Source organism: Cyprinus carpio, chromosome A7, assembly GCF_018340385.1.
Source record: "Cyprinus carpio isolate SPL01 chromosome A7, ASM1834038v1, whole genome shotgun sequence".
Lineage (NCBI taxonomy): Eukaryota > Metazoa > Chordata > Actinopteri > Cypriniformes > Cyprinidae > Cyprinus > Cyprinus carpio.
This window is the reverse complement of record NC_056578.1, coordinates 24106551-24250729: the sequence shown is the minus strand read 5'-3', so window position 1 is coordinate 24250729 and position 144179 is coordinate 24106551. Positions and strand designations below refer to the sequence as shown.

The 144179-nt window shown below is 36.7% G+C and overlaps 4 protein-coding genes, 1 long non-coding RNA gene and 1 pseudogene across 15 annotated transcripts; 4 read left to right on the top strand and 2 right to left on the bottom strand.

Moving 5' to 3' along the window:
- The first annotated feature begins 28625 nt into the window (after nucleotides 1–28625).
- LOC122145781 lies at nucleotides 28626–38335 on the top strand (annotated as a pseudogene).
- On the bottom strand, nucleotides 37500–67453 carry LOC109112501 (limb region 1 protein homolog). 4 transcript variants are annotated; one of them, XM_042760520.1, is made up of 17 exons: nucleotides 67236–67453; nucleotides 64196–64268; nucleotides 63139–63178; nucleotides 62278–62417; nucleotides 61094–61197; nucleotides 55674–55800; nucleotides 55499–55567; nucleotides 55094–55158; nucleotides 54920–54992; nucleotides 50388–50498; nucleotides 47454–47530; nucleotides 47218–47328; nucleotides 44380–44453; nucleotides 44111–44201; nucleotides 43600–43666; nucleotides 41622–41783; nucleotides 37500–41343 (listed from the first exon to the last, which is right to left on the bottom strand). In XM_042760520.1, the coding sequence occupies exons 1-17, from the start codon at nucleotides 67296–67298 to the stop codon at nucleotides 41258–41260; spliced, it is 1533 nt and encodes a 510-aa protein (XP_042616454.1). In that variant the 5' UTR covers nucleotides 67299–67453; the 3' UTR covers nucleotides 37500–41257. The 4 variants fall into 4 exon arrangements, with proteins under 4 accessions (XP_042616454.1, XP_042616456.1, XP_042616455.1 ...); XM_042760522.1 differs by having other exon boundaries at nucleotides 47251–47328; XM_042760521.1 differs by having other exon boundaries at nucleotides 50388–50477.
- On the top strand, nucleotides 67376–74339 carry LOC109111824. 3 transcript variants are annotated; one of them, XR_006160474.1, is made up of 5 exons: nucleotides 67376–67507; nucleotides 70068–70238; nucleotides 70422–70514; nucleotides 71347–71692; nucleotides 72081–74339. It is a non-coding gene; the product is annotated as an uncharacterized LOC109111824 (long non-coding RNA). The 3 variants fall into 3 exon arrangements; XR_006160473.1 differs by having other exon boundaries at nucleotides 70422–71455; nucleotides 71622–71692; XR_006160472.1 differs by having other exon boundaries at nucleotides 70422–71692.
- Nucleotides 74340–74916: 577 nt separating this feature from the next.
- On the bottom strand, nucleotides 74917–82819 carry LOC109112500 (motor neuron and pancreas homeobox protein 1-like). Its single transcript, XM_042760529.1, has 4 exons — nucleotides 82550–82819; nucleotides 77049–77766; nucleotides 75764–75924; nucleotides 74917–75582 (listed from the first exon to the last, which is right to left on the bottom strand). Exons 2-4 carry the CDS (start codon nucleotides 77548–77550, stop codon nucleotides 75271–75273), a joined length of 975 nt encoding a protein of 324 aa, XP_042616463.1. The 5' UTR covers nucleotides 77551–77766; nucleotides 82550–82819; the 3' UTR covers nucleotides 74917–75270.
- Nucleotides 82820–83452: 633 nt separating this feature from the next.
- Nucleotides 83453–108906, top strand: LOC109096100 (ubiquitin-protein ligase E3C-like). Of its 4 annotated transcripts, none has more exons than XM_042760500.1 (23): nucleotides 83453–83609; nucleotides 84592–84730; nucleotides 84988–85041; nucleotides 85482–85556; nucleotides 85675–85821; nucleotides 85930–86045; nucleotides 86178–86335; nucleotides 86497–86650; nucleotides 87965–88185; nucleotides 88290–88441; nucleotides 88566–88753; nucleotides 91651–91737; nucleotides 91839–92229; nucleotides 95039–95143; nucleotides 95868–95955; nucleotides 97484–97581; nucleotides 97808–97940; nucleotides 98507–98754; nucleotides 102040–102252; nucleotides 103213–103401; nucleotides 103649–103715; nucleotides 104016–104146; nucleotides 107031–108906. In XM_042760500.1, the coding sequence occupies exons 2-23, from the start codon at nucleotides 84665–84667 to the stop codon at nucleotides 107199–107201; spliced, it is 3252 nt and encodes a 1083-aa protein (XP_042616434.1). In that variant the 5' UTR covers nucleotides 83453–83609; nucleotides 84592–84664; the 3' UTR covers nucleotides 107202–108906. The 4 variants fall into 4 exon arrangements, with proteins under 4 accessions (XP_042616434.1, XP_042616436.1, XP_042616437.1 ...); XM_042760502.1 differs by lacking the exon at nucleotides 83453–83609 and adding an exon at nucleotides 83657–83819; XM_042760503.1 differs by lacking the exon at nucleotides 83453–83609 and adding an exon at nucleotides 83848–84024.
- Nucleotides 108907–112157: 3251 nt separating this feature from the next.
- Nucleotides 112158–143602, top strand: LOC109093456 (DnaJ heat shock protein family (Hsp40) member B6b). 3 transcript variants are annotated; one of them, XM_042760530.1, is made up of 10 exons: nucleotides 112158–112460; nucleotides 121507–121627; nucleotides 123588–123697; nucleotides 124300–124353; nucleotides 124447–124551; nucleotides 129641–129769; nucleotides 129876–130023; nucleotides 130238–130308; nucleotides 142800–142955; nucleotides 143434–143602. In XM_042760530.1, the coding sequence occupies exons 2-10, from the start codon at nucleotides 121563–121565 to the stop codon at nucleotides 143532–143534; spliced, it is 939 nt and encodes a 312-aa protein (XP_042616464.1). In that variant the 5' UTR covers nucleotides 112158–112460; nucleotides 121507–121562; the 3' UTR covers nucleotides 143535–143602. The 3 variants fall into 3 exon arrangements, with proteins under 3 accessions (XP_042616464.1, XP_042616466.1, XP_042616465.1); XM_042760531.1 differs by having other exon boundaries at nucleotides 112164–112464; XM_042760532.1 differs by lacking the exons at nucleotides 142800–142955; nucleotides 143434–143602 and having other exon boundaries at nucleotides 112161–112460; nucleotides 130238–131144.
- The last annotated feature ends 577 nt before the right edge of the window (nucleotides 143603–144179 follow it).

The following is a 144179-nucleotide window of genomic DNA, read 5'->3' as shown; positions in this document are numbered from 1 at the left end:
CAAAAGGGGGACCGACATTAGGAAGGTGGACATAATGTTATGCCTGATCAGTGTATGTCTTAATATATGAAACTGTTCTAATTTCTAATATGTTTCATCTTTTTACTTCATATGACATTTTATAAGAATAAATACACGTGACAATATATTACAATACATTTAATATATGTACATATATTACATTTGCGTATGGGTTGTTTGCAGCAACTGTAAGCAATTAAGATAACCGATGTGGTGGTGATAGTTCATATTCAGTGGGAGAGATATCAGTAATCACTGGCCATTATATGGCAAATACAGGGAAGCAGAGTATGCCCAGTGATTATGATCTTATTGGTGTTGGAGGACAGAAAGAGGACAGGGATTGGCTCACAAACTTGTCTGGCATGGTAATGGGCTGTGATAATGCTATTGATGACAGCATAATGGCTGCCTGTGACCATTAATTAAATAAGATCTGTGATGATATTTGTTCAACTCTCACATGTACTGCTTCGTGGACAAAAGATAATACTTAGGCAAAGTAAGGCGAAAGGAAAAGAAAGAGATCAGAGATAGGCAGAGAAAGAAAGGGAGAAAAAGAAGAACAAGAAGTGGATGATGTAAAGGAACAAGAAGGAGAAGGGAGAAAAGAATGATATGGACAAATCTGTTAGGACTTGTTGGCATTGTGAAGGCCGAACGAATGGTCAGGAGTATTGTCTCTGTACTACATGTCCAAGCATAGCATGGCACAGTCACCTGTGTTATTCAGAGTTTGCATGAGCTCTTTGTCAGGGTGCGAAACTCTTTAAAATGGTCTCAGGGGTGAAGCCCTATCTTGAGCGGAGCGGAGCGGAGAAGAGCAGAGGCCTGCTTCTATCTCTCAATCTGTGCCTCTCAATCCCAATCACAGGCACATTGTTCTCACCATGTTGTGGAAAAGGCTTTTGACAGGGCACAGTGATGAATCACCCACGCCAGTCTTTCAGCAAAGGAAACAGAGTGAGCAAGTGCGCGAGAGAGAAAAAGAGGGAGCAAGAGAGAGATAGAGCGACGGGGCCTCACAATGTAAGGGCAGCAAAGAGGAAAAACATCAGCTGCACCGCATTCAATTCATTTCTGTACCTCTTTCATGTCTGGCTCTTTTCATTGGTGCAACAGTGTTTTAAAGTTATTCGCTCTTTTTTTTCTCAGGATCAGGTTGAGTAAATAGCAAGAGGCAGAGGCTGAAAGAGGAAGTGCTTTTACCTGAGCAGAGGTGCTGATGGCCATGAGCTCCCTGTTATGTTGGAGACACTTAGAAAAACAAACGTTAAAGAAACCCAGTTCTTTAACTAATGAGCTAGCATTCTAATCTCTGTCAGAGTTTAGCCTGACAGAAACATAAAGCACCCCATCAGTTTTTTTTTTTTAATTATTATTTGAAGATATATTTAGAAAACACATGATTTTTGGAGGCGAGAGACGGATATTTTAGAAAATAGATGTTTAAGTGTATCTTAGATCATGTAAACATCTCAAAATCAATATTTATATACACTATAAAAATGATTTTAACAGTAAAAGACTGTAAAAATGCTACAGTAAAAACCTGTTAACTGGTTAACAGTAAGTTTCCATACTATAGTCGGTGAATAAAACGTTATTAAATTTAATGTAATTTTACAGTAAAATACTGTTAAAACTATGGTTTTTGGAAATGAAAAAGAAAAAATCATTGTATACTTTACAGTGACAAACTGTAAATTGACACTCCCAGAATTCCCTGCAAGACACTTCATATTTGATGTTTTTTTTGTTGTTGTTGAAAAAACATGATTCTTCTTAGTTTTTTCTTATCATTAATGTTTATTGAATTATTTCAGTATCATGTGTCACCATGATGGGGTTTAGTGTTTGTGTGAATGACACTGTGCACCATCTATATATAAGTATTGCTCTCCTCAGCTCGTAGAAAAGCTGTTTGTGATGAGCTTTGGTTCATCATGTGACTTTCTCATCATTGGTTTATTAACATTACATCTGTTAATGAAATATGCTATTTTATTGTGAATTTAAGTTAAGTCTGTAAAACCTTAAAACTTTTTTTTTTTTTTACCATATATGCATATATATATATATATATATATATATATGCATATATATATATATAAAAAAATACAATTAGAGGGTCTTCCCATTTGTTTTGGGGCCAAAATGTTCGTAAAAATATTCGTAAGGATATATGAGCCAGTGGTCATGTTTTTTTTTTTTATCTCAAGAATGATACTGCATATAATTTGAGCACCTTCAAAAGTTTGTGGTCAGTAAGATTTTTTTTATTATTTTTTTAATAAATAAATCAAATAAAAAAAAAATTCTATTTAAGATTTTGACCTTTCGATTCATCAAAGATGAAAAATGCAGCAGGGTTTCCATAAAAATATTTGATCTGGGCTGGACTGCACTGATGTATAGGATGTAGGATTAATCATAACTTGCTGCACAATTATGGAGCAGTAAGAATATGGGAGGAGCCAGGCTCAAAGCACATGCTTCCACCACACCTCCTCAAACCCCAGACTAAACAACATGTGGTGATAGACAAGTCTTAAAATGTGCTAGGCCTTCCCATTCTCGGCCTGCTGCCAACAAAATATCCTACTTATTAGCAGACTAATTTCATTGTACGCTGGACTTTTAAACAAGCACAAAATGTTAAAACCATTCACTACATCCCTACAAAGACAAATTGTCTTTAATAAGACACAGCGTGAAGCATAGTGAACGTCTCCATGCCAAGTGCTCCAGGTCATACCTTTTTTAACCATCTGAGTAATTATGCACTTTATTCTTGGGCCATAAAACGTAAAACTTTTGCGCAGGGTGAGTTGGGCTGTGTTGATAAATGGGCTTTGGAGTGAACAGAATGCTTAGCTGGGCTAGTTAAAGCATGCACACTGCACATTAACAGTAAATGGGTCCAGGGCCCTGACTGCCACAGCTGTGGCGAAGGGTTCGCCTAGTGCTTTGTGATCAGATACATATACATATTTCATATCTATTCAGGTCTAATCTCCCAACCCCGAGATGGATTCTGTTTGGAAAGCTAGTGCAAACATTGCAAAACAAAAAAGAATGCTGATAATGGTTGCGACTTCCGAAACTTTGCAAAACCAATGAGCTTTCTTGGGTTTTTTGTCTGAATCGACCTGTTGGGTGCTTTTTGCGTGAGAAAGATATTACATGTATAAAGGCCAACAAGGACGTTGACAGCAGTAGGTTAAAAAGTGAGACGCACCCTTGGCTGAGTGGGTTAGAGGGACTGACACCTGGGCAAACACTGCCGAAAGACTCATCTGTCATCAACTCAGAGAGTGAGTTAGAAACTCGGCCACTTTTGTCAAGCCACAACAAAAGGGAACATATGAATTAACACTTTGCATTCAGTGGTCTCTGAGGTTGAGGTCTTTTGAAACCAATATTATGGGTCAATACACATCATAAATTGCTTGAGTCTGCATCCTTGTCTTGACTATATGTTGGACTTCATTTGCCTTTTTGCTGTTGTTGTGCTCTCTGATCTACTCGCTCCCACACGACTCTTCATTCAACATGTGCAAGACATACACAGCAATTATCTTCAAGTCTTCATGTCATGCCTCCATTTCAAACACCAGCCATTCTGAATCTGAGATTAAGTAATGCACAGTAGGAGATAACTTAAAAGTCTGAAAACGATGACATGTTTGCATTCTTTGTACCTAGTCTTTTGTGACGCATACTTGGGATCTGAGGAATACTCTTGTGTGGTTGAGAATCCTAAGCCATTGAGGCCTAGATTCCACGGTGAGCTCAGAGCCGTACAGACTGTGAGTACCACAATTACAGAAATCAGAGTATTAGCGACACACTAACACCCCTTAGCCTTATTCAGTCCGCTGAGAAAAGAGTCATTATATGGAGCCTTATTCCATTAAATATTCCACTTAATTGGGATGTTATTCAATTCTAGGGACATCTGCAGAACATACACAGGGCTACAAAAATGTCAAAAAAATGTACAATAATAATAATGGCTATATCACACATGCATCTGCAAAAAATGTCCTTTTTCAATAATCATCCTGTCAAGTGTGATCACACCCTTCTTAAATTATCGAAAGAGCTTCTGCATGTGATATGAGCACCAATATGTTAGCTGCTGACTGTGACATTGAGTTGAACATAAATCAGCTAAGCACATCAGAGAATGAGCTTCAGAGACATTTCCATGGCAACACATGCATTGAAATTGCAGAGACTGATTGTTTTCTGTCAAAGGCCAGCTACACGGACAGAAAACCTTGAGAGACCACGTAGACTAGCACTGTGTGAAGGCTTTCACTTTTCAGCAGCACAGCACTCGGACTGCTGTGCATGTAGAAAAGAAACTCTAAGCTGTTTAAGTCAGCCAGTAATCCAGCTATTAGTGCAATGTGACATGACCACTGGGGACAATGAGGGCATGCTCATTCATTCATTGTCCCGTCAGCCTGATATCATCTCCATATTATCTAAATCTGCTACCAGCAGGGCAATGGGATTCTTACTATTTATTAATATGTTTGGACTAATCAGTTTCTTTATTACACCCTAAAGCTGCAGTAACAGGATTTTACTTATTTGTGAAATCCCCACAAATCCTCAGAATTGAAATTGCAGATAGATTTAGGGTTTTCAGTGAATTTTGCTCCAGTCTTAACATCTATATTCACCAATGATTTAGTTTCTTGAACCTGAGTCACCTGTGGAAAGAGGCGAGTGATTGCCGCTTGTTATTTTTTTAACAACAAGAGGTTTCACACTGAATCAAAACAAAGTGTCCACTTATCGAAAATCTCTCTCTCTCCCTCTCTCTATATATAAAAACATGTAACATATAGGGAAATAATTCATATACCTTTAAATGACAAAAAAAAAAAAAAGATTATTGGTGCATAAAATGATTTCACTGTTGAGTCATTTTTGTGCAGCTTTGATATGCAGTACAAGCACAAACAGGAGCAAGCTTTTAAAAAGTTAGCATGAGGATTAACACCCCTCCTATGGTAAATCTCTGTACTGCATGTGATAAATTACTCCACTTCATTTCATTACATTTTCCATTAATCCACAGCATTTTTGGCAGTCAAAATATTTTGTCTTAATGGTTTCTATACAGATTAAAAGCTTTGCTATTGCCCTTGTGAAAGTTTGAAATGTAAGTGATTTAAAGAATTTTAAGGAATCCTCAGATAATGAAGTGCATTTTATTTTAAATGTATAATTATCAGTGTTGATCCCCATCTACCAGCCTGCTTTGTTATGAAATTCATTTATTCAAAAGTGTTTCTGAAGTCATCTGAAATAATAGTTTAAGAAATGTGAAATATTATTCCAGAAATATTACCCACAACCCACTGCGCTTTGACGAATTATTCGGTTTAGAACTGTTATAGACGCAATAGTATGACATGATAGCTTGCCTACTCTTGTACTACACACTCTAAAAGTGTATACTTTTTCTTTACCAAAAAAGTACATGCTTTAAGGGCATAGTATAAGTGGGCACATTGTGACGCAGCAAATCTCAGAAACCTCCTGCAGTTCCAACCTTAAAGGTTCACCCAAAAAATGAAAATGAAAATGAAAATGACCCCATGATTTATTTACCCACAAGCCATTCTAGGTGTATATGACATTCTTCTTTCAGACGAATACAATCGGAGTTATATTAAATAATGTCTAGGCTAATCCATGCTTTATAATGGGAGTGGATGGTAGCCCAAAATTTGAAGTTCAAAAAATAGCACCCATCCATTATAAAAGAAGTCCATATGGCTCTGGGGGGTTAATAAAGGCCTTCTGAAGTGACACAATGCATTTGTGTGAGAAAAATATCCATATTTACAATTTTATAAACTTTAATCTCTAGCTTCCGCTAACTGTTGTACACGTGTTCACGAGAGAGTGGTGTCCAGCGGAAGATTATTTTAAGGTGGGTAATAAGGTCATTTTTATTTTTGGGTGAACTATCCCTTTAAGCCCTAGTGAATAACATAGCAATATAACTACATTTCACATGCCATAGGGGCATGTTGTCACAAAAGGTCAACGTCTGTTCAACAGGCAATGATAGTGGAAATTATCAGTAGCCTTTTTTTTTTCTATGTACCAATACAGAAACGTTTTTTTTTTTAAAAAGAAACTAGATTTACAAAAAATACATATATTTTCACTGTTGTAAAAAGTGTGACAACTAACCCCGGTCTTTCCTGTTATTAATACATTTATTAAATGTATTCTGTAAAATCAGTCTGTTCTAACATATTTTTATATAAATATCACATCATTCTTCTTTCATTCATTATATATATAATTTATTTTTCAATCATTCACTGTTTATCACCAATAACTTCCCAGCAATATTCAAAATCAAAACAGACAAGTTAATGGTAAAATATGAGTATTCAGCTTGTGTCTCTGTTTGCTGTGAAAATAATCAAAGACTGGAATCACACATACACCTTTGTATTACCATAACTATCCCTCTTCTTCTCAACCACAGTGTAAGGATGCATGTGCACTGCAATTTAAAGATGACAGTAGGAATGGGAATCTTTTCTAATGGTTAGATGGGCATAACTGATTGGGAGTACTCCCTTGTCTCCAGCTCAAGAAACCAGTCATAAAAGGATTGGACTTCTCAGACTGCATTGGCAAATAATAATTAACTCCCCTTTGGTCTCACAGACACAAGCAATAATTGACAAGATCTAAAGACCTCAAAAGACACTTTACCATGTTCTTATGATGGATTAACATCTGAAAAGCATCCCAATAGGACCTTATTCCAAATTCTCATCATTTTTTCAGGAGGTGAAGTGGCTGAGTAGACAACAAAAGGACATTTAGTCCTGCATTGCCATATATATTGCCATATATCATATTATCATAAATCACACTGAGCAGAATGTCAGAATTTTTCTTACTGGGAAAATGAACTCTGAAAAACATAATAAAGAGGAAGTGTGTGTGTGTGTGTGTGTGTGTGTGCACCAGCATTATATGCTGGAACAAGTCATGATGCTCTTTACAGAAAGATGGGCACAGATGCCCTTGCTCTCCTTATATGGTTTGTACATTTTATCATCTCCTCGGCAGAGATGTGTCACTGCACTGTTCTCAATCTGATCTGACAGAGTGCTGGTGTTTTCAGTGTTACAACATCTTAGCAAAGTGCTCCAAAGATGAAGCTATGTTTTATTTATTTTATCTTTATAACCCATGAAAATAGACAGAGATGAAACTTTGTCCTAGTCAAACATGCTTGCGGTCTGATAGAACTAAATTTTCACACATTCACACCATGCTTGGCTAATATCATTGATTGGCATCAGTCATTATTCAACCGTTCATTCAAGTAGTTTTGTAGCCATATTGTTTCATGAAAATTACATCTCATGATTGATGATGACCTAACATATAATTAAATGTCTCTTAGGGCACAAATGCAGTAATAGTTCTTTACTAGTTTCATCTCAGTGCTTTAATCACTGTCTGAGCTGTAAAAATCTCTGATCTGTTCCCAACATATACTGGCTCTTAAAAAGATACATTTATAATAATGATAATAATAATAATAATAATAATAATAATAATAATACTAAAAATATATACTGTTATTTTAACTGCTATAGATAAATCTAATTGTTTTATCAGGACTTTTTGAATTGCCCCTAAAATACACCAGTGCAGGACAGTTCTGTGCATCAGTGGTTTACAGGACTCTTAGTGATGGAGTCCTTTATAGACATTACACAAATGAAGTGAATGCTATCATAAATGTGCACTGATTCTGTATGAGGCTAATCACCACCTCCTTTCATCCAGAGCAGAAATTTACACTATACAGTTGCTCTGGTCCACTGACCACCATCAATATTTTATCAGGCCCCAACCCTGACACATAATTTTTTCATGTGACACTTAAGCTGCTGTGGAGATGGAGGTTTCTAGGCATGTCAGAAAAACTGAAATATTTGTTCACTGGGATAAAAGATTGTTGGGGATACAAAATGTTCTTTCTCTCGTATGTGTGCAAACATATTTCAGATATGACATACATATTGTAGATATTCAAAACAATGCACGCTGACCTACATCAAATGTGTGTTTCAAGAATGTAAGAGCTCAAGGAGGGAATTATTGCCAAGGCATAGAATAATAAAACATGTCGTAAGCTAATGAAATTAGTTTTATTGCTTTATTGCTAAACAATGGTAAAATAAATCCAGCCAAACTCTGATTGAAAGAGAAGCCAATCCAAAGATATGCAATAAAGATGAAGGTGATGATCATTTATCAGCTTACTTCTTGCTCTTTTACTTCACATCACATTTTCTAATAAACAGAAGCAATGTTCACTGTCAAATGGACTAAAGTGAGGTGAAAAACGTTTTACTGATGTAGAACTCATAACAATTACCATCAGATAATATGCAGGGCGACATCAAGAAAGAGAGAAAAGAGAGAAGAATGTTCTGTTTGCCCAACAGTGGTATTTGAACGACAAGGATGAGAAAGGATTTGTGGTAAAAAAAGAGGTGTGGTGGGGAGGGGGGATAGGTGGACAAAAAAAAAAAAAAAAAGCACAAAAACTTTTCAATAACTGTGCCGAGTGTTGAGGCCTCAGCCCTGCCTGTCTGTTGCCCTGGGTGCGTGTGAAATGCTTCCAGTGAACAAAGTAAGCCATGGGCACATCCCAAAGGCTTTTGTGGCCAAAGCCTGGTGAAGAGGCTCTTCACAGCGCCAGCAAACACAGTCTACAGCCTCTCACTACAATTCTGCAGATCCTCCCATTGTGTCCCAACACACATTACACACTCGAAAGGGAAAGAGGAGAAACAAGGCAAAACTAATGAAAAGCTTTGAGTGGCGCACACCCACACTCTAAAGCCCAAGAACTGGCCCAGATGCATACACGCACACATACCTCACTTCCAGCTAATAATTGCTATTGAAACACTTGTTTGCTGTTGTTACCTGCACATCCTGCCACATCAAGTGGGATGGTTTTGCAGTGGTATTACTTCAGCGACCTGGAGAGGAGGCGTCCTATTCCTTATCACCATGCATCATGTAAGACAAAAAAAGTCTATTTCCTCCTGTCTGAAACAGTTAAAAAGAGGTTCAGCATCAGGTTAAGTAATGTGTGTGGGAAATGTCAAAACAGTCAATGCATGACAAATTGTACTGAGCAAACTAATGCTGGTTAGTACAATTATAGTTTTCACAGAATAGTCCAGCCAAAGAATTGTGCTTATGTGTGTATGTGTGTAAACATTCATAACAGCTTAAACAGAACTGCAGTTTTAGAATTAGTGCAAAGCCTTTTACTTTTATTGGACCCACGAAAACAAGAAAAAAGTCAAGAAAATATTTGGCTTTTACTCTGAATTCTGATTTAAGTCATTTTTTTATACTGATATCTGTTCTTAAACTATGATATTGCCTTTAATATGCATCATGTGTCAGTGATGCAGACATATGATTTGTCAAGAAATTACTGGCCTAAAACTAAATCTCTTCCATCCACCCTTCACCATTACACACTGCACACCATATTGCCAAATGACAAATATCTTAGCGTTCTATTGGAAATTTAGGAAAATTCAATAAGATTTTTTGAGAAAGAAGGGGAAGATCAAGGTGAAGGGAATGTCAGTAGCAGAGTACAACAGTGAATGGAAGAGTGTTCAAAAATACATAGGACAATGGTGGTGAGAAGCTATTTTTTTTTTTTTTACATTACCAGATGTCTTCCTGTAGTTACACTTGGAAAATCTATGCTTTATTTGATGACTGTGCACAGTTTAACCCTGAAAGAAAAAAATCTTAAAAAATTTTAAGCAGCGAAACTGTTTTCAACATTGATGATAAGAAATGTTTCTTGAGCACCAAATTAGCATATTAGAATGATTTCTGAAGGATCGTGTGAGACTGAAGACTGATGGTAAAGCTGAATTTTCAGCAGCCATTTCTCGAAAGGAATAAATTACATTAAATATATTAAAATATTAAGTAAATGTTTACAAAAATGTAAAACAGTTGTTTTAAATTGTAAGAATATTTCACAATATCACTGTTAATAAATGCAGCCTCTGTGAACAAAAAAATCACTGTTGTGCACAGTCACCTCTCCAGAAAATCTCTCCACATCCAATCTTCACTTATTATGACTACGGTGCAACAATATGTATATTAAAAGTAAAATGAAGAAAGAAAAATTGTCAGTTTTTTATCTTGAACAGCTAAAAAGCTAATTTGTTCAGACCTTGGTAGAACTCGGTAGGAAAGCCTATATTTATTTTTGGAATTAATATTTCATGCATTATATAAAATGAAGGAAGGTCAGCAAGCCAGTCAGCAGTTAAGAACTTTAAAAATATGCACTGTGTATGAGTGCAGTAGAGGGAGGCAGACATGTGGCCCTGAGTGCATTTTACTGTATTTCATCAGGAAAAGATATATTCTCTAAAAATAGGAAAGATGAAAAACTGGATGGAGAGTTAAGGGGACTCTGAGGTAACACAGGCCTGCTGATCTGTGCAGCTTAGATGTGCAAATTTAGAGACAGTCACCATCATGGAACAAGAGAGGGAAGATGCTGAGTAACTTGTTCAGATAATGTAAAGCTACAACAAATGTGTCACAAAACAAACTGTTAGTTTCTCCTTGAGATACTAATACATCTCAATGCCATTTTAGTTTGTGGAAAATCTATTAGTATCAAGATGAGATGTGGTATTACATCTGATGCAAATATAAAGTCCTCATATTCTTTACAAAATGTTTAAATTAATATATAAATTTTTTTTTATTAATATACAGGTGCATCTCAATGAATTAGAATGTCGTGGAAAAGTTAATTTATTTCCATAATTCAACTCAAATTGTGAAACTCGTGTATTAAATTAATTCAGTGCACACAGACTGAAGTAGTTTAAGTCTTTGGTTCTTGTAATTGTGATGATTTTGGCTCACATTTAACAAAAACCCACCAATTCACTATCTCAACAAATTAGAATACTTCATTAGACCATTAAAAAAAACCTTTTTAGTGAATTGTTGGCCTTCTGGAAAGTATGTTCATTTACTGTAGATGTACTCAATACTTGGTAGGGGCTCCTTTTGCTTTAATTACTGCCTCAATTCGGCGTGGCATGGAGGTGATTTGGAGGAGTTTGTGGCACTGCTGAGGTGGTATGGAAGCCCAGGTTTCTTTGACAGTGGCCTTCAGCTCATCTGTAGTTTTTGGTCTCTTGTTTCTCATTTTCTTCTTGACAATACTCCATAGATTCTCTGTGGGGTTCAGGTCTGGTGAGTTTGCTGGCCAGATAAGCACACCCACATCATGGTCATTTAACCAACTTTTGGTGCTTTTGGCAGTGTGGGCAGGTGCCAAATCCTGCTGGAAAATGAAATCAACATCTTCAAAAAGCTGGTCAGCAGAAGGAAGCATGATGTGCTCCAAAATGTTTTGGTAAACGGGTGCAGTGACTTTGGTTTTCAAAAAACACAATGGACCAACACCAGCAGATGATATTGCTCCCCAAATCATCACAGACTGTGGAAACTTAACACTGGACTTCAAGCAAGTTAGGCTATGAGCTTCTCCACCCTTCCTCCAGACTCTAGGACCTTGGTTTCCAAATGAAATACAAAACTTGCTCTCACCTGAAAATAGGACTTTGGACCACTCACTGGGCAACAGTCCAGTTCTTCTTCTCTTTAGCCCAGGTAAGACGCCTCTGACGGTGTCTGTGGTTCAGGAGTGGCTTAACAAGAGGAATACGACAACTGTAGCCAAATTCCTTGACACATCTGTGTGTGGTGGCTCTTGATACCTTGACCCCAGCCTCAGTCCATTCCTTGTGAAGTTCACTCAAATTCTTAAATCGATTTTGCCTGACAATTCTCATAAGGCTGCGGTTCTCTCAGTTAGTTGTGGATATTTTTCTTCCACACTTTTTCCTCCCACTCAACTTTCTGTTAACATGCTTGGATACAGCACTCTGTGAACAGCCAGCTTCTTTGGTTCAGTGAATGTTTGTGGCTTACCCTCCTTGTGAAGGTTGTCAATGATTGTCTTCTGGACAACTGTCAGATTAGCAGTTTTCCCCATGATTGTGTAGCCTAGTGAACCAAACTGAGAGACCATTTTGAAGGCTCAGGAAACCTTTGCAGGTGTTTTGAGCTGATTAGCTGATTGGCATGTCACCATATTCTAATTTGTTGAGATGAATTGGTGGGTTTTTTTTAAATGTGAGCAAAAATCATCACAATTAAAAGAACCAAAGACTTAAACTACTTCAGTCTGTGTGCATTGAATTTATTTAATACACGAGTTTCACAATTTGAGTTGAATTACTGAAATAAATGAACTTTTCCACGACATTCTAATTTATTGAGATGCACCTGTATTTTGGAATGCACTTTTTTCATTACAGCAGGAGAATAACTTGAAGGATACGTTTTAGATATTACTAAACTTAAGGAGAAAAAATGCTGTGGATCACTCTGACATCACAGATGTTCCAGTTGTGTTCATGCCCAATCCAGTGAGTACGAAGCACATCATCTGCTTGAGTATCTTGACATGATTTCCACACATAGTTTTGTAACCACACTATATTTTTACTCAGTTATCTGAAGCATGTCTCACCACCTCTCTATGTTAGGTCTTGTCTCTAGTAGGCTGGAGAAGCTTGTAAAAATATTCTCAACCTGTAAAAGAAAAACAACTTAGGTGAAGGGGATTGTCCTCAGTAAATGGTGAGGACAAATGATTTTTTTCTCTCTTGAGTGAAAGACAACTTAATGAAGACATGGCAGCTCTATTTGCCATTGGCAAAAATGTCACATTGTAAAAACACAATACAATAATTAAGACACCGGGAACGTAGAATTGTCAGCAGCACATATATACATTTTATGTGTGCATGTTTGAGAACTTTTTTAGTCCAATAAACAATATTTTATCCAGTCACTAGTTTCATAAGAAACTGAATAAAACATCACATGAATCATTATTTATTAGCAGGAAAACAAGTAACATGATCCAAAACTTCCAGCAAAATTGTACGACCTTCATGATCACACCTTAATGTTTTTCAGCTTGTGGTGGAAGGGAATTCTTGTCTGGTGATGTTCAACAAAGTCTCTGACAATCTTTGTAGCAATGTGGGTAATGTGAGACAAAAGTTACTCAATGGCATAGTATCACAATACAAGAACTAGTCTATATCAAAATGCAAAGTCATGGGGATTCATGCGTAAACCCATCTTCAGAATATTATGGGAAATGTCCTCCTAATAAGCCTAGAAGATGATAATCTCCCAAATAAAATAGGTGCAATGCTTGTTTATAATACTTAATATGCTGCACCAGACCAGCTGTGTCCTCATACTGAAAGACACACATTGTTCGCCTCCTGTGAACTGACAGAAAAGAACCAGCTTTGAAATGTGATTTATGTATCATCTGTGTCATCCTGATAGTCATATATTCACATCATGGAGCAGCTCTGAAGCAGCTTTATGGCCAAACACAGTTTAAACAGTACATATCATGTGATGCAATTGTACCAGTGTTTTTCTGAGACAGTGTTTTTTTAAGATAAGAAGCATTAATACAGGATGTGGTTAAGTGTTTAATGACTGCATAATTCTAAAAAAAAAAAAAAAAAAACAATATAGAGAATAGTCACGATATATCATATGCACCTTCTACAATGTTATTCTCAAAGGAAAGGAAATATGCTAATCTTGACATTTTGCAACTTGTGACCTAATCAGCGAATTTAAATAAGCATCTGACATTATAGAAATACACAGGATGTTAGCCTGAGATAGTTCACCCTGAAAATTACAATTCTTTCATCATGTAATCTCCTGCAAGAATTCTTTGTCTTCCGTGGAATATAAAAGAAGGTCTTTTAAAGAATGTCTCAGTTTTGGTCTATACAATAAAGGTCCAATGTTGCCTTCAGAATATTTTCTTTTGTGTCCCACCGAAGAAAGAGTTAGGTCTGTAAGTCTAGAAATACTAGATGCATTGATCTAGGAATGAGTGTCTGTAAGTCTGAAAATGGTTTTGCATATGAAGCAGCCTCAAAAGGTGCAGCAATTCACTTTCAAAAGCTATATGATTATGACTTTTAATTATACGATGCAGTTCTTGTTTAAGTGCATTTTAACTTTTCATTAATTTTTCTCCTCTCCTAAATATTAAGAGATTGCCTCTGAAATGAAATGGCCCTCTATGGGTTTTGAAACACTGATACTGCATTTACAGCAAATTGCACCTTCACTTGTAAAAAATTACAGTGCTCAGTGTGTATTTAAGTAAGACTGTGTGCCGTTTGGAAAGCAACACGAGCAGACTCCATGACCACATGAAACACATCTTAAAACTGACTTCAAAGGAGAAATGGAAGAGCAGCAAAAGCAAGCTCTGACAGTAAAAACAATCATTTAATCACATCATTATAAATATTAAGCAAAATTCGGATTTCTCTCATCATCTTTAAAGTGGCTTTTTATGATGTTTACTCCGTGTAATAAAGGGTTAGGATGATTGAGGTGTCATGTGGGTGGAACCCTCAGCTTCCCCTCGATTAACGTCTAAACATGATGCGTCCGTTTATCTCGAAACTATCTGCAGACACTGATCGCTCACACCGCCTGCAGCGAATGGATCTTACAGGTTCATCTCCAAGCTGTTAATTAAATCTTATATTAAATTAACTCATCTTTGAGTTTGTGCCAATCACTTTCTATACAGATACCCAGGTGTTCAAAACATAAGGCACATCACAAATGGCATATGTATGGAACCGAATTTGTGTCTAATATGTAACAGAGATTTTGAAAGTCACGGCAGCATAATCTGAGGTCACAATAACATACAGCTTTACCGTTGATTCATGAATACAGCTGACAATCTCACAGAGTCAAAGACGGTGTTGTTTAGAAGCATTACATTATATTGCTGCATTATGTCAGATGCCAGGTTTTCAGCCATATTTACTTGTTAGTTTAGATCTGTTCACACAAAACACACAAAAATATGGAAAAGTCTTAGCAATTCCAAACCTGTCAGCTGAACATAATTCTGTTCATGTTAATTTGAGGTTCATGTTTTAATGTTCAGACAGTAGAGGCTGCACTTTCTCCTCAAACATAACGAGAACTTGAACATATCCGACTAAGCATCCAATACCATGAACTCTGGTATTCATACCTGCGAAGCGTAGAATTACACGCACAAAATTGTTTAAGTAGAGCCATAATGTGCTCTAGGTAAAGGAAAAAAAGGGATGAGCTTAATCTATCCTGTGTAAACCAGGGAAATTCCTATTGTTGGCAGACAGGCCTCAGTCCTCAGGCATTTAAAGTGCATGTCTTGGCTGCACACGACTGCCTCAAGAACACAGACAAAATACACAAGTTCAAAAAAGATAAAAAGACCAAAAACAATCAGAAAGGGTTGAAATGGGAAACCATGATAGTGAGGCTGAACTAAAAGATATCCTATTGAGAAGAATTTGTTATTTACAAAAAACCAAGAGGTCTTCTGTAACATGTAAAGACATACAGAGAAAGAAAGCGACTTTCACTGCGTAACAGTGTAAGCAAGAGGACTTTAACATCTCAAAGGCTAGCTCTGTTGTATGCTACAGACAGACCAGGCAAGTCCAGGCCTATGACTGTAAGCATTTAATAAATCTTCCTCTGAGGGAGGAAAGGCCTCCAGAGATTGATGAACTGCTGACAGTTTTATGGCAAAATTACTATTGTTGCACTGGGGGCACTCATCATTAGTAAAATCAATGATAAGGTATGATCTTTTCTTTTCCAACCACACTTTTCTAGCTACCAACAAGCCACCCTCCTCTTTTCCTGCCTTTAATTTGTCACTAGTCTATCAGCATCTCTCTTATGACATCCTGCAAGTTGTGAGGCCTGTCAAAGTGCTGCTGTGAATTTGTACACCACTCATGCAATATTGCTTTGATCTACAGTGACAAATGCTATGGAAAAACAATTTGGACTAATGAATCATTATGTAGACTCTCTAATGCATGAGGACAGGCAAATTAATTTAAAACGATCTCTTCAAATTCGGTGCATGCACTAAGCAGTTTGTTCAGAATTGAATGTGGCCTCCTCAAATGTCAGCGTAGCCTGTGTTTGGCTGATAGTCAAAACAGTTGAATAGGTTAAGACAACAGCTCGTACTTGCATTGACCTGTACAATCTACCTAGTGGGATCACTTCACTTAAAAAGTCAGCACTAGATTCGTTGAGCAGATCTATTGGCATCAATGTAACCTTCTGCAGGTGTCTGTTTATATGATTTGAGAATCTATTGCATTTTGTGCAGAAGAATTATAATATTACCAAGAGGTGTGACTATGAATATGACTAGGGAACCTTTTGAGTCAAATGTTCAACTTGTCAAGGCTGGAAAAATTATAAAACTCATTATAAAGCATTCATAAAGAAATAAAGCTCAAAAAGTAATGAAAATAAACATCTCTTATGAATTCAGATATTTAGTCTAATTCAAGATTTATATTCAGAATAGTTTTAATTCTTTATCTTACCATACCAGTTTATTCAATCATACACAACATGTTCAAATAAAATAAAATAAAGTTATAAAATAATAACATACAATAATAATATTTATCATAAAATATTTGTATGAATAACATATATGTGACCCTGGACCACAAAACCAGTCTTAAGTCGCTGGGGTATATTTGTAGCAATAGCCAAAAAAACATTGTACGGGTCAAAATTATTGATTTTTCTTTTATGACAAAAATAATTAGGATATTAAATAAATATCATGTTCCATGAAGATATTTTGTAAATTTCCTACGATAAATATATCAAAACTTAATTTTTGATTAGTAATATGCATTGCTAAGAATTTCTTTTGGACAACTTTAAAGGTGATTTTCTCAGTATTTAGATTTTTTGCACCCTCAGATTCCAAATTTTTCAAATAGTTGTATCTCGACCAAATATTGTCCGATTCTTACAAACCATACATCAATGGAAAGTTTTATGTAATTAATGTATTTAGCTTTCAGATGATATATAAATCTCAATTTCGAAAAATTTACACAAAACACTCTTTCTTAAAACCAGGGTCACATGCATGAGTCGTATTAACTAATAAATAAAACTATAAAAAAAAATAACAGTTTTAAAACTAAATAAACAGCATGAGAATTAGCCACAATTTACAAGAAATGTGAAATATTTCAAGATGCCCAACATGAATGATGCCTAGTTAATTTTCATTATTTCATTCCAGTCTGCATTTTTTACATTAAAACTTCCCTCTCTGCGTAACCACTTGAAAAAAACTTTCACAATGTTATTACATTGTAACTGCTATAGTAGTGTATGCTGAGTTTCCTTCCTCCCTGAGTAGGGCAAGACACAATAGTTCTGTTGCATTGACAGCTCCTTCGGTTCTCACTGAATAGAGTGAGAGTCCTGTGGACAGCAAGCAGACATAATCTGCACAGAACATGCATCTACAGAAATGGGCTTAGAGTGCTTTAAGCTGGAATCCTTTGCAATTACAATGATGTGCTTTATATCCTGAGCAAGAGCACAGTGAAAAAGACTTTGCCGTTTCCCTGATGCGCGCACACACACACACACACACACACACACACACACACACACACACACACACACACACACATAATATGCTCTATTCTCAGCTGACAACGGTCCGCTCTTAATGGGGATTCTGCTTCTGATGAGAAGCTGGTCAAAGAAAGGTCTAGACCTACCGCTAGAGAGAGACAACTAAAGAGACCATTCTGGACAGAAGAACACCACAAAGCATCCCCTCATTAGCAGTGTCCAAACACTCCAAGACAGAAACAGCTGTCTTTCAGAGAGCAGAGAAAGAGAGGGGTGTCAAGAAAGGTCAAACAGACAAAAGTTTAGTGAGCTTCCTTTCACACAAGTATCAGAGCAGTAGTCTTTAATCAAACCGAGGAATGCAACATAACGATGATGTAAATATTTAAACTACATGATGCATTTAAGCAAAAAGGTATAAGAGGCTGCGCTGTATTCTGAATATAGTCATGGCTAAATGTCAACAAGTGACATTACTTTTAAAAACAGTTAAATAAAAAAAAGGTTTTAATATGCATGATTTTTAATACACAAAATGTATTAAAGCATTATTTCATTTAATATATTAATTTATATCCTTTTGCTATAAAATAATAGAATGTTGCTGTACAACAAAACTGTGGATGCTGTGCAGTGTAGTAGTGAACAGGTGTTTCACATAGTAGCTGTTGATATATTAAGGATTTTAGCACACCTGGAAATCTGTATTGACTAATCCAAAGCCTAAACTGCCTATATACATAATGAGACCCCATGCATCACATATAAAACTTGTGACTGAAGCATTCATTCAGTTTCACCTTAAGGGAAAATGGTCTTTCTTTCTTCTGTCAACAAGTTATTAGTGAACTAAAACAATTTCATAGCAAAAGTAAAAGGCTTCCTGTGCTCAATTTACAACTAGTGTCCATAAGACCTTTTCACTTTCATATTGAGTGCAAGAGACTTCATAGAACGGTATTGTGGCAAGCGGAGAGACATTTTGCCCTTTCTTGTTGCAGGCTATATTTTGAGATGAAACACGAAGGCTAGAGGCAGGTCAATTTCTGCAATGCGTAAGCTGATGGACAGAACCAATTTCAGCTTCCAAGACCTCCAGACTGATTATATAGCTGAAGAAGTGGTGTGAGGTTGTCTAGACAGAGGCGACCAATGAAATATCAGTGTTAGAAAGTCAGCCTATGTAGGAAGTTCTATCCAATTATTTCTCAAAGTAGTAAAAAGTAAATGAGAAAAGTTTTCTTCATCCCTCAGGGGTAAGACATTTCTATACCTTCCCAAAATAGCTATTTCACAGTTCATAGCTCTGCAGAGTAAATTGGTATTGGATGCTACAAAAACATTTTCTCATTAACACATTAAACTTACACACACACACATACACACACACACAAAGTTATCTGAGCATAATTAAATACTAATAATCACAGACCCTCACAGCTAAAAATATCCAGCCCAACGCTATATACTTGAATAATTCACTGTGGTTTATTCCTCTTTATCAGGAGTGATAATGATGACAACAATAGTTATTTATTATGACATTTTACATGACAGCACACAAACACTTGGCTTGAAAAACTGCATTGCTAATGTACGTATGTTTATTGCAGCCACAGCATTTGTCTGTTGTTTGCCAGAAAAAGCATACACCTGCAGGAAAGATGAAGGCTTACTGGCTTGAACTGATCAATCATCCATGTGCATTTGAAAACTGAAAACATTAAACGAAGCAGTTTAAGCATAATGTTATTATACACTCAGAACACCTAGGAAAACTAAAAGGAGCTTCACGTTTAGTTATCGAATCTCATTTAAACTTGTATAAACTTGCTACTTATCACAGATTAGTGTGGCAGATGAGAATAGCGTTTGATCTTCGCATACAGGACGTGTATGTATATGGAAAGTCCTATTTTGGATGTCTTTGCACATTAAGACCATCAAAAGAGGAATCTGTACATGACCTCGGCTTGAGGTCACTCTATGTTTTTAAGCTGCAGCAGTTAGTAACTCCATCCTGGGGCATCTTTTTTCCCAGAGAGGTGTGTCTATTTACTAAACGGGCCAAACACAACCCTTCCCCTTGCTGGCCTGCTACAAAGCTGAAGTGAAATGATGAAAGATGAAAGCATGACTGAGGCTGTCGCTCACCCCATCCAAGCTGCAAGTGTCGGCACATTCTCATCGTCTGTCACTCAAACAGGTGTGCAATAGAGAGACAAAAGGATACAGAGTGAGAAAGGAATAAACAGGTCAGAGAACAGACAAAGCTGGTCTGGTGTGGGCCAATTTAACGGTTTTATGAGTGTGTGTGTGTCTATGCGAGATGTACAGCATGGGCTTTGATATGTACCCTCTTACTCAATGTATGTGTCAAGGTGATGAGCAGGAACTTGTTGGGTCCTTGATGGCTTGTTTATTAATCACGAAGCTTGTGGGCTGAGTCTCTCATCACCCTTACAGGTATAATTAAGCATTAAAGGGCACGCAAAGCTTGATGTGTCTGAGTCTAGCTTTTAGGTTTCATCCTTACCTCATCCACTCCTTTTGATGTAAAATCACATGAAAAGAGTTTAGCAATGGAGGACATTTTGCGTGAAAGTGGAGTGATTAACTTTACATTATTCGCTACAGAATGGCTGTGCTGAGTTATCTTTATAGACATTATATTGCAATATAAGAACAGATCCCTGTTTCCGCCATGTTTTAAATCGACACGCTCCTTCCCACGTCAGCAACTCGTGTATCATTAGAATTACGAGTTTCCATTTGTAAATATGACTTCCCTCATCATTCATGTGCATAAACATGTAATTACGATATTCCCAAACAAGTTTGAGGACACACATACATAATAATCTGTATACACCGCTAATGAACAGTGTAGTGCGACTCCCATGCGAATGACTCTTAAGCCAGTTCATTTTACTGAATCAAAAACATACAGCGCAACAAGCGTAGTCCAATTCCCGAACGTATGATTCAAATGAGTCGGTTGATAGAGAATCAAACACACAGCTCACAACTGTGCACATTCACACTGCGGCAGAATGGTTGTCGGTCAGTACTGTGGTTGAGGCCTAATTTCTGTTACGTTCACACACAGTTTAGTTATTGAAAACCATGTTTTTACCCATCCTTCAAGACTCAAAACCGCATTTTCGGCAAACACCTGCTGTGTGAACTGAACGGTAATGTTGGTCATCATGACCGGAACTATTTCCGTCAGTTTTGTGGTCTCCATTCAGGTAGGCTAAAAGCTGCTGTTGGTTAATTGATGTAGCTAACTGATGAATAAATGAATGAAATATGTTACCACATTTTTGTTTGTTTAGTAATGTTGATTAATAAATTGTCTAGTTAAGGCCAGTTATTGGGTAGTATTTATGCAGCTTTGACAGACTAAAAAGTCTATCCCTGTAAAAACTTCCATAGGCCTAATTATCTTTTACTTATTTTGTTTTGCATTTGTTTGTTTTTTTCTCCCTCAAACATTTATTCTTTGAAAGTATTACAAAATCATTCATTGAACCATTAACTAGAATCATAATAATTATTTTAAATAATTTTGTTGTGTTTCAAGTGTGTTACAGTAACTATCTATATAACTGTCTGCCTGAAATGAGGACAGTTGTAGGCTAATATCAAAGTATATTATATTGCACAAAATATCACACAAGCGGAAGCATCATTAGGTCTTTCTTTCCATATTTCCAAATTGGGATGAGTGATTCATTGTAATTCCCCAACAGGAGAAAAATCCACAAGCCTGCTGACGTGATAAAGCTCACAAAGCTTGTTCACCCTACTGAAGGGTTATGTGAACTGGATCTCCTCCTCCACTTCATCCATCCTTTATTGATTCACAGAGCTGGATGAGAGATGCGTAGAGTGGAACATCAGAGAAAAATGTAAACACGCCACTCTTGTCTGCCCTTGATCTTCCATTTCCCTTCCCTGACACGTGGATGGGCCCAATGGTTCAACACTGAAACGTGAGACAAAACTGTCAACCAATCGAAGCTGTCAAGGCCCAAGGCGTTTTTCTCCCCCTTGCCAATATTGTTCGTAATGCACCTTTTAACATTTGGAGAACAGAAAGGTAGGTAAAGGTTTAAGCACAAGAGAATGCAGAATAGAGATTAAATAAATGGAAACCATCTTATAAAAAGGCTAACAGGCCTTGGTCATGGTCTTATTAGGATGTCAAGGCTTTTTTGATAATATTTACTACTATATACTACTACATAATGAATGACCTTTGCTCTAAAACAATAAAACATATGAAAGGATGCCAGGTTTAAGAAAAAGGTGAGCAGGCCATTATAGAGTTAATGCCTTAGAGCTCTAAAATGCCCAGGGGTGAGGAGAAGAACTTGTGAGCCATGAACTGTGATATAACACATGGAACATTTTTTAATTTTCTTTTTCCTTCCATATTCATGCTGTCGAAGATATACAGCTGAGGGGGTGTAAAGCGATGAGAGACGCACCTGTTTACCTCGGCACGGATGGCAGGGTCAGGCTGGCAGCCAACGGGCTGTCACCTCCTAAGGCTATCAACCAGTCATTACAAAAAATTGGCATTTTAACACGCCACAGACGGAATCTTATTGAGGTTCATAACCCCTTGACCGTTTTTTAACATTTGAGTGTGACATGTAAAGTAGGCTTTTTCCTAATCAGATATACATTCGCCATTTAAGACTACAGACAATCTTAGTGCAGCTCACAATACTTTTCATAAACATACTAATAAATAAGTAATGTAAAGTTTTTCTTAGAATTGTTTTTTTAGATATTTTTAGCTGAAAATGTGAAGAATTGTTAGTTTTTATATTTCCACTGACTTAATCTATATTGCAGCAGATGATGATGAGTATGCCACACAGATTCCACAATTGTTACTCTTAATATGACATTGTGTTTCGGGCTGACATATTACTTTTATCTCCGGTGTAAAGCATCCCATCTCTTTAGTGTGAATGTACATCACTGCAATTGAAGGCAAGACATTATGTTTTCTCAACATTAACCATCTGCAACAGAGCATATCAAACTTTCATTTTTTTCCTGTCACAGCCTATGTCAAATAGATGCTTCAGATGTTGTGGTATGGATGAAGGATGTTTCAACACCCCATATCGAAACGCTATTATCAAGCATCGGTCACATGTCACTTCATTTATAAGCACAGAATTTCTCAAAAAGATTGTGACTTCCACTGGACCTATTCAAGAAAATATTTGAAGCATCCAAAGCCTAGAAAAATCAACATTTAGACAGAACATTCGGAATCTATTTACAACTGTGTAGTGGAAGTATGATGTAAAGTACATAAACATCATACTTTGGACAGCATTGTAAGCATATTGTCTGAGGGTACAGATAAACAAACATACAGTAGAGGTATATTTCAGTATGAGCAATAAAAGGCAAAGTGGTTCTATGCACTGAATATTTGGTAGGTTGAAAAACAAGTAAATATGCACTGATAGTTTATCTGTCATCACTGTCTGAAATTACAACACAAGACTAAAGTAGTGCTCTCCTTTGGCACAACCTCAACATGCTTTGAAGTATCAAAGGTGTGCTGAATGACTTGCCTGCTGAACAGTGAGGCAACATGTGTCATTTAGGCTTTTTTCTTTTTCAAGAACTGTGCTTATCTATCCAATCATTTGGATATGGATTGTGAGAGAACATTAAACAAAACAAACAAATGGAAATAACTGATTGAAGTCAAACGTCACAGCAACATGTGAAATAAGATGAAATTATGATGGTCATAATCAAAATAATACTGGCCAGAAGATTAACATTCTTGAGGCACTTATTAATTAGCAACGAACGAATAACAAAACATATATGTGTGTGTGGACTTTAATATAGACAATATATATATATGTGTGTGTGTGTACTTTAATGGTAGACCATGTAGATCAGTTTATCAAACCTCAAACTGCATTGAACAGAACTTTGCAGAGTTGCTGCCTGCACTCAGATTGGCTCTATCAGGCAAACTGTTTTGCATAGAGAGATCATTTTTGGAAGCCACAAATAAATCCAAACCAAACTAAAACTCGGGGCACAGTGTAAGGAGTTGGAAGGGTGTTGCCTTACGGTAGATGTGGAAAGTCCCCAATTATGTGATAATTCTAGTGAGTGGTTTGGGACATATTTATATTTCTTGCTCAGAGAACTTTTGCACTTACGACATTTCACCACAAACACATTCCATCAACACAAGGCAACGTCAGCCTCCATCATTCAGTCATTCATTCACTCAATCACTCGAAATAAGCCATGATTAATGTGGGATTTGTAAGGAAGTCTTTGGGCTTTAAACTTCTGCTTTAAATGAGATGAGTTAATTACCCTCTCTGGTTGCTTGTGTATATGTGAGAGGGGGTAAAACATTAATGATAACGATAATAAATCCACACTCAGTGAAAACACTAATTATCTATGCAGATTTACTCTTTATGCTTTTAACAGTTAGGGGGATAAAGTAAGCCATCAAACCACCTGAGGCTATCCAGATGACTGTCAGTTCTTTATAAGCTTCTTTTTTCCATTCCAATGTATTCTCAGTAGAATGAAACCCCACATGCCGCACAGGTGTGGTATCACAGAAAACTAACTTCAGTATACTGTATGGTGGGCATTAGCACAGTTCTTCCCACACATCCCACCACATGCACAAGGCCTCATGCTTTAGGAGCTATAATTTTAATCGCTGGCCCTATGTATGAAATCAGCAGGTGACAGAGAGGAGAATGAGACAAGCTCGTCTCTGGAGGTAAAGGAGACTCTCAGGCACAGCAGGGTCGGCACAGCTACATGTGTTAATCTCTCCTGGGCTACAATTTATGGCCATTATGGCAGTCTATTTTCAGCCCCTGTGATGGATTTTGCTCAATTATTGGCCATTATGGGGACGAGATGGCTTTGCAAGCGTGTTGCAGATTGCTGGGCACCACTGCGACATTCAAGTGAAATCCACTTGGCAAACAGAGCAAGTCCTTACAGAATATGAGAGTGAGTGCAAAGCATCCAGACTTATTATTATATGGCGTATAAGTGGATGAGGTATGTTGATGGGCAGGAAGTAACGTGACCAAAGAGACAAATAGTAAAAGCATCACTTGTAATGTTATTGATCCACAAGCCATCACCAAAATTATGTCACTGTAGTTTGTGTGCAACATGAATGCAGAGATGTTCCTCCAGCGCAGGCTGGGTCCAGAATTTATCCTCTGCAGTCTGAGCTTGGCCAGGCTAACTGACAATGAACATTTCTAACAAGCCATACACAGAGCCAGCCAAGACCTGTAGTACTGTGGGAGGACCCTTCAGACAGGTTAATCAAACCGCCTGATCGATTACTCTCAGCCGCCAGGAGATTTATGGGAAATCCTTTGTGAGGTCCAAAAGCATGAGGTAATGTTGCACTTAGCAAATGAAATAAAAAGACGCAAAAGCACACAGTGATTTGCATTTCATTTTTAGTGGACATGTTCAAATTATTTCGCCTTCTGTCTTTACAGACAAAGACTGTTTTCTTTTTTCACAGGTTTACTTAGTCAGCAATGACAAAAATAACACAATAGCAATAACCTTTTAATTAGCCCCCATCTCGGTTGATGTATGTTGTATTAGATAAGAGAGGCATTCAAACTTTTATTAAAAGGAAGCACAGGAAACAATTTGGGAGTGGCTAGTCATCTCCACCATTGGAATAATTCATATCATTTCCACCACTGAAATTATTATCATATGCTCCATTATTCAGTACAGGGCAATATTTTATAACTCTTGCCCTCACCATATGAATACCAACCTCAATGTAAACTGGAGCTTAATCCTAATCATATCTTTATTAGCTGCATTGAAATTTGCATATGAAATTTGTTCTGAAATTTGAAGTTTTCAAAAAGAAGAAGAAGTCCTGTCACTTCAAACTGTCAGCTATGGGTCAAGTAAAAAAAAAAAAAACTTTTTAAAAATGAATAAATTATTCTTTCTTTCTTTCCAGCTTTCCAGCCACAAAGTCATACAAGTAGGGCCTTTGAACTGTGTGTCCATTCTGAAACCCATCAGTCTAATAGCTTAACATCACATGACTTGATCGGAAGATGCACATTCTGTTGTTCAAACAGAGCCAATGCTTCTAAAGCATAAATAATCAACATTCCTTGGGCAGTTTCTTTACTGATGTTTCAAATTATTCAGCAATACATTTTCCAATATTCATCTCAAACATTTAAACAAGCTCTCTCCTTTGATCTTTTCCCACTTTCACCTGAAGCATGTTGTTGTTCAGATTATGCCTGCCCCTCCCCTTTGAGCAGAGATAAATTGATGGATTACTTCTCTCTTTTAAGCTGTCTGTGCCTTGCAAAGTTTGCACAGAAGTTCAGCATAGGTTTCCTATACAAAACATCACACCAACAGACCCCACAGCCCTTGTTTCTTAGGTCATCGACACATTGCATGGTAAGGTGAGTCCCCTGTTTTTTTCAGAACAGGTAAAAAGGTTCACAGAGAAGAAAGTTAAATAGAAAGCTCTTTAAACTGGTATTTATAGAGACGAAGAAAACAAACAGAGTCCCTGTTGAAAATGAAAGCATGTACTAAGATCCATTTCGATGACAGTTGGAAGAAAGCAGCTTTTATGGAGAGACTTGACTGTACTTCTTTTTGAAAACTGTGATTATTTACTTAAAAACACAAATGATGGGCCTCAAGTCATGGGGATTGAGGAAGACAGGTTTTGATTGAACACATAGAGGATAAATTCCTCACAAATAAATTGCTCCACACCTTTGTCTGTAGCATCAAAGGCCGTAGGCTGTGCTTTTCTTGTACTAATCTCAAGAATGCATGAGTCTATAGAAAAAAAGCATGATGGTTTTCTTCTGTCACACTGAGAAAAAAGTCCAATGTTCTTTTTGAAGACACCCACTTTTATTGATGTGATGGTTGACCCAGTAATAGGTGCTAAACATAGACAGTTGTTCTCACCAATTTATTGGACTTTCTGATTTATCAAATAAGGAACTGTTACATTATGATCACTGATGTGTGTTTTTCTCTAATGTTGTTTTTTAACATTATAGAAATGACCTCTTTGAGACTCTTGAGCTCATGGTTCAGGTATGAACAAAGAAGCTTTGAGGAATTCAGCATTTGTCGACAGCTCGATGATGAGATCCTTCAGCTCATTATAAACAGTACATGTGTTTTAACCATTGACCTTATTCATATAAAGTTCATATTTAGGGCTGTAACAGAATTAAAAAGCTAATATATATATTCACATTTAGAAAAACAATGTAAGAGTGAAAACAACTTAATATAGCATTCAAGGTAAACTATATCTTTAGGCTAGTATAGCCTACAGTATAGCCTACATTGGGCATGCACATGATTTTCCCCTTCAAACCAGTTATGTGCACACTTTATCCCACAGCTGATTTTATTGATAATCTTATAGTCACATGTCAAGAAAATTTCAGAGTTAAGAAAAAATTGTGGATGAATAGAAAAAAATCATATTGGTCAAGCTCTATACTGTCCATATACAATGTAAGGTTTTTCCAGCATGCATAGAATGAGTAGTGTGAATGTTGAAATGACACATTTTTTTACATTGTATTATTTAGATTTTTTGTGACGACTGTAGCTTGAGCTTAGATTGAGGATGGGGTAACAAAAGAATAAATGCTTTTAACAAAGTCCATAAACTTGACACGGTTGTTTCTTAATTTGCTTAGCCAAATAATTATTGTGCATATGAAAAATAAACACCATTTTTTTTAGACCTCAGATAGTAAATGTTTTAAAAATGTATTTTTTAATTTAAATTTTATAAATATTTCCTCTATTCAACTCTTCATTCGTAATCAGGTGTATATTAACAATCAGGAAAACTAAATGAGTTCGTGGGAACGTCACACTGCATTGAATGGCATAGCGACCAAGTAAACAACACTGTTTCTGTTGACAGCAATGCCGCGGGTGAGGTGTTCTGATTCCTCCACAGTCAGCTGTTGGTTGCCATGGTAAACAATTGTCCACATTCTTAAATTCTCGTAAGCATAGATATGTAGTCTTTATCTTTGCTCGTAAGCTATTTGTAGCCTAATCTCTGTTCATATCTCTGTGAGACACAGGTGTAAGATCAATTGACGTTATAAAGTAAACTGCATAATAGTTATTTAAAATGCTACAATCGTGACACATTTATGAGTCAGGTGACTAAAAATGTTTTCTGCTTTACGAATTTAGTCCTGTTCATTTAATCCTGCAATCATTATCATTATCATCATAATATAATCTACCATTGTTATGGTACTCATAAATCACTGGCATATGACGCAACGTTCAATTTAACAACATGCAATCTTCTCATAAAAAAGGAACCTGCTGTAAGACACACAGTCTCAAATTCCCAGACTCTCCATATCAATATGACAGACTAAAGCGCAGCTCTTCAACACACAGTTTAAGTTTAAAGGTTTGTTTGCACTGGATTAAAATAGTCTCAGAATTTTTAGTAATGCTTCGAGGCCATTTGTTTATAGTTAAACCAAGAAAAAAGAAAGCCAGATAAGTCTATAGTAACGTCAGCATTGCCATTCATCTCAGTGGCTGATGGTCGCAGGACACCCACAGAAGTGTGTGACCTGAAGGAGAATGTTTGTCTTAACTGAGTTCTGACTGAGATATAATAAATATCACTCCATTTCATGCTTTTAATAACTCTTGAAAAATAATCAGTCACTGGTATAAAAAAAAAGTAAAATAGCTAGTGATTTTTTTTTTTTTTTTGTAAATTGTTCAGTAGATTCCTTGACAAAAAAAGTTATTAAGTCAGAATACACAGTTACGTTGGAATGGCCATCAATATGTAAACATGCTTTTTGCCCTCATACAGCACTAGAACAGAAGTCTGAATTTTTTTTTAGTCTGAACATTCCTGTTCGAAAGATTCCCCGTAACCTCCCCGTATCAGACACTTCCTGTCCTGCTGTCTGTGGGACTGCACTTGTTAGTAGGAGGCACAAAAATCACAACACAAGGCAGAGAGTCATATATCCCGAGCAGACACAAGGACAAGAGGAGAGAGAGTTTGATCTGGATCGTGGCCCTCTGACTCTTGGTAGGCTGTTTTAATGGTGCTTCATACTTAGGTTTTGCTGAAAGCTCAGATTGGCTAATGTTCAGTTGTTGGTGATGATGCAGCCCAAAGGATGGGTCTGGTGGTAGCTCCCTCAAGAAGGCTAACAGCAGAGGAGTGAGCAGAGGTCAAAACCAGGTTTATTCAGGAGGGAGACTCCACCCAGACCTGTGTGATATGCAGGGAGGAATTTCGTCTGAAGTCACAGGTAACTGCCCCCTCATTTTTTAGCTAAATTAATTTTGAATGCAAATTAGTTAAATGAATATTTTTACATTTGAGAGTAAAATGCAATAATTATTGTTGGTAGAAAATTAACGTCATTCCAAAATTGTAGCCTTTTGGTGATTTTTGGTGAAATTTGCCATTTAGGCACAATCCAACCAAAATTTTATAAAGTAGGCTATTAATTTGTCACCACAATACAACCAAAGATTTTTAGCATTTAATGAGATTGGTTCTTTGGTTCTTTTAATTGTGTTGATTTTTCAAATCAGAATATTTCAAATTAGAATATAGTGACATGCCAATCAGCTAATCAACTCAAAACACCTGCAAAGGTTTCCTGATCCTTCAAAATGGTCTCTCAGTTTGGTTCACTAGGCTACACAATCATGGGGAAGACTGCTGATCTGACAGTTGTCCAGAAGACAATCACTGACACCCTTCACAAGGAGGGTAAGCCACAAACATTCATTGTCAAAGAAGCTGGCTGTCCACAGAGTGCTGTATCCAAGTATGTTAACAGAAAGTTGAGTGGAAGGAAAAAGTTTGGAAGAAAAAAATGCACAACCAACCGAGAGAACCGCAGCCTTATGAGGATTATCAAGCAAAATTGATTTAAGAATTTGAGTGAACTTCACAAGGAATGGACTGAGGCTGGGGTCAAGGCATCAAGAGCCACCACACACAGATGTGTCAAGGAATTTGGCTACAGTTGTCGTATTCCTCTTGTTAAGCCACTCCTAAACCACACACAATGTCAAAGGCGTCTTACCTGGGCTAAGGAGAAGAAGAACTTGACTGTTGCCCAGTGGTCCAAAATCCTCTTTTCAGATGAGAGCAAGTTTTGTATTTCATTTGGAAACCAAGGTCCTAGAGTCTGGAGGAAGGGTGGAAAAGCTGCACCCGTTTACCAAGAAATTTTGGAGCACTTCATGCTTCCTTCTGCTGACCAGCTTTTGAAGATGCTGATTTCATTTTCCAGCAGGATTTGGCACCTGCCCACACTGCCAAAAGCACCAAAAGTTGGTTAAATGACCATGGTGTTGGTGTGCTTATCTGGCCAGCAAACTCACCAGACCTGAACCCCAGAGAGAATCTATGAGGTATTGTCAAGAGGAAAATGAGAAACAAGTGACCAAAAAATGCAGATGAGCTGAAGACCACTGTCAAAGAAACCTAGGCTTCCAGACCACCTCACCAGTGCCACAAACTGATCACCTCCATGCCACGCCGAATTGAAGCAGTAATTAAAGCAAAAGGAGCCCCTACCAAGTATTGAGTACATCTACAGTAAATGAACATACTTTCCAGAAGGCCAACAATTCACTAAAAAAAAAAAAAAAAAAAAAAAAAAAAAATATATATATATATATATATATATATATATATATATATATATATATATATATATTTTTTATTGGTCTTATGAAGTATTCTAATTTGTTGAGATGTGAAGAGTGAATTGGTAGGTTTTTGTTAAATGTGAGCCAAAAATCATCACAATTAAAAGAAACAAAGACTTAAACTACTTCAGTCTGTGTGCACTGAATTTAATACATGAGTTTCACAATTTGAGTTGAATTACTGAAACTGAAAACTTTTCCACGACATTCTAATTTATTCAAAACAACCAACAAATATGTTATTTTATATATATATATATATATATATATATATATATATATATATATATATATATATATATATATATATATATTTAAATGTCAGCCTTCTGTTAAAATGACTTTTAGTTTCAGAACTAGTGTGCGCTATACGGACTACAGAAAACAACCTCTTTACAAAATGTGCTCTCAAAGATAAGATAAGCAAAGATAAGGTGCAGTTTCTATAAGCTACATACACGAATACATGGATGCAGGATTTATATCACCAGTATTCTTATTATTTTGGAACTTACTCATTTACTCGCCCTCCTGTTGTTCCAAACCTGTATGAATATCTTTCATTCACAGAACACAAAAAGATATATTTTGAAGAATATTTGAAGAACCATTGGACATTTTTGACTTTCATGGTATGTAAAAAAACAACAACACTGAGACATTTTTCATATTATCTTCTGTGTTCTGCAGAAGAAAGAAAGTCATACAGGATTGGAATGACATGACCATGAGAAAATTTCTGGACTTTTATATTATTTTTATTTCTGGGTGAACAATCCCTTTAAGGAAGACCCTTTTTTGAGTATGAAGACAATTATGGTAATGTTCTAAAAGACTCCAAGGCAACAAAACATTATATTTCTCTGTTTTATGCAGAAATGTAATGCATTACAAAAGTAGGAAATAAATAAGCAGTCTTGATTGTTCCTGAGAGAACTTAACCTTCCATGTATCTCCTCACAGTTACATATTGTCACATATTGTGTCCTTTTCTTTCTTTTTATCCTCATGAGTTCCTGCTGTGCCCTCCCATGTTCTGTCAGTCAACAGATGCCCCCGCTTTTTCCCATATACACGTGCACAAACACACTTGTGTCCTGTACCTCTACAAATTTACCGTAATGTCTTGTAACTCAACAGTACTGTGAATGATGTAGTTAGGTCAGTTTGAAAGGTCAACCAGCCTTTTTCACAGCTTTTTGATTCCCTTTTAAGATGCCAGTCTCCTCAGGAATGCTGGGAAAAAAAGACCAGCTGTTCAGAGCAACAGAGACAACAAAGTTGCCTTAATCACATTGTGTAAATATTAGTCTGTGTGTGTCTATGTGTGTGTTAATTAGATCAGCTCAGCCTTTAATAATAGATTTCACATTATTTTACTAAGATAGTATTATATATATATAATATAAGGTTGAGGTATGATTCTCAAAACAATTATGCATGAAAGTAGATCAGCTTATATAAGTAGATCAGCTTATATAAGTTATACATAAACAAAAGAATACTAAATGTCCAAAATATTATTAACTGCATAATACAAATTGATTTGAGAAATATTAATATTATATGAATATATTAGGGATAGTTCACCCAAAAATGAAAATTACCCTATGATTTACTCACCCTCAAGCCATCTTAGGTGTATATGATTTTATTCATCTTTCAGACGAAAACAATAGGTGTTATATTAAAAAAAGGCCTGGCTCTTATATTTAAGCATTATAATGGCAGTGAATGGCCATCAAGATTTTGAAGCCCAAAAAAGTACATCATAAATGTACTCCACACGGCTCCAGGCCTACTGATGTAAAGCAATGTGTTGTATGAGAAAAATATCTATATTTAAAACTTTATAAACTCTAATCTCTAGCTTCCATTAACTGTTGTAAGTGCATTCACTAGAGAGTGGTGTTTCAGTGGATGATGTAGGCGTAGCCTAAGCTCCGGTGAGAATATGCTAGTCTTGCGAGAACCAAGATTTTGTTTACAGCAAAGGAAAACCATTCACCTCTTGGCTTATATTAAGTCCTCTGACATTTTTTTTTTTTTTTTTTTTTACAAATCCTCATATAGTAGTAGTACTTCTAATTCATGACTGGTGTTTTTTTGCTCTCTCCTCTGCGCTTCCGTGTTCATCACTTCTCACCGAAGCTTGCGCTATGACTGCATCCTACTGAAACGCCACTCTCTTGTGAACGTACGTACGACAATTAGCGGAAGCTAGAGATTATAGTTTATAAAGTTTTAAATATGGATATTTTTCTTACACAAATGCATTGCTTTGCTTCAGAAGGCCTTTATTAACCCTCTGGAGATTTATTTCAGATATGGAGATATTTTTTAATGATGGATGGATGCACTTTTTTGGCCTTCAAAATCTCAACCACTATTCACTACCATTATAAAGCTTGGAAGAGTCAGGACATTTTTTAACATAACTCCAATTGTATTTGTCTAAAAGAAGAAATTCACATACACCTAGGAAGGCTTGAGGCTTCATTTTTGGGTGAACTATCCCTTTAAGTTCAGAACTATTGTATTTGTTAACAAGTTAGCTAGCTGCTTCACCTGCTCCTGTGTTTGTTGATGTTGTGTGAAAAGTTTGTGCATGAATACAGTCTAATGGAGACTGAATGCATGTAGATTATCAGACAAGCTGTTGGTGGTGGCTAGACTGAGCTGTATGGATAGAAGACAGACAGTATACATGTACCCTCAGCTGCTGTTTCTGGTGTCTAATCGAGAATAACACATCTTTTTGTACATAAATACACTGTCCACCTTGATCAGTTCATTACCATGCTATATTTTGAGTAATATGCTGGAACTCACACATGCTATATTTGGCATTTGGCCTACTAGATGTTTATAGAATCACTAATGAAAATAGTCAAGACAGCATTTTTAATGATCTTCATTATCTATGTTTTTTGTGATCTTTGGTTAGGTTCTACTCTTCTGTTCTCATGTATTTATTTCATAAAGTCAGTCAATACAGATTCTTCCAATATCTTAAATTGGCATGGAGACTTTAATAACTACCTGTGATGAAAAGAGTTGTGATTTAGTCCCTTTGTTCCACTAATTTCAGGTGTGTCTGAAGTCTTTAGAGAAGTTCTCAGGCAGGAAGAGCTGCCCGATGTGCAGGAAAGAGCAGTATGAGACAAGGGTGATCTATGATGATGGTGTTCGTCTCTATTGGTAAAAGACAAGTGTGCTGTCAGGTAAAGATGTGAAGTTCATGCCGATGGACAATTTACATCCATCTAAATTGCTCCAATTTCTCTAAAACAATTTTGTCACTGTTTTCTCTCTCTCTCTCTTTTTTTCAAATCTCAGAATACAGGCTTTCTGGCGTGGCTACCTTGTTCGCAAATGGCACAGCAACATGAAGTATGTGCCACCAAAAGACCAACTATTAAGATGAAGATTCTTTGAAAGAAAGGTAACATTATTAGAGAAATTATGACAATTTTAGTCTGTAAATGGACACTTCAATCTCTTCAACAGCATTTTTTATTCATTAATTAGATCATTAAATTGTTGATATATTTAGAGTGCTTAAAATATTTGTAACTTTTCTGCAGATTGCTATTTATTATTCAGCAAAATGAAGAGGTAGTCTGAGAGAGTAATGCCCCAAGTAAAGAAACCAAATGAAAAAGAATTGATTTTGTACAACATTTGTTCGTTTAGAAATGAAGGCATAAACAGTTTGTTTATATTAATGTTGTTTTCCATAGCAGCTTTCATGTACCCTTCAGAGTGTGCAAGATACTGAAAGCAGGTGAAAGTGATTAGAAGCTGTTGGTCAGGGACCACACTGACACAGACGTCTGTCCCTGCAGCCCCCTCATTATCCCACACAGAAGTCCCCATGCATTAGCCCAGGGAAAGCAAAGGTTGCCATCTAGTGAGGCAGCAACTGTCAAGTCTTGGTTACTGTTCTGGAACTGACAGCAGTATTCTGAAACTGTGTTGAAAAGTAGAGTGTTCTTATTTAAAAGCATACAGATGTATGCATTGACCCCTGTGACAGTATTGTTTATTTCTGAGCATTGCCAAATCTGTATTAATATCATCTTTTTTCATTTGTCTGCTACACAGTAAGGTCCAATTGTGATTGCTGAACAACTAGTATCCAAATGCTCTTTTACAAGGCAAGTCGGTTTACAGTGGCAGAAATGGGAATTTATCTACCTTAACATTACATTTATTAATTTACCAAATGCCTTATCCAAAGCTCACTTAATATTTTTAAAAGAAAGCTAAAAGCGTATCTTTTTAGTTTAGCGTTTAATTAATAAATTACGATTTTGAAGAATTCTATGTATTATGTTGTCTTTTATTATTTCTTGAGTTTCATTTCCATTTTTATGCATTTTATTTATACTAATTTTATCTTTTTTATTTTCAATATAAAAGTGGGTTTCATCTGATGTTATATTGATTAGGATATTTTTACTTGTTTTCCCTTAAATGTTACTGAAGCAATCAACAGTGCTTTCAATGTATACATTTGATCTTTTCCCCCCTGGGATTTACAATCTTGGTTATGCTAGTGCCATGATATAACTTTGGCATGATATTACATTTTATTTGGCATGTGAATGAGTTAGAAGTGTATTTCTGGTGCTTGCATGTGTTTTTCTGGACCTTTGGCACACCATGAAGCAGTTAACCAGCTAAACAATGTGGAACAAAGAGAGAAAGAATGTAGTATGCTTATTGCTTTGCTCTTAGATGATAGGTTTTCAATCAACCAGTCGTCTTTTTTTTCCCTCAGGTACCTCACTAAGTCAACATATTAGAGAGTTAAATTGGTGACATTAAGATTGATTGTACCTGCCCTCTCTTTTCTCTGAATGTGAGGAGGCAGAGTTCACACTGCCAAAAGTTGTTTGTCCTTCTTTAGGAAGGTCTACCTTTGAACTCTGTGGAACGCTTAACGTCTGTTTAATTACTGATCCAATACAGCTATAAAGAAAGCACTGATGTCATTCGCTGCGATAGCCGCCACAGGAGGTGTGTGCGTACCTGTGCATGCTTAATCTTGCAGGTCAATTTCTGGGATTGTCCAGAAAGTTTCCTTTATACATCCATTCATATTGCTATTGATCTGGCTATTAACAGATTTTCATTGTCACTGTAAGACTCAGAATTGATCTATGTTTTGAGGGAACATAAGTTTGCCTGGTTATGTCTGACCGAAACCCATTTTCATGTCACTTGTTTCCTTAATCAGTTTCAGGAGATGAACGACAGCTTGGTGGGGTCATGCAGCACAGACGTGAAATGGAGGATAAGGACCGGCTGGAAGCTCAAGAGAAGGTTTGCGATAATGCCGCTGCTCCTTCACCTACACATGCAGACGGAGACTGAAATACCAGTGTACTTTTATAAAAGAGCAGCTCATCAATGGCTCTAATCCCTCTCTGCAGTCTCTCCTCGGTCCTGCCCTTCGCCCAACGTGCCACCACCTGTCCCAGAGCGCTCGAGCCGCACTGGCGGCACAGATGTTCCAATTCAACAGTATCAAACCCTCTATGAGACGATCGTTTACCTTGCTAATGAATGAGTGGAAATAATCCACTGTGTTTACTAAAAAACACAGACTGCGTGGATAATGCATGCCTAGCCTTTCATTACATGCAAGCTGAAGAAAAAATCTGGCATTTCAGTGGGCCTCATTGTTATTGTGTTGAGGCAGCCAATGGCAGTGATCCACTAAATAAGGAAACGCTCATTTTTTATCTTCTGGATGAGAGGTCTGGCAGATAACTTGAGACTCTTAAACCTAGAGTTAGCAGAGTTCAAGTCAGAACCAACCCGTTCCCACCCAGACAAACAGAATGAACAATTATGAAATGTTCTCGTGCAAAGCGATTGGCCTTTGCTGAATAAAGGAAGCTTGACAGTCAGTTAATGATTATGACTGCACACCTACCTTCTGTTAGACTCGACTGAACCACAACTGTGATACGAGCTGCACACGGCAGTCATAAATCTGCTAATCATTTTCCAGATAATGTAGCAGGAAAACACTCACAGACGGAACACGAGCTGTGTGTCTCAATTATTATAACTTATAGTAACTGAGCATCAAATCAGCATATTAGAATGATTTCTGACAGATCATGTGTGACACTGAAGTAACACTGACACTTAAGAAAAAATAAAAATACAGCCTTGTTGTAAAACTTAATTACTCCAAACTTTTGACTGGAAGTGTATACAAAAAGATTTGTCCCACAGATAACCAGAGGAAATCTTGCACAACTTGGCACCAAGCACGATTTTGTTAAGTTTCAATTTTGAACATCAGCATTGATAATAGTAATAGTAGGCCATGGGTAAAATTGGCAAATGTATACTGTATGATATATACTATGTAGCTGACATTTTAGCACCTCACTGAAAGAAGCTGGATGGGCATGGATAGAATTTAAGCATTATGAGTGTAATTCTCACTAGCAGACAGTATTACTGTTTGTCCATACTCACTTAATTGTTTACTTCTGCCAATTCCTAGTACTGGAATGACTTCTTTTAAATTACACAATTACCTGAAAACTGACATTACTAATGTTTGTTTTTCTTGCTTCCACCAGGCTGTCCAGCGGGGCGTTCAGGACTGCCTCATTTGTCTGAACCACTTGGGCTCAAACAACAGCTTGTCTAAGGAAGACAGGAATGTCTTATTATTGTCCTGTTCCCATCTCTTCCATGAACCCTGTCTGCAGGCCTTTGAGCTTTTCTGCCATGAGGTGAACCCCACACCCTCTCTGCCGGTCATAATATGCTAAAATGCTTGTTTCAAATTAAAGCTTAATTTATTAATTAGATAGACTTGATGATCTATTTATTTCCTTAATGAGATGAATTAAACTTCTTCCACATCACAGTGAAAGGCTTAACTTGTAATTCTACATCACCAAAGAGTCCCAAAAAAATAAATAAAAAACTGTCAAAAGTCACAAATTTTATTGTAAACTGAAATGGAATACAAAGTAAACTAAAGAGAATCTGAACATTTTGCTACACAAACATATGCAATTAAACTACAAATACGAGAGAATACATTCTGAAAAGACATTCACACAAGTAACAGAAGCTACAGCCAAAAATGGAAACAGAATTAAGCTTTCTCTCAGAGCTGAAGATGAGAATTCAAAGGAGGACAACAGACATTTAGCCTATGATGAACAAACAAGCTGTTTGTGTGTAGACAGGACACAGTCAACAGTTCAACAGACCGATGAACTCAAATTATCCAGCATCCTTGACGTACTACATTTTTTGTAACAATGTTGTATAGGTGATGAGAGGAGGATTGGAAAAAAGAGATGAACAATCAGATCAAGGAGATGAACAATCAGATCAAGCAGATTATAGAATATGGAATGAATAGGCTTCATTTTCTTTCACAGTGAATTCTAGTATATCACTGCAAATGCCTCTATTTTGAGAAACCCAACATACCAACTGACACGCCGGTCCTTGTGCTGCATAAAGTAACAGCAGCTTATGTTAAAAAAAAAAAAAAATTAAATTAAAGCCAAAGAGTAGAATTTAGTATTATATAGTTAATAATGACATATGATATTCTGGCATTACAAAATTTGTGCAGACAAAAGTGACATTAAAAGTTTAATACACAAACACACACACAAAAAATAGATTACTTCAATGACACAATTATTGACATAATACACTCATTCCCCAGACATTTTCTTACAAAATATTCTTTGTGCAAATCAACAGGAAGAAAAGATATTTTACATGTAACTTTTTTAAATCATGTAAAGTTTTTAAACAAGCCATCAAGCTGAACCACAGAACCCACTGAGGGGTCAAGTTTAAAACGACCTTTTCACAGGTTTTGAATTCAGTGTCCCTCATGTGAATCCTTGAACTTTGCAGACACAAAATCCAATCTGATTCCTGCCCAAACATTAATAATCCATATCAGTGCCCTGACAGTTTTTTTTTTTTTTTTTTTTTTGCCTTTGGCCAGTTCGAGTTTAAAGAAACGCCCTGTCGTTTTGGTATTCCATGTTATTGACAATCACAAGAGGCATTCACAGTGAATTAGTCAATAAAAAGGTACACACACTAACAATCTGTCTCACTCTTTCACTCATCTGCACATCTCACACATGCACAACTCGTCCCCTCAATACTGGACAAAAGGAGACAAAAACAAAGCCCAGAAAGCCTGTTTAAGGCATCAGAGGTGATTTTTTTTGTTTGTTTGTTTTTTACAATAAACAAATGCTGAGCGACTAATTGTCTGGTCTTTTCCACAAATAGCATAGTATGAACAAGGCTCAAGAGCGGTTTCATATCTACATTCTACAAAAATAAAAAGAGGAAATATACTGTATATACATTTAAATACATCATTTACATTATTATGAGGCTTGCCATAGTTAAAGAGATGAACAGTGAAGACTGAACACAGGATAAAACCTTAAGAGAGAAATGTCAGGAATGGCCGAAACCGATTTCTTCATGTTCTTTTAGCCTGTTGGGTTGTCGTCAGAATGGGAATGTTTGGAAACTATACTGAATATATTGTACATTAACGGTGTAATCAGTAACTTCTAGACAATATTAAAATAAAAGCAAAAAAATTAATAAAAATGCTTCTCTGACTGTATTTCATAGCTACAAAGGAGACCCTTAAATGAGTCATGCTGCTTTCTACATGCATAATGACAACTGACTCCGCTCGGACTTCACATTCATTTCACCACACAATAAGCTTTAATAGGTGTGAATCAGGCTGATGTGGCTCTGCAGTCCTGTTTTCACAGCTTTTATATACAAGAGTTTAGCCTCTGATCTGTGTAGACCAGTATTTCAGTAGACTGAACAGGCTGAGCTGGCTTAAAATCCAGCATGGGAGTAAGTGGAAAAACATACAAATATCTATGTTCACAGATAATCTGCCATTTGCAAAAAGCAAAGCAGCTGCAGAGGAAGGCTGTTTTGCTAGTGATGCTGAAGTAAGGCAAATATATAGATCCCCACAAGCTCTGCAGCAATAACTATGTTCAAAGGATGTATGTTATTGGCTATATGCTCTCAGTTTGCGTAGTACATGTAGCATAGTATAGTATCGAATGTTGTGGAGGAAGTAGCAGCAGATTTAAGTAGAGGAACAGGAAGCATATCCCAAGATTGTGCCTCACCTTCTCCCAAATATTTGGTGCAGTTTACTACTAAGACAAAAGAGCAGCATTTCCTTGTTGTCATTTAAATTTTATCACCTTCCTTATTCAACAAGCCGATACAATCCATTAAATGGGTTAAATCATTGAAGTGATACTAGCAAGATTGACCGGCTGGTCGCGACATTCCTAAACGCAACCAATTCAAGTAAACACAATAACATATTAAGCTGGTTGTTGGTAGTGACTCGAACCCAAAATGTCCACCTCGGAACCTTGCCTACTGATGAAAACAAGAGCAGTTGCAGTGCAAGAAGAAATTTGGCAGGTAGGCTCCACCACTCTTATTTCCATTCCAATACTACCCAGAATATGCCAAAATTGTGAGTAAGGCACATGTTTGGGGAGATTCCTTGTTAATTCCCATTACTTAATCCTGTCACATCCAACAAACCTGAATTGTCACAGTAAAGCATGAGGAAATTAAAATCATAATGCTTCCTCATTTATAATAGATATAAATAATAATTGAGCTTCATCTTAACAAAGTGAATGTAAACATATGCAATGGCAGACAAAGAATAAAACTTACTTTACACACATCAAAATTCAAGCAATAAATTTGACAACTATGGACCAATGCTGACAACGACACTATTAGAGTATTCATCATCGTGATTGGCCATCACATTAAGCTTGTACTGATTTTGTAATGTGCCCCATTTGCCTAAGAACCAGTTAATTTGGCATTAAAACATCCGTAACTTAACTTGAGTTGAGTTTAAATGTTCAGTTAGACTCACTGCAATGCTTTCTTTCCCAGTGTTAAATTTGACCATTCTGCATTTCTTAATCGAATATAGTTTCTTACAGTACTAATATCACATGTAATAAAGTTCTCTTGACAATATCAAACATGTTTAGATGTCATTTGTGTGTTGTTTTTAGGGGAATTGTTTTTATGGGCCTCAACCTGGTTCATCTAAAAAGTTCCATTTAACTTTACAAAATGTTGTTAAACAATAATTAAGGATAATAATTATATGACCTAACTGAGACTAAAGCGTGTTTCATTACACGTGATGTTATCAGCTTGGCAAACAGCTTAATATTTCCCGTGATCAAACTAGGGAAAAATTATAGATAATAAAAATAATAATAATAATAATAATCCCTCATTGAAAGGTGTAGTCAGGAGGCCTTTTAGGCGTGCAGGTCAGCAAGAAAATAACATTTTCTCACTTAAGAGAATTGAAATGAAAGCATTTACAAGCTGAACAACAAACACTGCAAACCCAAATGAAATCATTGTGAATCTCAGACTGGTTAGAGCTGGAAGCATTCTGCAGGGAGTTTCAGTGGCATGTACAACTGTACAGTAAATGAGAGATGGACATACACTGCATGTTGGGTCACTCTTTGATTGAGTCTTTTGAACTTTTTTTTTTTAAGCTCTCTGATGTTATATCTCTATACTCTTAAAAATGAAAAAGCCAACTGAATACACATACATGAGTTTGTGTGAGAATGGCTCGATTTTGTTCTCACAGAGTTTTCTGATGACCGTTGACAGCATGTTTCCCTGACTCTGCATCTGTCGTACTGTTGGACAGATTTAATTTATCCAGACCTGAAACCAAAGAGATAAGTATTTGAAACATTTGGATGCTTTGACTCTCGTAGACAAATAATACGGCATTTCAAAACTAAAACTACATTATGCATTGTATGCATCATCATCAGTATGCACTGCTAGTGGACTGCCCTAAATATAGAGACAAAGACATGAGCATAAAAAGAGATACAGTACAGAACGCCACTGTGGAAATTGTAGACCAGAAAGAAATTTGGAGATTAAACTACCATTTGAGAAGTTCTAGCAGAACAGAGTTGGGCAGAATACATTACCGAGGGCTTTGAGGAGTTCCTCTCGCACAGCAGATGTGAATTTTCGGACCAGACACAATGTGGTTACCACAGCAAACAGAAGATTGTACGACAGTACGATGTAAAAATTTCCAAGCCAATTAAATCGTCCAAAATCACCCAGGAGATCAAACCTTGTTATTCCTGCAGAAAGCAAGACACACCCTATTTTTTAGCACACAGATTCTCTTTTTTTCATAGAAATAATATATAGAAAATACTCTCATGTTCCATTTTATAATTTCAATAACAACACTCCACAGATTTGAAACATTTGTCTGAAGACAAATTTATTAACAACCATTTATCATTTTCAAACACTGACAACAAATTAAGCACTTTTAATCACTATAAGATCAGAGTTCATATTTCAAAAAGGAACAATGTGCATCCTCCTTTTTTCCCCCCTTTAAATGCATCATGGTTTTTCCTATTGGTCCTGATTCTTTTTTTCCTCCTCTCTCTCCTGCTTTTGGGTGCTCCTTTAAATAACATTATAACTCAACCTTTTTCTGGACTACCTCTAAATAAAACATTGGGTACCACAGGCTGACTCCTGAGGATAACTTAAAACAACTTCAGTGTTTCCCGTTCAAAATCTCAAACATCATCAAAAAAAAAGCTTGTTTTAATAGTGGTAAAAAGGGTCAAGTTTTCACCCCTGGGCAAACATATGCATCCTAAGTTTTCAGACTGACCGGCCAGCTTAAAAAAACATATTTGTTTTCAGATTTAATTAAAGGAGTTTTTCTGGACTTCATGGCCAGTTAATGAGGGCAATTACCAATTTCTGTACTCTGTAATGTTTACAGGGAACTGTAAAGAGATATATTTTAAACGGAGTAGAATTTTAAACAGAATACATCCAGTTATTTGAATATGCACGTGGAAATGTATATGTTATGTCAAAAGGTTTCTCTTGTGCATGCCTGATTTTTTTGGCTGCAGTCAAATTCACACCATTATCTGAAGTAAACTAACTGCATATATAATAACATCTGACTGTAGTCCTTCAGATACAACAAGGTCTATAACCACTAGTCACTGACAGCAATGTTGAATTAAACAATGGCATAATACTTTGGGTGAATGGCTCTCTCACTCATGTTCAAATCTCATATTGAGCAAATCCTTTTTCAGGTGGCCCCTTGTAATAGCTTGATGAAATAAAAAACAAACAAGTAACCTACTTCTCAGAATTGAAGAAAAAAAAATATCAAGAGTTTAATATTGTTAGAAAGGAGAGTGTTAGGGTGAGAGTTGTTAACTGTCTGTGTAAAAGTCAGTGCTGTCACACAAGTCAGTTTGCCTTTCCCACATTTTCAACAGGCTCCTGCAGTCTGTGTATGTATGCGTGCACACACACACACACACACACACACACACACACACACACACACACACACACACACACACACCCCACTTTGAGTATTTCTGTAGGACTTCCATCTTTCCACACAGGGGGTGTTTGTGAGTCTGTTTGATAGCAAATGTGTTTTAATTTGTTTAATTTAAGACTCTGTATGACCAAAGTTGTTAAAATTCTTTGGTTAATGCAACCTCTGCTTTCTTCTAGTCATTGTAGCACAGCAGAAATACTGATATTTTTCTGAAGCTCCCAGTGAGTCACTGTACTCACTCATTCACTCACACACACATACACACAAAGCTATTTGAACAGCTGTGTTTGTAGCTTGCCATGTTGTTTATTGCAGCTATTGTGACGGCTGCTCGTCTGTCCTTTTGCTCGCTCCATTCTTATGCTGGAATGTAACTTGTTAAATCTTAACAGTGGAAATGAGTTTGCCTGTATGTGTATACATCAGTGGAGCTGGAAAATGTATAAAAATGGTAGTATCCAAACACAAACAAACACTTAATGCGATGTTTAACCCCAAGAAATACACAGACGCTTAAAGGATAAAGGATAATGTACACATGCAGGTAAAGAGGACCTTACCAAGTGTTCGGGACATGACAGGCAAGGCTGAGCTCAGCACTAGAATGGATACACAGCAACCAATGATCTACAAGAAAAAAAAAAGAAAACAAGTCTAAAGAAACATTTCCACCATTCCAAATTAAATATATGATAAAAGATCCCATAGTTGATGGCTAAATTTTTTTTTTTTTTTAATGCACCACGACCCAATTTTTTGCAAAAGAATAATAGATTTAAAAAAGTAAAATAAAACAATGCATATCCTTGAACTCCTTTACATTAAGTACAAAATGTTATAATGCAATAATACATATTTTTAATTGGGAGGTGATAACTTTTTTTTATTGTTAAGATGCTTAACAACATATTTAGATATACAAACTTTTTTAAAAAAATAAGAATAATACTTCTCAGGATTGGAAAAAAATTTGACTTGCCACCAAAATCAGGAGATTTGGAACAATGAACAATTTGTGAATGTTTTATAGTCCGAACTAGTGTAAAACTGAGGCAGTGTTGCAGATCCTACCGTTGTCATGGTAGTGTCGTCCTTTCTGGGAGTGAGCTCCTGAAAGATGCGAAGGCTATAGAAGCCAACCACAGATGAGACCAACAGATAACTGTTCAACAGTTAAGACTAACACAGTTGTTTCAGTCAAACCATTCACTAACATTTCCCTCTAGAACACAATCATAAGCAAACAACTTTGAGTCCCTTTACTAAACACACACAATCTGTGATCAAACGCTAGACTTGAGCTTATGCAGCATTAGAGTATCACACACAGCAAAGGATACAACATGAGAATGATTTCAATAACTGCCTGGGCAACTCCAAATGTGGATAAGGAGGCACTGCCAATATCTCTCTCCTGCAGAAACAAATAGTCAAAGTTACAGTCAATAGGTTATTTTCATAAACTGATTCTTTCCCCACCAAATAAAATTTGGTTTCAAAGTATGATAATTTTTTGCAAATGCACCGGTTGAGGTTCTGGACTGTGGCGATACTCTTACATGGAGTAAGTGCATGCACTGGACGTGTTTTAGCGACGTTCCCAATGCAATGGCTCCTGTTACAACCGAAGCTGTGTAATCTAAATAAGACTACAGTGTTGAAACCTCTGTGCTTCAGGCAGTGCGAGCAGAAAAAAGCGGCACAAATATTTGGAGCGGTTCTGAGTGAACGCTATTATGAAGAAATAAAACATATAAAGCTCAGATTAGTGAAGTTTCCCTTCTCACCAATGAGGACAGACAGAGTGAAATTGGCGAAGTAATGAATGGAAGCAGATGAAAGAAATCTTTTTAAATTCACCGCCGCTTACACACGCATAATATGTGAGCAGGTGTTCAAACAAAAAAGAAAAAGAAAAAGAAAAAAAAAAACAGTAAGAGGCTGCTCAGAATGAATGGCTGCCAAAAATTAAGAGAAAAATGTGGAAAAAAATAAACCAAAACAAATGCGCTGGCAAACAACGTTTTTCAATCTCAGGCCTTTAATATCTTTTGAAGTCATTGATGTGATCTGAACATTTGGATTGGAATTTTTACAATAAAAGCCAACATTTATTTGACAATTTATCAATGTAAAACAAACTTAGTCTGGCCTTGACATGTAAAAAAATATATATACAGACTAAAAATCAATCATCACTCTCATTCTAACGATGTGTATTTGACAGTAGACCAATTCAAAATCAACGGAGCATATAAAAATATTTATGATGATCTTTCTAACTGGATTAGATCAAATCTGAACCAGATTTTATAATGTCAGTCTTGCTTCTTGTTATTGATGACAGGCCTAAAGAAACCAGAGAAGCTCGACTTAAACACCTGCTCATAAAATATCATCAAACACTCAAACTCTTATATAAGTGAACCATCCAAAAAAGTTAGCTACAAGTTGACATTGTACTGCAGCGGGAAAAGACTGGTAATGTTATCAAACATAAAACCGCAACCCATTCAACCCAAGAATTATATTATTGTAAATATGTGTACAAAACATTGATCATATATGTGCAGTTTCACTTCACATCCATCCTTGACTGTCATTTAACTTATCATAAACTGACTGATACTATTGAACTGGACAGGTATCTCCTTTTTTTGCTCAGAGCTGTGTCAGGTGTTTGTTGGCGCTTAGTTTAAGGATATCGGTGTGTGTACCTTCCTTCAGGTGTGTCCTAACTACACTACATGTTTTGATGTGCCTCAGCTACCTCTGATGAAGGATAAAAACAGTATAAAAGTACCAAAAAACTAATCATGGATTAGACAGGCCTTTTTTCATTCTCTCTCTCTTTTTTTTAGAAAGATATTTACTTGTCATCTGTTGACTCTTGTCAAAGGTTCAGAGGTCAAAAAGAGAAATACGATCTCTGTCGCATTCCCTCTCATCTCGTTTCTCATTCCATCACTCCTTCTGCTCCATATGACACGTGAGATACGGGTTCAGATGAGGACCGGACATTAATGAGGCTGTTTTTAGCAACGACAATAATTCTGAATCCATGGGGAATGACAGCAATAAGACTTTTATTGCAGTCATTAGCAACAGTGCATCAGACAGCTTAATGCAAGCAGTGCCATTGCATTGCATCTCCTTACCACACAGCCACATGATGCCTTGCCTTACCTGACGGTCTCGCCGTTAACCTAGTTACCTTAACTCGCATTAATCTCTCTCTTGAGAATGTGGTGGAATGCCCCCCCCCCACCACCACCACATCCCAACCCGGCGTAAAAACCAAACAGACGTTTAGACACCACTGCTGGGTTGTCGTGGTTACATGAGATCTTAAGCATGGCATCAGTCCAGCTCATCAAACACATGATCCATTAACCAGCCTGTCAAGAGGGCCCTTCGTCTCTGAACAATGTGACAAGTGTAATTTGGGGGATTTTCAGTCAAGCATCATGCCAAGGCAAACATCGTCACTAATAAAATAATTAGAATTGGGAGAGGGCACTCTTATCGAGCAGCTCAACATGTTAAATTTCCTTTTTTGTGGCAAGACAATGAAAAAACGTATGAAGCGGGGACAGCAGGTAGGAGTGGTGAATTAAAGTGAGATAAGACCATCATTGTATGGACAAAAAGAAAGAGTGAGGACAAGACAATGTTCACGTTTAAGAAAACAGGAAATGCTGTAACCATTCCCTTGGACCTGTTAAACTATTTACCTGTCCAAGCTCAAATCAGTGGTAAACTGACTTGGACCCATATTCAGCCAGCCGCAGCTTGTAATTTCCTTGTCAAAGAGAAAATTGACGCGGTCTTCGCAAAGGTTAAATGATGGTTTCATTACAGAGCTTTGACTGAAAGGACCTCGGCCAAGTATTCAAAACACCCAGTTAAGACGAATGAGGGCTGTGTCCAGAGTTTCACACACGTACAGTGCGTAAGTGCCTTTGAATTGAAATCAAGCAGAGCGAACGGGAGCGCAACTCTGATAAAGAGCATCAAACAGCAGCGACGTGATACACATCTCGACCTGCCTTTTCTTCTACAGCACACACCTGAGCATATCTGGAATTCAGTGTGTCCCGACGCAAAGCATGATTTTTGCAAGACTCAGTGGTAGAGATAGAGGGAGAAAGTGAAGGAAAAGCTGAGTATTTGTTTACCTTTTCAAGTTTGTTGACTTGCATTTTTCTTACCGTTGAACCCTTTGGCAAAGCGGTCTCATCAACAAGCAAGTACACAATGTTCAGGGCAACCAGGAGAACAGAAATCGCCTGCAAGCAGCACAGATTAAAGCAAACATACATGTTATAAACATAGAAAGAAACATCAAACCAACTTATGAAATAAACTGCATCAAGTCACATGCTTTGTGGTTCATTATGATAACCCTGCATACCGTTCCAGCAAGCAGGATCAGCATCACTATGGGGTAAAGGAGGTTCTTTTCCCAGGCTGAGGCCTTCTTTCTCCTTTCTGGGACAGAGGGTGAGAGAAGCGATTCTAGTACTGAGTCAGTACATATGTTTACAGTGAACTAACTTTGAGCAAATTACACCCAATCCCTTTAATTAGTCCATTAATTTCAGTGTCTGATTTCACACCAAGAAAAAGAGTAACTAGTAAGATGCAAAATCTATTTAATACAGTATAATTTCCAAAAGATTATCTTCTATCTAGCAAAGCTATAAAATAAAAACAAAATTACCACCACTGTAACATTTTACAAGTTTCATGAACAAGTAATGAACAAGTTTAAATGTATTATTACATAAAATAAGATTAGTTTCAAATATTAAAATGTAGTAGTCTATGTATAAATGAACATTTCCCTAAATTAATAAATGCTGCAAAAGTATTGTCCATTGTCAGTTTCTGGAGTGCATTAATTAATGTTAACAAACTTATTGTGAAGTCTCACACATATACTTGTGTTTAAAAGTTCAGGGTCAGTAAAATTTGGATAGAAACTGATAGTTTTACTTTGCAGTGAAGCACTGTATTGATGAACCTAAGTTTGAACTTCTAAGCATAAGTCGCTTAGTTTATCGCTTCTGTGTACAGAAACACTCTGTTAGTGCAAATGAGCAAATTAACATAAAGAAAGGCCACACGTGCTGAAAACCTTCTTTCTCTGTTAGAGAATGATAGTTTGTGCAAAGTTAAGAATAAAGCTTGCCCACATTAAAGATGTTTCTAACATCTTAAATGAAGTGTTTTAGCATTGTAGAAAAACAGATTTCAGCGAGTTACTACTTTTATGATCTTGCACATATGTTTGAGCTTCTAAGCATAAAACGCTCAGTTTAGTGCTTTCTGTGAACAGTAACACTCTGTAAGGGCAACTAAGCAAATGAACAGAAAGAAAGCATGCAAGTGCTGAAAACCTTCATTCTCTGTTATAGAATGATAGTTTGTGCAAAGTTAAGACTAAAGCTTGCCCACGTTAAAGACGTTTCTAACATCTTGAAGTGTTTTAGCATTGTAGAAAAACAGATTTCAATGAGTTACTACTTTTATGATCTTGCACATATGTTTGAGCTTCTAAGCATAAAACGCTCAGTTTAGCGCTTTCCGTGTACAGAAACACTCTGTTAGTGCAAATGAGCAAATTAACATAAAGAAAGGCCACACGTGCTGAAAACCTTCTTTCTCTGTTAGAGAATGATAGTTTGTGCAAAGTTAACACTAAAGCTTGCCCACATTAAAGATGTTTCTAACATCTTTAAATAAAATGATTCAGCAATGCAGAACACAGATTTCAGTGAGATGCTAGTTTTATGATCATGCACATATGTTTGAGCTTCTAAGCATAAAACGCTCAGTTTAGCGCTTTCCGTGTACAGAAACACTCTGTTACTGCAAATGAGCAAATTAACATAAAGAAAGGCCACACGTGCTGAAAACCTTCTTTCTCTGTTAGAGAATGATAGTTTGTGCAAAGTTAACACTAAAGCTTGCCCACATTAAAGATGTTTCTAACATATTTAAATAAAATGATTCAGCAATGCAGAACACAGATTTCAGTGAGATGCTAGTTTTATGATCATGAACATATGTTTGACATTCTAAGAAAAAAACGCTCAGCTTAGCGTTTCTGTGAACAGTAACACTCTGTTAGTGCAACTAAGCAAATGAACAGAAAGAAAGGCCACAAGTGCTGAAAACATTCTTTCTCTTTTAGAAAAATATATTTTGCAAAAATAAAACAAAAAATCTCCCACACAAAAAATATTTCTAAAACATCAAAAAAAAAGTTTTATCATCATAGAAAAACAACAGATTTCAGCGAGTTACTACTTTTATGATCAAAAATAATGTGGAAAAAAGTGAGATTTGTGAAAAAAAAAAAGCTTTTATACAGTTTCCATAAAAATATTAAGCAGCACAACTGTTGACATTGATAAAAATAAGAAATGTTTCTTGTGCACCAAATATTAGAAGCATATTTCTGAAGGATCATGTGACACTGAAGACTGGAGTAATGGTTGCTGAAAATTCCAAATATACCAAAACATAAAAAAATTACATTTTAAAATATATTAAAATAGAAAAAAAAGAGAAAAAAAAAAGTAATTTTATTTGAAATTATTTCACAATTTTACTGTATTTTGACCAAAAAAAAAGCACCACTGATTAGCAAAAAGTTTTTTTTTTTTTTTTTTTTTTTAAAACATCTACAAAATCCTAAACTTGAACAATAGTGTCTAAGAACTAACTGCAGCATTTATGATAACTCATTGCTTCCCATTTCATTGGCAGTTATTTCTGGGTGAATTCCAGTAAATCCACATCTATGTAAGCATAGTTCAGAGGTTTCAGCATTTAGTTCAGAACAGTGACAAATATTGGGGCTTCTCCTGCTACACTCATCTCAATCCCAGGGTCTGTCACTCCTGTGCTGCTCTGTCCTCTACCCTCTCCTTCCCAGCATCTCTCGCTCTGATTCTGCTCTGGCTCTGAACTTGGCAGGGTTCCCTACATATGCACCATGCTGCCTCTAAATTAATGACCACACTTGGAGAGACAGCCACAATAAAGTTTGCATCACATGCCAATATCCTAAGTGCCTTTGTGGCCTTCTCTCCTTCCAACTGCTCGTCTCTCTGGAATCATTTATAAAAAGCCAAAACACAGGATGACGTCGAAAATGATACAACCATACCCTATTTGGCTTCACTCCAAATGACTGTTCACATTCAAATCTGCACACATTTTGCAACTCAACAATATTATGAGGAGTGGATGCTGCAGCCTACACATATTTGAAGCTGACAGTTCAGAATCAGAGTTTAAATTAATTTAATTAAACGTTGTTAAAAACATCTCTTACCGAGTTTGTTCCTCTGATTGCGAATGTTGTCCAGCTCTTTGTAGAGATGGTTCTGAGAGTTTGCATGGAAATAAGAGTTTGACATCATACCTGAGAAACAGAGAGGAGTAGCTTTAGAGGAAGACAGAGAGAGCAAAGAATCGAAACAAAGATACTATCATTCTGTTTACTTTGGCTTATTAAGAGCTTCTGTAAAAAGATAAAACCACTAGGAAACATCAGGGATGTGAACATAAATCAGTGGTTTGAGCATTGTTATCTTTCCTGTTACTCAAGTACCTACTTAATATAATAACATCGTTTGTCATAAAAACTGTCAAGAAAGAAAATACAATAATTTACTGAAAGTAAAAAGTGTGGAGGTAGCAGTTAAATATTGGAATGCATAAGAAGTGAGAGTGAGCTCAATGCCCAGCAGGAAGTTTATCACCACAGTTCAGCCATATTGTATATTGGAACATTTCTATTAAACCTTCTATTTTCAACACTCACTATTTTTAACTACTTTCAACATCTGCAACAATTAAGAAAATCTCATGAGCACCACACATCTGAAATCTCAAATGTGGTTAACAGCGCTGGTAAACAATGCTCTGAAAAACATACTACTGCATTAGTCCTTTAAAAAAATTATTATCATAATATATTATTAAAAAAAAAAAAACTATAAAAATAAATAAAAAATGAATGATGTAATTAAGGATTAATTACATTAAATCATTAACATGTTTATTTGTTTTGGTAAGTTTTGCCTCTAACTTTTTTTCCTCATTGTCAAAAATAGCTTATAATGAACCAAATAGGTGCACTGTTATAATGGTGATTTGTCATTTATTTTATAATGACTTATAATTGTTCCTCATACTCTGAGAGCAAAAATATTAACAACTTTGACAGGTGCATGTCTGATATGCTGGTCCAAGACCTAAAAGCTTGTCTTGTTAGTTTTTTTTTTTTTTTTTTTTTTTTTTTTCATAAGAAAATAAAGTGACGTGACAGCCAAGTATGGTGACCCATACTCAGAATTCGTGCTCTGCATTTAACCCATCCAAAGTGCACACACACAGCAGTGAACACACACACACCGTGAACACACACCCCCAGAGCAGTGGGCAGCCATTTATGCAGCGGTGCCCGGGGAGCAGTCGGGGGTTCGGTGCCTTGCTCAAGGGCACCTCAGTCATGGTATTGCCGGCCCGAGTCTCGAACCCACAACCTTAGGGTTAGGAGTCAAACTCTCTAACCATTAGGCCACGAATTTCCCCCAAAACTTGACAGTATCAGGTTGGAGTCTCAAGACAGAGAGAGAAAGGACAGGCTCCTGGAGCTATTTGTGAGTAATATTTTAAAAAGCAAAATAATGCAAAAAAAAGTTCTTGAAAAAGTAATTTAACTGAAAAGTCTGTGTGCGATGTAAATTTTGTCAACAGTGCAGTAGGTATTTAAAGTGTGGCTCAAATGGACAATGCAAAGCATTCGGCTGTTTGCGTCAGAACTGAAGTATACTTTGGGAATGCATTACCCCCAACACTAGTTGTATACTCTAACTGCAGAGTCTAGGCTAGACGTGTGCATGCTGCAACTGGTTCTGACGGAAGAGGGGACTGAGGTTTCTTCTGAACACTGAGTGAGTGTGTGTGTGTGTGTGTGTGTGTGTGTCAGGAGGTGAGAGTGAGAGGGCAAAACCAGAGAGGGGTTCTCCAGGAAAACCACAGACTTCTGTCTCATTTAGCTCTTATTTATCAGTTTCATTCTGTTTTTTTTTTTTTTCACTGTTTCAGTGGCTCGTTTGCTCCTCAAAGCAGAGGATAGGTTTGCACAGCCTCGGGGGACACACACTGGCAGATCAGCAGCAATTAGTTCAGTGTTACACCGTTACTGGCATGCAATAAAAACACAATCTTTTCACCGACATGAGGCTGAGGAGTCAATCACTTTGATCAAAATGTGATTATTGTTATGATGATTGTACACGCCCTGTCTGGTAGAGGTTCAGGTTTATAAAGAAATCTATTATAAGAAGAAAAAAAAACACAGCAGGTGTGTTCCTGATCGAGTACTTGTCCATACCAGTGATTTTTAGGGAAAATCTGTAGCCTCCAACCAAAATTGTGAGCACAATGAGATAGTAAATGTCACTATTAGCTTATCAGGACTGGATTGTTCTGCCAAACATGACTCAAGGCTGCCCAGAGGGGCTAACAAGAAGTGAGTTAAAAGTGAGAGAAAGAACAACAGTTAAGACATCTGAATGGATCAGGATCATTTTGTCAAAAGTGTTATATGGAATAACTTTTGATTTCCTGTGATTATTAATACCAATGTTTTCACACTTTAAAGTTAGAATGAAATTAAAATTCACCATCTAATTCCTAAATGCATGTTGTACTCATCTATGTTTTATTAAAAAAAAGTACCTTTTATAGTGATGTGATAGTGACGTGATGTGTAGCCAAGTATTGTGACCCATACTCGCAATTTGTGCTCTGCATTTCACCCTTCCAAGTGCACACACAGCAGTGAGTAGTAAACACACACACACCATTAAACAAAAATGTCATATGCTGGACTCAGATCATTTAGTCTGCTTAAACCCTGCCCCTTCACAATCGACTGCAGGCTTGCATTAATGTTTGAGTTCAATGTCCACATCTCATAATTCAATCAACAACCGATGGATTAAACCACCTATTCGTTTCATAATGAGTTTAACCTTTCAGAAGCTTGAAAGATACTGATATTAAAGAAAACATTTTTAATTAGGTACTGCATTTTATCATGTCTACATATTTGCAGATAAAGTTTGTTTTGTTTGTACAGTGCATTCATAAAATGATCCATAAATAACTACCCAAATTTCTTTAAAAACCTCATTCCTGATGACAAACATATGACATAATCCAATAGTTTGTTTAAATCAGCATCAGTCAATAATTTGAGAACTGCTGCTGTAACCATTTCAGGAAGATTAGAAAATTCTTGCATACAGCCCTTCAATTAAGGTGATAAAGGTGATGCTCAGTAGCAAGGGATGCTGGCAGAAGGAGAGGAGATGATATCATTGTTTTCTAAAGAAACTTCAGCCAGTTCTGCATTGCGTCAGTGGTAATTATACAAAGCAGAGAGCCATCCGGTACCGAGGAGAGTTTTTGCAAGGTCACCCTGCCACAGTGCATCTGGGCAACAGAGAAAAGCATAGCAAGAGCCAAGACAGAGGACAAACAAATGCCTGCACCCAGACTGGTATGAAAGCACACACTCAGACAAATGCACCTAAACACACCGCAGTGCATAAAAAAGCGCTCCTATGCGCACATTCATATATAGCAAAATACATACAACTACAACTGCATGTATGCATTCAGATACTTCATATTTCAAAAAAAAAAAAAAAAAAAAACAGAGATTACTTTAACCTGTATTAATGGCCGCAACATCAGCACAGTAAAGCTGACATGAGACGAAGTAGAGATCCAGATAACTGCATTAATGTAATAACTAACACCTTATTAGCCCATATCAAAGGCCTGCAATAGAGCATGTGCAGGCATGTAGGATCTAAATGAAGTTACAGTCAGATGGATAATTGTTATTAGATAGAACACAGATAAGAGAGTAAAGCAAAGTAGACAGTTTCCTCTTGAACTCTTTTCCCCCCAAGTTCACCTCAGGTTTTGCATTTAGGGGGTGAAAGAAGAAAAGAACGAAAATTCCTTAAATTCCTGATAAGGTAAATTCGTTCTCTCCTTAACGCCTGAGCGAGACCTTCCTATAACGCAGAGTTCTTGAGCTTTGCCAAAATCACATTCCACATCCCTAGTGGCCTTTTGTCACCCGAACACAGTGACTGCCAATGCACTTCACATCAAACGGCAATCATAAAAATGCGAAAATCGTTAAAACAGATTACAATTATTTTATCAGGTGTTCAAAGTAAATCCGCCTTTGGTGTCAACACTACAGAACCAAACAACCAAATGAGAGGCTATTGAAATTCATCCATGGGGTTTGAGCAACTGGGTACTATCAGTTAAGATCTAGCTTACCTCCGTGAATTCAATAGAAAAGCACATGTTCTGTGTTGACTGGCATCTGTACACTCTGTTTTGTGCTTGAGTTGAAGCAAAAGTCTAGTTTGGCTTTAAACATGAACACTTCCTGCATTGTGTGGATGTTTGAGTATGGGCATAAATGTCAGCTAAAAGAAGACGTACAAGTATGAGAAAACTTTAAAGTATATTTTTAATGATGTTTCACCAGTTACTTATCTGATTTAATCAAAATCCTGTATAGGAAACACTGGAGCACATGGGTATGATTTTTCAGATACAGGAGGGGTGAGGGAGTTAAAGAAAGTGAGAAAACATGAAGAGGTGGTTCAACAGAGGACTATTAGAACAAAATTTGTAGCAGAATAAATGCTAGAGGTTACAGATGCAAATAATCCGCTGTCATTCAGGTAATACAAAAAATAATACAAACAGGCAATAAACCTTGCATTTGCCCATCATGCAAAAAACAAAAACACTCACCATTAAGTCTACGCTCCAAGGCCTCTTCCTGCAGCTGTATACAATAAATCTGCTCATCGAGATCCTCTAAAATCTGTACAGACAGGGAAAGAGAGGGAGAGGGTGTGAAGGAGAATGATAGGGTGGATCTTTAACAAATGCATACACACACATAGACAGTGTAATAGTACTTACTGTTGGTTTAACTAGTAACTGGCCCATCACTGTGAACATGCGTGACAGTCCTACTGGAGTACACACTGATGAGATGAGACAAGAAGCTGTTTTAAACACGCACATGCTTATTTATGCTTTTCTAAAGCAAGAGTATGAATACAACCAGTGGACTAGTTCAAATTTATTTAACTTCTGTTCTGTAGCAGTGGCTGAAACAAGGAAAGGGCAATTTGAGGGAAAGTAGTGGAGGGTGATATTATTCATTTAATTTTTTAGCGTTTTAGGTCTTCATTAGCAGTGCTTAATTTTCCTCACAATTGTCATATTCTTTACTGCACTGGAAGTTACAGTGCCCACTAAGGGCTAAATACAAAAGTGATTGTGCATAGAGTTCACTGACAGCACAGTTTCATATGAACTTACTAAGCAGCAACAGGCCTCCCATCAGAGAGATGCAGGAATAGAGGTATGGCAGATAAAACTCCCATAAATCTAGAACAAGAGAACGTGACAGGCACAGTAAACCACAGATCAATACATAACTGATTATATCACATGCATGCATCCACAACTGCAGGAGGAGGGTTAAGAGACAAACCGTAGAGCGATTCCATGCTGGCGGCATCATTGTCAATGAGAGCGGACGCCACCCATACAATGCCCAGGATGAGGAGACCCAGCAGAAAGAGCATGACAAATGTCTCCAGCACTCGAGCCTTTATGCCCTGAAACCAACAAACACCCTCTTTAAAGTTTTCAAGCTTACTTATGATTGTAACTAAGAGTGATTCACAAACACACACACACACACACACACACACACACACACACACACACACACACACACACACACACACAGATTAGCAGGTGTAAATGAGGCTCTAATTGGAAATGTAGCTCTGGAAGCCCCAGGACTTCCCTATAACACTGACTCAATGTCAAGCCCCTTTCCCAACACAAAACACACACACAACAATAGGTCACCAGATGCACAAAGAAACAAATGACCTTCCTCTCTCTCATTCATTGACACACACACTTATATGAACAGTTATTACCATGTCCGGTCAGAGTTTGCGGCTAAAATGAAAAAGGTGGCTGCAACTGTCTGAGATTAACTCCAGAGGCTCATCTGGAAACTATTAGGAGTTTTTTTCTCGGTCAGTAAGTGCCTTATGTGTGGCATTTAACTCCACTTCTGATTTATTTGTTTCCCCTGAACCTACATATTGATGACGGTGGTGACTGCAAGTGTTTGTTAACTGCAACACTGTGATGAGTCTGATCTTTCACTCTGCAGAAAACACACAAATACACACAGTTCCTGGGGTCAGGAACGTTTTTTTGGGGAAGAAATTAATACTTATTCAGTAATGATGCATTAAATATATCATGGAAGCAATATGACTTGTTTTCAACATTAAAAATAATTAGAAATGTTTTTTGAACAGCAAATCAGGATATTAGAATGACTTCTGAAGAATCATAATGACTGCTGAAAATTCAGATTTGCCATTACTTGAATAAATTTTAAATTACATTTAAATAATAGAAAACTTTTTTTTGTTGTTAGTTAATTGTACTAATACACTATATTAATATTTCCCTTTATTTTTGAGTATACAAAAGCAGCCTTGGTGAATATTAGCGACTTTGTTCAAAATATTTTACCAATCTCAAACATTTGAATGGTAGCATACACGTCTATCATTCACAATGATAGTGGATACAAGTGACAAACTGAGATGCAAGCATGTACAACATTTACAAGCAGAAAATAAATCCAGAAATTACATTATTACCCTTCACCTTAAACCCAACTATCCGTTCCACACATTTTCAAGTGTCTACATATAGAAGTGTCTACTTTGTATATGTGCAGAATTTAATAGCCCTTCTTGATATTAAGAATCTAGAGCACCACCAAGTGACTTCCTGATGAACAACATCTGCCTCATATCAGACTTCCCTCAATGGACCTTGAACCTTTGATATTTGGACTGTGATTGAGCGTCTTTTAAAGAATCAGTGTTCATAACACTGAAAGTCTGCAAAAAAAAAAAAAAAAAAAAAAAAAAAAAAAAAAAAAAAAAAAAAAAAACATCTTTCTCTCTAACTAGTACAGACCTCTCAATGTATTTGGAAGCAAGAGAAGAGTTTTAAAAGTGAAGTGTTACCATTCCTGTCTGTAAGACAGAGAAAGAGACGTGGCAGAATAGCCAGAGAAGTCTTGAGCTTTTCTTTTCTTGCCCATCTAAATGTGAGCACTGCTTAATATAGTAACTCTAAAATATTCAGCATCTAGTCCTTTCCTCACACACACACACACACACACACATTATCTCTCTCTCTCGCTCTCTCTCTAATACACACACACTGCAGTATACTCTAATTGGACAGCTGCTAATATCAGGTTGACTTCCAAGAAATGGATGTATGTGTGAGAGAGAGACAAGGGGAGAAATACAGATAGATGGAAAAGCAAGTGTTTGCATTTATGCATGTTTGTTTTGTTAGTCTGATTCACCCTAAGAGGGCTCTCCCTGACCTTACACACCCTCAGTCAGCGTCAGGGTCACAAACTGCTCTCTCTCTCTCTCTCTCTCTCATTCTCCAAATGACTGTCTGCATAACAATATAAATAAATATATTAATATTAAATGTTATTAATGTTTCGTGCATCTCAATCTGAAGAAGGAAAACAAAAAGAGAGCTTTTCCCAAAGAAAAACAGAACCACTAAAAAGTCTGACTGCAGTTTCAACAAGCACAATTCTTAAGACGGATCTCAGATCTTGTACACAAAACAACAGAAATGTTCACAAACATGCAGCGTATTTCCTTTGTCCACTATGATTTCCCCTCCATGAACTACTAACTCTCATCAATAAAGGCTTAGCATAAACAGTAGTCATTACCTTCTGTTTAAGCCTGCTACACTGAAAGCAGTGTCAGAGACACAAAACAGAGCGCAGAACATGCAGGGGACATGAATCACTGTGTATCAACACACACACACACGCCATTGATGTGCCATTCTGACTAACACGTTAGAAGCCCGACAAAATGACGAGAAAACAGGATATATGACTTAAGGAAGGCACTTCAGTACTTTTGAAGTTTGTGTGTGTGTTTCATTTTCTTTTTATCCCTCTTCCTACAGTGTCACCATCTTTTTCTTGTTAGAATGAGGTGTCTAACAAATAAGACCTATGAGAACGGCTTCTGAACTAATCTGGGGTTTGTCAAGAACACAAACAGCAAGATGTTAAAAGTCAAGGAAAGGTTTAAAAGAGTGATAAAAATAAGAAATGATTCCGAAATAAACTGAAACGGCAAACAGGCAATCATTTTTCAGTGTGTTGTTAAAAGTATTAAAACACATCCACTGTGATAGTAAAATGAATACGTCCCTCTCTTCCCAGAAGAGTATGGCACAGTGCTGATGGTAGTGAACAGTGCATACGCATTCATTTGCATTCAAGTAAACCTTGCAAGAAACATCTCAATACACACAAATATTCACGCTTTCTAAGGCCTGACTATGGAGGCTATTACCCAATCCAGTGTTGCGCCTTTTCCCATCAAAATAGAGAAACTCATATGTTGTCATAGAAACGGGTATAGAATGGGGCGCAGGCAAAGTAAATACGCAGTGTCACGGCCTTAGCAAGCAAAGCCTGGGAGCCAGAATCACATCTCAAAAATAAATATCAGCCCTATTGTGGACAGACTACAAAGGAAGAGACTGCCAAACACACACACACACACACACACACACACACACAGAGACAGAGAGAGAGAGAGAGAGAGAGAAAGATGTGATCATTTTTAGCATGTTCAAGGTTCATGTCATTCCTAAGGAATCAATTAAGTGATGTCCATTTGCATAGTGATAATAACCAATAGATTTTACTAGTGCTATCACATGTGCATCGTAGAGAATTAGGAGGCCATTAGGACCTCCTCATTCGATTTTTTTTAATGTTATACTGACTGGGGAATCAGGTGCTTTCTTACTGAAATCATAATCCTGCCACCTGTTGGACAAAATCAGAACTGCAGGTCCAGGCTACACATTTATCTGTTCATCCAGAGCACCCTTACAAGCTTTATGAGCATTCAAAGGTTCGGAGTAATTAAGATTTGAAATATTTTTGAAATAAGTCTCTTATGTTCACCATGGCTGCATTTATTTGATCAAAAATTGTAATAATGTGAAATATTTTTACAATTTAAAATAACTGTTTTCTATTTTAATAGAATTTAAAATGAAGTTTATTCATATGATGGCCAAGCTATTTTTTTTTACATGATTCTTCAGATCCTTCACATGATTACATGATCCTCCAGAAATCATCCTATTATGCTGATTTGTTATTTGATATGCTTTATCATCAATGTTGAAAACCGTTGAAGCATCCAGTTCTGCAGCTGATGATTTTTTCAGGATTCTTTCATGAATAGAAAGTTCAAAAGAAAAGCATTTATTTCAAACAGAAATCTTTTGCAACATTATAAAATGTCTTTACTGACACTTTTAATCAATTTAATGCATCCCTATTGAAAAAAAAAGTATTAATTTATTTCTGTTCTTTTTTTCTTACTCATTTTTTTTAATGATTGTGTATCATGGTTTCCACAATAATAATAATAATAATGATAATAATAATAATAAATACTAAACAAGTGTTTTCAGTACTGATGATAAGAAATGTTTCTTGAGCAGCAAATCAGAATAATAGAATGATTTCTGAAGCATCATGTGACACTGAAGACTGGAGTAATGATGCTGAAAATTCAGATTTGCATCACAGTAATGTTACATTTAAAATGTATTCAAATATTATATGAAAATAAATTAAATATTATTAAATATATAAATATATTCAAATAGAAATTTTTTAGAAATATTTAACTATAATAATGTTTTACTATATTTTGGATCAAATAAATGCAGACTTGGTGAGCATAAGAGAGAGAAAGCAATTCTGTCACACACTTTCCTTCCCGACAGATATTTTTGGTTTTGGTTATTACATTTGATGAAGTACTAATACAAACACTGCCCCATAAAAAGCACCAGTTACAGCTCTCACAAGCTTTTAACAAACTAGCCAGTTTCATTTCCTCCAGTTACTGAATGTAATTTGCCATATATATGTCCCCGTTTAACCATCTAACATGGAGACTGGCACAAGCAGGCCTTTTGACTTTATACTTAAAAAGAAAACATGAAATCTTGCTTTTATGGGCTTCTGCGGTTGACGACTTAACCCTTCCCTGAATCAGCGGGGGGCTTTCATACAAGCGGCAGTTTCTGATCATTTCCTGTCTTTTGCTACACATGCGCACATTCTGAGACGTGTAGGCCAACATAAAGCAGTGCTTCCCTCTCTCCTGTGTTTCTGGTTGATCAATGGCCAGAAACAGTCATGGTGCAAATGAGACAAAATGAAGCAGTACGCCTCGCTCCCGTACAAATGAGTGCAGCCCTCATAAACTACAGTAGCAACTAATCTTTATGTAGCTTTGCCAGAAGAGACATAAACCAGGAGCGACATCAAACTGTGATGAGAGTAAGACAGAGGGCAATTTGATGCATCCCCTCCCACCCTTTCATTTTCATCCGCACGCTCTATTGTGACAGTGTGGGTTTACTGGTTTATGGTCTCCATGAGCACCGGTGACAGCCCTTCTTTGAGTAACTAATGACAAGGTTTAATGAGTTGAAGAATTAAGACCGCTCTGCTTTTGAACTTTTTTTATTTTTAGGGTGGGGGAGTGGCTGAAATCAAAAGGGTCACACATAAAACTGTGTGTGTGTGTGTGTGTGTGTGTGTGTTTGGCCAAGCGAGGGTGAGTAAGTGCACAGACCTAGGTGTGCTGGGAGTACTGGTTTGTACAAATGTGTAAAAATGCCTTTAGCATCTTATGTGTCCTTGAAATTCATGTGTACATAATATAATCACAAAGCCTCAAGCTTGAAGAAAACACACAACTGCACATGACCACATACCTTTTTCGAACCGGCAAAGCCCTCAGATTCCAGAAAGAAGTAGGCAAAAGGCATCAGCACAAAGAGACAGAGATTTGAGAAAAGGGACACCAGGTTCCACAGGCCTGAGGAAAGATAAATCAGTTCATTCAACTTTCATTTCATTTCAACTTTAAGCTCAGCTACCTAACCTGATCAATATAATTTACATAATAACAGCAATTGGATAACAATCCCCCTATCCCTTGTTCATTAAATATTTTGTCTAATTTGATTATAGTTGGTATGGTTTGACACATTTAAATTGATTCCACAGATTTTTTCCTCCAAAACAAATTAATTTAAAAAGTTCAAGAATCAAACTTCTAGTCTTAATTTTTTTCCAAACCCCAAACATTCTCATATAAAACAACCGAAAAAACTGGGTCCCACTTTATATTAAGTGGCCTTTACCACTATGTACTCACATTTAAATTAATAATTTGGTACAATGCACTTATTGTGTACATGGATGTTTTTACATTGTACTTATATTTAAAAAATATCTGCATGTAATTAATTTCTGTAATTACATTTTTATTACAATGTTGACCCATCCCTTACACCTTAACCCACCCTTAAACCTACCCATACCACCAAACCTGTCCCCCACCTCGATAGCAGCAAAAGTGTTTGGCAATATAATATGAACACAATAAGTACATTGTACTTATTTTTTGATGTAAGTACATAGTAGTTAAGGCCACTTAATATAAAGTGGGACCAAAAACTGCTCTCAAAACAGAGAAACCTGATCTGCAAAAAAAAAACAGACACATGACACCACCTTGTGGAGATGACTGAAGCTAAGGAGAAAAAATACTTTGAGCTGTATTGAAATTATTATAAATGGAAGGAGTCAGGAGTATGGCCTCAGCAACAAAATTAAATACTGTTTACATTGTTCAACGCACAAATTATTTAATAAACACTTTCTATGAAACACACAAATTAAACTTTTCAATTTCAATTAAAAGTATCTAAAGGTAAGGACAAATAACAATGTGTTTTTAGAAGAACAAAGTAAACCATTAGCAGAACACAGTCTGAGAATGTCACCAAATGCATGACAGACATTCATTGCAGGCTACAACCTTATGCAAAACTACTTGTTAAGTAACACATATTATATTTAATTTAAAAATGGAAAAAGGTGTGATACTGACCATGAATGAGTGATCCATTGAGCCACTGTATGTAGTAGTTTTTCGGTAGGGAGAGCAGAATCTCATAACTGATTATAGAAAATGGTAAGAGAAGGACAGCTCCTCCAGACACTGCCAGTGTGAATGTACACAGGTACATACTGAGAAAAGGTGGAAATAAAGTAAAAGGTTAGTAAAAAGAATGGTAATAATTCTTGTACATAATTATGAATGATTTTTAATCAGTTTTATTTTCACATTTAACGTAAAGATGTAATAATATGTGACCCTGGACCACAAAACCAGTCTTAAGTGTAATTTTTTTGAAATTGAGATTTATTCATCATCTGAAAACTAAATAAATAAGCTTTCCATTGATGTATGGTTTATTAGGATTGGACAATATTTGGCCGAGATAAAACTATTTGAATAATTGGAATCTGAGGGTGCAAAAAAATCTAAATATTGAGAAAATTGCCTTTAAAGTTGTCCAAATGAATTCTTAACAATGCATATTACTAATCAAAAATTAAGTCTTGATATATTTCAGTAGGAAATCTACAAAATATCTTCATGGAACATGATATTTACTTAATATCCTAATGATTTTTGGCATAAAAGAAAAATCGATAATTTTGACCCATGCAATGTTTTTTTGGCTATTGCTACAAATATACCCCAGCGACTTAAGACTGGTTTTGTGCTCCAGGGTCACATATGGGGTTACATTAAGAAAAAACAAGTGACTACAACTCTATTTTATAAGAAAATGTTAAACTAAAGATTCTTTGATATTAAGTTGTATATACCTGGATCCTTTAAATGCACTATAATATATATAATATATTTCATGCCAGATATGGTCAATATCAAACAACTCACGATATTCTGTTGACAATGGCATCCTCATCTTCCTGTTCATCTGTTGGCATAAGAGAAAAACATTAAATCAACCAATAAACCAGACACAGATTTAAAATCATTTCGTTTTTGATAGAGATGATGTTCTTAGTGCTGTGATGCTCTGACAATCTTCATCAGAAGTGGCAGTCAGTTTTTTTTTTTCTTCTTTCTTTACTGTGAATTTGCAACACAAATAGCCTCAGCTACAGAGGTCACAGAATCATGACAGATGTTTTAATAAGTCTAAAGCATGATCTGTCTTCATTTAACTAAAAGCTACTTGAAGACAATACTGGGTAATCATAAATCACAAATATGTGAATAAACCTTTACAATCAACGGCCAGATGGAGGCTGTCAAGAGTCAATGCGGGTTAGAGAATAGAGGGGGAAAGGAATGACTTAAGAAGTGGCAAAAAAGAAAGAAAGAAAAAAAAGAAAGCATAAGAGAGAGATGGATAGAAAGTGCAGAACAGCACTTTAAACTAATTACACAAATTGCATTATCAGACCCTTGAAAAAGCCTCTACATGAGACCTAAGGTCCTGGAGCTTTACAGTCATGCTTCACAAAAGCAGCTCAGCTCAGCTGTACTTTTTTAGAGACAGGAGTCTTAAGAACAACCTAGTTTCACCTGTGATCAACGCTCTCCACAGGGGTTAGCTGCCATTACTTATGCTACTTATAAATGGGAGGGCATAACCTGATCAGGAACTAAAGTCGTCCTCATAACTGTTTGTGTAAAGAAGGCTGGAGTTGGATAATGCTCAAAAGATTACTGTAAGGTGTTACGGAGTTCTGAAAGGTGTAAACCCCTTAAAGTTTGCAAGCAACCAAACAACCTGCCCTTTTGTCATCTAGGAATTTGATCTAAATCTGAGGAGCTTGCAGGTATTATTAAGTTATAAAAATTAAATATTAATATAGATCAATATTAATATATGAATATAAATTATAAATAGTAGATATAATAAATACATTGCATTTGAATAGTACAACAGTTTGATCAGAAACAGAACTGTATTATTCATCCTTACCGCTTTTTCTCTTGTAGCGTGAGATGATGCAGTACGACACAATGTACAGCACTGCAAACAGGAGGAAGCAGACCTAGAAACACGTGGAATGAGATAGAGTTTCCAAACACTTCTGTTCTGCAAGCATTTTTTGTTTTAAACTTTTCATTCTTACCCTTTTTTAACTACAGGAAGCATCGTATATCAGCTAAAAAACTGAGTAGTCTAGAAATTTAACCCGAGTAAGATTCTGTGTACTGTGTGTCTAGAAATTTGTTGATTCCAAACGCAAGTCTTACCTGTATCAGAAATATTTATAAGCAGTAATAGTCCAATCAAATGACAAAGTAAAGTACCTCTGTTTTAATCCTCACTAATATGCTAATCTTTAATCTGTAGTGATGTTATATGGTATGAATCAGCAGAGATCGTCCACGAGACCGGAGTGTATTTTAAGAATACGGACTGATGGATGTGTGTATGTAAACATGCCGTTCATGCTTGAACTTTTACTCATATTACACCTTGCTTGTATCCTCACAGAACTACAGAGCGCTAACAGATACATTAACAGATAGATTAAACATTAGATAAATGCAACTGTGCTTCACCATTAAATTATCTGTTAATACAAGGAATTCAGATTAGAAGGACTTCATAGCTCAGGTTGCTTTGGAATAACAAATAACTTCTATTAAAGCATAAATAATATGGTTAACCCTTTGCAGAGTGAAACACAGACATTTTGTGGGCTCCACTGGAAGACAGCACTCAAAATCCACACTTCCAGACAAACCCAATGTATTTCCATTATCCAATCCAAAACCTAGTAATACAGGAACATTCAGCAAATCCGCTATTCAATTAACTGCATTCATATCTGTTATTAATATTAAAGCTTGACGATGTGAAACACTAATCAGCAGTCTCACAAGCTAAAGAGCCCAATCTAAAATTTTTACTGAAATCAATCAGCAGTCTGAAAGCCACAAAAAAAAAAAACAATCTAAAATTTTTACTGAAATCTGGCATAAAGCCACAAAAAAAAAAAAAAAAAAAAAAATTGGCATACTAAAAAAAATGTACATTGATATTTATCGTTAAACATGGCTTCTTTCAAAATATATAATGCATATATAATACATAAAAGTTTTTCCAATTTTAGCAACAGCTAGAAAATTTCCTCTGTGAAAGCTACAGTCATAAACACTTCTGCTGGAAATAAATGACATATGGTCCAATGCATGACTTATTTGTAGACCATTTTCAAACCATTCTAACTGATGCTTGCAAGACTATTACAAATAACTCTCACATTGCCTAGATGGCCCTGAGCCAATCTTATTCTTGAGTTCTGCATTACAAACCACTCAAAACCCATTAAGAAGCAACAGTGATCTTAGCACAAGCAAGCACCATGTTCAAAATCATTGTTTCATAAACACAGGACAGTGAGTGACTGAATTAATTTGTTATAAATATAGAATGCAACATATACTGTAAATACATAAGCTGTAGACAAAATAGCTTTAGAAAATAAGGATTGTTTGTTTGGTAAAGGCCAAAATATATCAAGATTCTTGTATTTCAGACAGTTTAGAAACTGCCTTCCCATTAACATCACAGCATTACTAAAGAGCCAGAAAAGCTTACATTGTATGCAGCTGATAACAGCTCACCTCAACACACAGAAAGAATTTAGACTCTGAAATAAACTGCACATTTCCACATTCTCTCTAAAGTTAGTGGTAATATTTCAACTGAAAGGTCAGGTGTTACTTTTAAAGTGACTGCTGTCGAAATAAGACAATAAACTGCATCCTTGAGACAAAGTGAATTTCTTTTGTTAACACTTTTAATTGCTGCACTATCTACACAACAGAACCACTTGCTTGGTATTTTAACACTAATTCATTCAGTTAAACACCGATATTCATTTAGAAGGCAGAGACAGCAGCTGGGATCACTTTAAACAACACTAAAGATTTTTTTGGCTGTTCTTACAAGAAAAGGCTGCAAAATATGTTCAGTCTGACATGCCAGTTAGCACTGACAGATTAATTTGTGATATTTAATGAAACATGAGAACAGGTTTGCCTACACAGGAATGAGAGACGCAATACATCCTGACACCCGAAATAAAAACTGCAAATCTGCAATGCTCATGTGTACACACACAACTGTAATCAAGCAGTCAGTGTACAACCCTTATGATTACTCAACTGGTCGAACTAACACATACCACTAATTCTACTAGAGATCCAGTAATATATGTCACAAAACGTCTGCAGTCAGAGAGCATCATGCATATATACAACCTCGGGCTGCACGATCATGACAAAAATCATAATTGTTGATTATTCCCTTTAAATTGTAATTGCGATTATTAATTACGATTATCACAATTTACATTGATGTTTATATTATGTTTGATGCAACTGCTTGCTGTATTTTTATATGAAAATAAACCAGCTGAAAACACTCTAACTGAAAAACCTTTAGTGTTTTTCTGTAGTATTAAGCCTCAAATGTCAAATACACATCGGATTGGTTTCTTCTTTAAATTATAAAAACAAAAGTATAAATATGAATGGTATTATAATCTTAGACTAACACTAAAACAATAGAAAAACCCTTAAGATGGCATGTAGAAAGAAAAAAAAACATATCTTAATCGTGCGGAATAACATAAGTGGACTTTGAACGATTACCTAATTGTGCCATCCATAATTTTAATCGCGATTAGAAATTCGCTTAATCGTGCAGCCCTAATACAACCGTAGTGAATCTAATGCGCCACAACAGAAACAGAGGGATTAATGAGCTCAATATTCTAGCTAACGACAAGCTAACAGGCTAGCTAGCTAACTAGCCTAATGTACCTCTCTCATACACGCCAATGTTTCTATGAGGAATTCATGATAATTTTCAATTGTAGTAAACCCATTTATCTTTTTTAATTTAAGAAATATACGTAAATGAGGCTAGATGCGAGCTGAAACGAAGAACACAGTGCGCAAACACACGCTCAGTGTGCTGTAATCACTCTCACTGTACTCACAATGTACTCGCGCACTTGGCTGTGGAAATTCTGCTCTCTAATCGTCACATCGTCTTCTTCCATTCTTCATATTGCATAGACACATTCATTAGCAACGCATTTTTGTGGCGATTCCATTCACTGTAAGAGAAAGCGCCTCTGTAGGATTAGAGCTCGACTAGACTGACAGCGCTCGCGTCTCAGCGCCAGATAAACGACCAAAACATATTGCGTCATCATTCAGCGACACGAGACAGGACGAGAGAGTTCACGCACACCGCCGAGCTGTCACGGTGAGAATAAAGTAGATTCATAATGTGAGATTTACGTCATTCAGAATATTTTCAGCGTTGTTTTGGACAGGTCTGACGTTTCCTGATGTAGCTGAAACGTTATACTGAGAGTGCATATAACAGCATATTTTGCCAAACATAGAAATAATATATGTTTTTGGCCATATAACGTATATATATATATATATATATATATATATATATATATATATATATATATACACACATACTTTTTGCTCGAGCAAGCTTACACAATGAACATATTAGCACTAATTAAGACTGTACAGTACTACTACATACAACTACCAATAAATCCACCCATAAATATACATATCTATACAGCCAATAATAATAATTATTATTATTATTATTATTATTATTATTATTATTAAAAAATATATATTATTATTATTTATTTTTTTGCTAAGCGTCAAAGACTATATCAGGCTATGTGCACATCTCTTGGGATTAGGCTACTCGTGTCTCCAAGTAGTTTAACATTTATATATGCCTATATATTAGAAAAAAAAAACATTTATGTTTATATGTACTATATGTATATACGCACCATAGACTGTACATACACCCACTTGTTAACTTAACTAATTGCAACAAGTACGCTCCGACTCAGAAGATGGCGATAAAGCTTTCTTTACTGTCGTAACAGCAACAACAGCAATGGCGGCCTCCAGCTCCTGCATGTGTTTTCTTTTCTGGTAGTTAACTCTTTCATGGGAAAGTTTGCGATATTCAGACTATAAACACGCAACCATTTACAATAAATAAATATTATATGCACAGCCAGATATATTTCATTTAGAAATGAAGGCAAAGGGAAAGCTGGAAATTCAACACAAACTTCAGAAATTCAGGGATTCAGTTACTAACTTTGAAGAGCAAAGGCAGCTTCGGTGAAAATGAAAGTGACCAAAGAGGAATATTCGTACAGAGGAAAAGTAGAAAAGAGCTGCGCAAAGAGAAACGCGAGTTAAAGAAAGCCATAAAGAAAATCCACTACACGGGTCAGAAGGGTAAATTTTTATTATGTTAAATATAAATTAATATGACTTTAAAACAACACACACACACACACACACACACACATACACAAAAAAAAAAAAAAAAAATCCTTAGAGTGGGTAACTAGTTTAAATCCACCTGTATTGTCAACCATCAGTTCGTTCAAGCCTTAATTGTAAAATAAAAAGTTGGTATTTTTGGCGCTAAATGTATTTCTCTTTGTGTCCACCAGGGGTCAGACTAACTTCACAGTTTGGTGTGGTCACATTGATCTCACTTTTGTACAGTAATTTTACAGAAAACCTGGAATGTGTTTGTAGTCAGTTACCTTGTTTCTTATGCACCACACTAATTGTACTGTTTTTCAGCTAATAACGTTTTATGTCAAACTCAATCAGGTTTTAGCCAAGGACATAGTACTATAACTGCTGCAATGTCAGTTACTAATGACATTGCAGTGCATTGGGTGATAATATCTTGTGCTGCACTCTTTGCTGATTTATCGAAAGCGTTTGATTCTGTGAATCAATCTTTTATTGCAAAGGCTTGAAGTATTTAGTAATATAGTGTTGGTTCTCTAATTATTTGACTGGAAGGACTCAGATCCATAGATAATTATGTTTCTTTACAGAATGATTTTAATTCTTTTCAGACTTCACTTGATAACTTAAAATTATTGCTGAATGCTAAAAAACCTAAATACATGATTTTTATATGGTCTAGACTCTAGAGTATCATTTAATGATTTTATGATTTAAACTCTAAATGGTACACAGCTTGAAAGGGTTGCATCTTATAAGTATCTTGGTATCTGGCTCGATGATAAGCTGACTTAAAACTCTCATGTTGATAGACTTTTAATGAAACTGAGACCAATGTTAGGCTTTTATTTTCGTTTAAAAAAAGTTTTTCCTTTGTTGCTCATAAACGTTTAGTAGAAAGTACTTTTTTTTAGTATTGGACTATGGTGATATAATTTAAATGCATGCACCTTTGAATGTTTTGAAAAAACTGGATGTAGTTTATCATGCTGCTTTACGATTTGTATGAAGTGTCCATACACATCACTGTAATTTATATGAAATGACAAAATGGACTTCATTGTGGTCAAGGAGGAAATACCATATGTTAATTTTTATTTAAAAGTTTTGGTGGGTAAACTACCACAGTATATATCTAGTTTGTTGACATACTGTACAAATATTTATAATACTAGACCAACAGATAAACTTTTACTAAGTATGCTCCGTATGTACAGTATGGAACGAGCTTCAAGGTACTCTACATTTGGAATTTGTACCAACTCTCGCTTTGTAAGTCTGTTTTTATAGAAGAGTGTACATGTTTCAATAACTGATTAGGCTTTGGTTTTTTAGAAAACTAGTGTTTTGTGTTGTGTTCATCGTGTGGTGTATGTATTTCTTTTTTGTCCTTGCTGCCTGTCTCGACAAGGACTCCCTGGTAGAAGAGATATTGTATCTCAACAGGACCTTCCAGGGTAAATAATTAAATAAATAAAGAACCATAACATTCCTAACAGATTCACAGCAGTGCTGGCGGAAGTGACATGAAGTTGAGAGTCTCACTAGATAATCTTCTGAAAGCTGAGTGTTTTGGCCGTTGGTGGATTATAGGATCTTCCTGGAGTGGAGCACCAATGATCGATGACCATGGAAACAAGACAACCACCCCATCCACCAAAGGGGAACTAGTACGTGAATACCTAAAAAAAAAAAAAAATAAATATTTATATATAGTTTGCATATTTAGAAATGTTTTCATCAGTAATTTAAATGCTCAGCTGCATAATTATTTTCAACTGTATGAGAGTCAAGGTCTATGCAAAAATTGTCATCTGAAATGTTTTATTTCTCTTTATGAATTTACATTACAGTACAAAGATGTTGGAGCTTGCACACAGGAGGAACATTTTCTGTGTGCTTATGTCAAGTGAAGACTATTTGGATGCCTTTGAGAAACTTTTAAGGTTTTCAGCATAATTTTGGTTTCTTATTCTCACTGATTTTCAGTGACATTGGCCATGTTGCCCATTTTGGGAAGCTTATTGACACATTTAATTGCAAATTTAGGTTTTGATCACAGTGTCATGTAATCCCAGAATCAGTCTGAAACATGGCACTTGTTATTGACTTGCAGACCTACTTGTGAGAAGGAATTGTATAAAATGACTGAAAAAGAAACAGATTAAACAGAAACAGATCTGCCTTATTAGCAGGACACCGTTTCTTTTAGCAGCAATTATATTGCAGATCTTCTGAAATGATAACCTTGTGGGATGATGGCAAATATTTTAGTTAAGGTTATCACACAAAGTTTTCTTTCAATTTTTTGAAGTCCAGACTGATTTCCTCCCGTGTATTTCAAACATGATGCTCTGTGTTTGTAATATTTGTCATAAACCATTATTTACCCACTTTTTCAGAATGATGAGTTTTGTAAAAATGTACGTGTTTCAGAAGGCGGGCCATAGAGGAACAACAATAATTTACATTATATGGAAAATAATGTGTTTTTTGAACCTTAAACCGCATAAACACATTGCATTACACCAAATAATGTTATTTTTAGCAACGACATATGACCCCTTTAATATTACTCTGTCATGTGCAATATGATAAAAGATCAGCTGTAGGATTTTTAATATTCAAATCAATGAATACTGATAATAGTCCGTTTACATCTGATTCTGCAGCATATGATACTAAGTAGCTTGTAGCTGTTTACTATAAGTTAATTACAATTAAACATTCATCCATTTTGTAAAAGTAAACCCTATCTGCTTTTCTTCTGTGCTTTAGATGACAAGTTCAAAGACCTGACAAACCTTTCAGTAGGTCCTTCAGTATCCTGGTCCAGCTGGTCACTCATCTTTTACACAAGAAGTGTCTCTCTCTTTCCATTCTTAAGGTAATGTTTGGTGAAGTTCACCCCTCACCAAGAAGCCATTCTAGAATGCATGAGGGGTTTGTATATGTAATGTTGTAGTATATATGTGTAATATTCTTCATCCTCTTTATGAATCACTTACAAATGACTTAAAGAATGGCAGCTTAATTTTATGTCTTTTCATAAGGCAATTGAGTTTCTGAAGCAGATTCTCTCAAAACTCCTTAAAGAAACTGATCTTGTGAATATATTTGGCAGGTGAGTATTCTTTGCACTACAAATATGAATATTAATCATTGTGTCAATCATTCATTTTAATATCAATTATGAATTTATTGAAGTCATAAATCTATATTTTGTAATCATGTAAGGCAAAAGTGTGATCCGCTATTTAGAAATAAGTGTTGTTTCAGAGGCAATGTTCACACTGGCAGTATAAAGTAAATGAAAAAAGAAAGAGAAATGGACTTAATTAGTTATAACATTTCTTACATTATCGCTTAAATATTTATTTGTCAGTGAAAGTTTTTAAAAAGACCAAATGTGCGGGACATCCTGAGACCAGATGTGCTGACATCCATCTAAAATTGTTTGTGTGTGGTCTAGTGTGTCAATATCTGTCTGTGTGTCTACCATTGTGTGCCAGGATCTCTGGAATTCCCAAGCTGGGAATGCTTCGAGAAGGCTTGAAGCTTTTCGTCAGTCACTTTCTACTCCGGAACATCCAGACACAAGAAACTGAGCATGCCAAGGTACTCAGGGATAGAGCTGAGGTCGCCACTAAAGCCATGGAGGCCCAGGATGCAAAAATTAAGCTATGGAGCTGTTGCACACAGAAATGTGTGCATAATGCATCAGACTCAAAGAAAAAAAATATATAACACTGTGTTATGCGTAAATATTTGGGCTTATTGTAATGTGTATTATAATACACATTATATTTATTATAATAGAAAATCACAATGGTCTGCTTCATAGTAATTCTTAGTTTTTTTTTTTTTTTAAATCCAGAGACATTTCCCAAGCAGATAAAGAAAATAATATAATTCATTCTTCTGGTGCTCATTAATTTCCAATGCACATATATTCAGTATCTGTTCTGGAAACAATTTAGCCTCTGAGTTTTAGACTTGAATAGCTTACCGCATCTAAACAAAACTGTATTAACTTCATTCAGAAAAGAGCACAAACGTGCATTGCTTTATTCATCATGAAATGTAGGTTCATTGCAATTGTCTGAAGCATCTGCACATGCAGCAGTACTCTGGACATGACTGTCTAGCATAACATACCAGAGGGCTACCGTTACAGTACATTTGATGCCCTTATTAATTCATTAGCAACATAGGCATTAATGACATCAATCCACAGCATGAAGTGATCAGAGCATGATCTATCAACAAATGGGGTCAGACAGCTTAAATGTCACTCTCACAGCTCTACAACAAAAGATAAACTGTGTATTTATATTTGATTAATTAAACCTTATCACATCCTGTGGTGTCAGCTCAAACAGGCCATTACATTACAGCCTGTAATAAATACACAACAGTCTGGCTGTTTTTTTTTCTCACAGTTTGAAAGCTGGAAAAATTAGAGTTACCTACAGATGGCCCACTTTTCCACCCTTTGACAAAGACAACATTGTCACAACATGTGAGGAGAAGCGTATAATGGGGGTCCAGCCCACTAAGATACACACAGGTGATTGTAAATAGTGTGTGCTATTGTCTGTCTGTGTGAGGCCAGAGGAAGGTTGATACTGACCCTAGTTTGAACTGGAAATAGGAAACTAAGTTGCCTTTGAACTGATAAGACCACAGTTAAAATACTGTTTGTGAGGATATTACATGTTTTTGTGCAAAGGACTAAATATGAGAAATGTGACAGTGTTCATGCATCAAAAATTCAACATTATTGGCTTGTTCTTTTATGTTTCACTTCAAATGTTTCGTGTGTAGAAGGTTATATGAAACACTTGCACTGGCCCCTACTGACAAATCACATGGCGCATAATTCGAACATATCTATATCATGTGGTTTATTATGCATTTATTACATGTTTTGTCTCACCATTCACGATCTCAAGTAAGTGTCCCACCCCGCTCACTTGTGTGTGGTTTTCTTTCCCAATCGTTAGAGGGTGGTAGTAGCACTGATAAGGATGGGTCTTTGTACTTACACAGCTGGGTAAACGTACAGGTAGAGTGAATTAGACATTAGTTAAATCAGTAACTAATGTTTCCTAAATTGACTACTACCTGTTCAACGCCAGATTAATTGTGTATTTGAATAAATCATTGTTTACTGTTGTTTTGGATAATTGAAGCTTTTGTTTATATAGATGTTCTTATAACATTAATCATAATATGTTATAGCTACATTAAACTGAACCCATTTCAACATAAATATTTTGTTAATTTGACTCGAAATTCCTGTTTCTGTATAAAATGCTGTCCTCTTGTTTGAATACCCCACTAGCCTTTTAGAACCCAGGAATAATGCAGTCAAGTTAAGCCGTGATTTTTAGTTTCTACATGCATCGCTTAGTCACATTATAGGGCTGGTAAACTCTGTTTTAGAGTTATGAAAGGGGAGTTCATTGTAGAGAGTCAATTCACTAAAATCCACAGCTTATTATACTAAATGTGTTTTGGACTGATTATTTTCCACTGAGAATATGGCTTAAAGTGGCTTAGTAAATGAAAAACAGAACATTTCAGATCACATTCAGTGTACGAGTAGATAGCTGTCATGGCCCTGGACTGATAGGACTGGATAGTGATTATATTTAAATGTCCTCTAATTGATTCGAAGAAGCTCCTTGGCAAAGACCAGATGGATCTCTGGGTTTATTACCCAATAAAAGCTTGTCGTTATTAATAAAGAAGGAAATGCACTTATGCGAAATAGACCTCAATTAGATTGCAGAAAAGACCATTAAAATAGTCTTGCTGAGGAGTAATCTAGCATCCTTTTTCTTTATCATTTTCTTTTCATGTCCTTCCTAAGTACAAGTTCTGTCTCTAGTTAAGCTAATACTGCAGGCTCATTTTCATCATTACTCTGTGAACATGACAGAAACAGACTTCTGGTTAGATATGAAGTGTCTAAAAAAAGGTCAATCAAATTTCACTTTAGTTAAAGTCTAACATAAATATAAAAGATATTTAAAATAGCCCCTGTGATGTGCTCTGGTGATGGATGGGCTTTGTCTCAAAGGTTCATTATTGGCTGGCCATTGCTGCATGGTGAGAAATGTTTGGCCATATTCGAGTATGCTTACTCGCACATTTGCACGGATATGAGAGCTCTATAAACAGAGATTCCCATGACCCGACCATGCCACTGACAGCAGACCGCTTCACATCCAGCCTGTTTGACGGTTTTTCCTTCACGCGTGTAATGGAATATCCGAATTCAACGTTGTTACAAATTGAAAAGAACCCACCGAAATTAGAAAAAGTTAATTTTATTCACAGAGCGTAACTGATAAACCTAAACAATAATTTACATGCATTTTTAAAAGCGATTTCGTTATAAATACATTGTATAAAAAATATGGTTCTGGTTTATTCTTTTTTCCATCCCACTTGAGTTTAGAAATTAACTCCGTGGTTATCGAATAGGAACATCTCAGTGATTTATTACTGATTGTGATGGGCCTACTCATCTATTTTGCTTGATGTAATGCAATTTTACCACATGCTCTGCAATCATCAGGCTTCGCCTTACGGAGAAGTATCAGTGTTTGTATACAAACAGCTCATGTGCGCGTCCTTCTCAGCATTTCCATAATGACTGCAAGATGATAACACATGCTAATCACATACTTCTTATGTAAGTGTCTTTTTGGAAACGAAGTCTCGTGGTTGTGGACTGATATCACTGGCATTGGTTCGTTCATCATCGGAGGAACAATCAGATGAATTCAGCATGTAATTATCTCCTTCTTCGTCGTCACTGTCCCTAAAGTCCCGTTTTCTGTTACTTTTCACTGATTCTGTCTTCTGGTAGTCCTTCTCCAGTCCGTCCATTTTGTCCTGGCTTCCTTTACCCTTTTGCTTCTCGGCCTCCTGAGCGGCTTGTTCCTTAGCCTTTTTACTGCGCTTCCACTTCATGCGCCTGTTCTGAAACCAGATTTTCACCTGGAAATATAAACATGACATGTCTCATTCATAAATAATTCAGAGCAATCGAATATTATTTTGCTTTATTAATTGTAATATTTAAATTCATTTGATTAGCCTATTATTTGTTAAAATAGGCCTATTAATTTTCAACAAATTAATTTAGACATTTTTAAATGTTAAAAAGTCGCTGGTTTACCTGTGTCTCTGTTAGCATTAATGATGTGGCCACTTCAAAGCGTTTTGGTCTCGATAGATATTTATTCAGCTTAAACTGGTGCTCGAGTTCAAGGAGCTGCTGGCTTGTGAACGCGGTTCTTGGTCTTCTACACTTCCCGAGTAAGTTTGACTGCGCCTGGCCTGCAGAATTGAAAAACAGAGCGTGTATATTGTGTACGACACAGCAAAAAATTAATTAGTGTTTTATAAAACGCTACATTTTCTTTTCACAACATTTTTATTATAAAAATAAAGATTCCAGTTAGTTTCCAAAATAGGCTAAATAAAGACCTTTATTAAATAAAATGTTTGAAGTTCTTCAAATATACAAAGATTTTGTATTATCAATTTCCTTAGAAAAAAAATGATATATATATATATATAGTAGGCTAATGCAACATGAAGCATTTTCTTAAGCAGAAAATTTTTTTTTTGCTAAGAATGCTATTTGATGAATAGGCTATATGGTAGGCTACTACACAGAACGGTTAAAAACGTATTTTTGAGAGTGGCAAGGACTGTGGAAATGTAGTTGCTGTTTTTCACATATTTCAATTTTAATAGCCTGCAGGCCAGCCATATTACAGAAGGCATTACAGCATTAATGCACTATACGCACAATAGATTTTAACACACCGTGTAAATGGCACGGCGAGAAATGATAAAAGCTTTCATTCTTAAAACCTTCAAAAGCAATTCCCAATCACACCTAGCCTCTATGTGCCACGGCGTTGTCAGTACATCTGCTAACATTTCCACCCTATCTGATTTGTTTGGGAGAGGACTGAGAAAATCTGCAGACGAGCAGCGGAACAGAGAGGCAGTGTCTGCAGTGTACACAGTTGGCAAGCTGTGGTTTTCACACTTGTCCTCCACTTTCCCTCTGTCCATTATCTGTCCATTTTAGCCCCTCTTTGAAAGAGAGAGCTCGTTCAGTCTCCGTCAAAGAACAGCTTTACTGACCCTGCACGCGCTTGTTATCTGGCTGCTGTAGCTCTGAACAAAACTCACTTGATTATTTTTTTTATTAATAAAACAGTAGTAGGGCACGTGTTGAAAATAATAATCTCAAAATAATTTATCAAATATGATTGAAGAATGCAGAATATCCAGTAGGCTAATATAAAAATAACAAGTTTAATGTATATGTAGCCTATACAGAACAACATGGCCACAAAAACAAGAATAAAATTCATTTGAATTTGACAATTATTAATAATAATAATGTTATTTACTTAGCCACATGAATTTCAGATGTAACTCACCATTGTAATCTGCCATTTTAGGCAGCATCATCCCCGCAGTGGAGACCCTCAGCCAGTGATCGAGCTGGAAGGAGCTGGCGGTGAGTTTGAGGGGGTCACTGGGGTGGTGATGGTGCGACCCGTGAGGATATGAGTAGGACAGAGCCGGGTGCTGACCCAGCGCTGCTGCTGCTGCTGAATAAGTGTACATTGGATGACCGTAGAGAGCCTGAGGAGGAATCCCGGTGCTGCTCTGAGGGTGTAGTCCGACCATGCCTGAATGTAGAGAGTTTAAGAAACCCGGTTTGGGAATCAACCCGCAAGACGATATCCTGGGGGGCGACGGAGTCTCGGTTCGAAGTGCTTCAGAGTTCGTGTTCAACTCCGACGCCTGGACACTTTCGGAGGAGGATGATATGGAAGAGGTGGGCAGAGAGGTGACCAGCGCCAGCGGCGAGGTCTGCACTTTTGGTGGATCGACAGCCAGAAGCGCGTCGATGCGAAAGTTTTTAGATTTCTCCATCTAGTCCACCTCACAAACAGATTAACGGGTCGTTCGCAACTTTAAAATGCTGTCACGAGTGTCACCGCTGCTCTCCTTAAAGTTATGATTTTGGCCAAGGTGTGCAAGCCAGAAGTCCACTTGTCATCTGCTGCCCGGAGGGTGTGGATTGGTCATTCACGTCATCCTTCTGGATATCCGATTGGACAGTGATTTCAGTGCTACGAGCTCTATAGCCTATAGTCCTCAAAAGTATTTGTATCGTTCGTGGAAAGCGTTGGAGAAACTGAAAAAAAAAATGTTACTACAGCTAACACACAACACACACACACACACTTTACTGATAGCCTTACTTAAGTCCAGATTTGAATATTTTTTTTATAGATATTCTGCATTAGTGTATGAAGAAAGTGTCCTCACTATTAATGTGCAATGATTAAAATACTATGAAAGAGTCTTAGAACAGACTGAAAAATTGCATCGCTTAAAAAGAGCAATATTGGATGCAGTGTTTCAGTCTGTCCTATAATAAGACGAGTTATCATCATGATATTATTTTTCCAGCGTTTTCGACATGTTGATGCAAAAAATAGGACTGATTGAACGAAGATGACTGATTGTCTAAAACCGGTAAGTGTTCATTCGAATGTAGCCAACAAAAATTAGCCAAACTATATGTTTATACAGTATCTATGTAAAGATAATGACTATTTGTCTGAAAAAGAAAAAGCCAACCATCCCTCTGGCAACGCGTAGACTATGGCATTTTTTAAATTTGATGATCAAATATGAATTATCTAAGTGACGCATTTGAGATACAAAATAAACTTTGAATTCTGAATAAGTGGACAAATTCGTGGAAAGACTGTTCTCACTCGGACATCTATAAGAGACCTTAATTGCTCCACTTTTTTGTATTGCAGTGAATATTTCTGAACATCCTATTTTTGTTAAGTGCTTCAGCAAAAATGTAAGGAGTAAAATAATGATGAAACATTAAACAATTAATGAAAATGTGTACAAAATTATAAAACAAGTGTTTTGAGCAACAAATAGGTAGGCCTACCGTAGGCTAGTTGAATAAATAAATTGTATACATTTCCAATAGCCTATGTAACAACTTGCCCCCCTACACCCCCAAAAATGCACCGACCTAACATTTATGAAAAATACTTTAATCTGGAGGATAAAATTCACAAACTTATTTTAATTTGAGAGGATTCTTTTAGGGCGTTTGAAACGCATACAAAACTATTGCTAGGGAAAACATTTATGACTTGAGATGTGAGAAATAGACCTTGTTGTGACAGCCTTTCCGTGTGACAGCGCCGGTCTTTATCCAGCTATTAGGCGGAAAGAACAAAAATATTACGCGATTAACAGTTAAATTAGTCTGTGGGCTTTTATAGACTACTCTAGATGTTGACATATTTTAGCAACTTTGCATCTGTAAAATTACTTTAACATTAGGGTATATTAAAAATAATATAAAATAAAAGAATGGGCAATAAAATAAATAATATGGTATGGGTATTAGCCTAAAAACAGACAGTTTGAAACGGGATTATAAAATATAGGCCTACCTGTCGCATTTATCAAAACAGCTACAAATTTATGATTATAACATGATAGTCTATTTGCATAATCATGGGCGAAAATTAACAACTTTGTTGTTTTGAATAAATGTAGGCGAAAGGAAAAAAATATATTGACGTGTCCTCGGTAAACGTTGGATCTCGCGCTCTTTAAATCGAAATGATTTGTTTCTTCTGCGCACATGGAGGGATGGAGATGTGGAGGATCCGTGTCTACGGGGTCTGGTCCTCTTATAAGCCTCTTTAAGCTAATGGAGGAACAGGTCAGAGAGAGAATTGCCCTTAACCTGTCTACCAATAAAGCGGATTAGTTTTCCTCAATTCATCAGCTAACATCTCTCCAGAGACTGGCCGCATGCGTTTATTTGCTCAGGGGAAATCAACAAGTCACGGGCCGAGAGAAGAAGAATAACAGGGTGCAGTAATGATACAGTGACCAATTCTGTAATAGAAATCACTAAGCCTCACGTGTAATTGCTAACAACATAACAATTTTCACTGCAAAGTATAGCCTACTGTATGTGTGACCCAGAAGTATTTGGACGACACTGGAATGTGATTTACAGCGCAACAATAAACATATAAAGCGTTATGTTTAGGTCTACCTGGAATGGGCTATCCGGTTTCCATTTGCAGTCAGGTTACAGCCATTGTTTAAATCATAAGACTCCTTAGATACAAAAACAAATCTTACATTTTGATCTATGATCATTCATCTGCCAGTGAGTAAAATGTAAAAGCTTGAGAAACATTAATAAGAAACAGGCAACTGTTTTCATTGACTAAAAGCTGTTTAGCTCTAGGATGTTGGTTGATAAATTGATAGGGCCAAATGCAGTTTGAAGTCTGCAACATTCCTCTCAATCACATGCTCTTGTGTCTTTAAACACATTAAGGCCGCTTTGTCCGCTTCCCAGTTTTAATTTCATTAAGGGATCGCATGCATATTTCTGTTAAAGCAGCAGTGAAATATGCAGCCATGGACCTGCATCAGAGATATTTATGGCTCTTTTTTTATCACATCAGGAGAGAGTAAAATTATTATTGCACCCTGAGATAGAAGGGCCTGAAACCAGGGACTCTCCTCAAAGCTGTTCATTCGCTCAGTAATTACTTTCACAATTAAGTGGAGCACATATCATCACAATGACAAATCGAAATAGTTTATATATTAATTATCCATGGTAGCCTAAATGTGTTCATTATGAAAAGCCAATTTAACGGGACCCCCTGTCTCTTTTATTGCAATAAATATTTTCGATCATAATGGCACAAATGGGCAATGTGTTGAAATATATATTGCACTGCTTTTAAATACATTTGGGACTCATAATCTTTTTATCAATTTAATTTGTGGAGAACGGTTACTTACAATGAAAATTCCCAGCATCAAAAGTCATTAGGAATCCGATTTCAGTGCTTATAGCGGCATGATTTCTTTCCCCCAAGGACTCTGAACATGAAGATCATTTCTTTTAAACGTACTGCATATTTGACCAATTTCTTCTTGGCTATAAGCGCTTTTCATCTGTTTGCTTTGATAAGTCTTATTATCTCTTAAGTGATTCACTGGTCCTAACAAACCAGTGAACTAGCCTGAAAGCCAGGTGTCACTTAACCGAGCGCTGGTAGACTACACTAATGTGATGAATAACCTACACACAGCTCGGTCAGTGGTGTAATTTAAAATGTGCTTTAAACGAGATGACCCACAAGTCCCCTCTCTCCGTGACACGAGCCCGTGATTGACGATGTCACCAGATGTCAGGCTAATTTAAATGAATTCATTTCATACCTGTCATAAGCAAAAACGTAGCTGTTTATTGAAATGAGTGCCCCAAGAGATACATTTTAAAAGCAGCATATCTTTTCTAACAAATGTATTAATTAAATCAACAACAACCCTTATGATTTAAGATTTACAAGCAGGTATAGCACGATTTAAAGACTTGCAGCCCAATGTAAATAAGTTGCAATGTAAAACTGTATATAAAAATATTTATTTGCCCCTAGCTACAACGATTTGAATCTGCACATTTAACATGATTTAAAACAATAATAAAGAAAGCTACAGTGTTGCATTATAATACTCCTAGTTAATGAGCAGTCTAAAATGTTTTTACTTAACTTAATTCAGTCTAAACCTGGCTTGAATGCAGACAGCTGCCATCATGACTTTTTAACCTATAAAAACATTTTACAAATTTAAGGCAAATTTGACACATGATGGCTGTATTGTATTTCAGAAAAGCACATTTGGCCACCAAATACTAATTAGAGGGCGTCAGCTTTCCTTGTTCCCATTTTCTTCCTCTCCCTTTCAACACTTTTTCAAAAAAAGGGAAGTTGAGGTGCATTTGGCCCTATCAATTTATCAACCAACATCCTAGAGCTAAACAGCTTTTAGTCAATGAAAACAGTTGCCTGTTTCTTATTAATGTTTCTCAAGCTTTTACATTTTACTCACTGGCAGATGAATGATCATAGATCAAAATGTAAGATTTGTTTTTGTATCTAAGGAGTCTTATGATTTAAACAATGGCTGTAACCTGACTGCAAATGGAAACCGGATAGCCCAGCACCAAATAGACTCAAATGCATAAGATTTAAAGATTAAGAATATCATTTTTGAATTGGTTTGTGAAATTCAAGTGCACTGTGGATATATGAATAAAAGGAAATTACTCCATGAACATGTGATCAGTGTCTGTTACTAAATGATTTATAACCCACGTTTGTTTTGAATATTTTAATGCCTGTTCAATTCAATTCAATTAAATTCAAGTTTATTTGTATAGCACTTTTTATGATACAAATCGTTGCAAAGCAACTTTACAGAAAATAAAGTTTCTACAATATTTAGTAAAAGTATAACTTATACATGTAACTTTAATTATGAATTATGTAAGCATATTTTTTTTTATGTTTGAGACAAACATATGGCTGCATGATTCCGTATTCATTATACAATAAATTGTAAAATACAAATTGTACAAATTTTGGCTTTATATATATATATATATATATATATATATATATATATATATATATATATATATATATATATATATATATATATATATATATATATATATATATATATATATATATATAAACTCATATATAATGTATATATGTGTGTGTGTGTGTGTGTGTGTGTGTGTGTGTGTGTGTGTGTGTGTGTGTGTGTTTAATGTATATATGTGTGTGTGTGTGTGTGTGTGTGTGTGTGTGTGTGTGTGTGTGTGTGTGTATATGGGTATATGGATTCAAGAAATAGCACTTTTTACTTAGAAATACATGAGGAGAGGACTATTGAACATCTTTGCAATAAAACCAGCCTCAACAAAAAGTTATGGATACATATAACTCATGGATTTAACCTAAATTTGTGACCCTTTTTGACATCTTTCAAAATTCGAGACCTTTTGAGATGATGAGAGACCCCCATTTTGTATTCTGAAGCAGCTCCAGAAGTCTTGTAGTGGCTCGTTATCCTCTTTTTAGGTCTAAAAGGCAGGATATGATCAATCAATAACTCATAAATCCCTCTATAACATATATGAGAAACAGAGTGGTTTCCAGTCTTGCTGCTGCCATCCAACAAGAATCAGATGTCAAGCCATGAGAGTGAGACCTATACAATATTAGTAGGCAGAGTTAAAGGGATAGGCTAATTCTACCAAAATTGGAAATTCTGTCATCATTTACTCACCCACAGGTTGTTGCAAAGTCCAAACTTTTATGACTTTCTTTCTTAATTTCTTAATGTTGAAGAACTTGGTAACCATATCATTTTCTTTACCATTGACTTCCATAGAGAAAAAAGACCATAAGGAACAACATAAGGGTGAACTACCTCTTTTATGAATCAAAATTCTATGTACAGTAACTTAGATGGTTGATTTTTGTTTTGCTATATGTTTGAGAATTCATGATATGCTACACGGAAAAGAAAATGCATGTAATAGAATAGAATAAAAATGTAATAATTATTTTTATTTACTTAGACTATAAATCTTGAAATACAGAAACACGTTTTTTTGGGAGCCATAGATTTTATAAAAATTGATTATTGTGTAAAAATTGTTGTATAAAATAGCCATAGATTTTTTTGACATCACTTACAAACAAACTAGTAAAGATCTGCATTTTATAATAAATCTTTAAAGAAGATCTAGAGAATATGATCTAGTTACATTTCCCGAAGATCAGACCCCTTGCGCCGCAACTGGTTTCCTTTTATAGCTGGGATTCATCCAGGAAGTAATTGTGACATGTTTCATGTTATTGACCCCGTCTCTAACCAATCATTTGGAAGAAGATGTTATGTTGTCCAATCACATTTCCCCGTGCTACTGGGTAGGCGGGCTGTTCTCTGTGCTGGGTTTGTTTAGTTACAGCAACAGCAGCGATTTCGGTTTTGTTTTCTCAGTTTTCCAGTCGCTGAACGGTATCGTTCGGCTGATCATTCAATAAAACCAGGTAAACAATTCGCATTTCATCTATTAATACGACTCATCAATAGAAAATCCGCACACATCACTGAAATCTCTAGCTGACTCCAGAAGCGACCAGAGCGACAGATGACTGAAGTTTGTGTCAAGCTGAACTATCAACCAGAACAGTGTTGCACGCGTGTTTCCAAATTACTGCCTTAATTCTCGGTTACGTCTTGACATACTCCAATAACATGTACGTATACGTGCAAATTACCGGGAAACTGGGAACTGTCGAGGCGAAAGACAGCTGACCTGCTGCTGAGTCATTAGCTAGCTAGTCAAAGAACCTTTAGCCAGAAGGCTAACAGAAGTTCAGTGGATCTGACTGAAGAAAACACACCTGAACTCTGTCCTCTACAGCGCGAGTGCTCCTTTAGACCCAAAACTGTTCATATAGGGTGATGAACTTCTGGTCTTGTGATTCTTTGCTGGTTTTGTAGGTTAGCAAGCTAACTAGCCTGGCTGGAGACATAACTGACGTTAATGTATTTGCCTCTTATGAAACACAACCCCTTTCTAGAACATGTCTCGCTCGGATGAGGCTATTTTATGACGAGGTGCACAAAGAGATATTTGTATGAATCTAAGGTATATTTCCTGGCTTTTAATGTATATATAAAGTTTGATATTTCAACGGTAATGCATTGACATTTCTGGTTTCTTGTTCGTGTTGAAGTGGCAGATAAGTGTCTGCTGTAATGACCGTTTCCATTCAGTCCCACTGTGACCTTCTGCACCTCCTCAGTTATCTACCACAACGATACAGATGTCTTAAATATCTTCGTCATAACAGCTTGCTTTATTCGCAGCAGTATACAGTTAACATGCACATGTTTTCAGCTTCTTGACCAGTGTTTATTATTAGAATCACACATAAATTCTGCTACCAGAGTGTTTTTATTATTATGATTAGTTCATAGGCTTGACAGCAGTCTCGTGAGCTTTGTGTTTTCTCTGTCTTGTAGGCACAGACAGCACTTTGTTGCTCTGCACACAGGGTACCTGCATTGATCGCTGCTCAATGGGAAAAGTGTAACCATGTTCAGTTTTGAGGGAGATTTCAGGAGAACACCCAAGGTGTCCCTTGGGGGTGCTAGCAGAAAAGTAAGTTTTCCATATGATATGATGCCTAAATGATCAAATTGTCTGAAAACACAAATGTGTCTATTTCTGTGCATCACTACATTTGTCTACAATGATTATTACTTGGAAACTGATGATATGGTATGTTTGTGAATATTTGGTGTGAATGATTTCCATATATGGACTACATGAATCTGGCAAAAATTGTTTTTATTAGATTTTTTTTATATTGTTTCTGTTTTTATATTGGATCTGTTTCGATATGTGTTTTTGTACAGGAGGAGAAAGCATCACTTCTTCATCGAACACAAGAAGAAAGAAGGAAAAGGGAGGTGAGCATTGGCCTTAATGGTGTTTAATTGTAAAAATAGAACAGAAATGTTCTAAATAATGTCTGAAACTTTGTATTATGAGCACTTCTCGTATTTATTTGCTTTGTAATGATGAATCGCTTGTTGTATTCCTCATTTGTAAGTAGCTTTAGATAAAAGCGTCTGCTAAATAAATAAATGCAAATGTAAAAGTGATGTTAGTTGACTAATAGATCTAATGCGATGACGTTCACACATTTTCAAGTGTATCTTGAGAGTCCACATACTTTTGCTGCCAGTGTATAACCTAATTACCCTTGAGGTGTACAGTATTTCTGCATAGTTATTGATTCGCATTTTAGAGTCAGAAATGAGGATGTGAAACTTAAAGTTGTGACCAAATAGGAGATAACGGCCTTGTCCTTCATATATGCTTTTGCTAATCTTTGAATTTTCCACAGGATGAGAGGAAAAGACTAAAAAATGCGATCATCATTCAGTCTTACATAAGAGGATACCAAGACAGAAAACAGCAAGTATGTGGCAGCGGTTTAAACTCTACAAGTGTTGAAGGGTTTCTTCAAACAGAAGACCTGTCTGTATTCTTGTAGTTGAGATCGTTAAATTCCTAAGTATTGTCTCTTTTTCATTTAGTATGCCATTCAGAGGGGCTGCTTTGACCGCTGTGCGTGTCAGTGCCAGTCAGGCTCTGGCCCTCAACTCACAGACAGTGCCATACTCAGCCAACTTGTTCGCCAGCTTCTCTTTTTTTACAGACTAAGTGAAGACAGACACAGAATGGTAAGGAGTTTTAATGTGAAGGTTTTAATGTGAAGTTGGACAGATTGATATTGTTAAGCTGTCACTGACTTTATGAAGCTTACGGATGTTAATGTCTTAACCGCGTAGATCTGGATGTGTCAGAGTTTGGTAAAGCATCATGCTCAGTTCGTCAAGCTGCTGACGGGGCCAGAAAGACAGAGCTGCCTGTTTCAGATCAAGAGGATACTGGGGCACTGTTGCAGGTAAAATGAGATGTTCCTCAGACACTGGTTTGTGTAGCAGCATACTTAAAATAAATCCTTCTGTCACAGTCACATGTAAACCTTTAGATCGTCTTGTTGGTTGCTTGCTAAGGATTTTCTCTATCTGTTTAAGTTATTGCAAGCATTTGAAGAGGACAGTCTGAATGTGGCCGTCCCGATGAGGATGCTGGAGGTGTTTACATCTGAGAGAACCTACTTGCCCTTTCTACAGGATGAAAACTATGTCGCTGCACTTATTGAGCAAATATTGCACTATATGGTAGTGAAAGGTTTGCCCCATCCTTTATCTTTATCATTTATTAAGACAATACATGAGTATATTCACTCAGAGAGTACACGAGACTCTTTTTAATTTAGCCAAAGTTTGCGTCTGTTACCTATTGTGATATTGTAATCATATTTTCTTTTTCTTTTTCCTTCTCTCTTTTAGGATACTACAGATCTCTGTATGTTTTAGTGAATCACAAGTTGCCATCGAGTCTAGAGTACAGTGATGCCCCTTCCATTCCACTGGCACAAACGCTGCTGGAGCACACACTCAAGCCTCTGCACTTTTCATACAGCTCTTGCCCCCCAGATAGCAGGTACATATTCACAGAGGTGCATACTGGAGAAAAAGGGCAAATTAGTTCTAATTATTTGTAGCCTTTATGCTATACACGCTGTAGAGAGCATTCAGTTCAAGCTGTTATAGGAATGTCTTTCTTTTTGTGTGTGTGATGCAAGGGTTCCACCAGTAAAAGGCTGCACACTGACCTCTTATTGCAGACCGTTAGCTTTATCCTTCCAGGAGACCAATGGACAGTAGTTCTCTCACTGCTGTGTTTACAGAGAGTAGTAAAATGCAGACAGACTCATTGACTCAACATGTAATGTTTACACAACATTTACCCTCCATTCTTACACTCTCAGTGACGAACTCTGCTGTTTTCTTTTCTTTTCTCTCTGATGAACCACAAAAGCGCGAGAGAAGAAGCTTATGCATACAGTCTCGTGTTTGTCCTCTCTCTTTCTTTCTTTCTCTCACTCACTCTCTCTCTCTCACACACACACATACACAGAGGCATGCACCCAGACAAACCAGCTAGATGTTGTTTGCTACTGAGTCTCCCCTTTTTGCTTTAAATTAACATTTTTTTTTTTTTTTGTAATAATAATGTATACTTCTGTTCAAAAGTTTGGGGTCAGTAAGATTTTTTTTAAATAAATTAATAGCAAGATCATGTGACACTGAAGACTGGGGTAATGGCTGCTTAAAATTCAGCTTTGCATCACAGAAATGAAATGTATATTTTAAAAATATTAAAATGGAAAACTCTCTTGTTTTTAAATTGGAGTAGTATTTACAATATTTCTGTTTTAACTGTTATTGATCAAATAAATGAAGACTTTTTGAGCATAAGAGACTGCTTTAAAAACATTTAAAAATCTTACCTTCCCTAACCTTCCCTTGAACGTATTAATTATTTTGTTTATTGGTGTGGTTTTATTTTAGTGTGGATCAATTTAAAATTGTGGTCGTGTCACTTCTGTTTGAAGTTTTTGTCTGTAAAGCCCAGGCAAAATACATCCATTTAGAGTTACTGTATTACTGTGCTGTCACTTTAGAAAAATATGTGTGCTAAATGGGAACTAACAAGGTTTAGGTTAAAGCTCTCCTGTTGGCAAACTAAGATTGTGAATTTTGTTGTCTTGTAGATACACACACACAAAAAAAAGTGTGTGTAAATGTGTGTACATATAGTGAAGTATATTAGTATTGAAAAGGATATATAGTATGGTATTTAGAAAAATAAATTAGGTAATGTCCTTCCTGCAGACTGAAACAAACAGTATAATTACAAAATATACAAAAAAAATTCACAGGTTCTCAACCTTTTTTCTTCTTTCATTCACAGGCAGTTTGTTTTCACGGCCTTCACTGAGGAGTTCATTTCAGCGCCTTTCACTGAACAAATCTATCATTTCTTCGTGCCAGCTTTGTCAGACCCAAAACTAGCTTTCCCATTTCAGAACTTCCTTTGGTCACTTCAGGCCACCATAGCCTCCTCTGTCCAGGCCCGAGCTCAGGCTCCCTGGCTCTTTTACTTTGTGCTAACAGTTGGAGAATCAGGACTGGGTAAGTAGTGCGCTTAAAAGAACTTTAGAGTATCAGTAATATACTGTGTGTTTCTGAGGTGATGATCAGTGAATGCAATTAGTTTGTCCATTTTGTTTGTATAGGTTCACTCTCTGAAGAAGGGTTGCTGTTGTACTTGAATGCGCTCCAGACTCTGTTGCCATTGTTGCCAGTGAAGGAGTGCGGCAGTAGAGCTGACATCAACAGTGATTCAGAAGATGAAGAAGAAATGACCGTACAGCCTCCTGCTGCACAGGTGCACACATTCTCTCTTATCCACATCTTTGCACAAAAATATTCTGAGAGTACCACAGTATATCATTTTGATCTAAAAAAAAGATTAATATAATTTTGTCTTTTTTTGTCTTTTTTTTTTAAAGGATGGCAGTTGGATATCTGTGCATTACATAACAGAGGAATGTGTACAGAAGTTGGACACCAAGCAGCAGACTAACGCTCTGCTAACATTAGTTTGGAGAGACACAGCAAGTGAAGACATCTTCACCATGATGGCCTCCATCTGTCACACGCTGATGGTGCAACATCGTATGATGGTGCCCAGAGTCAGGTTAGTCATATACACAATCAACCAATCCAAAAAATTAATCACCCATCTTTTTTTGCGACATTAAGGATAGCAAATATAACCAGATTCACTGCACAGTGCATACTTGTGCTCTATCACTCTCTTACTTCAAGATAAGTTTGGCATGCTGTACCACTCTAAATGATAAAAAGAGATACAGTCATTGCTAATGAAGCAGTCAGGTGGTTAAGTCTCATCTTACTGTGTTTTTTTAATTTATTTTTTTATTACCAGGGCGGTTTTAGTTGCTGTCACTTATCAATTAGTGTAATGAGCTCTTCTCTCAATCACCTTTGCTTAATCTGCTTCTGGTTCTGCAATGCTAACAAAATGAGAACTGGATTTCAGCAGAAAGAATGAAAGTGATGGAAAGAGGTGGCATGAAAAACAGGGAAAAGGAGAATGTCTGGTTTAATGAGGGAGAGGGAGAACTCAGATAAAGTCACTGAGCTCTAAAAGGTGGTGTCAATCAATTGATCAGAACTAGTTTAAAGTTTTCACGCAGGCATTGTGCACCCTAGTCTATACCTTTTATGTTCTCAATTTTAGAGAATTAAAATTGTTGTATTATGTATTAAAATCTTATCAGTAATCAGTCTTTACAATAGAGGAGGCAGCAGTCAAACCTCTTAAAATGTACCACTTTGAAAAAAATATCAAATTTTTTAGTAGGATAATTTTTTTAGTAGGATAATTTTTTTAAAGAATTGATTAAAAAAAAAAGAGTTTTTCCAAAAAAATAAAATAAAAGTCTTAGTAGCTAATATTTCATTATACTCATAAATTATTTTAGGAGCTTAGATTTTCTCTACAATTACTTATTATTTATCTACAAATATGTATTAAATATTTATTTTGTTAGTGTTAGACATGCTTATATTAACTAAATGTTTTAACGTGGGAAAAATAAGTTTTTAAAGTTTAGTCTGTTTAACACTCACTTTCATCATTTTGCATGTTATTGTCTAATAAAAATGATATTTCCAAAGACAAAAAATATACGCCAAAATTAACTCTCTTTAATACTGTTTAATATTTAAAATTTTTCTATGAAAATATAGAGTAATATGAAATCTAAATAAAAAATAAAACATCCTATAAAGCACATTTCAAAGTTGATGTAACTCAACATTGTTTCTGTAAGATACTTTACTTTAGACTTCCTTTATAATTTTGCTCCTCTGAGATCTTTAACATGTTTTGCCAGTTCTGCTTTCTTTCATATATTAAATAAAATGGTTGAATTTCCAGTATGTTTTCCAGTATATCCTTTCTTCATCCTGTTTTTTCCTCCATTTTTTTATTTGGTGGTACTTTTATGTTTTATAGCTCCGTCCAGAAGAGAAGGCTTTTAACATAAATACTGCCTTCACTACTTTATCATTATCGGATATCTGTACAAAATAATTAGCTGGCCTATGAAGATTAATTTCTGCAGGAGTAGATGGGATAGTTTTACAAGAGGTATAACAGCTGGCCCTGATTTACAACCTTTAAAGAAGTGCCCAGTGAGCGAGCAAACTTGGTTGCCTTTTAAACATGATCATATTTTAAAGTGAAGAATATGGCTGTATTTCACACTAAACAAGGTCTTTATAGTATCACAACTGTGTTAGTGTAAATAGCGCACTTGGTTCTTGTCCATGGAAAGGTCTCATTAATGTTAAGCCTGCTGTATTTGGTTTGGCTATTTAAAGACTTCATGAAGATGCAAAGAACAGAAAGTTAAAAGAAAGGAAAAACATTGTCACAGTTATTCATGTTAATAAAAGATAGAGTTATTAGAGCAGTAAACCTGACTTTGAAATTGAGAGTGTTTGTGTGCGGTCCAGTAAAGTCATGTAGCTTTGATTATATTTCAGCCAAACACATGCTCTCTAAAGCCTGGAAGTGCTAAACTCCCAGTTTAATTTGAATTCTACCCACCTAAGATTCAATTAGCATCTAGCTAGCATGCAATTAGGTGCTGAGATGCAATTAACTTTACTGTATTTGGTCCTTGATTAAATTTCAACCATTTTTAATGTATGCATTTTTTTTGTTACTGTATTATATTGAGAAAATTCAGGCTTGAACGTTTGGTCTACATATTTCAGTTTCATCCATTTCTCAGTGAGAGGTCTGCAATTGTTTTGTTATTTTATTGTTAAGGTGCTGTCTGACATTAATGTAGCATATTGGGGGGAAAGGTCTATAAAATTGTAAACAGAAGTGCTTTGTGTGTGAGAGAGGTGGATGTAAGGTGGATGTACATATTCTTACATTAACCTCAGTTTCAATCTTATTTTCTCCCTTAATTACTTCCAATTATGCTTTATTTATTCTTTTTCCCCTTGACACAAAATAAGCCTGCACCCTGGTGTGACAGCTGTTAGGTTTAATGATTTGGGCGACCTAAGCACAGTTTCTAATTTGTGATAGCAACACTGCTACTACAGTCAGGCAATTGTGGCTGTGCTACATTGTCTCTCTGGCTGTCATTAACTTAAATGGAGCCCCCACAGGAACCACTGGTCTGTTTACGACCCTGAAGCAGACTGCTAGTTTACTAATGGAAGGGGCCTCACCTAAATAAAGCTTAATGGCTCATTTAATCTTTCCTGTGGTCACTTACAAAGACTAGAAATTCCAGCTCACTGGGTTGTTTATATTTTTTTCTACTTTATGAGTCCTGCTGGAAATTTGGGAAGTTTAGGTTTTATGGGCAGGAGATGTGGTTATTTGAACATTTAGTGATGAGCATAGTTCCTGTAGCACCTTGGTGAATAATGTTCAGTAAGGGTATTGTGTGTTTATTAGTCTACATAATGTTTGGTGGTATCAGCTATTTTACTTCAAGATATTTATTTCTGTTTTTTGTGTGTGTGTGTGTTTTTCAGGCTTTTGTACAGTTTAGCCTTCAATGCTCGCTTTCTTAGACACCTATGGCACTTAATCGCATCTATGAAGACTAAAATGATCACAGGGTGAGTTTCTACAGTTATTTTCTAATGTGTACATCTTGAGTATAATATTGACGATTCCATTTTCTTTTGTCCTCTCTTTACGCTCCCTCTCTTTTGTGTAGCTCTTTGGTTCCCTTGTTGCAGGTGATGTCTCGAGGTTCTCCAATGTCTCCGGAGGACTCCAACAGGATCATTCCTCTCTTCTATCTCTTCAGCTCACTCTTCAGTCATTCACTCATCTCTGTGCACGACAGCGAGTTCTTTGGCTCAGCAGATGGTATGGCAGGTCAGAGCCAGTCGTCAATGATGCCCTTCTCTCTGGCTGAGCTGGTGACATTGTCTCGGTGTTTGCGGGACGCGTGTCTGGGAATCATTAAGCTGGCCTATCCTGAGACTAAGACGGAGCACAAAGAGGAGTATGTAGCAGCGTTTCGCAGTGTCGGGGTGAAAACTAACAGCCAAGTACAGCAGCGCATTCAAGCTCAGCAGAAGCGATGGGTCCAGCTCTTTAAGGTGATTCACTCTATATCTACATCTCACACTCTTATTTCTTATTTCGCTGATATTAATGCAGACTTCACTTTCATAATGTGTTGTAGCTGAAAAATATAGAACATTACCAGTATGCAATTCCACATTCAATAGCGCTGATAATATCATCAGTAGATGGTGGGCGTTATTTTTAACCGGTCATTGTATTACCAGTGCTAACAGTGTCTTTGATGACCTAATTAAATGAGCTGATAATTAATGAGGCGAATAGTCTCAGCATCTGTTAGGGCCATCAGTGCTGATCAGCCAGGCAGGAAGAGCACTCACTCGGGAAATTAATAGGTTGTTTGCCAAGACTAAGTGTGCTGAACAACGGCATTAGGATTTTAGTCAGCTGTCATCACTCTCAGTCTTCCTCCATCATCCTCTTCCTCGTCTTCTTCCTTATTATTTATGTGTGTGGGATGACCAGATCTCTTGCTTGCTGTTGACAGCTCATTAACCCACTTTTGTCCTTTCATTGAACTAAAATCATTTCATTTCATTCATCATTTGTAGAGCTTTTCAGCACTGACAGTTAAAAATTAAATGTCATAATTTATAAATATGTATCTCAGTGATTGACGCATTCTAAAATTAATGTAAAGCAATTTATATGGTTATACAATACAAATCAGTACACATGTTTCTCCCCAAGTATTTAAAAAAAAAATCCACAACTTGAAAGATGTTCCCCTTTAATGAAAGACATCATTAAAAGTTTATCTTTAACAGATTTGACACTTTTCTCCAAACTGTGATCAGTGCACTCAAAACAGCTCACACAGCTGTCAGTGTAGACTTTACATTAAAACATTAAAACCAATAGATTTTTCCACTATTGATTATATCATTGTATTCAATGATACACAATGTATATCACTGTGTGCAATGTGCACACACAAGTATACAGACTACACAAAACACTTTCAAACTTAGCATTTAGGTTCATGTGGCTAATAATTGTTGAGATCATTGATCTAAGTTTGGAGAAATGTGTAAAATTAACAGAGAAAAATGTAATTTACAAAAAAAAAAAAAAATTGCTGATAGCTTTGAAGCAGCACATCTGGCTTGTTTAGAGCATTTGTTTTGGAACCTGACACATTTTCTCCCTTAGTTCAGTTCGTTGAGTCCTATATGAACACAGCATTCACACTCTGATATCAACCAAAATAATCGGTCTGAGATAGAAAATAAACTCTTGGATCACTTCCGTTGTGGTGAGAAAGCAGTCTGACCCCTACAGACCAACAAACCAAGATGTATCATAATTCATAACATGAAAAAAACAAGTCTAATTCTGTGTGTGAGCACATTATTGCAGTTGAAAATCGAAGAGGCCTAGGTGAATTGCAAGAATGCTTTTCCAGTGAAGCCTTGATTCTTACTCTAATAAATTATATGTGACTTATATACATTTGTGTGTGTGTGTGTGTAACAACAGCTAGTCCGTGGAGCTAACTTGTGTCAGTCCATCTTGACGTATGACCTCTATGAGTGGAATCCCAGAACATAAACAGTTGCACTCTGACCAATGAGAAAGCAGTTTTACTCACATGAAACTAGCATAAACACATTTTGTAGCACTTTGAAATTTTGCCTTTGTTAAAGGGACACCGAAACATTGTAAAGGTCTGAAAACACCTTTACAAAGGACAGTGAGCAATAGCATTTCAGTGATGTTTCTGCTCTTAATTTGTGAGTTTGTATTATTCCAGCAAGCTTCTGAGTTGAACACTTTGGGTTCCACGAGTCGAATCAGTATACGGCATACAAAAGGCTCTGAAACATTTCCACTAAAGATGGCGGAAAACGCCTCCTGTCAGCTAAAAGGACCCATTAAAGAAGTACAAGCAGGAGAAACGCATTTCCCAAATTGAATGTGCAATTTACAGTCAGCTCTAACGCTGTTGACCCCTCACACACTAATGTTTGCCTCCAGCCATGGGCCGTCCCTCCGGATGTTTTTTATCACTCCTATTGTCGAGCTATCTATTTAATTGAAAGAAGTTAATTGAATGAAAATGATCAACTAAGCTTGTATTAATATTGCTAATGGAACTTTTTTCTTGGCTGTGTTTGGAGAGGGATGTCACTGCAGGAGTTTTGGAGAGACCCATTAAGGCCTGCACTTAACCTGATGGGCTAATTAACCAATGCTTATTCAGTCCACTTAGACAGGAAGTGCCTTCGGACCCCCTGCCCCACAAACCCACTAGCAACAGAGTTTTGCACTTGCTGTTATTACAGACTCTCTGTTGTTAGCATGTCTTGGTCAGAGATTGATAGGCATTCTCTAGAAATGGCCAGCCAGACGTTTGTGAGACACTGTAATCGGAGAAGAAAAAGCTTTTGCATGAGTATTAAACAGAAGTGTAGATAAATGAATTTGGATGAAGTCGATTGACTTTGTGGGTGAATTACCTAGTGTTTAAAGAGAATGAAGACATAGAAAAGACATTTCGGTGAATTGTAGTATTTATTTTCGGCACAAGTGAGTATCTGTATATTTGTGTCAGCAATTCACAAACCGATTAGTTGTGCTGGCTAACAGTGACAGTTTATCTGTCTGCTCCTTCACCGTTATAGAAGCTATGCAATTACCGATTAAAGTAATGGGATTACTTGGGGCAAATTGTTTTATCTGCTTGCAGAACTGTTAATGACTTAATCATAATGTTTTTTGGAAGCTTAGTATTTTAAATTGCTTTAAGATTGAAATTATTTATGTGTGAATGAATATTGTACTGAACATTAGTTTTTTTTTTTATAATTTTTTTTTTTAAAGGTGATTACCAACCTTGTGAAAATGCTGAAAGCCCGAGATATTCGAAGACCATTCTGTCCGTCAGGTCACTGGCTGTCTGATGAGGTCAACATCAGAGCAGACAAGGTAAAATTAACTCGTCTAATCATATGATTACAACCTACTAAACAGAATTACTAGTTTTGCTGTGTGATCAACAATATTTTTGATTGATAACAGATAAACAATTTTTCTGTATGATGTAAAGCATTTGCATTTAAAAGAATGAGTTAGGGCTGCACGATTATGACAGAAATCTTAACTGTCGATTATTCCCTTGAAATTGTGATTATTACGATTATAACAATTTACATTGAGTGATGTTTATACCATTGCTTGAAGCAACTGCATGCCATATTTTTATATGAAAATAAACCAGCTGAAAACACTTTAGTATTTAGTATTATTTAGTATTATTTAGTATCTATAGTATTAAGCCTCAAATGTCAACTATACATTGGATTGGTTTCTTCTTTAAATAATACTAATAATAATAAAAAAATAATGCATGGTATTATATAAATTAAAACAATGAAAAAACCCCCGCAAGCACTCAGAATAACATAAGTGGACTTTGAATGATTAATTGCCATTTTCAATGATTATGTAATTGTGCCATCCATAATTGTATTCATGATTAGAATTTCCTTAATTGTGCAGTCCTAGAATAAATACATTTCATTATGACAGTATAATGTTTAAATTGTTTTAAACATAGATGTGTTTCTAAATAAGTTCATATATGTATGTGTGGAATCAATTATAGCTTGTAGTGATCTAACGTGCTTTGTATATTGATATTTGTGTGTAGGTGACTCAGCTCTATGTGCCCTCTGCAAGACATGTGTGGAGAACCAGGAGAATGGGACGTATCGGGCCGCTTCAGTCCAATTTAGACGGTAAGACTTATCCATGGAGAACAACCACAACTGAAGTGTCGTGGAACACACACGCACGAACATGAAGTGATAATAACAGCCAGTCAAGCAATTTCATTCAAAAACAAGTAAGAGTACTCAAGAGTATGTTAATGCAAACTAGTACCAGTGTTTCTGGTCTTTTCCATGCCACCCTGGAGCATATGTGCTTAAAAATACAATTAGCCTAAGGCTGGACACATCTGGCTGCCTGATTGTCCCGACCTTTTTCATTTTCCTAAATGGACCTGCGAGGTAGTGACGAATGGCTCCTGTATTGACCATGCTGCACCATATTTCTCCACCAAGATGGCCCCTTGATGGCTGGTTTGTGGAAAGAGAGAGAGGACTGACTAATTGAGAAGAATCATTCCACCTTGCAAGCAGCGTATTAGATGAATGACACTCCTCATCTGCTGCTATGGCAGTTTTTTTTCCTGTGGTCAAAACGTTTGTAGGACGGAGTTTTAATACAAAACAAACGTCCCTCTAATGGAGGGAGAGGACCGGTGGATGGGCAAATCGCTGCTGAGTTAATTAAAAGAGTGTGGCAGGAAAGACAGAGGAGGATTGAGTGATCTTTAATGGGTGCTCTGTAAATACTGCACTCAGCAAGGCTGGTAGTAGACCTCACTCAAGGTTGTGCAAGTGTACAGATGCAAATGAAGTAGGTCCTTAACAGACATCAAGTTTCTTTTGTTTACCAAGGACCCATTGATTTGATTAAAAATACAGAAAGTAATGGTAATATTGTGAAATATCATTACTATTTAGAATAACTGATTTCTGTTTGAATGGATTTTCAAATGTGATTTATTGCTGTGATGCAAAGCTGAATTTTCAGCAGTCTTCATTGTCACCTGTTCCTTTTTTAGTTAAAACCATGATCTATTTTTTTCAGTATTCTTTGTTGACTTTTGTCTCTTTTAATGCATCCTTTATGAATAAAAGTATTTCTGTTTAAAATTTTTACTGACCCCAGACTTTTAAAAGTTAGTGTATATTTTTTATTTTTTATTTTGGGTTGACTGATAGTATATTTGTCTGGATGATGAACAGAAAGCTTTAGAGATTGTCAGCAGGATAGATGAAGATTCTGTGCTTGAGTGAATTTCTTTTCAGCATTTTGTCTTGTTGTCCATGTATATTAAAGAGCAGAATGTTACATTATTGATTAGATTTCTAAAGGTGAAACAACATTATTGGGTGTTTTAATTATATTTGTACATGTTTTTTTTATTTTTGCCGTTTTCATTACATGCATAGGTGTAGAGAGAGGGCAAGAAGTGACAATGATATTGGAAACAAGATCAGCAAATGACGCAAGCTGGATTTGATCTTATATCACCAGCATTGAAGAGCCACAGCCATAATTTGAACATATTAGTAGATTTTTGTTGAAGATATTTGTCTTTAGAGAGATGTTTTTATTTGTATTTTTGTAATGAGATGTTTGTTAAAGAAGACTTAAAGAATAAAGGTTTACAGAAATGTTTGTTTTCCCTCACAGTTGGACTGGAGCCTCCACCATTGTCAGTATCAGAGGAGAGACATTTGGCAATCCTCACCGAACTTCCGTTTGTGGTGCCCTTTGAGGAGAGAGTGAAGGTAAGACCGCCATCACTGGTATGGTGTGGAGTATGTTTTGTGCACAACACTGGTCAAAAATTCAGTGATCTGTGAATTAAAAAGAAGGCTGAAAGTTGTAATTATGTAATATTGTGTTTTATGCTTTAGATAAGAATTGCAAGTAAAAATCCAAATGAACACATGCTCAGATTCTGCAGTGTTAAATGATGTTAATTAACTAAACTTTGTTTATTCTGCCTTTTAGATCTTCCAGAAGTTGATCTATGCTGATAAGCGTGAAGTGCAAGGAGATGGCCCTTTTTTGGATGGCGTAAATATCACCATTCGAAGGAACTACATCTATGAAGATGCTTACGACAAATTATCTCTCGAAAATGGTAACCAAGGCAAACCTACCCCTTCAAACATGTTGAAATCTCTCCTTATAAAAAGCATTTAGCACAATGAATGTGGCATTCTTAGACACTGAGGGAAAAAACATTAACCTTGCTTAGGAATTAGATACAATAATTCATAGCAGCTGTCAACAAAAGCTGTTTAGATGATTTAGGGCAAGGCGTCTTGAGTGTAAGAACTCACCTCTTGAGTCTCTTAGAAAGTCTCTTTAGTTGTGTAGCGTCAGACTTTTGTAGATGACATGGAAAAGATTGAGTTATGACATTGTTTAATTAAAAATTATGAGGTCAAAACAGTTCACCTCTTCATTTATTTGGATTAACGTGCATATTGACTAGTTTTTATATCATTGTGGGTTTAAGTGACATGTAAGTAGTTTCATTGAAAATATGATTGTCTAATTTTACCACATAAATTCATTAATATGTTTTCTCATGATATTATTCCCTGTACTCTAGTCTACCCCACAAACACGTAATGACTTTTACTGATTTTGAAGAGGGGTCATGTGGAACATGCTAAATACATTTGTTTCTCTCCATTTCAGAGCCTGATCTTAAGAAAAGGATCAGGGTTCATTTGCTCAATGCACATGGGCTGGATGAAGCTGGCATTGACGGAGGAGGAATATTCAGAGAGTTCTTGAATGAGCTGTTGAAGTCGGGCTTTAATCCTAACCAAGGCTTCTTCAAGACGACTAATGAAGGTCTTCTCTATCCGAGTCCCACTGCAGAGATGCTTGTGGGAGAATCCTTCACCTGGCATTACTACTTCCTTGGCAGAATACTGGGAAAGGTAAGACGAGGATCACATGATGTATTGCACTACACTGTAACATTTTGATCTCTTCCGTAGCACAGAGAGGACAGAGCATCACAGAATCACTTTAATCTAACCTGCTAGACCTGGTCACTATTTGTTTAAATTATTTTACTGTAAATGGATTATTTGATAACTCTTGCAGCGGCTTGTCTTTGGGTTTTCTCTCAGTTGTTTCATTTGCCTTTCACTTTCATACACTCTCAAACACAGAAAGGGTGATTTAGATCAATGCTGAAGGTCAAAGTTCAGCTTCAATCAGTGGTCTCAGGCTGAGTAGCTTAGTTACCATTATAAATCCTATCCATTTGATTTATGAGGCCACTGCAGTTTAAAATCAAGTTTATTTGTGGCCTTTTGCTCCAAATAATTTTTCCTTTATCTAGGTTTATTTTTGTAAGATCATTTTGAAAGTGACATGTAAGAAACTGCCATCAAAACATAAGAAATGTTTGGCTACGTGTAAATTTTGCTTGCTTGGTTTAATAACTTTAATTTAGCTTCAGAAATTACAATTCACTGTTTCCAAGCATTCCCAGAATCTATACACATAGTACCAGTATGTATTTAATTAAAAGGGTTGATAATAAGTGGAAAATGTTTTACAATAAGCCATATGGTTAACTTTTCTTATTATCCTAATTTTGCCCTGTCTTTTCTTTTAATGGCTACACCTTGAGCCACAATTTATTGTCACCATTGTTCTGGCCATCTCTTTTGTGTGTCCGCAAGCTGGTATTTATTAGCCGCTAATGTTTTTAAAGTTTCATTAATGCGTATGCCCAGGATTGTTTATCGCAAAGCACATTGACTGGGGGAAGGGTAGATGAATTACCTCATGCCAAGAAGCTCGCTGCTCAATTAGGCTACTCCATTAGTCCATGATTCCCCATCTCTGTTTGTGTAGCCATCGCATTTGGCCATGGACGCTAAATCAGCTAGCACCATAAATAACAGGCTCTGTGCCGCTGGTAATAGAGTTTTGATCTGTTTTACAGTCACAGGCATCAACACCACTTGTGAGGAGGCAATTCAGGCCACTTATTAGAGAGCTATGATGAACACAAACACATATGCACACTTTGTGCGATGGAAGGGACATAACTGAGCTCCTGTCCTGAGGAATGGCTAGCCCCGCCCCCTACTTTCCTGATCTTATTCCATTCAATTGCCCCCTCGCCTTAGTAATGTGCAAAGCAATTAAGGTGACGAGATTAATTTGAATTTGACTTTCAATTAACCCTCCTTCTCTCTCCATAAATATGTGAAGGAGTGGCAGACTGAAGGGGATATTGATATTTGTTTAGTGCTGTTACAAAGGCGACCTGTATAGATTACAATTGCGTCACTGTTGCAGTTTGGCTGGGCCCACCACTAGACACACACACAGAAGAACAGAAAAGCTGTTGATCATTTCTGTGATGTAGTGCCCCTTTTATTTATTTATTTTTGCGAATTGTGCCGATTTGTCACAGAGGTAATGTTACATTGCTGGCTTTGATTTTGAACCTATCAGTATTGTTTTGTATTGTATGTGTTTGCGAAATTATGGCATTCTTAAAAACGTTTAAGAGAAAGTTTTAATATGAAAGATTTCATTAAAACTATAAATATTTCTGACAAAAGAAAATCTTTTTTTTGGTTGCGGAGTCAGTGAATAAAATACAGATTTAATACAGTTTAGATTTGGGATATCTGCACTTCTTGCTCATTGGATAGAGTTTAGGCATCAGTGCAAATAAAGATTTTATGTGGACCTGATAATCAGTGCATTACACAAAATTGGAGCCCCAGTCATTCACACATTGACACATAATTTTTCCATATTTGCAATATTAAATATTTTGGCTAATTTGATTTTGCTTTCAGATACCATTAAGAAGTGTAGTACTCTCAGCTCCATTTAACATACAATTCTATTTTACATTCTAGTTTTTATTCTTTTTAATTTTTCTTTCATTATTTTTTTCATGATTGTTTTTATATATTTAATATATACAGTGTACAGTGTTTACCAGGTTTACATTTCAGTGCAAGTTGTATTCTGTATATCTGACAAATAAAATCTTGAATCTCAACATGCAGAACTGCTATTGCATATTAGCATGTAGACAGCATAGGTTGGGTGCATTTATAGATCATGATGTAGAAGAAAACAGTGTTTCCACAATATTGAAAGTGGATACTTAGAAAATAAAGACCTTTTTATTAAGGTTTTGAGACATGCTACGGCCATTCAATTGAAGCTTTGAAGCCACTTGTTTAGAATTACCTCCTGTTGAATTATTTTCACACGAATACTACTACAGTCTATTCATGCCCTAAAATACAAACAAACACACACACACACACACACACACACACACACACACACACACACAAATACCACGTGTTCTGCAGTTCAACAAGCAGAGCTTAACTGTTCCTCTCCAAAGGGCAACAGAGAGGAAAGAGAAGGTCAGAACTCCTGATTGATGGCAAGTGTGTTAAATTTTTTATTGATTCTTAATGCTGTAAATTTACAAATTTATTTGGCAGAAACAGAAGGCAGCTGCTAAGTTGTTGGCATTTACTCTCCTGATGGTGCCACAATTTGCATTAATTGCGTTGCCACTGCACTCACTTATATTAAAAGGCCCAGCCATTCATTAATCCTTTTTATCCCAAGTCATTTTGGCACAATTTCTGGCAATAAACACCCATAAATAACTTGAAGGTTTGAAAAATAGTCTGCGTCGTGCCTCCATATCCTTATTGCGGCTTCTTCCCGGGAGCGACGTTATTGATAGGTTTCAGGAGGGCGCAGCACATATGTTCCCACAACAGGGCTTGTTGGAAGAATGTTGCTAAGTGGATTATTTTGCATAAAAAATGTCCCATGTTTGAAGTCGCACAATTAACCTGTGTTTAGAAAATGCTCTGATTTACAGTCTGTGTGTGTGTGTGTGTGTGTGTGTGTGAATGTGTGTGTTTTAGATGCATTATGGAGATTTATAATCCATGTAGCTTATGTGGTCGAGGGATTTTAGTGCAATCATTTATTCAAAGCCTGTATATTTTAATGCCCTCAGATACGGTCTTTGAGGTACTTCAGCTTTTATGACTCCCCCATCCTTAATTGAACAACAGGTTAAGGATACAGTTGATGTTTTTAAAGTTTGAGCTTCTTCAGTTTAAAGTGTCAGTATTTGGGACAGATTAGCCCACTGGATGTGGACATCGTCTTTAATCAAATATCTCTCTCTTTCTTCTGTCCCCCAGGCGCTGTATGAAAACATGCTAGTGGAATTGCCATTTGCAAGTTTCTTCCTGTCCAAGCTCTTAGGCACCAGTGCAGAGGTGGACATCCACCATCTGGCCTCTCTAGACCCAGAGATGTACAGAAACCTGCTTTTCCTCAAGAGCTATGAAGGCGATGTGGAAGACCTTGGACTTAACTTCACAGTGGTCAACAATGATCTCGGGGAGGCCCAGGTGAACAACATGTCTTTGCCCCCACCTTTTATGCTCTTTTGATTGTCTTTTGTGTCTCCTCTCTCCCTCTTTTGCATTGTTAATGATTGATCTAACTGTTGTTAGTCCTGGCTGATGGAGATAAAGCACGTCTCTGTCTAGATCTCTCTGAAAGAACTCCTCTGTTGACCAGAAACATACCTGCTGGGTAGCATAGTATTAGAGCTTATCATTCAGCACGATATCTAGCACTGCCACTCCTTACCACCAATTTTTGATTGCTTCCATTGTCCTCATTTGTTAGTCGCTTTGGATAAAAGCATCTGCTAAATGACTAAATGTAATGTAAAAAAAACAAACAACAAAAATACCCACCTCAGCTTGAGGTGTGTGAAGGGAAATTTTATGTGCTCTCCATTTGTTTCAAGTTCATTTTTTCTCTGGCATTTAGAAAATCTTGATTGTTAGAATTATTCTTAAATAATAATTTAATTATATAGAGAAAATGTATACATGTTATAAAATATATATATATATATATATATATATATATATATATATATATATATATATATATATATATATATATATATATATATATATATATATATATATATATATATATATATATATATAAAAAATCTGATTAAAAAAATAAAAACAATAAAAACTATGCCAGAATGGGTCACAGATTGGTAGATTTAGCCTAAATAGTTGCTCAATAGATAATTGTTATTGATAAACTTATATTTCCCATTCCCTTTTTCTTATTATAACTGGGGTAAGCTAGTAAAAGTAAACATTGTTCATTCACTTTCCCCTTCATTAGCGAGGTAAAGGGTGTCCATGTGCACTCATTTCCTCCATGTTCCTCAATTGCCTTCAGCACTTTCCTCTGCAGCTTTCAACAAGGAATTAAATCATCACTGAGCCCAGGGTGATGGTGCCTGTCACACTTCCATCGATTTGTGTCTTTTCCAGGTGGTCGAGCTCAAACCAGGTGGAAAGGACATCCCGGTAACCACAGCCAACAGGATAGCCTACATCCATTTAGTGGCCGATTACCGTCTGAACAAACAAATCCGAGCACACTGCCTGGCCTTTCGACAGGGCCTGGCCAACGTGGTCAACCTGGAGTGGCTGCGCATGTTTGATCAGCAGGAAATTCAGGTAGCAGCTTACCTCTGTGCACACACACATGCTTAGATTTACACTGAAAATGTGAGAAAAGGCACATCTGTCTAGACACAAAGCAATCAATCATGTATCAGAAAAGATTAGTAATAATGAGATCAACAGATATTATCACAGTCTGTCTATTCTTTACTCCCTACTTTAAACACTCCTATTTGTGGTTATTTATTAAATGTAAACAACCCCAACTCCAACTCTGGAACAAGTCCATTTATTTTTTCAGGTACTGATTTCTGGTGCACTTGTGCCCATCTGTCTGGAAGACCTGAAGAAATTTACTAACTACTCAGGTACTACAAGAACACCCATAACACTTTTTATCAGTCACTTTATCTTAGATTGAGCTTGATTTAAGGTCAGGTTGCTATTTTTTTATATTCTGTATTTATTGGTAATGGAGAGCAAAAACACGCATACAGTAGGTAAAAAAAAGTACATTTTGGATGCATGTTTTGAAGTAAAGCACATAGCAGAGATGCAGTATTAACTGATAATTCAGAAGGGTTTAGTGATGCAAGTCTTTAGAATTTCATTTTATGCATTCTATTCTTAACTTTATTGTTTTTCTTAACTGTTGCTGCATTACTCAGGTGGTTATACAGCAAATCATCCAGTGATCAAACTATTCTGGGATGTGGTGGAGAGCTTCAGCGATGAGGAGAAACGCAAGCTGCTAAAGTTTGTTACAAGCTGCTCACGGCCTCCGCTCTTAGGCTTCAAGGTCAGTAAGATTGACCAACACCCTCCGAAAATATGATTTTAATGAACTTTTGACATGTGAAAGACATCTAAGGTTCTGATCTGTTGTGTCTGAACTCTTTAAATAGGAGTTAATAATTCATCTGGGATTGTATGGTGCCTTAGATGGGTTCACAGGAAAAGTGAAATGTACAGACATGACCCAACTCAGCTGCATCGATATGACTAGCGTCTGTTATCACATACGGAGTTTAGCTGAAGTTCACGCCAGCTCACACCTTCTAATTATTTTGTCCCATTTTCTACATTTTTATTCAGTAAAGTTATCAGGATCCCCACCGCAAAGAATTCTACTCGCTCTAAGGTGTGCGTCTGCCTTAACGGAGAAATAATGAAGTTAACAGATTATGTTTTGTCATAGTATATCGTCATTAATTTACACAAGGGTGTATGAGCAAACAGGCTCATTGTAGCAAATCATTTTTACATTATAACAGCTATCAGGAAAGGCCTTATCTTAGCCTCTATTTGTGCTAGAGAGGTTGTGACCCTTAGCAGTGTAATGTTATTTGAGGCTTTGCCAAGTGCCACTGGGTGCGTCAAATCCATCTGACTGATAAAAACTTATAAATGCCCTGTTGAACTTTAAATGGCTCTCACTTAATGTTGACTGGATCTAGCGTGTAATCACAGGCCAAAAAAATGGGTATGAGAGAATAGCTTCTGACAGCTTTCAAATTATTCTGCCGACTTCATCTACCAACAGTTTTCTTATTTGACAGGATTAGTATCATCTCAGTCTCTAGGAATGTAATCTTAAGTCTTTTTCTTGTATGTCACAGTGTTGTGCTTATTACACTCAGCAAAATCTGGAGAACAGAAACATCATTAAATGTGTTTTTATGCCTTACTTAAACTAACCAAGGACAGTAATTGTCATTTCATTGACTTTATTACATATTTTAATAGCTGTCATCAGTTTAAAGCGGATTACTTCAGCGTGTATGAATTTGGGAGGGGGAAAAAATCATGGCTTCTGAGCAATTCCACAGATATGTGTTACTGCCAAAATTAAAGTGGGGCTGTTTAATGAATTTGACTTTGGTGCAGACGCTCTGAGGAACGGGTGGAAAGGAGGAGCAAGAGGAAAAAGACGAAGAGAGACAGATCAAGGGGAGATGGCCTCCCACCTCGTCTGCCTCTTTAGCCAGCTCAGCCTTAATTAGGAGCTGTTAAACACCCCAGAATTCATTAGGGGAGAAATAGCCCTGTCACTGAGAGCTATTTAAAAAAGATGATGGATGCGCTTTTTGCAAAACGATGGCTCCCATCGTGACACTTTCTCGATAGGCAACGATAGTTTAATACCTTAATTGTTAGAAAAATTGGCCCGTTAAAGCAGGTTTAATCAGGTTCATTTTGGGGTTGAGCCTTGCAGCCGCGTGGAGAATTTTTTCATTGGGCCTATCTTGTTGTTCTTCCAGTAACCTTTCACAGATTTCAAGTTGTAAGCTTAGATTTTGCTTTAGATATCAGGGTGTTATTTATCTGCACAGATGCTGCCCATTTAAAATGTGTATTAGTATTTTTTTTTTTTTTTTAATTTAAACATATTTATTACTAAACAACAGTATCTAGACTGTGTCTACACTGGAAACAAGTGACTTGACATAATCAAAGAGAACTTGTTGTAATCAGTGGTTCACTGATGCCCGGTTTTATTTCTGGCATTCTTCAAGTGTTTGCACTAAAGTAACAGTAGAAATGGATTTGGAACTTTCACTTTCAGTTTGAAGCTGTACGGTGTGGCACATCAGTGGTCGTGACCAGTGTAGACACAATAGCCTCTTTCACACAAACAGTCTTTACTGGTAAATTACCTGAAAATTCCCGTTAAGAGATCATGTGTGAACAGGACCTTTTCAAAAATACCCGTAAATTTGTTTTGGCAGTTTACCGGTCTGAAAAGTTGTAACATTTCCAGTAAATTATCAGTAATGTGCTCTGTGAACACAGAATGTGATTACTGGTATGCGCACGTACAAGTTCAGAAGGCACAGTTTGTGCAGCCTTAGAAAACGGTCTGATAATGCTTTCATGGATTGTCGTCCATGGAATGTGCCACTTAAAAACAATCAACTTTTCACTTCACAGGACGTTAATTGATGGACGAGAGTCATGTAGATTATTGTGATGTTTTTATCATCTGTTTGAACTCTCATTCTGACGGCACCCATTCACTGCAATGGATTCATTTGTGAGCATGTGATATAATTCTACAATTCTCCAAATCTGTTCATATGAATAAACAAACTCAACTACTTCTTGAGTTTGCCTGAAGGCCAGTACATTTTAAGCAAATGTTCATTTTTAGGTCAACTTTACAAGTACTATACAAGTATATCTAGACAGTCATTAAAGAAATTAATAATAACTTGCAGTTTCAGTAAGTTAGTCAGATGTTGATTTAGTATCCGCCCTGAGTGATTCAATGAGCTCTTTCTGTAAAAGATGTGTCAGACGGATTTAACCCATTAACGAACGGTCGAGTGTTTTTGTCCAGGTCATTAAAAGAACTGATTAAAAAAATGTGACTTGTGAATTTTTACAAGACTGGTCACTCTGTATGTTTTGTTTTGCTTGCTGCCCACAAAACTCAACTCAATAGAAAGGCATGTTTTATGCTTTAATTTTGCACATTTTTTATGATTATTTTTTTAATCTTCACATTTAATGCAGATTGAAATCTCACATTCACCACTGGACTAAAATAGGATTTAGTTTGTCACTTTAAATTTTTTTTTTTTTTCTCTACCCCTTATTTCTTCCATGTATATGAACAGATGTGTCTGTAGAGTATTGTTCACTGATGTTTATGAGACTCTCTGCTTTCTCATTGTCTGTAGGAGCTGTACCCAGCCTTTTGCATCCATAACGGAGGCACTGACCTGGAGCGTCTCCCTACCGCTAGCACTTGCATGAACCTTCTCAAGCTGCCAGAGTTCTGTGACCCTCAGCAAATGAGAAACAAGTTACTCTATGCTATTGAATCCTCTGCTGGCTTTGAGCTCAGCTGAGGAATACTTCATCTCCTTGATGCCCTTGAAACCCAGACCAGAATATTCGTCTTTTGTCATGGGGACCAGATAGGAAATGATCTGAATGGACAGACATTGTGTCTGCTGTGGATCTACAGTGATTTACAGAAGGTGTTGGGACATAAAAAAAAAAGAGGGAAACAGACAGTTTGAAGCTGTGGCACGGACCTATATTTGCTCAGTTTTATTTTTACTTCAAAGAGCGTAAACTTGTAAATAATGCATTTATAATTTCAAAGCAACTTCCCAGAAGGTGTCCATTGATCAAAAGCACTAACATTAAACAGGAAAATCTAAATGTTGGAGATACCGAAAGAATAAAATGGCAACGCAAAGTTTATTTGTAGATTTTCCTTGGTTTTGCATCGCTAACATCAAGAGTGGATGTTTTAAGAACATTTCATTTTACGGTTTCAAATGCTCGGTCACCATAGTGCAGCACAACTTGAGTGTAAAATGCATGCATTAGCCTCGCTGACTCAAGCACAAGCTAAACAAGCTTCTCCAATATAACAGCATGCCTGAATCTTCTTCAGTACAGTATATTAAAGAGTTGCCTTGGTTTTAGGTCACACCGCTTCAGCTATACAAACGTGCACGCCTTGATACAGGGCTTGCTAACAGTGTAGCATTTGCTGAAATCTCTGAGCTATAAATTTTCCAGGTTAAAAATGATTTTATGGCTAATGTGCCACTAACAGAAGAGTTTAATAGATTAGAGTCATGGCAGGACGTGTGAGGTTAACAGGTGGTAGAACAGTAGCACAGAAAATGGTGTGTAGTCATCTTGTTTTAATCGCGTAGTAATGATGACTTAAATTGGCTGATACAGGTACACATTTACCTATCGAACAAATTACAGTACACTAGGAAAAAAAAAAAAATTGTCACTTTGAAAATACAAAAGTGACCAGCTGCAACTGGTCTGTTGATGAGATTTCAAGCCTCAAGGTTTATGTGTCCACTGGTTTACACACGTGTGTGTGTGTGTGTGTGTGCGTGTGTGCGTGTGTATATTCCACACAATAGGCCTTGGCATTTTAGCGATGGATAATGATGTTATAAATTAATTTTTGTGCAATAAAATAAAAATGGATTTGAGGACTTGTTTTTAGATCAGTAGTTAAAAGGGAGATTTTTAAGTCAAACAAAATTGATCAGTGAAGGAAGTGTGTGACTTCAAAGCCAAGCCCTGTGTACTGGACACTACTCCAACATCTGCTGTAGCTCAGAACAATTCCATAAACTGAAGAGGATTGAAGTATTTCCTGTCAGCATCCTCTTTTTGCTTTTTTAATTTTTTTTTGCTGCGATTTATCTAGGTTCAGCATGGCTGATGGTGTAGGGAGCTGATGATGATGGATATGTGAATAATGTATATGTCTACATCTTTTAATGTTCACACAGCATTTGTACAAGACTTTTAATTTCTCTCTTCACCTTGTCAGTAATAACCTGTCTCCCAACATCTGTTAAATGAGGAATATGAGATCATGCAGGTGCTGAATATCTGATTGTTTACAGACACTGATGTGTAGAGTTTGTCTTGATGTTGGTGATGAGAAAGGACAAGCAAAGTTTGTGTAAAGATGTATATTTACCGACTTTACGTGCAGGTGTTCAATCTAAGTGTCAGACTGTATGGCAATTATTAAATATGTTTTGAGTTTTTATTTGCACTGGAGATATCAGCATCTTTTGTTGAAATGGAATATTTAAGAAAAAACTGTGGGATGAGATTTTCATTTGGAGTTTTATGGCCTTTGACATATAATTAAAGAAACATCCAGTGATGGAACAAGAAAGGAGGCTATTCGGGACCACAAATGCATTATCAGTACGACATAAATTAAGGGTGTGTGTGGTTGACATAAATCTAATGGGGTCCTGCTATGAGAGCAAGAGATGGCCGGAGAGCAGAGGGAACTTTTTATTTCTCCTTGGATCATCTCCATGTATTCTCCCAGCCTCAGTCTCACCCTCCTCCTCTAAACTCCTCCCTCTCTGACCAAATCTCCACCATTTTAACAACAATCTCAGACGGGGGTAATTGGGTCTTAAAAAACCAACTTGTCCTATAGCTATGAAGGATTGGTCTTAATTATGGCAAGATTTATTTGGGCATATTACCTCATAATGGATTATAGCTCAAACTTAATGCCTCTGGCCATCAATCACATCCACGTGCAAAGATATACCAAAGGTATTTTATACAGCTTTTAGAAATGTTATTATTGCACTTAGGGTCAAGTCATTTCACACCAGAATGTGAAAGCTTAAAGATTTCATTTCAGAGAATTCATTAGGAACAATTAATGGGTTTTATAAAACCCTTTACGTTTAACAGGGTCTGATTGCTTCTTTTAAAGTAGATTGTCATGAATTGTGTTAAAGAAATTGTTTTGTGAAACATGTATTAAATATATAGTTTAAACATGTTATTTATCTTTGTCAATGTAGAAACCCCCACTTCAGTAGCATTTACATAAACTTTACACATTTATTCCTATCCATATTCTGAAGGTTTTTACAGATGGGTTTGTTCATCAATAATTATACATTTTATTCATAAAAATGGTGAAAATATACTTATTTTATTCTGGAGGTGACAGTATTTTCTGATTTATGGAGTGATAAAAGGGATATCATAAATCCCCTCTGTAAAAACCTTTGACTCTAATTTGTCTACAAAATGAACAAGAATTATGAACTGAGCTTTATCCACTGTTCAGATTGTTTTTGTGGAAATTAATGCAAATTTGTATATCTAATTAGATTATGCGCAATTTGCATATTTAAACATTTCAGAAAAGTTGTAAAACAAAAAAGTTTGCAATTCTGCACATAAGTTGATTTGCCACAAATTTGAACAGATTTGAAAAAAAAAAAAACCCATATATATGTGTGTGTGTGTGTGTATATATATATATATATATATATATATATATATATATATATATTATAATATATGTTTATATTACTGTTAACTTAATTTCTAATGTATCATAAACATGTAACGCATATAAAGATGAACAGAGAAATTCGTTTACTACATCATTAGAAAGTTGTGCAAGGGTGCCTCCCTGTGGAGTTTATTTGACACAACTAAAAATAAATGATTTTTTAAAAGTTTTGATATGCAGCATTTATAAACCAAGACCTCTGTTATTACAAGATAAGAGTCTAATTGAATCACTGATGTTGGAAAAGGCACATATTGGTATTATCTCGCTGGTTAATAGTGCACTATAATAGCGTGGTTAAATGGACACTGCATGATCAAGAAAGAAAGAAATTTCACCCTCTGCTGGCCAATACAGCTTTAAAGCTGTAGCTGGAACACCTACACCTTTTACATAACACTGTCAATAGTTCAGTACTTTTCTGAGTGCTTTATTCCCTCCTGAAGAGATTCCTATGCAGCTTGGAAATTTTGTAATTTATCTGATATCCTTATACTGTTTTTACTGTTCGTACTGTATGTTAAGCCCCTGTTCAAATATGAAATGTTATTAGATTTAAACGTGTTTCCACAATTATTGCCTAATAAGATAAATTAACATAATAAAGCATTTCAAATAAGAATAGTTCTCTACTTATTTTAAGCCATTTAATTAGTACAGTACTCAGGGAAACAGAATGTTACCAACAGGATTCTGTTGCACTTTCACACACTAACATTCTTTTATAGAATGTGGCCTTACAAGATGTTCTTCCAACACATTCTTATTATTTACTACTTTTGACATCATAATGCTCTCTTAACCAGTTCTAACATGAACTCACGGAGAGCGGACAAAAGCAGTTCTCCGTCTCATATGTGTTTCCTGCCAAAATGTGTGAATCAAGTAGACAATTTCAGCACAAGCTTTTTGGCAAAAAAACAAACAAACAAACAAAAAAAACCTTTGGGACAATTTAAAGAATGATGTATTAAAATGTGTTTTATTGAATAGATTTTGGTTATTTTTTATCATAGTTGAAAACCCAAAAAGCCCTTTCACATGGTTTCCACAGGAGCCACTGTCTCGTGAATAATCATCCTTATCTTCAACCTCCAGTCCAGAATCCTACCTTCACAGCAGCAGGAGGGGACAAGGCAACATCTGAATTCAATGCATGCATCATGTCCTAATGCTGAAGGACATGTAAACATATCCGCCTGTGCCTATAATATTCCATAGTTCTGGGAAAAATAAAAATTGCGTTTGAATGAGTGGTTAAATACACATTGCAGTCATTAAATAATTTTCATAGTTATCACTTAAGCTCATATGGATTTGTTCTAGAACCTAGCTCATTAAACATGAAGTTATGGTGACTGTCTGGGCATTGAGAGATCTGGTTTCAGACACACACCCAGTGAGAGCAGTCAGTCACAGGTCACACCTCTCCCGACCTCACCCTTTGCTCCACAGGTAAAGGTGAAGCTGCATATGGCAAGCTGTTTTATTTTAAAATGTTCTCAGCGTTACTTGTCGTAATTGCATTTTTTAATAGAAAGAATTAAATTACAGAGCTCTAGCTATTGTTCAGTTTTTTCTAGTAAAATTGTTATAAGTAAAAACGCAATTACGACGAGTAGGCCTAACGCTGGGAATATTTTAAGATAAAATGGCTTGCCATAGCTGGACTTTCACTTTCCACTCCACAGGACCACTTCCTTGATTAGGCTATATGTAGATATATATTAGTTTTACAAACAAACAATAAATAAATGAATAAACAAATAAATAAACAAACAAATAAATAAATTCATTAATGTATTATGTAGGCTAACTATTTGCCTTCTTTCTATAGGCTAATTTAAAAACCTGCTGAAACTTATATAAAATGAATCCGTTTCCCTCAAGAAGTCTTTTGACATTTTCCCCCATATTACAAAATCATTAGTTGACACATCGCACAATCCCCTTCAGCTGTCCGAGTAACAGGAAGTGACGAAACTGCACTAGAATCATATCGCTTTATAGAGGTCGGCGGATTGTTGGAGAACATTAGCGACATCCCAATATCAGGGATAAAGAGTCACACGTCTGCTCATCCTTGTCTTTCACACACTGAACTTATTTTGATCACTTGAGACTATTTTATAAACGAACAGACTTAGGACCAAACAGAAGAATTCCTTTAGGGGTAGTATTACAAATAAAGTAACTCGATCTCATCATCATTGGGACACACAGCGGAGGTCCGAATAAAGCAGCGGGACAAGGACACCTGTATCCGTCACATAAGGTCGGTGAGTTTAAAGTTGAGATATGATGATGGTTTTTCGATTTGCTGTGAAAAGGAGATAACGTTGCAGTCTGTGTTTCAAAATCTAGTGAGCTGCCTAACCAGACAACAACATCCTAGGCGCGTTTCGATCGATAAGTTCAATGGCAGCGAAAATAGGATGAAAAGATGATCAATTTTACATGTAAATGTCAGATAGTGTCTTTTATTTGTATAAACTGACATAAGCAGGTGATACGATTTGAAGCTGGCACATTGTGGCTTGACTTTCTAGAAGTTTTCGCGTCTGATCACACCTGTAATTTTGTTGCATTGAAATGTCATATGAACCCGAGACGTGATGGACGTTGTTTCTACGATTAGTGCTGATGGTGTTTATAGAAATTGTGAACAAACTCAAAGGGATCTCGTTACTCTTCAATCTGTAGCACAACATAAGGATGGAAAAATCTAGAAAGTGAGCTGAAGACTGTTCATGCGTGGCAATGGGACACCAGTGTTTGGCAGAAAGTACCTGAAATCATCTCGGTTTTCACTTTTAGCAGGAAGTACTAATAGTCTGACGTCTTTGAGGTTTTTGTCTGCAATTTCAAACTAACACATTTTCATAGGCATGCTTAATAAGGTCTCTTACATAAGTTTTACATTTCAATAGAGTGGAGTATAGTCCGTAGTTTACTGATTTTACTAATTTTGAAGTGTAGTATGTCATTTTAAGTTGGAGAAAAGCTGTTCAAATCTTTTCACCTTCCTCAGGGGTACAATAGATAACTGGGGCAGCGTAAGCCAGTTTGACAATGAAGTAAAATGGCGTAAGATGTGACGGCCTTCATTGTCAAGTGAACCAACAAAATTTCCCTTTAGTTCTCAGTGCTGTGTCAATGTGTCTCTCAGAGATCAATGCTTTCAAGCTGCCCAGTGTAGGTTTTGCCTTTGAGGTGGTACCAGTGTACATTTCACTCTGTTTAAGGCTGTATCGCTATCCACCTTGATTTCAATGTAAGAAGAGGCAGAGTTTATTTGAAACTTTTTATGGCTTCCAGTCAACAACTTTGATATTTTAGTGGTAAAAATAATTAACTGTTACTTAATGTATTATTTTAAATCATATTTAATATCCTAAACACAATGGTTTAGTGCGTCCAGTTATTGCTTAGTACTTAAAAACATATTTTAATGGTCAAATGTCAAATCAAATGTAAACTACCAGATTTTACAGGAAGTCTACTCTCATGTCTTTTTGTTCTACAGTCTCTCTTTTCGACAAAACAAGTTACCCATGTAAAAAGTCTTTGGTTGCCAGGCAGCTACTATTAGGAAGTGTGTCTTTGTTCTAGAAATTACCACAACAAATGTCACTGTACTTGTTCAAAGAAAGAGAAACATAATTTTCTTAAGTTTCCTTGTAACATAGTCAGAAACTTGAGTCAGTTGGCCATAAACCTCAAACAAACACATAAGCAGTGCATTAAGCTGTCCTCTGGTTCAGTCTGTCACACCTTTGCCAAATAATGATTTCCGTTGTCCTAGATAGCAGTGCATCAACTGGTCACATTGACAAACACATGCTCACTCAAATAATCTCTCTTCCTAAATTCTCATAGATGGAAAAATAAAAGAAAGCAAATGGGCACACTGGCAGATTGTATTGCAGTTATGATTGCAACACCTGGACAACAAACCCAGCTATTTAATCTGCTGATCTGCATGATAAATATCGGCCGATAATTAATGCGCACCTCGTCAGTAAAGTCTGTCATATAATCAGCTGTAAATTCCATCAGGTGCGTGATTTTACATAGAGCAGATGTTACTAGACAGAGCCGTTGTGAACTGACAAGCTGCACAAATCCACACTTTACTGACGAAATGTGCATTAATTATCGGCCGATATTTATTGTGCACCCCTCATATTTAGGACTGTTCCTGTTGTGTACCTCTTTGCCTTTCACATGTTGAGGTCTAATTTAGCCTTTCAAACCATTGAACCAGTTTCCACTAACAAAAACTGGCTGAGCTGTGGTCAGGTTTGGCGCAAGTTATTGCAGTCAAGTGATCTGCTCTGAGCTGAGCTGACAGCCTCTTCTTAGTGCCACTATGAGAAGCCAGAAAACAAGCTCCAGAGAATTCAGCAGCCATTTCACATGTTCACACATTTGTGAGCTTGCCCTGACTGCTGTTTCATGACGAGTAGCTAAGGAATGTTCAACAGAGACTTGGAAGAAGATAGTACAGAGGAAAGTTTGATTATTATGAAGAGAGAACTGTTGCTTAAAAGTGTGTTTTCATGAAGAGGTTGTCTCAAAAAGGTTGAACCAGACTGAATGGCGCTGTGAGTCAGGAATGTTGGCTGTGGGGCAGAAGGTGTGGTTTAAAAGTAAAGCACTGGATGATCCAGTGGTGGTTAAAGAGAACAGATGATGTATGGGGGGGTGTATTGTGAATATTAAGATTATGTCCTGTTACCCAGCCCTAAGAAAACTTGCATCTGCAGAAGCTGGACCATCAATCACTGACAAAATTCTACATATCTGCTGTCCCTTTGTTCTGTTTATTTATTGTGCTTTCAGTTACCAGTAGTGTTCTCCACTAAACACAGGTTTCAAAATTTAAGTCTATTGTATTCTTCAGGCTGTACCCTAAAATCAACACACAAATTGTAAAGAAAGAAAGAAATTACAATCCTATTTTGTGATTTTTTTTTTTATAATTTTTTTTAATTTTTTTTTTTAATTTTTTATTTTTTTTTGCAGTAGCCGATTTTCAAACGTATTGTTTTAATGGTTAATTAATGTTCAATGTTTATTTTTTATTTTTTTGTCTCTGTGTGTGTCATTTGTACAGTAGGTGTTTTTTACAGACTAAACATTACCAAGCATTGTTGTGAAATTTGAGCATGCTTGGGTCCTGCAGATATGATATAATCCTTCTGTGGTTAAGCTTCATGTTTTAAATATTAGCAATACAGTCATGTGTTTTTCAGTGCCTGGATGCACCTGGATAACTATTATTTATCTTTTTTAGGAGTGCCAAAAAACAATGGACTTATTCTTTTGAACAAATATCAGATTTTATCTTATATTCAGTGAAAGGAATATAAATGCAAACAGAGCATTGAAAGACTGGGTTATTTTTATTGTACGTATCAATTAAAATTAAGTTGTATTTTAAGACCGTAATACATTAGCCTACACAACTTTTGCCCCATAGACATGGGCCAATTACCGGTTTCAAGGTATATCCCGTTATTTGAAAATGTCACTAAAATGACCCATTGCTGTTCCTGCAGTATGCTGTTGTTGCTGTCTCATCAAAGACTGAAAGTGTATGACCCCTCCCTATCCTGCTGGTGTGAGAAGTCAGTCAGCTGTGTTTAGGATGGCTGAAGGAGGTGAACCCCTGGAACAACCGGCCATTTTTTTTCAGCCGATCTCTGTTTTGGACTTGCACAAACTGAATTGCAATTATTTTCCAAAATGTCAAACTCTCATTTATATTATATTATGAAGTCTGTAAATGGCTGTTCTTTAGAAATGGGGATCTCTTCTCAACCCCGACCAGTGTGCAGCATCCACCTGGATGATGTGACGGCAGCCACAGTACAACGGCACCAGTGTGCTCACCACACACCAGCTACAGCTGGAGAGGAGAGAGAGACAGAGCCAATCAGGTGGTTGGGGATTATTAGGAGGCCATGATTGACAAAGGCCTGGGGGGCAATTTGGCCAGGATACCGGGGTTAAACCCCTACACTTTACGAGAAGTGCCATGGGATTTTTAATGACCATAGAGAGTCAGGACCTCGGTTTAACGTCTCATCTGAAAGACGGTGCTTTTTTTGACAGTATAGTGTCCCCATCACTATACTGGGGCATTAGGACCCACACTAGGGTTTAAACGACTTCTGATTTTTTTTTAAAGTCGACTTTTATGTGATGAAAGTCGAGTCGAAGTCGACTAGTCCCTGATGACGTCATTAATAAACAAATAAGTCTGGAGCTGTGACAAACCCCCTGTGCTCAGCTATGGCTATTGACACAGCGCTGCCCACATGGATATTGCTCCTATATATTGCTCCATTTTTATCAGTTCTTTTGCCTTTGGGTCATTTTATTTCTCAAAGATTTCTGCTCGTTCTAAATCAGATATAGATAAAGTAGCACAATAAAGATTAAATTTACATGAATGCATTAGTGAGAGCGATTGCATGTGTGAATTAATTCTACATGGCAGCGTCTCTCTAGTAATAGTGACGCTGTTGGATTTAGTTATTAAGAAATATATGCTTGAACTTTTCAGTTTCTAAGCTATTTTATTGAGAAGTCACAGAACAGTGTTGACAGTACATTTCCGCGCTGAATGATTCTGTGCGCGCTCAATCTGCACATGACGTACGAGCTACTGTCTGTAGCCTATGTGTGTGCGTTACAGTGCAGCAGCGATTAACTTACCTGTACAATAAGCTGTTTAGAATGTGCTTTCTCCCGTTCAATTTCGAGCATCCAGTTTTATAATCACACATGTCTTGTGGAGCTTTCAGAGTATACCTTTATTTGTCATTTTAACTGTTTGGAAATGGAGCGTAAATGTGGAAGTCCTTTAAAGATTTATTATCCTGTTGCGCCTTTTATAGGGCCAGCGACTAGTCGACGTCAAGCTTAAAGCGTCATGGCAGAACATTGAAGTCGACTAGTCTGTGCAACCCCTAACTCACACAGACCCCAGGGTGAGCACCCCCTGCTGGCTTCACTAAGACCTCTTCCAACAGAAACCTAGTTTTCCCAGGAGGTCTCCCATCCAGGTACTGACCAGGTTCAACCCTGCTTAGCTTCAGTGGGCTACCAGTCTTGGGCTACAGGGTGATATGGCTGTGGCTAGAAAAGTTTAGGTGGTATTTTCTTTTCATCTTGTCCATATATAATGAATATTAAAGCAGGGTTTATAAGCACAGAGCTGCTTTGTTTACAGTGGTAACCAAGGAAACGCTGAATCGCTGCTGTTCCATAGCACCATCTGCTGTCAGAGAGTGAATTTGTGTTCTCATGCAGCCAGTCTGCTGTTTTTGTTTTCGTTCAGGCACATTTTATGTAGCATCCTTTCACAAAGCTAGTCAAAAAATTCAGTTTTTGTTTCAAATTGGGTTATTAAATTTTATATAATATATACACTGCTCAAAAAAATTTAAAGGAACACTTTTTAATCAGAGTATAGTATCAAGTAAATTAAACTTCTGGGATATTGATCTGGTCAGTTACGTAGCAGAGGGGGTTGTTAATTCATTTCAGCTGCTTTGGTGTTAATAAAATTAACAACAGGTGCACTAGATGGGCAACCATTGGAAAACCCTTAAAACAGGAATGGTTTATAGGTGGAGGCCACTGACATTTTTTTCCCTACTCATCTTTTCTGATTGTTTTTCACTAGTTTTGAATTTGGCTAGGGTCAGTGTCACTACTGATAGCATGAGGCGATACCTGGACTCTACAAAGGTTGCACAGGCAGTCCAACTCCTCCAGGATGGCGCATCAATATGTGCCATTGCCAGAAGGTTTGCTGTGTCTCCCAGCACAGTCTCAAGAGCATGTAGGAGATTCCAGGAGACAGGCAGTTACTCTAGGAGAGCTGGACAGGGCAATAGAAGGTCCTTAACCCATCAGCAGGACCTGTATCTGCTCCTTTGTGTGCAAGGAGGAACAGGATGAGCACTGCCAGAGCCCTACAAAATGACCACCAGCAGGCCACTGGTGTGAATGCCTCTGAGAAAACAATCAGAAACACACTTCATGAGGGTGGCCTGAGGGCCTGACGTCCTCTAGTGGGCTCTGTGCTCACTGCCTGGCACCGTGTGGCTTGATTGGCATTTGCCATTGAACACCAGAATTGGCAGGTCCGCCTCTGGCACTCTGTGCTTTTCATAGATGAGAGCAGGTTCACCCTGAGCACGTGTGACAGATGTAAAAGGGTCTGGAAAAGCGGTGGAGAATGTTATGCTGCCTGTAACATTGTTCAGCATGACCGTTTTGGTGGTGGGTCAGTGATGGTCTGGGAAGGCATATCCATGGAGGAACACAGAGACCTCTACAGGCTAGACAATGGCACACTTACTCCCATTAGGTATCGGGATGGAATCCTTGAACCCGTTGTCAGACCCTGCGCTGGTGCATTGGGTCCTTGTTCCTTCTGGTGCATGACAATGCCCGGCCTCATGTGCCGAGAGTATGCAGTCAGTTCCAGGCGGATGAAGGAATTGATACCATTGAATGTCCCCCATGCTCGCCTGACCTAAATCCAATAGAACGCCTCTGGGACATTATGTTTCGGTCCATCTGACGTCGCCAGGTTGCACCTCAGACTGTCCAGGAGCTCAGTGATGCCCTGGTCCAGATCTGGGAGGGAATACCCCAGGACACCATCCTTCATCTCATTAGGAGCATGCTCTGACGTTGTCATGCATGCATACAAGCACGTGGGGGCCATACAAACTACTGAGTACCATTTTGAGTTGCTGCAATGAAATTTCAGCTTAATGGACAAGCCTGCTGCATCCTTTTTTCACTGTAATTTTGAGTGTCTTTAAATTCAGCCCTCTGGGTAGGTTGATAATTTTCATTTCCATTAAACAATGTGGCATCTTTTCATTCCTAACAAATTACCCAGTCCATATCAGTATAGATATCCTGCATGATATTTTTCCCCATTGAGATCTGATGTGTTTTCAAAGTGTTCCTTTAATTTTTTTGAGCAGTATATACATACAGTACATACACACCTTTTTACATCAACTATGTAATCAATATTCTGTTTATTAAAGTCAAATATGAATCTCAAGTTAGTGTTTTTAAGCATTATACATTTATTCCAAAATAATAGCTCAATGCAGTAGGCTAACAATTTAAACTAGCCTTGTTTTTAAACGGACCAAAATTGTTACTACAAGTCTCACATGAGTAAACTGTTCTCTCATTGGTCAAAGTTCCACGGATTATTTTCCAGAATTCTGCTCATAGCTGTCATCCGTCACAACAGCTTTGAGGGCTTATGGATGTTTTTTATATATATATATTATAAAATGAAAAGACGCGCTTTGATTTTGAATGGTGAAGATGTGCTCACCCACAGACATCGTCTACTGTTTTGTGAAACAGCCTGGTTCGTTGGTCCGTTGGATCTGATTGCTTTTTCAATACATCCGAACCGATCCAGAGTTTATTTTCATTTGAGCCGAGACAACCTCATTCAGGCGATCTTGGACCGATAGTTTTGGCGTGGATCTGAGCGTGATTGCCGTGTTCACATATGCCCAAACGAACTGAACTGAGGGGGGAAACGCACCAGGTTCGGAAACACTGGGCCCCGGTTTGAAAGTACCCTAAGGCTACTTAAAATTTCACCAAGCTGATAACTCACTAAGCTCCCACAAATCATGTTTTCAGGCCAATTCAAGTCTTATTTTGATGTAACAAAGTGGTTATATCTAAGTATTTGAGTTCTTTACTTACTTCCCATTAATGACATCATATTGTTAATTTACAGTGATTCACAAACGCGGAATGCGCACGAACACAAGGCAGGATTTACCGCATGAACCAATCACAGCCGAACATAACCATTCATATCCAATCGTATCGCGATGGAGGCATTGCTTCCTCTCACGTGATTCACTCCCATTCATTTCAATTATCCTCCACCAAACTCACTGCACACTTTCTGTTAAAACTCAATGGGCTCAGGGGAGGCGAGAGAGTCGTGGACTCCTGCTGTTACTTTACCTGCTGGTGTCACTGTTGCACAATGTTTCTTTAAAAAAAAAACGTGTTTTATACACGTTATTTTTTGTAATATTGGTGTTTTTTATTTTTGTACTTCAAAGGGTCAATCAAAAAATTTTTTTGCAAGAGTACTGTAATTAAAAGATAAACTAAAATTAAATAACTAATTACAGATTTAGGTTAAATTACCATGCCAGACTTTATTTTCTTTTTTTATCTTTTTAGGGCAGCAGTAGCTCAAGCAGCAAATCAATCATCCACATCAAAAGCTGCAGGACAGCCCACAATTCAGCAAATATCTGAGAAAAAAATCATAGAAAAAATAAACAAATTCTGCTGTTCTATGTGTTGCTTTAAAATAATTTTAATTTTTTTTTACCCAGACATTTAAAAATAACACATTTTAGAACTGTAACCACAATACAGTAAAGCTGTGAAACTGTCATTTTTGATAAAGGTTATCATATCGTGAAAATCTCATACTGGCCCATGTCTAATTTGAACTCTCATTCTGATGGTACCCATTCACTGCTCCCCAAATCTGTAATACACAAACTCATCTAAATCTTGGACAGCATGAGAGTAAATATGTTTACAGGAAATTTTTATTTTTGGGTGAACTATTGAACTAAATGTATTGATTTTAAGTTGTATAGTTTATTACAGCTATTATTGACAATGCAGAGGAAAGCCAGTGCTGTGCCATGATCTCCTTTGGGCCTGTCCTGAAGGACACTGCAGATATAAATAACACCAATGAGATCCAGCTGGAAAGCTACTGCAATTGACCATTTGGTCCCTGATTGTTTGGAAGCAGTTGACATTTTGTTCTTCATGATAAGATGTTTTTCGAGTTGACCGGTTTTAATTATGGCTTTTAGGTGTTGGGTGTAATAAATAGGTTGTATACAGTAAATGGGAGAACATCTATAAACTGCTTTGATAATATTTAATTTATTTAGTGTATTTGTCATGTTTGTATTTTGAGCTTGAGCCAGAAAATGCTGGAGTATGTCGATAAGAAGATATACAGTATACAGTACAATACAGTATAGGAAACTGAAATTTTATATAGATTAATACAATCATGAATCTGATAGATGCTTTTATGGATGAAATGTAAATTAGAACCATGCTTTCACATGATGAGTCGGTGTTTTGAGGTTGTCCGTCACAGTAGCCACCCACCCACATAGCTACCAAAACACACCCTCTGTTTGTTGTCCCCTCTTTTATATCTTCTTCAACTAGATTTCTCGTTATCTTTTTCTTTTCAGGGCCACTGCTGAAAATTTATCCTCATCCAGAGGAGTGGAAACCCAAAACTTGAGCCATGGGGGATTATTACGAGATCCTGGGTGTGACGAAAAATACATCCCATGACGATATAAAGAAAGCGTAAGTACTCCGTGTCCTGTCATGGGCGTCTATTTTTAAACAAGGAACATAGTGGAGCAGTAATGATAACAGTGACTGCAGCACAGGGGTTAGTTGATACTGTCCATGTGAGAACTCTGCTCTTTGCTGCTTGTCCCTATTAATGTGTGTTTGTCTCAATTCCTCGCTTCTGATGTTCTCTATTTAAAAAACAACAACAAAAACATCAACCCTCTATATTAATAACAAGGAATTAAGGGAATAGAGCGTGTTGATAGATGGGGAGCGTACAGCTTTTAGTGGTGTTTAGACACATTGTGCCCCATGCCTTGTCCATGCCTTATTCATCTACTACCTCCATGGAAAGGGTGTTTTGTCCTTTGTTTGCCAAAGCCCCATTGAATCCTGATTCTGTAGGTCACTGAATTTGCTGATGGTTACGGGGGGATTTCTAAAGCACAGAGCTATGGAGGGCAACACTATTAAAATATAATGCCTATAGGAGTGATAAGGACCCTGGAGTACTTTACAATGAAAAATGAGTTTTTTTTGAACTCTTATGTATTGATTTACATCTTAAAACTGTTATGTTTAACCCATTACGAAATAAATTTAAATCAATACTGTATGTGTATAAACTGTTATTTTTACACTAAATAGCACTCTGAGAATTACAGAATGCCAGAATGATCAGATCTCAAACCTGTTTTAAACTTGTATAAATACCAAAACTGGCAAATGGAATTGGACAACTTTGTTAATAAGTTAAATGAAGTCAACCCAATCCTGAATCAAAAGTTTTTGCAAGTTTTCTTTTTAAGTGTAGACATGACCAGGCAGTTTACTACGTTTGGGTTTCGATTAACAAGCATGATTTGATTGAATTCTGATTCGATATATATTATTTTGTATATATATCAGGTACAGTACATGGCAAATTTTCTCTAGGAAAAAAATCTCTCAACTATAAAATATACATGATAGTCAGTTGGTATTACATTACTATAAAATTGAAGATTAAAATAAACTGATTTGTATACAAACGCTTCAACTACACTCAAAGTTTTTATAATAATAATTATAATACTAACTTTACATTTACATAAAACATTTAATATTTCAAAAAAACTTGACTGATTTATTAAACGTAAATTAAATACTGAAGAACAGTAAAAATTATAATGGATATGTTATGTGGTGCATATAATTCGTGAAATGCTCCTCAAGTTTGTTTTTTTAGCTGAGTTCATGGTCACCGAATATATTTTTTTTCTGAGGTAAATGTGCCTTTACATGACATTGTTTACAAGCTGTTATATTTATTTATTTATTTTTATTTATGCATTTTAGCAGACGCTTTTATCCAAAGCGACTTACAGTGCATTCAGGTTATCAATTTTTACCTATCTTGTGTTCCCGGGGAATCGAACCCCCAACCTTGCGCTTGTTAACGCAATGCTCTACCACTTGAGCTATTGACATTAAAACACTGACTGAGCGATAACATGAGACAGGATACAGATTTCAGTAGGTTGTACTCTCTTTTAACACCTTCGGATGTTCATTCATGTTTATTTTGTGTTTATTTTATCTCTTGTCACCACATTAAACAGCACCAAAACTGTATTTACTGTTTGAATATTGTTAAAAAATGGACAGAATTTGAAATAAGACTTTATTTAATATCAAAAGTAACAAAGCACAAAGCTTATTGTGATTTATATGTCTGCACATTTATGGTCAAAGCATATACCTTGGGTCTTGTGACTGGTCACTATGTCATAAAAGAAATCATCATCGCAAAAATATTTAATGGGTTTAATATTTAACTGCATTGCATACATTACATCTATCCATCTATCTACATGCAGATTTTAGTTGACAGTGTATCTAATGTAAACTGGATTTTATTTAAGATATTTAAGATACTTCCCTTAAGTAGTCTTGTTTCAGTAAGGGTTTGGGTGTGTGTGTTTTACAGGTACAGAAAAAAAGCACTAAAGTGGCATCCAGACAAAAACCCAAACAACAAAGAACAAGCTGAAAAAATGTTCAAAGAGATCTCGGAGGCATATGAAGTCCTGTCAGATGGTATTGCTATTTATATTTTATCTTCTTAATTTTTGAGAATTAATATATTTTAAATTACAACACTAACTTATTATATTAAAGAATTGTTATGGAATGAATGTTGCATGAGATATTCACTTTATGCTGGTAAAAATGCATAAAGCATAAAGAACTGTACCCAGAATGAGCTGTGATTTAAGGCTGTCAGTAGTTGAAATGTTTGATTCATGAATGTTTTAAACATGTTGAGGCATGGCGCCTGTCCTCAGAATAGGATGACATTTGGCGCAAATATCAGTCACACTGTGGATTAAATCTTTACAAGCCAAAATTTCTGTTCAAAAACGGCCAGTTACATTCGTCCCTCCTTGAGTGGTTTTAGTAGTAACTATCAACTTAACACATGTTATAAACTATAGTTTTGGCACAGAACAGCACCCTTTACCGGCTCAGATGTTGTCCTCTCAGTATGAGGTTTTCTGTGGTTTTTTTGTTTGTTTGTTTGTTAAAAGTAAAAGCTACAAATATTAGGTGAAGGTGTGGTGGGAGGAGTGTGTAATTAATATAAAACATTAATCTGTGTCTGATTTGTGTGAAACTAAAAGCAGCATTCTTTCATACAGAAAACAAACGGAGACAATATGATAAATATGGTAAAGAAGGCCTAACTCGTAGAGGTACGTAAAGTTATTCCTGATTTGTTATATTTTGACATCATTTACCTGTTTTTGAAAATGTGGTTTTCCTCTAATTATTACTTTTTGGAAAAGGAGGCCATTATAACGAGGATTTCATGGGTGGGTTCACATTCCGAAATCCCGATGATGTCTTCAGGGAATTCTTTGGAGGCCGAGATCCATTTGCAGATTTCTTTGGTAGGTGCATGTGTAATTTATTTTGATTAAATAACAAAAATTACATATGAAATAGAAAAAGAGGACGTATAGAATTTTTTAATAGCAAAAAAACATGTTTAACCTGCATCGTTTCAGAATAAAGTGGTTCTTGTCAGTGAAAACAGCAGTAGTAAAAATTAGAACAAAATTCCCAAAGAGAGGAAATGAAGGTCATTTAATCTCTCACAGTGTCTCTGTGACAGCAATGACGTGGTTTGAGTTATAATTAGGTAATTAGGTTTTGCATGAAATTATTGGAGCTTGGGTTCATTTGATGATTAGCTTTCTGTTAATCTACCATAACTATATTGTTCACTAAAAATACTCTCTAAAAATGTGCTCTTAACTGGGTGTGTATTATGGGGGAAATTTTCTCACATTAATGAAAGGGCTATTTTATCTTTTATATGTCTGTACACATAAATAAAATAAAAACACCTGAGGCTGAGGCCCATTTTGGAAAGGAGGTTTAGTGGAAACTGATTGTTAACTCTGAAATGAGGGAAGCTCTGGGTTTTCTGTTTCAGAACGGGAGTTATCTCAAACCCGAGAAAGCGGGGTAAGTCAAGCCTGTTTCTGAAAGGGGTAATTTATACCATGGTAACTTACTCTGGGAACTTAACCTGGTCGGGAGCAGGTTTTCTTCAGTAATTCCAGAGTTTCTTTCAGTCTCCTCCCCCTTTTTAAAGCAGAAGCCGTGTTAAAAAACCTCATTGTGCACATTTTACAAATAATTTTTTTTTGTCTTTTGTTTTTTTCTAAGATGAATATGTAATGATGTAGAACTCCTTAACCGGTAACTGAAACTACACAAGAATGAGGTTAAATCGTGTAGTTCTACATGAATTCTACAGAATCAAACGCTGGCATTTACTGAACCTTCTGGAATTCCCTCAGCCACTGACCTTCACCTGTTCATGCTCAGGGCCATCTCCTCTGCATCTGTCAGAGGTGGTGGTGCAGGTCTTCCTCTTTTGTGAGCCTTGGCCTTCTTTTTTATGGCTGAGTAGATATCAAATGGTAATTTCATTACCATAATTAAGAAAATTTAAAGGTTAGATGAGAGAACATGTAATTGTGTGAAAACAGCATTAGATCTATATGGAAAAAGCTGCTGCAAATTGAAGTAGACACTGAAGGACATTTAGTTATTTAATGTCAAATTTCAAATGAACATTAGGTTCAGTAACTTGCACTTCTGCCAGTTTTCACCTCTGATATAACAGTGATTAAAAATGTAACTTATGCATTGATTTAAGCAGCAATTTTTATCCCTTGCCAACTCTGTCTCCTTCACCACTGCCGACGTATTGGGGTTTTTTTTTTTTTTTTTTTTTTTTTTAAATATATGCTCATCGTGTCTGTATGCTTGCAGTAGCACTTCCAGTTTTACTGGGGAAAAGTATGCAGATCTCTTTTTTTCGGGTGCTGTTGCAGATTCAAAATATCGGAGCACCATGGCTTATGGCTTTTTATAGTCATGGTGCATGTGCTTAACTCAGAATTGGATGAACAAACTCAAATAAGCTGTTCTTAAACAGAAAACTCAGAGTTTCTCATCTCATGGTAAATCAACTCAGAGTTCACATTTTAACTTCAAGTTGGTTGAGCCTCTTTATTGAAACAGGCCCCTGTATGCTGTTTTTTCATGTGTAGATTATGTGAAGATTTTAAAAAAAAATCTTTCCACAGATAAAATAACAAAAGGTTTGGAATGACTCAAGGCAGAGTAAACAATGACTGAATTTCCATTTTTGGTTTCTTAAAAGCATGAAAGCTGATATAGGAATTCATTAACTGGTGAAAATAGTGTTGTTGAAATGATCATAGAGACATATTAGTCATCTGTTAAACACTAAAGTGCTACCCCATGCCCACTGACTCTAACTGCTGGGAGCAAATGACTGAACGGCATGTGTGTAAAACATACAGGCACTCTAAATATGGCAGGGGGCTCAGACCAGCAAGTGTGACGAGAAGAGACCGTGCATCATCCACTAGGAATGTTCTCAGAAATAGCTTCCGAATAAAAGAGCAGCAAGAGAAAGGGAATGGCTAATAGCTCAAGGCCGCTATGAGAGAGAAAATGAGTGTATGTGTTCAACGTGTATGTTTGCAAATATATGTTTATTTGTGAGAAATATGTCAACGTACTGAGAATTGTTTCAAATTGGAATGTTTCAGGAGGTGTATCCTTGATGATAGAAGATCATTGGTGTTTATTTGTGTTTATGTAGCCATGACAAGGTTGGGGGTGGGTTAGAATAACTGTGTGTGTGTGTGTATGCGTGCATGTGAAGATATCAGGCGTGGTTCTGCTTGCCAAATCAAACTGCTTGAAGGAGATTGGGAAAAGTTCATATGAAGGTGCTGAGTGCCTGAAAATGGAGAAGCATTGATCTAGACATGTTTCAGCAGGGATAACGCTACATTGCTACACTACTCCTAAAATTATGGTGGATAAATAAAAATAGACCTTTGCAGCCCCCATCAACCTAGTATTTCCATGAACAGAGAAGAAAAAATAAAATATGGAAATTTAATAAAAGTGCAAAACCAAATACTTGTGGGTTTGATCTCTGCATGAAGTGACCAGTGAGGCATGAGCAATGCACGTAGCTCCAGGGAGATTCTCCTTCTCTTAACACCAGTATTGTAAGTGATTTCAGATAGAAGGATTTACTCAAAGACTTAATAATTGTTTGACAACCACTGTATATTCACAACTTTCTTTAGACAAATTAAAAAGTTATGTCACAATGCATCATGCATTTATCAGCTCTCAGGTGTGTTTCAGCTTAATTGTAATAAATGGTATAGTAATTAATTACCTTTATTTAAAAGGGCATAGGCAGTCTGGTTTTTCATGAGATGGTAATCTAGCTCTCTTGAAACACAGTTTCCTACTCTGAGTGGCAGAAGGCCAGAGTTTTGTGTCTAAAACAAGCAGATAGGTCAAACTGGTGACCTTTTTTAGCCAAGCCAGTGGTTTACAAACTTTTTGACTCAAAAGCCCCTTATTGTCCAACACAACATTCAAAGGCCTCCAATATTAGCTAAGATGTTTTCTATGGTATTTCTGCTGTAATTATGACAATGCTGCTTTTTTCAAACTTTTTTTCAAAAAGAAATTGAGAGTTGTTTGGATATTAAATAACTAATATGATTCATTTAGTGATTCCATCAGATTCATGATTTTGTATGTTTTTCAGTAAAAACAGGGAAAGAAGATACATTTAGTTTACTTCATAATATTTATTATTATTATTATTATTATTGTTATTTAGTACATTTTAATTCAATCTTATAAGTAATTAAACCATTTTATGTCACCCCTGGAAGTTTACATTAACATTTATTTACATTTATTCATTTAGCAGATGCTTTTCTCCAAAGTGACTTACAAAAGAGAAATAACAAGCGATTCATCACAGGAAGTGATCGTAATACAAAGTTTTTTTCTAGGATGCAGTTAAATGTTGACACAAGTGAGTTTTCAGCTGTTTCTTGAAAAATGTCAGGGATTCAGTATTCCGGATGGGGGTGGGAAGATCATTCCACCAGGCAGGAACGGTGAATGAAAGACGTCGCTCATTTGTAGATCTCAGGCTTCTGGAGGGGATGTAGGTTCGTATTAGTGAGTGGAAGTAGGATGGTGCTGAGCCTGTGGCTGTTCTTTATGCAAGCATCAGTGTCTTGAACTTGATGCGAGCTGCAACCGGTAGCCAGTGCAGGGAGAGGTGTGACGTGGGCCCTTTTGGGTTCGTTGAAGATCAGTCGCGGGGTTGCATTCTGAATCATTTGAAGAGGTTTGATTGTGCATGATGGATGTCCAGCCAGAAGAGCATTGCAGTAGCTATTTACAAGTGAAGTGTTTAATGTAGATTTTTTTTTTTGTGCAGTGGGTTTACCTGAGCTTGCTTGAATACGGTGGGGAAAATGCCTTTGAGAAGAGATGTGTTGATGTTATGTGTGAGTGCTGATAAGAGTGTAGGAGAGATTGCTTGGAGAAGATGTGGAGGGACTGGGTCTAGAAGCCAGGTTGTAGGATGGCTGAGGAGGAGAAGTTTGGGTACTTCTGCCTCAGTGAGGGGACAGAAGGAGGAGAGGGGAGTTTTAGAAGTGGATGTGGTCAGTTTGAGTTCCTCTGTGTGTGGAGGTGCGAACTGAATGCTGATGGTTTTAGTCTGTGAACAATGTCGCAAAATCATCTGCTGTTAAAGAGGTGGTGGAGGGGGGCACGGGGAGATAACTGAATGTTTTGAAGAGATTACGTGTGTCCTGTTGATCTTGTGGAAATATAAATATTTGGCAGTATGGACTTCAGCAGAGAAACCTGAAAGCAAAGACTGATGCATACTCAAGGCTGACAGATCTTTTTGATTTGCGCCATTTTCTCTCTGCTGCTCTGAGTTTGGACTGATGTTCACAAAGAACATCAGACAGCCAGGGGTTAGAAAGGGTAGCACGTGCTGGCCTGGAGGATAGAGAACATATTGTCTAGACAAGAAGTTAAAGTGGAGCATAAAGTGTCAGTTGCTGCAGGCCCATCCAGAGATGAGAAATGGGTTGGTGAGGGAAGAGAGGAAGACACTACAGAGGAAAAATGGGAGGGTGAAAGGGAGCGTAGGTTTCGCCTAAAAGTAACCGGTAGTGGGGTTGATGGTACACAGGTAGCAGGATGTAGGTTAAATGTTATAAAGAAATGATCAGAGATGTGTTGGGGTTTTACCAAAATGTTGTCTATAATACGATTGTGTATAAATTAAGTTAAGCTGGTTGTTTGATTTGTGAATGCTTGTGGTGGTAAGCTGTGTTTGTCAGTTAATGTCAGGAATTTATTTTCTTTACACTTTTTGTCCTGTTTTTAATGGCAGATTTCAGAAAAGTATTTTTCCCCTCACTGTCTCCATATTTAGATGCTGTAAATGGTTTCTTTAGGTCTGTAATACAATATTGTGCTGTTGGTAAATGGTTCAGGAGTAGATAAATTGTGCTTGTGGAACCACTTTATTCTAACGTATCTTACACGTACATCTGTGATATAGTTTTATTTCTTTTGATTTAGCTGAAGACCCCTTTGAAGATTTCTTTGGTGGTGGGCGGCATCATAGGGGTGTGAGCAGGAGCAGAACGACGGGTTCATTCTTTCCTGGATTTTCTCCATTTGGTTCCCCCTTTTCTGGGTTTGATACAGGTATGTTAATCTGTGTGTAGCCAATGAAAATTACAAGAAGTCCTTCTGGGTATGATTGGTATACTTGTGTATTTGAACATTGTCATCGTCATCATCATTTCTGTAGGTTTCACCTCGTTTGGCCCAATGGGTGGGGGTGGCTTGACCTCATTTTCCTCCTCCTCATTTGGTGGTGGTGGTGGAGGAATGGGTAACTTCCGCTCTGTCTCTACATCCACCAAATTCATCAATGGAAAGAGGATCACCACCAAACGGTACCAAATAACATTCTGTAATTGCCTCTGTTTAAATAACTTCAAGCATATTACGCAATACCACTTTTGCATAAAGTTGGTTTGTCCCACTATACATATCTATGCAAATTGCTCATAAACTGATGCTGATTGACTAAGCCTTTACTACTGACTATGGTAATAACTGTACAGTTAATGTCAACTCACTCTACAGCTAACTTTTGTGTCATTACAGTATTGTAGAGAATGGTCAAGAGAGAGTGGAGGTAGAGGAGGACGGTCAGCTCAAATCTCTCACAGTCAATGGTAAGGAGCAACTTCTCCGACTGGACAACAAGTGATCTCTGAACTCTGCAGAAGAACATACAAAACATTTAAACCCAAACATTCCTAACCAACCCTCCTAACCGGGCTGATGGCAACCAAAACATCTGCTCTCCACTAGTCAGTAAACCAGTAGGTCACATGTGATGCAAACACGCGATGTGAGCTTTTAGGTGGTGCTCTTGCCCTCTGTGCAGTGAATCGCAGACGTAAACAGGGTGAACTATCATTCCAATATAAGCATTTTTCCATTATTGTTATTACTATTATTATTATTAGCATTTATCCCTCCCAAAAACAGGAAACCTCACTTTGAACAAGCACAATTCATTCCTTTCTGTCAGCTGATGGCCGTTCTTTTATTCACAAGTGCTCATTGCCTGATCGAAACTGGAGCTTAACAGGTTGTATCTGTGTTCTGCTGTAGAGCCATTCAACTGTTTAAATGTTGAAGTCTTAAGGGTTAGTTCACCCAAAATTAAAAATAAGAAGAAGAAAGTCATATACATCTAGGATGACTGGAGGTAATTTATGGGCTAATTTTTATTTTTGGGTGAAATAACCCTTTAACCTCTCCACTTTGAAATATTTATTTATATGATCTAGCCAATGTTAGTAGCCACCATTTGTTTATAATATTAAGTTGTTGATTAAATAGTTTATCATTTAGCTTCACACCTAACTGTTGTTTAACCTGAGACCTTTCCATTATTAAGAATAAATATTGTATGACTTTATATGCTGGACATTTTGTTCTTTGTAAGACAAAAAGCAAATATGGACAAAGTTTCAGGTTCAATAAATCTCACTTTCACCTATTTGGAATGTTGCACTCACGGTTTCTTTGTGGTGGTTTTTAGAAAACAAACTTAACTCTAATTTGTGTGTAGTTGTGTCTTTTTGCTTGGCTAATGTATGTGTCTCATCCCAGCACTTACACAAATTAAAATGAGTAAAACATTGCATTTTAATCTGCTTTTACATCACCTTATTGTTTTGACTAGCCTCTAAAATATCCACACATGCATGTGCACATACAGTGGTTTTATTTGGTTTGTTCTGCATTGCTGATTTCAGGACACAAAGACAAGATTTCACCTTTGATTAACTGCAAGTATAAATAAAGATCAATTGCTCCTGCCGTTTTGGACAGCCTCGATGTGATAAGCTCAAAACCTCAGCAGATGTCCATTCATCTGAATATTGTGCTTTTCATATTGATGTGCATATTCAATAATCCTCAAGATTGTGAACACAGAAGCTAGCATTAAACCATATTGAATTGAATATATATATAATTATTATTATATTTATTTGTGAGGGCATTTTCCGACAGGAAGCAGATTCATATCGTGACTAAAGATGTCATAAGCTGAAAGCTGTGAGGAGTTGTTCTGTTAGGCCTATTTGTTGTCCACTGGCGCCTCCTGTAGTCTAAATGTTGCACAAACACCCTCTTCCATTTCCAGTCAGTCTTGCCTTGTCCTTTACCTTTAGTAATAGCAAAATAGTCTTGACATTTGCTAATGATGAATGTCCTTTGAAGGGCTGTTAACCTTTTCTGGAACGGTGTATTGTCCACTGAAACGCAAAGGTAGTGTGTAATGACATTACAGCACTAGAGGGCGCCATTTCTTCAGTGATATCAAAACGTTTTTGGTGTGCAATATGTCGTTTTAGAAAGATGAATATAACAAAACTTTTTGTAACACAAATGACTTAAAAAAGAAAGGAAAAAAAAAGATAAAATAACTATTGAAAATTGATGGTTCCTGTCCTCAGTGCTGCATGTCAAGAATAACGCCCTTTAGCTGTGAACATGTTTACAACAGGCTATTTTTTACCTTATTACATTTGGTGTCACAAACTCTTTATGATATATTTAAGCAATATGTACATTTTGAAATGATGATTTTTCAAAGCTAGCCCTGTAAGAAAACAAACCAAGACTAGCTGACAAATGAAAGCAGGCAATATAGACTACCGACAGACAAGTCTAGACAAAAATAGACGTTCATTTCCTTCCTCCATTTTCCCCCCTTGTCTCTTTCTTTGATGAATGATCCAAATTTGATCAAAATGATCCACAACTGCGATGAAACCGGAAGCTAAAAACATTCTAAGCCTGATGAAGAGTGTTTTCCCTCATGTTTTACTGCTGTCCTCCCAAGGCTTATGAAAGATGGAAAAGATAGGAGTGACGGAAGAGGAAAACATGAGGCCAGCTCTGGGTTTCTGTTAGTGTCTGCTCCGATGCTATCAGAATGTCAGAACAGTGAGAAGTGTTTGCTGATGACTTTGGTCTCATTTAAAGATGGGGATGCTCACTTTCCTGGCTGTGTGAATGATTCTAGGTAAGATAGAACAGATGGAAGTGATGGCCATCCATTTTGTTGTTGTTTGTTTTTCGTGTCACTTAAATATCCTCATGACATCAGATGTAGCTTTTCTTTCAGCCACTGAAAACGTTCTATTCTAAGAACATTCTAAGCTCTATTCACAGTCAGCCATTACTAATTCTGTAAGCAACAGCGTCCAGTAACTTCAAGATATGAAGATAAAGTAGTAGTATTCAGCTGGTCATGAGACTTCAACAAGGCAGTCCCCATAAAGAGACCTGCTCATGTAAAACAGAACAGCTTTAAATTAGGTCAGATCTTTACCCTTGTGTGTATACACTAACTTTTTATAGCTATATAGATTGTATATTATATAAAAAATATGCCTACTCATTATATTTATATATTCTACTCACTATAAATAAAATACTACTCATTTCCTAATGTATAAAACCTTTTTAATAAGTAAAAATGCTGAGTGCACCTTTAAGAAAACTAACAGAGAATTATGGTCACCATAACAAACCTCAGAGTTTTATGCCATTTGCAGCTCGAACAAAGCATGTGTTCTTTGAATCACCATTAAACGTATCATGCACTTAAAGAAAAACTGAGATTTTACCTGGGGGAAAATGTCTAATAGGTATTAAAAGATTGCATTTGTTTCCAGCCAAAAATATTTATTTCTCCACTGAATGTAATTAAATGATAATGGATTAGAACATTTCCATAACCGCCATATAATAGCGTAATATAGCCCACTGTAGGCTACTGATCTCAAAGCAAGGACGCTTTCAAACAATAACAACACCACCTTGAATCCCACTCCTTCTTGAATACACAAGGCTTGAGAAAGCCTATCTGTTTCAGTTCTTTATTTCCCCTCCATATTTAAATAGCAAGATATGATCTCTCCCGCTGCCTTTCATGGACGGATAAATGCTGCTTGTTATTCAAAGCTCGACGAGGACGAGAAACCTTAACGCCAAGGGTTTTACTCCGCTGAGAGCTGAAAAGCGTCTGAATGCGTGTGTTTGCACGGAATTGTGCCTTCGGTAATAGACTGCGAATTTACGGGGTCTCCGCGGCTACCTCGCGGTAATCACACGTCCAATCATACGCGCAGGCTGCTTTGACCAGGCTCGTTACGCTTTGTGCCGACGATTGGGCGTCTTCTATCCTTTTCTCACTGTTTCTCTCATCTATATCACTTCCTTCATCTTTCATTTTATGTGTCATTCTCTTTTGCCATTTCCTCCTCTACTGATCCTTTATCTGTTTTTTTTTTCTTTTATATGCCAGGGATGAAAAAAGCTCAGGTTAGAGATACATGAGCAAATTTCTATTGGTTTTGATTAGCTGGCTACTAGAAAGTCTAGGAGGCTCACATGCTTATTGGAAGTTCCTGTCATATTTAGGAATATGTCACGTTTTTTGACAATAAGAAACTATCTTGTCTATGATATAAGCTATATATTATCCAACACATGAACTTTTCTCTGTGTAGCCTAAAACACTGTATTACAGACATTTACAGATACACATATTGGTAGGCTATGTGACTGAAACTGCAACAACTAACAAGGTAGGCTAACTATATTTAGAATAATTAATATTTTGCAACCAACTGGCTTACTGAAATGATGGTAAATAATGAAGTAATCATACAAAATTATCAAAATCATCTCAGATGTTCCCAGTCGTAATCACTCTATATTTTGTGTATGTGCATCTTGCTAAAAAAAAAAAAAAAAAAAAAAAAAAACAGTACAGTTAACATAAAAATTACATTTTGATCGGGGGGCATATTTTTGTTGTTGTTTTTGGTGGAGGAGGGTGTTGCAGCAGACGCAGGCTTTTTCCGGGGATGCAAAAAGGTCCGGTAGTTTGAGAAGCAGCATCTGTCCCTTTTCTTCTGCTCTCTCCCTTTAATTACACAACACAATAGCCATGAGATGTGCCCATAATCTGCAAGCATAATCAGCCTCTATTCTCTCTTTTGAGCCCCTATTCCATACGCTAATTCAATATAAATGTAAATTAACACGCAAAAAGAATAAAGAAATCTCAATCTATTTACATGACTAATCATAATAAACGCGTTCCACATGAAATATGAATGAATGCATTGCGATTATGGGCAAAAGGGGGTGTTGGGTGTCAGGCAAGGAGCGCTTTAGGAGCTGTTCAAACTTTTTTTTTCTTTTACAGTTTTCTCATAGACATTTATGTGTTTGTGGGGTGATGCACAAGTGTCTGTAACTGGCAGGTTAAGTGTGTTATAAATAAATGTTTAAAACCGTGTTATTAGTATCATTGGGGACAACACTTACAATAGTGAATATAAATTTCAATTTATAAAGCACAACTAAAAACAGCTACTGTTGACCAATGTGCTGTACAAAATAAGTAACCATTAACAGAATTAAAACAAAGACAAGGTCACAAATAAAACTTCAAAACACAAGGCAAAGCAAATGCAAATCATGAATAATAAGCCAAATCAAATAAAAATAAAAATGATTTTAACCTAGATTTAAAAATGGATAGGGGCGGTTCTGATTTCTGTAGGAAGACTATGCCAAAGTTTTGGAGTGGCTACGGCGAATGCTCAATCACCCCTAGACTTGAGTCTGGTTCTAGAAACCACTAAGAGCAGGTTGCAGGTTGGTGGTCTATCAACAGATCAGAGAGGTATGAGGGTGCTAAACCATTTAAGGACTTAAAAACCAATAAAAGCACTTTAAAATTAATCCTGTAGCGCACAGGTAACCAATGTAATGACTGAAGGACGGGTACTATGCTCACGCTTTCGAGCTCCCGCCAGGACTCTGGCAGCCGCATTTTAAACCAACTAAAGGCGGTTTAAGGAAGACTGACTGATCTCCAAATAAAGAGAGTTACAATAATCAAGCCTCATGGTGATAAAAGCATGGATTACTTTTTCAAAATCAGTAAAAGAAAGAAAGGACGTCATTTTTACTGGTATTCGCAACTGATAGAAGCTTCTTGGTTGACTTGTCTATCAAGCTTTAAGGCACTGTCCAACACCACACCCAGATTTTTCACCACAATCCAAGTGGCAGGCAGCCAATGGGTCTAATCCATTCTTATGTTTCAAATGAAGATATATGTGTGTGTCATCTGCATAACAATGATAACTTATACCAGATATAGATCCAAGGGGAAGCATATATAAGGAAAATAACATGGGAGCTAGAGTAGAGCCTTGAGGGACCCCACAGGTCAAAGGTACGGAAGAAGAGTGAAATTTGCCCCTATTAACTGAGAAACTCCTGTTCGTAAGATAAGACTGGAACCAATTTAGGGCTGAACCTCTAATGCCCACTACCTGTTCTAAGCGGGACAGAAGAACATTGTGGTCTATAGTGTCAAAAGCAGCACTCAAGTCTAAAAGTACCAGTGCTACAGAATCTCTGGTAGTCGGTAGCTAAAAGAATGTCATTAAACACTTTTAAAAGAGCCGTCTCAGTGGAGTGGAATTTTCTAAAACCTGATTGGAACACATCAAAAATTTTGTAAACAACCAATAAACTTTGTAGTTGATGAAAAACTACTTTATAATTTTTGCTAAAAAATGGAGGATTAGAAACGGGTCTAAATTTTGATAAATCAGAGGAATCTAAATTATCCCTCTTAAGTCTGGGTTGTACTGAGGTATGTTTTAAATAGTCAGGAACAGTTCCTAACTCAAGGCATTTATTAATCAAATTTAAAAGTGTCAGACCTATTACATTGAACACTTGTTTAAATAACTGTGAGGGAATTATATCTAAGGGTGAACCAGTTGGTTTGAGTTGATTAACAATGTCATGTAAAAGAAGAAAGCGAAATAGGTGTAAACTGACTAAATGCACCTGTATATTTTAAATAGCCTGCAGGATCACCAGCAACCGATTTGATGGTACATTATGTCTGATCTCATATATCTTATTAATAAAAATCTGGCAGAACCGCTCACACACAGCTACAGGTTTAACACAGCATTAATGTTATTAAAAAGGGTTCTAGGATTATTATGATTTTGGTCTATGAGAGTCGAAAAATAGTCAGATTTGGCCACTGTCACCGACTTCTGATACTTAATAAGAGAATCCTTAAACATTTCACAAGAAATCTGTATTTTGTCCTTTTTTTCTATTTCCTCTCGGCACTTCTAAAAGCCTGCCTCAATGTCCGAATGGTATTATTCAACCATGGCTCAGGAGTTAACTTGTGATGTTTAGTCGACATTGGAATCCAAAATTGTAGTGCCAACAGAATTAAAACTATAAAGCAGTTCATTAGGACTGAGCTCAGATGTGAAGCGAGAGCAGTAGAATGGGAAAACTCCTCAAACAGTGAAGAAAAAGAAGCAGAGGTAGCAGCAGTGATCCTCCCTGTCAGGTGAGTCGATACATGAGGTTTTGCAGCATTCATTGACAATGGCCTGTTAAATATATAATAGGATTGTTATCGGAAAAGCTGTGGTTGCATATCTCAGTATCACCCACAGAGAACCCATGAGACATTATAAAATCAAGAATGTGCCCATGTTTATGAGTAGGCCCTTTAACAAACTGCACTAAACCAAAGTCTTCTGTTAGGCTGGTAAAGTATTTTGCAAGTGAGTGTTAAAAACCCCAATAATTAAAAATCTATCAAAATTGGGAATGATTCCCCCCAAGAAATCTGAGAAATCTGTTAAAACGTCTTTGTGTGGCGTTGGAAGCCTGTCGACCACATCAACAACTAACAGAGTGTCTGAGTCCAACACAAGCAACTGCAAATCAAAACTCTTACAAAACAATCTTTAAAAAGTCTGTTGAATATAACCCAAAGTAACTGAGAGGTCACGATGGTAGCCTTACCTGTTTTGATTCTTAGTACTGAATGAAAATGTCACCTTGATAAATGACATTATTCATTAAGTTGAAACAAAAAGCAGATAAAATACTGTCAGAACTTAATTCCTGGTTGAACTTATATCTGAGCTGCAACAAGAACATTTAATCACTGGATTTGCAGAAGTATTTGAGGTTCAATGATTCAAGTCTTTAAAAGAGATCATAGTTTTGAAAGTAAACAGTAAATACTGTAGAAAGTAAACCTGATTTATACATAGAAATCTCTGATTCTGCTTTCTTTTTTATCTGTGAAATAATCAGTACCTATTAGTTTTTAGAAATGAAATTTTATCACAATTTCTTCAAACATTTTCAGCTCATTTCCATGTGTGTTTTTGTAAATAATAATAGTACTGTTATTATTGTATAATCTATGACAGTTCTAGCTGCTTGTAATTGCTAGATAAAAGCAAAACAAATGGTGAATGATCACTTCATTTTTCAGCCGGACTGTCTGTGTACCTGATGAATCATGGCCAGAATAAACTTCAAATGTGACCAGACTTCAGGGTCGTGCACAGTGGGGTGGCTAGAGCTACTTCCCCTCTGCCCTCATTGGCTAAGGTGTCCCTCTTGAAGCCCCCCAGCACCTCCACCCACCACTGAACGTAATTGGTACCCCCGTGCCCTCCCAACACCATTGGGCTAGAGTACTGTCAATCTGACAATGCCTAAAGGCTGATCTTCAGTGCGTTCCAAAAGGGATATATCGCTCTCCGAAGGGCAATCATGGCCGCAATATTGAAGGGTTGTTCCAAACCGAAGTGCTCAAATTTGGCCACTTCTAAGGGCCCTTCGGAATGAAGAATTTCAAAGGGTACAACTGATGGACAATTTGGGCTCCCATGATCCTTTGCGCGGATTCTTTGCATGATGACGGCACCTCTGTGTGGGCACGGGATGATGACACAGAAGGGTGCTTCAAGAAACAGTTGTTTGGTCCCCTATACCCTTCAACCCCTTCGAAGCTCTCACTCCTGACGGTAAACCCTTTGAAGGGATTAGGGCATAGGGATGAACCCTTCCGAATGGAACACAAGGCATTATTCGACCTGTCTGCAAGTTCGCTTGGGTGCACGCAGAAAATATGATGTTACTCATTTCGCATGGTGGTGTGCACAGCATATTTTGTAACTTTCCGCACAGCTTCACATCTTTTTGTTTGAAGTACGTTTTATTTTTATTGTATAAAAATAGAATTCATTTAGATACTAATTATATACTATTTGCTTAAAGTTGTCTTGCGTTTGATGCGAAATAAAGCCAATAGTTTAAGATTGTTTTAAGTTTGTACATAAAGAAATTATTAATTCATCACAAGACTTGTACCGGCAAATGACTTCTTCTCACTGGTGATTCCCAACGGTTTTATAGGACAATTACTCCTCATCGCCCCCTGTCGTTTCAAAGAATAGTACAACATGACAAGTATAAAAGCCTCGTCCGTTTGGGAAGGTTAGCGCGCAGTCAGAGGAGGCTCGCGAAGCGGAGCCAGGCGAAAGTATAAATCCCGCTTAATGCCATTGGATCAGAGCAATGTCAATCGCTGCCTGATTTGCTGCCCATTGTCAGTAGCCCCTCACTGCAGAACACAAGATCCAGGGGGCGTGGTTGGATCCCCATCTAGAAGGTGGAGATGGGTAGGTTTAGGGGTGGAGATAGGTAGGTTTAGGGGTGGCGGTGGGTGGGTTTAGGGATCAGGGGGTGGAGACGGGTAGGTTTAGGTATATGTAAGGTGGGAGGAGTTGGATCTGGATCCAACCATGCCCCCTGGATCTTGTGTTCTGCAGTGAGGACCATCGCCCCATTGTTGCCTGTAAATTTGATAATGGCCAACAGCACTGGATCAGAGCGCTATCATTGCTTTGGCAGTGTAAAGCCTTTTACCATGCCAAAAGAGCTACTGGAATCTGAATCTGCCAATCTCTGACATCGATGTGGAGTTTTTCAAACGACTCGACCACAGACCACTTCTCTGTTCGTATGGTACGTAAACACTCAGTAATATATTTTGGAGTATCACCCTGGTCGCACTGAGTAAAAAATATAGGGCTGTACAGCCATGTAGTGGTTACACCATGGTGCATATTTTAGAGTAAATATCTAGTAAACATTTGGTACCGAGAAATCCCCTTAAAATACAAAATGTTAGGGACAAAAATATGATTGAACTAATATATATTTATACACACACACACACACACACACACACACATACATACATATAGTGTGTGTGTATATATATATATATATATATATATATATATATATATATATAATATATATATATATATATATATATATATATATAGACTCTGATTATAAAGTCTGGCAGGGCTGTGCACAGGCATTTTGAGGGGCAGTGGCCAAAATCACTAAATGAGAACAAACTGAAAAGGAGGGCTTTGAACAGAAATGGAAAACTACTTAGTCAAAATTCTTTGTAAAATCAAAAGGAATGAATTCAGGGTAAATCCATAACTTAATACTGTATTATACCAAACAACCGGAAACAACTTTTGAAAAAAATTGTTTCAATAACGTAATTTGGGGAATTAAAGGGTTATTTTAACCAAAAATGAAAATTAGCTTCTGTTTTACTCACCCTCGAGTCATCCTAGGTGCATATGACTTTCTTCTTTTAGATGAATGCAGTCGTAGTTATATTAAAAACTATCCTGGCTATTCCAAGCTCTATCATTGCAGTCAGTGGGTGTTACAGTTGAACAGTCCACAAGTCATCAAATAAAGCTTGTGCATTCATAATAATATGTGCTGCACATGGCTCCTGGGGTGAATAAAGGCCTTCTGTTGCGAATCCATGCGTTTTTGTAAGAAAAATATCCATAATATCTCAGAGAGAGATCAAAACAAAATGCCAGTCACGAATTAGAAGTACAAACGGAGGGTTTGCAAAGAACAATATCGGGGGATTTCGATATAAACCAAGAGGAGACTGGTTTCCTTTGCTAAAGTAAGGAAACTTTGCTTCCTTTGCTCCTATAAATAAACTTGCCATACTAGCATATCTCAGAAGTGCGCGTGCTGCACATACATGGTGCATCATCAACCGGAATGGTTTCCACACATGACAGATAACTGAAGTGAGAGAAAAGTGTTTATTACATTTGAAATATGGATATTTTTCTTACAAAAACGCATGCATTCACTACAGAAGGCCTTTATTCACCCCATCCCCCCGGAGCGATGTGAGGCACGTTTACTATTAATGTGTGCACTTTATTTGATGACTTGTGGACTGTTCAACTGTAACACCTGCTGACTGCAATGATAGACCTTGGAATAGCCAGGGCAATTTTTAATATAACTCCGACTGGATTCATCTGAAAGAAGAAAGTCATATAGGCCTAGGATGACTCGAGGGCAAGTCAAACACAAGCTAATTTTCATTTTTGGGTGAACTAACCCTTTAAGCATTGAAGTGGCAAGGCAAGGAGGCCAGCTGAAATGTCAGATTTTTTTGTTTAAATCTAATAACTTTTGATTTGAAGCAGAAGCTATTCAAGCAGAATACATAAATGCAATCTATTCAGTATCCTGAAGGATACTCTCCTTACAAGGAGAGTAATGTTAAAGCACTATAATATAGATTATACTGATTGTGTCTTTCTAAAACAAGCAATATTCCTTATGTGTATGCTTTTCGGACATTTCAAGAATTCAATAATAACCAACCTGATCATGTTTTTATGGTTCTAGATGATCACTGACAGATATTTCACATGAATGAAACATTAAACCCGGTTTATTTATTATAAGCTAATGTTCCATATCATTTGTCTTTTTATGTGGTACAATAAGTTGCAGTGATTAACATAATTCATGAAGGCTGACTAAATGATTGATTGTGCATTTAAAATTATCATCACAGGTTATTAAAATGGAGTAGACTTTGCAGAGTTTTGTCTTGTTGTGTGTGTTGGTACACTGATGTCATATAAAAATTATGTTTTTCTATTTGTGTTTACTTTTTTCTCAAAAGCAATGTAGAAAAATATCAGAAAGAATTCATGCCCTGAAGCAAATTGGATGATGTTAGATTTGAAAGAAATAAATAATTGCCCAAAGATCATGGCAGAGCCTGTGCTTACATAAACACTGTGTTCCAGCATACACAACATCAAGCTTCCGTCTGTTTGGGTTTGTTTGTACTACTAATTGTGTAACTGAATTATGTTTTTCGGTTTTGCGTTTAAATAATTTCTGTGCATGCTGAGATGAGGAAACATCTCCCTGCTTATAACGTGCATTTAAAAAAAGCAACACAGCCAAACATCTTCCGCTGCAATGACTTGTAATGAGAAGTGTTTAGAATCCTGTTGTCCAACAAATGAGAACATTATAACATGTTTTTACTCCACAACATCAGTCGAATGTTTGAAATAACTTCCTTTTGTTATGATATGGCTTCTTATAACAGAATGAGGCAGAAAATATATACTATAACTACTGTAAAAAAGGCTGTCGATTAGCAGTGGTTTGTAAATATACTTAATTATTATGAAAACACCCGAGATGGCTTGAAGAACAAAGATAAACTGTCACAGTCAAGTGTTTATTGTCTTCATGTTTCATCATACAAAACATTTCTATCTTTTTATTCTGTTACAGAGATAGCTGGATCCCTTTGTCCATATCAGGGATTTCCTTTAAAGTCATCAGTTCTATTACTTCTGTGATGCATACTTTATTTGGAATATCTGCACGCCTCTGGCTTCCATGTGTTAATAGCACTCTATAATGGCCAATCCATCCTATTTTGGGTAAAAATGGGAAAAATAATCCTTCTCTCAAAATAAATTTGAAGTAAACCTATGATAATCCATGTTTTTCTCCAGTGTACGGAAGTGTACAGGAGGTTTTTGTAGCTGTTGATAATTTGTTTTTTAAAAATTGCATATTAAATTGAAAAAAAGAAAAGAAAGAAACCGGTGAGTGGTGCAGGTGTCGCTCATTATCATTTACTCCACCGGCCTCGCTCCTCTCCCATGGCTCTCGGCCCCGCACCGCTCATCACATTGTCATACTCCAAAAAATAAAAATACTCCCCAGTATTCTAAAGATGAAAAGGTAAAAATAAATAAATACTCTAAAGACTGTATTATATTAGAGTGTGCATTTGAAGCACATGCACAAATCTGCAAAAGTGAAATTATAATAACATTTCATGCAAATTCATCTGATCTGTGTCTGGTCTTGCTCACAGGTATTTCTGATGACAATGCATTGGAGAAAAGCCGCAGACAGAATGCCCTCACTGGCCCACACAACCGTTACCTCCGAAATGTGGCCCAGAACCCTTCAGAGAAGGAGGAGGAGGAGGAGGAGGACAGAGGCCTGCAGAATCTGGGACTTGCCAGAGGTTTGTGTTCCAGCTGGATTTTGTACCTGTAGGATAAAGGCCAGGATCAGAGGAGCAGAGCCGTTTCATGCTGTGTTGATTCATAAAGATTGTCAGTTTTGTATTTTTCAAGGTTGCATGAGTGAGTCAGGTATTAAAAGGTATGATTTATCAGTGTGGTGGAGATGGCATCTACTTGATCATGAAATTTATTTCAGCAGGCAACTTTTATAGCTAATACAACTTGCTTTTGACTGCTTCAAGCACTCAACAGTATCTGGAAATACCAGATTTCCAAATGGGCTCTAACAAAGACATTCCAGTGGAGTTAATGATTTAATGAAGTGATCGAATTCTTCTCTTATTCTGTGAGCCACAGTTATTGTCTATAACAATTAGAAGGATGTTTTCAAATATTAGTCAAGTTGTTTTGTGGTGTTAAAGAAAGTCAGAACTCATCAGATTTTCTCATAGTAAATCACTTTCATTTGTTCTGTAGGGATTTTTGACGCCAGGAGAAAGAAACTATTGTTGAAGGAATCAGACACCAAAAAGAAGCGGATGCCAAGAATGGCTCCTCGGATTGGGGTGTGGTTTTAACAATTTTTACTATATATATATTTTTGTGTTGTCTTTACTGTTATATAAAGACATGCCTATTAAATACAAACAAAGAACAAACAAATCATTCTAAATAAAAAATAAAATTTACTCAATCAACTTTCTTTACATACAGCATTCATCTAACTAATTTTGTCAAAGTCAGTATGACCCACTAAAGAGTTGCAGTCACATCAGCTCATTGTAATGATTTTCTCCATTCTATTTTTTTTCTTGGATAAAGGTTAAAGTTCAAAACAAATTGCATTTAACCAACCATATGATTAAATCATTTGGCAATCCGTCATCATGCATGTAATGCAAATGATCTTTCATTATTCCGATTTAATGTGTAAAAAGCAGTCACACTATCTGTTGTACTTACTTTATTAATGGTTTTTAAGCATATTGTAGGATATTCCCCTGCATCCTGTGGTATTAAAAACAGGCAATCTGAGAGAGAGCCTAAACACATCACTCTTAGGATAATTAAACCAAATTGAAATACATTTATTCATGTTTAAAAACAGTAAAAGACCTCTTCATTATTCTTTAAAATGATGTTCAGGTTACTCGCATGTCTGTTTTCAGCACTTTGATATATTTTTGATGAAGAAAATAATTCATTACAAATATAAAAGTGGG

Bases quoted from the DNA above. Each gene is read 5' to 3' on its own strand.
- LOC109112500 (XM_042760529.1), bottom strand. From the start codon at position 77,550: ATGGAGAAATCTAAAAACTTTCGCATCGACGCGCTTCTGGCTGTCGAT. The intron at 75,925-77,048 runs GTGAGTTACATC...TCAATTCTGCAG, and splicing joins TAAAATGGCAGATTACAATG to GCCAGGCGCAGTCAAACTTA. The intron at 75,583-75,763 runs GTAAACCAGCGA...TTATATTTCCAG, and splicing joins TAATGCTAACAGAGACACAG to GTGAAAATCTGGTTTCAGAA.
- LOC109112501 (XM_042760520.1), bottom strand. From the start codon at position 67,298: ATGGAAGAAGACGATGTGACGATTAGAGAGCAGAATTTCCACAGCCAA. The intron at 54,993-55,093 runs GTAAGTACTATT...CTGTCTGTACAG, and splicing joins AGTTACTAGTTAAACCAACA to ATTTTAGAGGATCTCGATGA. The intron at 43,667-44,110 runs GTAGGATCTGCA...TTTTTCTTGTAG, and splicing joins ACGACACTACCATGACAACG to ATCATTGGTTGCTGTGTATC.
- LOC109096100 (XM_042760500.1), top strand. From the start codon at position 84,665: ATGTTCAGTTTTGAGGGAGATTTCAGGAGAACACCCAAGGTGTCCCTT. The intron at 103,716-104,015 runs GTACTACAAGAA...TGCATTACTCAG, and splicing joins GAAATTTACTAACTACTCAG to GTGGTTATACAGCAAATCAT. The intron at 104,147-107,030 runs GTCAGTAAGATT...CATTGTCTGTAG, and splicing joins CTCCGCTCTTAGGCTTCAAG to GAGCTGTACCCAGCCTTTTG.
- LOC109093456 (XM_042760530.1), top strand. From the start codon at position 121,563: ATGGGGGATTATTACGAGATCCTGGGTGTGACGAAAAATACATCCCAT. The intron at 129,770-129,875 runs GTATGTTAATCT...TCATTTCTGTAG, and splicing joins CTTTTCTGGGTTTGATACAG to GTTTCACCTCGTTTGGCCCA. The intron at 130,024-130,237 runs GTACCAAATAAC...GTGTCATTACAG, and splicing joins AAGAGGATCACCACCAAACG to TATTGTAGAGAATGGTCAAG.